Here is a 144,179-nt window from a genome sequence, read left to right on the forward strand (position 1 = left end):
ATTAATAACCAAAATAGGTGCGCCACTAACAGCCTTTTTTCTAGTAGTGATGCCCGCACCGTGTGGGCCAAGCTCAACGGACTCTTCACCGACAACAACCTTCAGCGCCGCGTTTTTCTGCAGCAGGAATTTTTTTCCTGTCATCAGGATGACCAGTCCATCGAGGACTACTGCCGCCGCCTCAAGCAGGTGTCGGATGAGCTCGGTCACATCGGCGCCAAGGTTGATGACGACCTTCTTCTCAGCACGCTCATTGCTGGTCTCAATAAGGACTTCGGCCACGCTGCCAGCAACCTCACCTTGATGTCGGACCCCTCCTTCCCTAAGTTTGTGGCATACTTGAAGTTGGAGGAGTGCTGAATGAAATAGGTGAAAAAGCACGTGCAGCACCAGGCCCTCACTGTCGGCACTTATCGTGGTGCCTCAGCACACCCGCCCCGCCCGCGCCTCGGCAACAGCAGCCGCGCAATCAGCGTCCGGGGTTCTACCCTCTCCCGCTCGCGCCTCCCGCTGCTCCCCAACAACAGTAACAGGGCGGTGGGCGACGCGACAACCGCCGCGGGAGTGGCCGCAAGTAGCAGCAGCAGCAAGAGGGCGGCCCGACGTCCGAGGGGGCTCCTCGTCAACACCAGCCCTCCTCGCCATGGACCTACGTCACCAATCCATGGACGGGCATCGTCCATGCCTACTCCATGCCCGTGCCTCGGGCCCCCGCCCCGGGCCTCCTCGGGCCTACTCCGCTGAGCCATCAGGCCTATTGTAACACCCCAAATTTTTTGCCAAGATTTCTATTTAATAAATTTGGCCTGAATATTGTTAAATTTTTATTTCTGGGTTTTCTGTTCATTTCAAAACCTCTCTTATTCTTGATTTTTGTGAATAACTCTTCTATGAGCTAAAACTTTTGAGAACCTTTGTGTGACTTGAGGATTGACGCAAATATTCCCTCCCCACTGATTATATTATCTCCCAACTCTATTATTCAAAACTGGTTTCTTATTATTTTTGGGTCCAGTTTTGAACTACAGCTATCTATTAACCTCTTCTAAAAATTTCACAACAATATTGGCAATTACCTACTATGTTTCTGGATCAACTTTATAAAATAAATTAGCCAAGTGTTATGATAGGATTAAGGAAATTAATTAATCTTACTTTCGGGTCCAATTGTAGATTTGCACTACAACCCCTTTAATTGAGTCTCCAAAAATTCTACAAAAACTTTTAGTAGCCAAGGGGTTCATACAAATGAGTTTTATGCAAAAACCTAGCTAAGTATTTTGGTAGAATATTGCTTTTTGCCATCTTTTCTGTTCTGGTCCAAATAGGTGCTTTACACTACAACCTCTTCATTAAAGTCTCTAATAATTTTGTTAATAATTGTGGAGGTCAAGAGGCTTATAGGAACAAGTTTTCTACAAAAATATATGTTGGTCTTTTGAAATATTTGAGCACCACTTCTTGTTTTGTGTTCTAGACCAGATTGGTCTTTTGAACTACAACCCCACCTTTTTCTTCCCGAGTGCTTTTGGAAATTTTTGTGCTTGTAGTTCACCCTGTTAAACCCTTAAGTCCCAAGTTTCAACTTCATTGGAATTATTTTTACCACTGTAGCACTGCTACTTTATTTCTGTCCAAAAATAGATTTTTACTAAACTTGAATTGTGCAGTTGTGGAGTTGCTAGATCAGGCCTTGCCATCTTTGAGCACATCCAGAGAGACATCTATCTGGTAATTCCCATGGCCAGAAAGTGCCCCTGGAGTCCATTGGCATTTTGTCGAACACCTATTGACCATGAATAGAATTGGCAAGCCTTTTTGTTTGTATGGTAAAGTTAGGCCCCAGCCCAAACCTACATGTCCAGCAAGCCTTTGCCATCCCCACCTTTGTATCTGGAGACTTTATTCTCCATCCCCAAGCTCTAGCCTGCCCTGGCATTCTGTCGAGCACCTGGCAGGTGTGCCATTGCATGCTCTAGAGCGTGCATATCGCACACAGAGCACCCGAGCCGCTGCGTCACGTGTTGTGCCATTTCCCTTGCTGCCCAAGGCACCCGAGCGCGTGGGCTCACTTGCATAAGTCCCTCGTGTGTTCCTGTAGCCTCTGCTGCCCTCCTGCATCCTTGCTCCACCGCAGCCGCGCCGCCCGTCGTCTCCAGCAGCCTAGTGCAGCGCCGTAGCACCGCCCAAGCAACCCCAGCACGACGCGAGCACCTTGGACCACCCCTGCGACGTACTAGAGCTCCCCTTGACCCGTTGTTGCATCACCGCCGCCCCTCGCGCCCTTGCCAGAGTCTGTTCCCGGCGTTCTTATCCTCTCCGCCGCGGAATCGACGGCCCTGGCTATTTAAGGAGCCCCTGGCAGTTGAAGCTCAATGAAAGCATCCCCTTGAAGCCTTAGCCAGCTCCCCAAGCCCCACTTTAAGCCGTAGCTCTCTTCTTCCCCAGTTCCGGTGAGCTCCATCGGCGCAGCCACCCCAGAGCGATTCGAGCGAGCCAGAGTCTCTCTGCCCCACCCGAGCCTGCCATTGATTCCCCTTGGACCTCCTGAACCTTTTCCCTAGCTCATCCCTGCCCTAGAACGCCTCCTAGCTAGTGCCCCACCGGAGCCGAAGCTTCCCTCCGCCATGGAGGAAGGGCCGCTCAACTCCGACCACCCCCGCAGCCCCAAGGCACGGGAATGGATGCGCCTCATCGACCTGAGCACGCCGGTGCCCTTGGTTTCCCCGATGGAGGTCTCCACCGCCGGCGAGCCTCGCCGGAGCCCCTCCTTCCTTCGGCCAGGGGAGGAAGAAGGAGACCGGGGCAAACCTGCCAGCGGGCCCCGCTCGTCAGCGTCCCACCCATTCGGCCTGAGCCCGCGCAAGTGTAAGAGCACTCCGCCCAGTACGTTCCCCTCCTGCGCTAGCGTCTTTTGACCGAAAACGTGTTCCTTCATTTCTGTTTTAAAAACAGATTTTGTTTTGGCCACAACTTGTTATAGGAAGCTTCAAATGAGTTGATCCTTTTCTCACCCCTTTCAAATTCTGTCTAGTTTATTTTAGTATTTATTTAAAAAAATTCTAAGAAAACTTTGTGTGCTGTTTTTTAATTGTGTGTTAATTAGCATATATTCTTAAATAGGCCTTGAAGAGAGGATTGAAACCTGCAAAAGTTTTGTGATGAACTCCACCTCTCTACACTTGGAAGGCAAGCATCCTGAATCTACTTCTAACTTGGTTATGTGTGTTGCTTGGTAAAAGTAGCATAGGGTCATGCTATAATTGTGGTGTTATTCCATGTGGCAAGTCATACATATTGTTTCCTGATTTTTGGAAGTAAAGGTTTTTATGATTGTGATGCATGGACAATAGTCACTCTTTCCTACCCTACATGTCTACCGGATGGGATTCGGTGAGAGTCGGTGTTTTGTGGAGACACGACCGTGGGATTGACACCTCGTGGACGAGAGTGGTCAATGAGGCATGGTAGGTGGTTAGTGACTCTGTTTACGCATGGTATGTACTAATCATGCAGATGATTCTTTAAACTCCTAAGTCAACCCTAGATCGAGTCTTGTCAGTATGTCTCCTTATTTGCGTGCTAATGTAGTTTCCTGGATAATGGATTCGGTATAGTGAGTTGCAGACCTATTATCTTTCACACACTAGTAGAGGGACCGGGATGAAGGTATCCACGGCCGTGGTATAATCCCAGTCATACGGTCAGGGGGCATGGGTGTTTCCGGTCTGGGATTGGAAGGGAGAGCACTCCCCGTAAGCGCGCGATATAAATATTGTTGATCCCATGCTAGTCGAGGTCAAAGCCTCCCCGTCTTATGGTTTTACCTTGGCAGTGTAGTCCGGGTGAATCTTGACTTCGTGGAGGTAAAGTGGGTGTGTGATGATTCTAAGTGTCCACTTTTAAAATGCAGTATGCGGAATTAGTCGTAGTGACTATTGAAAACCGCGGGCTATGGGTAAAGAGTACACCCTCTACAAAGTCAAAACTATTCGAGTAGCCGTGTCCACGGTCAAGGACGTTGGTTGACTAGCCAAGTGTTGGTTGATGTCAGCTATGCTAATGCACAAAAGTCCTTCCAATGGTGCCAGAAACAGGTGTGTCGACGGCACCAGGAGTCCTTCAGTTGCGGCTACGCCTTAAGGGACTTCCTAGGAAAGTATGCAAAGGATTTACCCCGTGGCCTTGGAGCCTCGCATTGGTGTTCCATTGAAGCGGAAAGGGTGATGTAGCACAGTGACGGTAAGTATTTCCCTCAGTTTGAGAACCAAGGTATCAATCCGGTGGAGGAGTATCTCAAGATCCTGCACAAACAAAAAAGCTTGCTCCCAACGCTATGAAGGGGTTGTCAATCCCTTATAGATTGTTTGCCAAGTGAGAACTGAAAGCAACAAAGTAACAAAGCAAAGTAAAAACGGAGGTGTAAACGACGGATGTGAATAGACCCGGGGGCCGTAGTGTTTACTAGTGGCTTCTCTCATGAAAGCAAGTAGACGGTGGGTGAACAAATTACTGTCGAGCAATTCATAGAACCGCGCAAAGTCGTGACGTTATCTAGGCAATGATTATATCTATAGGCATCACATCCAAAACAAGTAGACCGATACTTTCTGCATCTACTACTATTACTCCACACGTCGACCGCTATCCAGCATGCATCTAGTGTATTAAGTCCATAAGAACAGAGTAACGCCTTAAGCAAGATGACATGATGTAGAGGGATAATCTCAAACCAATGATAAAACCCCCATCTTTCTACCCTTGATGGCAACTACTTGATGTGTGCTTTGCTGCCCCTACTATCACTCGGAAAGGTCACCACATGGCAGAACCCATAACCAAGCACTTCTCCCATTGCAAGAATCATAGATCTAGTTGGCCAAACAAAACCCAAGACTCGGAGAGACTTACAAGGATATCAAATCATTCATATAAGAAATCAGCAAAGACTCAAATATATATCATAGATAATCTGATCACAAATCCACAATTCATCGGATCTCGACAAACACACCGCCAAAGAAGATTACATCGAATAGATCTCCATGAAGATCATCGAGAACTTTGTAGTGAAGATCCAAGAGAGAGAAGAAGCCATCTAGCTACTAACTACGGACCCGTAGGTGTTAAGTGAACTACTCGCGAGTCATTGGAGGGCGATGATGATGATGAAGAAGCCCTCCAACTCCAAAGTCCCCTCCGGCACGGCGCCGGGAAGGGTCTCCAGATGAGATCTCGCGGAAACGGAAGCTTGAGGCGGCGGAAAAGTATTTTTGAGGCTCCCATGATTTTTTTGCGGAATATTTGGGAATTTATAGGCCAAAGACCTAGGTCAGGGGGCGGCCAGGGAGGCCACAAGCCGGCCCCCGCCGCCTCCCCCCTGGTGGCGGAGTGGGGGCTTGTGAGCTCTCTGGAGCCCACCTGGCCTGGCCCAAAGGCCCCCTGATCTTCTTCCGTTCGGGAAAAAATCATTTCGGGGTTTTTCTTCCGTTTGGACTCCGTTCCAAAATCAGATCTGAAAAGAGTCAAAAACACAAAAAAACAGGAACTCGCACTTGGCACTGAATTAATAAGTTAGTCCCCAAAAAGATATAAAAGGTACATAAAACAACCAAAGAAGACAAGATAACATCGTGAAACCATCAAAAATTATAGATACGTTTGAGACGTATCAAGCATCCCCAAGCTTAACTCATGCTCGTCCTCGAGTAGGGAAGTGATAAAGAATGAATTTTTGATGCTTTCATGCTATCTAGCATAGGTGTTCTTTGTAATTCCTCTTATGTAATGTGAATGTTCAGATCCATTAGATTCAAAACAATAGTTTGCTATTGACGTGGAAACAATAATAATTCAAGCAAACTAGCAAGGTAATCATGAAGTTTCAAAATAACAAGGCCAAAAGAAAGTTATCCCTACAAAAGCATATAGTCTCGCTATGCTCTATCATCATTGCACAACGAATTTAAATTATGCATAACCCCGGTATTGGCCAAGTAATTGTTTCACACCTTTACTTTCTCAAACCTTTTCAACTCTCACGCAATACATGAGCGTGAGCCATGGTTATAGCACTATAGATGGTGTGGAATGTAGTGGAGGTTGCAAGACAAAAAAGGAGAAGATAGTCACATTAACTAGGCATATCAATGAGCTGTGGAGATGCTCATCAATAGATGTCAATGTGAATGAGTAGGGATTGGCATACAAATGATGCACTAGAGCTATGAGTATGTGAAAGCTCTTAAAGAAAACTAGTGGGCGTGCATCCAACTTGCTTGCTCACGAAGACCTAAGGCAATTTTGAGGAAGCCTATCATTGGAATTTACAAGCCAAGTTATATAATGAAAATTTCCCACTAGCTATATGGTGGTGACAAAACGAGAGACTCTCAATCATGAAGATCATGGTGCTTAATATGCACAAGTGTGGAAAAAGTGGTAGCATTGTCCCTTCTCTCTTTTTCTCTCATTTTTTTATTTGGTGGGCTCTTTGGCCTCTTTTTTTGGTGGGCTTCTTTGGCCTCTTTTATTTCCTCACATGGGACAATGCTCCATTAATGATGATCATCACACTTTCAACTCAAAACTTAGAGCAACTATGACTCTATATGGAATGTCTTCGGTAGTGTACCGTGGCAATGATCTAGCATGGCATAGACATCAATGGAAACATCATGCTAGCTATCTTACGATCATGCAATGGCAATATAGACGTGGTGGCACATGTCATGGTGGTAGTTGCATGGCAATATATCTCGGAATGACTTTGAAAAAGCCGTAGTAGGTAGGTATGGTGGCTGTTTTGAGGGAGGCTAATGGTGGGTTTTGTGCACCGGCGAAAGTTGCACGGCACTAAGAAGATAGTGATGGTGGAAGTTGAAAGTGCATCTAAACCATGGAATCAACATTAGTCATGAAGAACTCATATACTTGTTGCAAAAGTTTTATTAGTAATCAAAACAAAGCATTCAAGGCATACTCCTAGGGGAAGGGTTGGTAGGTATAAACCATCGCGCGATCCCGACCGCCACACAAAGGATGACAATCAATATACTGATCATGCTCAGATTTCATCACATAGCGGTTCACCATACGTGCATGCTACGGGAATCACTAACTTCAACACAAGTATTTCTAGATCCACAACACCTTACTAGCATGACTTCAATATTACCATAACCACAACTCAAAACTATTTGAGATGAATCAAACTTCTCTAACTATTCAATGCACATGAAGATGGAAGTTTTCGTATCCCTTTGGATAACTACCCCTTTTGAGACTACTTTCAAAGCAAAAAACAACTACCAAGCTACGCACTGCCGTGCTCTAAAAGATATAAGTGAAGCACATAGAGCAAAAGTATCTAGCTCAAAAGATATAAGTGAAGCACATGTGAGCTGAATTGTCTACCAAAAGATATAAGTGAAGCTCGACAAAATGACGGTGTGTGCATGTATCTCTCTGTAGGTGTGCAGCAAGGATGATTGTGACACAAAAAAAATAAAAGACTCCTACGATACAAGACGCTCCAAGCAAAAACACATAACATGTGGTGAATAAAAACATAGCCCCAAGTAACGTTACCGATGGATTGAAGACGAGAGAGGGGATGCCTTCCCGGGGCATACCCAAGCTTAGGATTTTACGGCATCCTTGAATCTCTTGGGGTGCCTTGGGCATCCCCAAGCTTGAGCTCTTGCCAATCTTTATCTCTTTGTCCATAAGAACTTCACCCAAAACTTGAAAACTTCACAACACGAAACTTAAACAGAAACTTGTGATACCATTAGTACAAGAAAGCAAACCACCACTTCCTTAGGTACGGTAGAAAACTTAAATTCTACTTGTGCTGATGTTGGGTTACTGTACTTTCAATCTTCCATGGCTAATACCCCCCGATACTATCCATAGTTTCATCAAAATAAGCAACCAACACAACAAAAACAGAATCTGTTAACATCAGACCAGTTTGTAGCAATCTGTATATTTCGTATACCTGTGGTAATTCATAAATTATGAAAAATTAGGACAGTCTGAAGAATTTGCGTAGAAATCAGCAGCAAGAAGAATCAACTCAAAAGCTCTTACAGAACAAAATGAAAATTCTTTTCATGAGCATAAAGTTTCTGTCTTTTCCAGCATGACCAAACGATCATCCCCAAGACTAATCATAACATTTTGCTTGGCACAAATGCAAAAAATAAACACAAAAACACAATCATAATAGAATTATGAAAGTGTGGAAAACACAAAATAGAAAGAAAAATGATAGATTCGTTGGGTTGCCTCCCAACAAGCGCTTTTGTTTAACGCCCTTCGCTACGCATTGAATGATGCTCTCACAAAAGACAAGAATTGAAGCACAACGAGAGCATCCTAAAGCATGTGAAAACCACATCTAAGTCTAACATACTTCCTATGCATAGGCATTTTATCGGAAAACAGATTGTCAAGACAACCAATAGTTGCCATATGCAAGGAAGAAGAAAGAGACAATAGCAATCTCCACATAACGAGAGGTAAATTGGTAACATGAAAGTTTCTACCACAATATTTCCTCTCTCATAGCAATTATATGTGGGATCATATTCGAATTCAACAATGTAACTATCACATATGATATTGTTTTCATGATCCACATGCATGCAAAGTTGACGCTCTTCAAAAATAGTGGGATTATCATCAACGAAAGTCATGACTTCTCCGAACCCACTTTCAATCTTATTGCAAACATCATATTCATCATGAGGCTTAAACAAATCTTCTAGATCATAAGAAAAATCATCGCCCCACTCATGATCATTGCAACAAGTAGAGGTCATAGCAAAACTAGCATCCCCAAGCTTAGGGTTTTGCATATTCTTAGCTTGATTGTCAATAATAGAATTTATAGTGAAACCATTGGAATCATGCTTTTCATCCAAGGAGCCCTCGTGAATCACTTCATGATTTTCTTCCTCACAATTTTTAGATTCACGCATCTTAAGCAAAACTCCATAGAAATAGTCAATTGTCCTCAACTCACTAGGAATTCGTTCAACAATAGTGGGTCTCTTAAAGAGACTAGCTAGTGGATGAGGATCCATATAAATAGATTTTCAGCAAGCGAAGATGCAAGCATATTGAGGGCACATGGAACTCGAGCAAGGGAAAGGCAAACGAAAACGGCAAAGGAGAAAGGCAAATGAAAATGGCAAATGTGAAGTGGGGGAGAGGAAAACAAGAGGCAACTGGCAACAAAAGTAAATGCAAGAGAAGAGTTTGTGAGACCTACTTGGATAGATCTTGATTTCTCCTCCCCGGCAACGGCGCCAGAAATAGGCACGTTGTCGGGAGAATATTCTTGACGATCCTCCTTCCTCGGCAACGGCGCGAGAAATGCTTCTGATGTCAGCTATGCTAATGCACAAAAGTCCTTCCAATGGCGCCAGAAACAGGTGTGTCGCAACACCATGAATCCTTCAGCTACGGCTACGCCTTGAGGGACTTCCTAGGCAAGTATGCAAAGGATTTCCCCCGTGGCCTTGGAGCCTTGCGTTGGTGTTCCCTTGAAGCGGAAAGGGTGATGTAGCACAGTGACGGTAAGTATTTCCCTCAGTTTGAGAACCAAGGTATCAATCTGGTGGAGGAGTATCTCAAGATCCTGCACAAACTCAAAAGCTTGCTCCCAACGCTATGAAGGGGTTGTCAATACCTTATAGATTGTATGCCAAGTGCGAACTGAAAGCAATAAAGTAACAAAGCAAAGTAAAAGTAGAGGTGTAAACGATGGATGTGAATAGACCCGGGGGGCGTAGTGTTTACTAGTGGCTTCTCTCATGAAAGCAAGTAGATGGTGGGTGAACAAATTATTGTCGAGCAATTGATAGAACCGCGCAAAGTCGTGACGCTATCTATGCAATGATTATATCTATAGGCATCACGTCCAAAACAAGTAGACCGATACTTTCTGCATCTACTACTATTACACCACACGTCGACCGCTATCAAGCATGCATCTAGTGTATTAAGTCCATAAGAACAGAGTAAAGCCTTAAACAAGATGACATGATGTAGAGAGATAATCTCAAACCAATGATAAAACCCCCATCTTTTTACTGTTGATGGCTACTACTTGATGTGTGCCTTGCTGCCCCTAATGTCACTAGGAAAGTTCACCACATGGCAGAACCAAAACCAAGCACTTGTCCCATTGCAACAATCATAGATCTAGTTGGCCAAACAAAACCCAAGACTCAGAGAGACTTACAAGGATATCAAATCATGCATATAAGAAATCAACAAAGACTCAAATATATATCATAGATAATATGATCACAAATCCACAATTCATCGGATCTCGACAAACACACCGCCAAAGAAGATTACATCGGATAGATCTCCATGAAGATCATGGAGAACTTTGTATTGAAGATCCAAGAGAGAGAAGAAGCCATCTAGCTACTAACTATGGACCCATAGGTCTGAAGTGAACTACTCACGAGTCATTGGAGGGGCAATGATGATGATGAAGAAGCCCTCCAACTCCAAAGTCCCCTCCGGCAGGGTGCCGGGAAGGGTCCCCAGATGAGATCTCGCGAAAACGGAAGCTTGCGGTGGCGGAAACGTATTTTCGAGGCTCCCCTGATTTTTTGCGGAATATTTGGGAATTTATAGGCCAAAGACCTAGGTCAGGGGGTGGCCAGGGAGGCCACAAGCCTTCCCACCGCCGCCTCCCCCCTGGCCTGGCCCAAAGGCCCCCTGATCTTCTTCCGTTCGGGAAAAAATCATTTTGGGGTTTTTCTTCCGTTTGGACTCTGTTTCAAAATCAGATCTGAAAAGAGTCAAAACCATGGAAAAAAGAGGAACTGGCACTTGGCACTGAATTAATAAGTTAGTCCCAAAAAAGATATAAAAGGTACATAAAACAACCAAAGAAGACAAGATAATAGCGTGAAACCATTAAAAATTATAGATACGTTTGAGACGTATCATCGGTCTTCGGAGGTGGTTAGAGGAAAGTGAGACAAATCCAGTGATATGGTTGACGATTATAATTAATATATTCTGAAGACTAACCATTATTAGTTTTTTGCCGGATATCCTTGGGACAGTTCTACCTCCTGGATATTCTTTATTATCATTTCTTATAAGCCCTTTATGTGGTGTCGCTCAGACACCCGACTGTGGCATTCTTTTATCATTTCTTATAAGCCCTTTATGTGGTGTCGCTCAAACGCCCGATTGTGGCATTGTTTTATCATTTCTTATAAGCCCTTTATGTGGTGCCGCTCATACGCCCGACTGTGGCATTGTATTATCATTTCTTATAAGCCCTTTATGTGGTGTCGCTCAGACGCCCGACTGTGGCATGCTTTATAATGCATCTGTTATTATTATCTCTTATGGTTGCCTAACAAATTCTGTATGATTATTAGTTTACTACTAATGCTAGAATAGTGTTTTGAGATGTTGTAGTATTCTGGTATTATTATGTGTGTTTGATTAACCCGTCAAGTCCTATGTTTGTTTTCTTGATGTTTGCGAGTACATTCAAAGTACTCACTGGCTTGTCCGTGGCTATTGTCTTGGCCAGGTAGCGTGCTTGGGAAGGTTGAGCATGTCGATGAACCCCGGGCATAGACATCGTAGGCAGTTTCCGTGCGAGATAGAAGTTAACCCGGTTAGTTGTTCCTGTGGGAAATGGAGTCCCACAGGAGTTGGAGATCTGTGTAGCGCTTACGCCATCAACCACTAGAAACCCTTTGATGTACTCATCAGACCACCTTAGTCTTGTATTATAATTTGTATTTTGCTTGGATATTTGTATCAAGGAAAGGTGTGCCAGCTAACAATATTCCTGGCGCTGGTATGCTTGAGGTCCATTTGAAGGGAAATGTAAATCCTTGAAAATCCGGTCCCCACACCTATCTTGCCGGGCCAGGCGCTGCACCCGCACCTCACGCCTTGCCCTACCCGTCTCTTCCTGCAACGCCAACCCCGGGTGGCTACGGCGCCACCCCCACGCCACCTTATGGCGGATTCTACCCGCCCCCGGTGCCGCCTCCGTGGGATCCCTCCCTCCTCGCCGCCTTACACTCGGCACCAACACCTGGCAACTACGGTGGCGGAGGTGACCGGTACATGGACTCAGGTGGCACTGCTCATATGACATCTCATCCCGGTAACCTCATATCTTCCACTTCTTTTTCTACCCCAACTCGTATCACCGTTGGCAACGGCTCCTCTTTACCCATTACACATGTCGGTCATACATCTTTTCCGTCTTCTTCAACTCCTATTAACATGTCTAATGTCCTTGTTTCTCCTGACTTAGTCACAAACCTTTGTTCTGTTTGTTTTCTTGCTCGTGAGAATCCTATTACTCTCGAATTTGACGTTGTTGGTTTTTTTGTGAAGGACGCCCGTGCACGGATGGTTATCCACCAATGTGATAGCCCCGAGGACCTCTACCTGGTGCATCCCTCCACCTCCACCACCGGCACCCATCCAACAGTCCTCGCCGTAAGTGTCGATCTTTGGCATGCTCGCCTACGTCATCCCAACTCCACAGTTTTACGTCAGATTCTTCAGAGTTTTTCATTCTCATGTAATAAGGTTGACAACCATACTTGTGAGGCCTGTCGTCTCGGAAAGCATGTTTGTCTTCCCTTTAGCGAGTCTACAACTATTTCCACCTTTTTGTTTCAATTATTGCATAGTGATTTTTGAACGTCCCCGGTTGCAAGCAACACGGGCTATCATTACTATTTGGTGATATTGGATGATTTTTCTCATTACATGTGGACATTTCCTCTTCGTCATAAATCCTACGACCTCGCCACATTCACCACCATTTATTCCTACGTCACCACACAGTTCGGTCGTCCTATCCTTGCATTGCAAACTGACAACGGCAAAGAGTTTGACAACGCCGCCGTTCGACACCTCCTCGCGTCTCACGACACTGTTTTTGTCTCACTTGTCCTTACACATCTCAACAAAATGGTTGTGCTGATCACGTCATTCGCACTCTTAACGACTCTGTCCGCACGTTGCTCTTCCACTCCAATGTGCCCCCTAGGTTCTGGTCGAATGCTCTCACCACCGCCAGCCTTCTCATTAACATCCTCCCGTGTCGCCCTCGCTCGAACTATGCTCCTCACCAACTCCTCTTCGGTACGGCCCCATCTTATGATGGTCTTCGTATTTTCGGGTGTCTCTGTTATCTTAGCACAGCGTCCACCGCACCTCACAAAATGTTGGAAATATGCCCTAGAGGCAATGATAAAATAGTTATTATTATATTTCCTGTTTCAAGATAATCGTTTATTATACATGCTATAATTGTATTGAATGAAAGCATAGATACACGTGTGGATATATAGACAAAACAATGCCCCTAGCAAGCCTCTAGTTGGCGAGCCAGTTGATCAAGGATGATTAAGCTTTTCTGACCATACGCAAGTGTTGTCACTTGATAACTGGGTCACATCATTAGGAGAATCATGTGATGGACTAGACCCAAACTATGAACTTAGCATGTGATCGTGTCATTTTATTGCTATTGTTTACTGCGTGTCAAGTATTCATTCCTATGACCATGAGATCACCTAACTCACTGACACCGGAGGAATACCTTGTGTGTATCAAACGTCACAACGTTACTGGGTGACTATAAAGGTGCTCTACAGGTATCACCGAAGGTGTTCGTTGAGTTAGCATGGATCAATACTGGGATTTGTCACTCCGTGTGACGGAGAGGTATCTCGGGGCCCACTCGGTAATACAATATCACACACAAGCCTTGCAAGCAATGTGACTCAAGTGTAAGTAACGGGATCTTATATTACTGAACGAGTAAAGAGACTTGCCGGTAACAAGATTGAAATAGGTATATGGATACCTAGAACAAAATTGGGGTGGGAGTCCACCTCCTCCCATCGGCCGGCACCCTTGGGGCTCCCTTGAGCCCCAAGGCTAGCCCCTCCCCTCCTCCTATATATACTGGTGGTTTTAGGGCTTTTGATACACAACTTTTGCCACGTGCAACTCAAACCTATACCACGTAGTTCTGCCTCTAGATCGGATTTCTGCGGAGCTTGGGCGGAGCCCTACAGGAGTATATCATCACCACCACCGGCGCGCCGTCACGCTGCCGGAGAACTCATCCACTTCTCCGTCTCTCTTGCTGGATCAAGAAGGCTGATATCATCATCAAGCTGTATGTGTGTTGAACGCGGAGGTGCCGTCCGTTCGGCGCTAGATCAGAATGGATCGTGGGACGACGGTGATTTGAGTCACGAAGCTGTACCACTACATCAACCGCATTTCTTAACGCTTCCCGCTTAGCGATCTACAAGGGTATGTGGATCTAATCTCCTCACGTAGATGAACATCACCATGATAGGTCTTCGTGTGCGTAAGAATTTTTTGTTTCCCATGCAACGTTTCCCAACAGTGGCATCATGAGCTAGATTCATGCGTAGATGTTATCTCGAGTAGAACACAAAAGGTTTTGTGGGCGTTGATGTTTGATTTGCTGCCCTCCTTAGTCTTTTCTTGATTCGGCGATATTGTTGGATTGAAGTGGCCCGGACAGACATTACTCGTACGCTTACAAGAGACTGGTTTCATCGACCAACATGCAACTCGTTGCATAAAGATGACTGGCGGGTGTCGGTTTCTTCAACTTTAGTTGAATTGGATTTGACCGAGGCGGTCCTTGGAGAGAGGTTAAATAGCAATTTGGACATCTCCATTGTGTTTTTTGCGGAAGTAATATGCGATCATACTAGATACCCATAGCAACCACGTAAAACATGCAACAACAAATTAGAGGACGTCTAACTTGTTTTTGCAGGTTATGCTTGTGATATGATATGGCCAAAGACATGATGTGATATATTGTATGTATGAGATGATCATGTTGTAATAGTTAATATCGACTTGCACTTCGGTGCTACGGCAACCGGCAGGAGCCATAGGGTTGTCTTTAAACTAACGTTTGTGTTTGCAGATGCGTTTACTATATCACTAGGTTGTAGCTTTAGTAGTAATAGCATAGATAGCACGGCAACCTCGATGGCGGCACGATGATGGAGATTATGGTGTGGCGCCGGTGACAAGAAGATCATGCTGGTGCTTTTGTGATGGATATCAAGAAGCACAAGATCATGGCCATATCATGTCACTTATGAATTGCATGTGATTTTAATCTTTTGATGCACCTTATTTTTCTTAGAACGACGGTAGCATTATAAGGTGATCCCTCACTAAAATTTTCCAGATGAAGTTGTGTTCTCCCCGACTGTGCACCGTTGCAATAGTTTGTTGTTTTGAGACACCACGTGATGATCGGGTGTGACAGACTCAACATTCACATACAACGGGTGCAAAACAGTTGCACACGCGGAACACTCGGGTTAAACTTGACGAGCCTAGCATGTGCAAACATGGCCTCGGCACACAAGAGACCGAAAGGTCGAGCATGAATCGTAGAGTTGATATGATTAGCATAGAGATGTTTACCACTGAAACTATACTCAACTAACGTGATGATCGGAGTTGAGTTAGTGAATTTGGATCATGCACCACTCAAATGACTAGAGGGATGTACTTTTTGAGTGGGAGTTTATTAAGGAGTTTGATTAGTTAAACTCTAATTATCTTGAACATAGTCTAAGACCACTTTGCAATATTTTGTGTTGTAGATCAATGGCTCACGCAGTAGCAACCCTGAATTTCAATATGTTCCTAGAGGAAGCTAAGTTGAAAGATGATGGAAGAAACTTTGTAGACTCGGCACATAATCTTAGGCTCATCCTACAAGCTGGGAAAAAGAATTATGTTCTTGATGCTGCGCTAGGAGATGAACCACCCACTACGTCTGACCAAGATGTTTTGAACGCTTGGCAATCACGTAAGGAGGACTACTCAGTAATTCAATGTGCAGTCTAGTATGGCTTGGAATCGGGACTTCAACGTCGCTTTGAGCATCATGGAGCATATGAGATGTTCCAGGAGTTGAAGTTTATCTTCTAGAAGAACGCCCGGATCGAGAGGTATGAGACCTACGATAAATTCTAAGCTTGCAAGATGGAGGAGAATTCGTCTGTCAGTGAACATGTGCTCAAAATGTCTCGGTACTCAAACCGTCTAGCTGAGCTGGGGATTGAAATCCCACAAGAGGCTATCACTGACAGAATTCTTCAATCACTACCACCTAGCTATAAGGGCTTTGTGTTGAACTATAACATGCAAGGGATGAACAAGTCACCCGGCGAGTTATTCGCGATGCTGAAAGTCGTAGAGTCAGAACTTCGGAAAGAGCATCAAGTGTTGATGGTCAATAAGACCACTGGTTTCATAAAACGGCAAAGGCAAGAAGGGTAACTCCAAGAAGAGCGGCAAGCTTGTTGCCAATCTGATGAAGAAACCCAAGGAAGGACCTAAGCCGGAAACAGAGTGTTATTATTGCAAGGGGATGGGTCACTGGAAGCGCAACTGCCCCAAGTATTTGGCTGATAAGAAGGCGGCCAAAGAAAAATCAGGTATATTTGATATACATGTTATTGATGCGTACTTAACCAACTCTCGTAGTAGTGCCTGGGTATTTGATACGGTTCTGTTGCTCATATTTGCAACTCGAAGCAGGAACTGCGGAATAAACGAAGGCTGACGAAGGATGAAGTGACGACGCGCGTGGGAAATGGTTCCAAGGTTGATGCAATCGCCGTCGGCATAGTCTCACTTCAGTTACTATCAGGATTAGTTATGAACTTAAATAATTATTATTTAGTGCGTGCGTTAAGCATGAACATTATATCTGGATCTTGTTTATTGCGAGACGGTTACTCGTTTAAGTCAGAGAATAATGGTTGTTCTATATCTATGAGTAATATCTTTTATGGTCATGCACCCAATGTGAGAGGATTGTTCATATTGAATCTTGATTGTGATGACACACATATACATAACATTGAGACCAAAAGATGTAGAGTTAACAATGATAGTGCCATGTTTTTGTGGCACTGCCGCTTAGGTCATATTGGTGTAAAGCGCATGAAGAAACTCCATTCCGATGGGCTTTTGGAGTCACTTGATTTTGAATCACTTGACACGTGCGAACCATGCCTCATGGGCAAGATGGCTAAGACTCCATTCTCCGGAACAATGGAGCGTGCAAGTGACTTGTTGGAGATCATACATACCGATGTGTGCGGTCCAACGAGTGTGGAGGCGCAAGGCAGATATCGTTATTTTCTCACCTTCACTCATGATTTGAGTAGGTAAGGTTATATCTACTTGATGAAGCACAAGTCTGAAACGTATGAGAAGTTCAAGAAATTTCAGAGTGAAGTTGAAAATCATTGTAACAAGACGATCAATTTCCAACGTTCTGATCGTGGGGGTAAATATCTGAGTTTCGAGGTTGGTGCTCACTTGAGACAATGTGGAATCGTTTCACAGTTAACACCGCCTGGAACACCACAACGTAATGGTGTGTTCGAACATTGCAATCATACTTTGTTAGAAATGGTGCGATCTATGATGTCTCTTACCGGTTTGCCGTTATCATTTTGGGGTCATGCATTAGAGACCGCTGCATTCACTTTAAATAGGGCACCGTCAAAATCCGTTGAGACGACACCATACGAGCTGTGGTATGGCAGGAGGCCAAAGTTGTCGTTTCTTAAAGTTTGGGGATGTGATGCTTATGTCAAAAAGCTTTAGCCTGAAAAGCTGGAACCCAAAGCGGAAAAGTGCGTCTTCATAGGTTACCAAAAGGAGATAGTTGGGTACACCTTCTATCTCAAATCCGACGGCAAAGTGTTTGTTTCTAAGAACGGAGCTTTTCTTGAGAAGGAGTTTCTCTCGAAAGAATTGAGTGGGAGGTAGATAGAACTTGATGAGGTTGTCAAACCTCTACTCCCTCTAGATGGTGGCGCTGGGCAAGGGGAAACCTCTGTCGAAGCGACGCCGATTAAGGAGGAAGCTAATGATGATGATCATGAAGCTTCAGATCAAGTTCCTATCAGACCTCGCAGGTCGACAAGATCACGTACTGCTCCTGAGTGGTACGGTAATCCTGTCTTATCAATCATGTTGTTAGACAACAATGAACCTGCGAATTATGAAGAAGCAATGGTGGGCCCAGATTCCAAAAAATGGCTGGAGGCCATGAAGTCCGAGATAGGATCTATGTATGAAAACAAAGTGTGTACTTTGGAAGTATTACCTGAAGGCCGCAAGGTTATTCAGAACAAATGGATCTTTAAGAAGAAGACGGACGCAGACGGTAATGTAACCGTTTATAAAGATCGACTTGTGGCAAAGGGTTTTTCACAAGTTCAAGGAGTTGACTAAGATGAAACGTTCTCACTGGTAGCGATGCTTAAGTCCGTGTGAATGATGTTAGCAATAGCTGCATTTTTCGATTTTGAAATCTGGCAGATGGATGTCAAAACGGCGTTGCTTAACGGTTTTCTTAAGGAAGAGTTATATATGATGCAACCCGAAGGTTTTGTCGATCCAAAGAATGCTAACAAAGTATGCAAGCTCCAGTGATCCATTTATGGACTGGTGCAAGCATCTCGTAGTTGGAATAAGCGCTTTGATGAGGTGATCAAAGCATTTGGGTTTATACAAGTTGTTCGAGAATATTGTATTTACAAGAAAGTGAGTGAGAGCTCTGTGGCATTTCTAATATTATATGTGGATGACATATTGGTGATTGGAAAAAAATGTGGAGTTTTTAGAGAGCGTAAAAGATTACTTGAACAAATGTTTTTTATGAAGGACCTAGGAGAAGCTGCTTACATTCTAGGCATTAAGATCTACATGGAAAGATCAAGACGCCTGATAGGACTTTCACAAAGCACATACCTTGATAAACTTTTAAAGAAGTTCAAAATGGAACAGTCCAAGAAGGGGTTCTTGCCAGTGTTACAAGGTATAAAGTTGAGTAAGACTCAGTGTAAAGTAACTACGGAAGATAGAGAAAAGATGAGTACCGTCCCCTATGCTTCACCATAGGGTCTATCATGTATGCAATGTTGTGCACTAGACCGGACGTCAGCCTGGCCATAAGTATGGCAAACATGTTTCAAAGTAATCCAGGAATGGATCACTGGACGACGGTCAAGAATATTCTAAAGTACCTGAAAAGGACTAAGGAAATGTTTCTCATTTATGGAGGTGATGAAGAGCTCGTCGTAAAGGGTTACGTCGACACAAGCTTTCAGACTGATCCGGATGACTCTATGTCTCAAACCGGATACATATTTATTCTTAATGGGGGTGCGGTAAGCTGGTGCAGTTCCAAGCAAAGCGTCGTAGGAGATTCTACATGTAAAGCAGAGTACATGGCTGCCTCGGAGGCAGCTAAGGAGGGTGTCTGGATGAAGCAATTCATGACGGATCTTGGAGTTGTGCCGAGCGCACTAAATGCAATAACTCTGTTCTGTGACAACAGTGGTGCCATTGCTTTAGCAAAGGAACCAAGGTTTCACAAGAAGACCAGACACATCAAACGACGCTTCAACCTCATCCGCGACTACGTCGAAGGACAGGACGTAAATATTTTCAAAGTGCACACGGATCTAAATGTAGCAGATCCACTGATTGTATAGGTGTTAGATTCATTACAATATAAATCGCATAACGATGTGAGGACTAGATTATTGACTCTAGTGCTAGTGGGAGACTCTTGGTAAAATGCCCTAGAGGCAATGATAAAAAAGTTATTATTATATTTCTTGTTTCAAGATAATCGTTTATTATCCATGCTATAATTGTATTGAATGAAATCATAGATACATGTGTGGATATATTGACAAAACAATGTCCCTAGCAAGACTCTAGTTGGCTAGCCACTTGATCAAGGATGGTTAAGGTTTTCTAACCATACGCAAGTGTTGTCACTTGATAACTGGATCACATCATTAGGAGAATCATGTGATGGATTAGACCCAAACTATGAACGTAGCATGTGGTCGTGTCATTTTACTGCTATTGTTTTTTGCGTGTCAAGTATTCATTCCTATGACCATGAGATCATGTAACTCACTGGCACCGGAGGAATACCTTGTGTGTATCAAACGTCACAATGTTACTGGGTGACTTTAAAGGTGCTCTAGAGGTATCTTCGAAGGTGTCTGTTGAGTTAGCATGGATCAAGACTGAGATTTGTCACTCCGTGTGACAGAGAGGTATCTCGGGGCCCACTCGGTAATAAAATATCACACACAAGCCTTGCAAGCAATGTGAATCAAGTGTGAGTCACAAGATCTTGTATTACGGAACGAGTAAAGAGACTTGCCGGTAACGAGATTGAAATAGGTATACGGATACCAACGATCAAATCTCGGGCAAGTAACATAAGGCAGGACAAAGGGAATGATATACGGGATTCTGTGAATCCTTGGCACAGAGGTTCAACCCATAAGATCTTCATAGAATATGTAGGATCCAATATGGACATCCAGGTCCTGCTATTGGATATTGACCGAAGAGTGTCTCGGGTCATGTCTGCATAGTTCTCAAACCCGCAGGGTCTGCACACTTAAGGTTCGATGATTTTTTAGTATAGTTGAGTTATATGTGTTGGTGACCAAAGGTTGTTCGGAGTCCCGGATGAGATGACGGACGTCACGAGGTTTTCCGGAATGGTCCGGAAACGAAGATTGATATATAGGATGGTTTCATTTGGTCACCGAAAAGTTTTCGGGCATTACCGGGAGTGACGAATGGGTTCTGGGTATTCACCGGGAGGGGCCCACCCACCCGAGAGTGAGCCCAGTAACCCTAGGATGGCACACCAACCCTTAGTGGGCTGGTGAGGCCAGTCCAAGAGGGCTATGGTACCACAAGTGGAAAAAACCAAAGGAAAAGAAAAAAAATAATGAAAGAGGGAGGTGGGAAGGAAGGAGTGGACTCCTTCCCCCAAACCGAATTGGGGTGGGAGTCCACCTCCTCCCATCGGCCGACGCCCTTGGGGATCCCTTGAGCCCCAAGGCTACCCCCTCCCCTCCTACTATATATACTGGTGGTTTTAGGGTTTTTGAGACACAACTTTTGCCACGTGCATGCAACTCAAACCTATACCACGTAGTTCTACCTCTAGATCGGATTCCTGCGGAGCTCGGGCGGAGCCGTGCAGGACTAGATCATCACCAGCACCAGCACGTCGTCAGGATGCTGGAGAAATCATGTAATTCTCCGTCTCTCTTGCTGTATCAAGAAGGCCGAGATCGTCATCAAGCTGTACGTGTGCTGAACGCGGAGGTGTCGTCCGTTCGGCGCTAGATCGGAACGGATAGTGGGACGACGGTGATTTGAATCATGAAGTTGTACCACTACATCAACCGCGTTTCTTAACGCTTGCCGCTTAGCGGTATACAAGGGTATGTGGATCTAATCTCCTCTCTTAGATGAACATCACCATGATAGGTCTTCGTGTGCGTATGCAACGTTTCCCAACACAAACTTGCTCCGCGGTCGGTTCCTTGCATCTTTCTTGGTTATCCGACCAACACAAAAGGTTGCCGGTGCTATGATCGAGTGGCCCACCGAGTCTACACATCATGGCACATTTACTTTGATGAGTTCGTGTTCCCGTTTCAGCAGGTACCGTCACCACCCGTGCTCCCTTCGGCGCCTTTCGCGGTGCGGCTCGCCCCTGCCACCCCCTCTAGAGAGCCCCCCGCTTCGCTGCCGAGCACTGCCATGGACCCGGCTGCACCTCCATCTTCTGCCGAGGCTGCCTCGGGTTCGGCTGCCCCTCCCGCGGAACTACGGGCGTGACTGTCCTCTTGGACGCCCCTAATGTCGCGGCCTCCGGCACGGTCCCTCCAGGCGCCGCCACTGCGCCCACGGAGCCCGGCTCGCCATCATCCTCGCCGGTCTCCCCTTCGGATCCACCGGTAGCGACCACACCTCTTACCGGTGTGGTCACTCGGGCTCGTACTTAGACTCTCTGTCCTAGCACGCGCTACCCCGATGCCGAGTACGCATGTGATGCGTGCACATCGACGTCTCCCTCGGCTATGTCTCCACTACCCACCTCTGTTCGCGCAGCCCTTCGGGACCCGAACTGGCTAGCTGCGATGCAGGAGGGGTTCGATGCTCTATAGCGTAATGGCACGTGGAAGCTTGTGACGCAACCTCCCCATGCTAATGTCATCACTCGAAAGTGGGTTTTTCACCACAAGACTTGCCTTGACGGTTCTATCGAGCGCTATAAGGCGCGTTGGGTGGTGTGTGGCTTCCGACAACGCGCTAGCTTGGACTTCACTCACACCTCCTGGCCAGTTCACTAGGTCGATGTGTCCAATGCTTTCTTGCATGGCCATCTCGACGAGCAGGTGTTCTGCCAGTAGCCTACTGATTTCGTCGACGACGCTTCTCCAGACCATGTGTGCCTGCTCTCCCATTGTCTTTACGGGTTGAAGCAAGCTCCTAGGGCTTGGTACCAGCAGATTGCGGCCTTACTTCACTAGCAGGGGTTCCGGTCCACATGGTCCGAAGCCTCCCTGTTTGTTTATCGCTAGGGCGCCGCAACCGCGTACCTCCTTCTGTATGTCGACGACATCATCCTAACTGCGTCCTCGCGAGCACTCCTGCAGCAGATCACGACTCGTCTTGGCATGGACCTCACCCTCAAGAACTTGGGGGCTCTCCACTTCTTCCTCGGCATCGAGGTTGTTCGCCGTGGCAGTGGCTTCTTTCTGCATCAGCAGAAGTACGCTCACGAGCTCCTGGAGCGATCACGTATACTAAATTGCAAGTCTACTTCCACACATGTCGACACGAAGGCGAAGGTGTCCGCCGTCGAGGGATCTCCGGCATCTGACGCCCCTTTCTACCGCTTCATCGTTGGTGCTCTCCAGTACCCGACGCTAACGCGGCCGGATCTTCAGTATGTTGTGCAGCAGGTGTGTCTTCACATGCACGCCCCGCGTGACACCCATTGGGCTCTGGTATGACGTATCCTGCAGTACATCCGCGGCAACACGGCTATGGGTCTCACCCTGACGGCATCCCCCGACACCAGCCTCGTCGCCTACTCCGACGCCGACTGGGCTAGGTGTCCCGACATCCGACGATCCACCTCTGGCTCTATGTATACCTCGGCCCCTCTCTGATCTCGTGGTCGCCTAAACGACATCCCATGGTCTCACGATCGAGCGCCGAGGCCGAGTACTGCGCTGTCGCTAACACCATCGCCGAGTGTTCCTGGGTCCGACAGCTGCTCCAAGAGTTGCTATGTGATGTCCCAAGGCCACGATTGTCTACTGTGACAACGTCTCCGCGGTGTACCTCGCTGCCAACCCTGTTCATCATCGTCGGACGAAGCATATTGAGCTCGACATCTTCTTAGTTTGGGAGCACGTCGCCCTTGGTCGTGTTCAAGTCTTGCATGTGCCCATCGATCAGCAGTTCGTCGATGTGATGACGAAGGGACTTTCTACCTCGACCTTCGAGAGTTTTCGGTCCAGTCTTTACGTCACTGGTAACGCTTTGATTGCGCGGGGGAGGGGGGTTGAACATGTTTGTGCATAGGTAGGTCCGGGTTTGTATGTCGTACCTGTAGTGTCTTTCTCTCTACTGTATTTACTTGTTTTTTGGAAGACAAGACACTAGTCGCACCCCTTGTATCTATATATGTGCATGTTGCACGATCAATATAACTATCGATGCACACAATCCTTTCTCTCCAAACTAACAAACATGAACTAGACCTATGCAACAAATTGAACTCTAAACTATCTCTCGGTCTCAGCATCTGAAGATGCACACAACTGATAATCAATGCATGGTTAAGAAACACATGTTCGTAGGTTGATGTGGACTCAAACTGTTTGCCGAAAAGGAACGGTGTCCACTTGGATCCACACCCGCGTGGGCTCGATGGGGACTTGGACAGTCTTTCGCTCGGCGGAGCTGGATTTATCACCTGATAGCCAAACCAAGTGCACCGACCACGTACTACGTCACAGTTCTATTATTATTGGATTTATTAAGAAAATCTACAACCACACCTCTCAAATCCGTTTCAAAAGCATGGACAGGCCGTCCGGCCATTGATCGGTCACAAAAATTCGTTCGAGACGGACCTCTCAAACCGGCATCAAACGCCCGGACTCACGAGCATCCCCCATTTCTAACTCAAATAGGGGGCAAATATCTGGAGCCCGGGCATGCCGATCACATCGGACCCGACAGCCCGCCCCTTCCTCAAATTGCACCAAATCCTCCAAACCATTCCTCCTTCTCCCGCCGCCCTCCAACATTTCCCACGTTTGACCCCTCGCCGTCTGGCACCCTTGCTCTTCATCCTCACCATGTGTTCCAATCCGCTGTCGTGATGTCTTTCAGCCGCGACTATAAAAATGTCGCCCAAATGAATGAGCATTTTTTCGGCAAGGGAGAACAAGAAACATGAGAGGTACAAGCTTATGTTGGATGCGTAAAGGGAAAGGATGGAGCGGGATCGGACGAGGGCAGAGAGGCGGCTTGAAATTGAGAGGGAAAAGATCAAGTTGAAGAAGAAAGAGGCGGCGATCAAATGGAAACTCCACAAAGCCAAGACATTTGGAGAGAGTGAGCTCGAGAAGGAGAGGTTGCAAATCTCATGCGATGCGGAGGATGCAAAAAATTATGCTCGCGGATGAGTCCATGTTGGATGAACATGTCAAAAAATGGCTTGTGGAGAAGAAGAAAGAGATCAACGACCATAGAGCGTTGGAGGCGGCGAGGACGGCTACAACTACGGCAGTGGAGCACGCGGCCAGGATGCAGGCGGAGGAGGCAGCCCGGATGCAGGCGGAGATGGATGCCCACGCGGACCAGGACGCATGAATGAACTCGTCCAGACAGTGATCCGACAATCAGCACTTGTCGGTCGGACATTGATTTCAATTAGGCGTTGAACTATGATATTATTTGTTTTTGTTTAAAATTGTTGAATTCGGAGAATTTGTATCGAATTATTGATGTGCACGGTTTTATATGAATTTAAGAGTTCAGATATAAAATATGCGGATGCACAAAATGAAATATAAGAAACCGTCCGGATGCTTTCGCGGACATGCCGAGGTGCGCCTGTTTTCTTATAGGAGGCCACATTTGGCCAGTGTAGTTGTAGATGCTCTAAATTACTAAGCCGCAGGGATGTCTCCGGCGATCCGTTGGAACTTGGAAGTAGAAACAAGTAGCTACCTGAACGCAGCAAAGACAGAACAGCGAGGCTGATCTTGCATAGATTCTAACACTAGACATTAGGGCATGTACAATGGTGCAATCTTATGAGTGTCAAGTAGAATAAATGATGAGATGAAGAAGAAAGAATTCATAAAAAAATGTTTGTCCTTTCTTATTTAAAAGAAGACAAAAGATGATCTCTTAACACAATATGTCTCACCATGTTTTTAGAAACATCTTGTTGTTAAAAATAAGACTAAGAGATGATCCATTGTAAGATTTTTTTTCATCTCTAAATTGCATGCAAGACTTAAGATAAGACTATCTTATCAACCATTGTACATGTCCTTAATAAATCCTCTATTCATAAATAGCTACAATCCGTCAGTCGTCCAACCTGACACATAAGTAAGTATGCATGTAAGACATAAATAACATATTTTCATGCATATTAGTCATAAGTAGTTTTTTGCATTAGAGTACATGCTTCATATTTTGTTAAAAAATATGTTTTAACTATAAATTTTGCTCTCTTTTTATACGCTTTGTAATTTAATTTTTCAAGCTTACTTTCGTTTTTCCTTAGTTATAGATTTTTTAACAACTATTTATTTATTCTTTAGCAATGTTTCTGCAACAACGCATGAGGCATTATTAGTTTTACAAATAATTTCCTCTTGTTAGAGGGGTTCGAAACAAACACACCCAATTTCCAATTTTCTAGTATTCCTCGGTTCTTCGAGATGCTTGCCTATGCATGTGGCACCTGCAGCTGCTTGCAGGCCTGCCCACATGTACACCCGTAGAGAAACATTTCACGAAATAACACCCATCAAGTTTAGAACAACTTTAGCAGACTTTTTATATCTCCCCATTTCATAAAATAACCATTATTTTATAATTTAGCAATAAAAATATGTTCCGAACAGATCTTGTTGACGTGGTTGATATTTAAAAAAATTTAGAGGGCAACGTAAAATTGCCCTTGTAGCATATGATTTGGGTTTGGTCACCTCATAAATGCAAACATTTTGCATGGTTGGTCACTCAAAATAGAATTTCGACAGCAGATAGACTTCAATGTAGAGGATGGCCCAATTAAAATCAATGCCTTCTTTATAGCCAAGTGAATGAATCGGCGGTCCACCTCCTGTTCAAGTGCTAGTTCTCAACTCGCGTCACGAAGAAGGTGTTTTCATGATTGGGTTTTCAGGTTGACACGACGGACTGCCATATCTTCCCCACGGTTAAAACTTGGTGAAAAAGAATTATCAGCATTGCACATTAAAAAAAGGCTCTCTCATCTCTGATCCACCATGTTGGACGGGAGATTTGGAAAGAAAGGAACACACGTGTCTTTAGAAATAAAGCGGCACCCGTGGCTGTGATTGTTAGCCTTATTAAGGATGAGGCATCGCTTTGGGTCATTACGGGTGCCAAGTATTTGAGTAATGTAATGTTGCGAGAGTAATTAGTTAGCGTTTGTGCCGCCTGAGCGGCGTGTATCTCACAAACTTTTTTCTTAATCAATAAAAATGACAAGCCTTTTGCCTTGTTTCAAAAGAAATACCCCTCTGACTCGCGAATACACAGTCCCCCACCCCTCCCCCCTCCCCCCTCCCTCCGCCCGCCCCATCGACACTCTGTATGTCGCGAAAGCGGTTGACGGGAAGGACATTTCAGCCCGCGGTTGTTCCTCTCCCCATCCCGTAGCCACCCGACACAGTCGTCGGCCACCCACCGCCTACGATTCGGCCATATCCGTCATTGGAATGACGCCACTGGACCGCTCTAGGCCCCTCTCCACCGCGCCGCCTTGCTGCCCCCAGGATTCGCCGAGCCGCGCCGCCCCCGCGTGCCCGCCGGCCCGGATTGACCGTCGAGCCGCCGTCGGCCCCCTCCGCCTTGGATTCATGAGTTTGTGTCCGCCCCTGGCCCGCCGCATGTTAGTCCTTTTGTACGCTTTTTTAGTTTGATGTAGCACTCTATTTAGCAAAGAAAATCCGTTCATGCGATCTCGGGTGTGCCATTTTTTGTAGATGGATTTGAGCCCTTACAAGGAGTTTTTGCTCAAGGATTTCTCCTCATCGGACGACTCATACATAGAGTCGCTGCTCGAGAGACATCGACAGCAAACTGTGGTGGTGGTGCTCACTGTGGAGGAGCACGAGGTTTGGAACCGGAAGAGATGGTGAGGATCGACCATCGACCGCCTATACATCCTTCGCAACCGCCATCTTGGAAACGAGATGGTCATGCAAGACTACTTAGCGGAGAATCCAAGATATCACCCGCACCTCTTCTGAAGAAGGTATCGAATGAGTCGATCCCTCTCCATAAAGTTAGTGCAAGCTTTTACCCAAGAAGGGTTTCCCCCGCTTTGTATTCCAAAGCAACCAACATCATAAACAAAGCATTGCTAGGGCGAGCAACACATCAAGCCTAAAGGAAAAATAAGAAACAAATGCCAACAAAGGCAGCTTGACAAATTAGTTCAAGCTTGAGAGGCAAATTCTCGTTTTTTTACTCAAAGAAGAAACACCACTGGCTTGAACGGTTTTAGCACATATCAAAAAAATCTCGGCAACTATGCGAGTGATTGCATATGGCGTTCGAGCTGACTATGCCGACGAATATATTCGCATTGGCGAATATACTACAATTGAGTGAGTGCATAGGTTTGCCAAAGTGATAGTCCGCGTCTTCGGCCATGTCTATCTTTGTGCACCCAACGAGGAAGATACAAAAAAGGTTGATGGCAGCAAGTGAGAGGTGAGGTTGGCCTAGTATGCTAGGAAGCGTTCATTGCATGCATTGAACTTGGAAAAATTGTTCGAAGGCATGACACGGATAGTATTATGGCAAGTCTCGTGATGCAACAATTGTGCTAGAAGCCGTAGCATCCAAGGATTTTTGGATTTGACATTACTATTTTGGTATGTCGAGTACTCTCAATGATATCAATGTGTTGCAATGGTCTCATTTGTTTGCTAGACTTGCTAGTGGTGATGCTCCTGCTTACAACTACATGCTCAATGGACATGAGTATACCAAGGGATACTATCTTGCAGATGATATTTATGCTTGTTGATCTACATTTGTCAAAAGCATAAAAAACCCAGCACTAGAAGCTTGTTGAATTTGCAAAGGCAGAAGAGTCTATCCGAAAAAATATTGAAAGAGCCTTCGGGGTTTTGCAACCAAGGTTTGCCAATGTTTGTGGTCCTGTTCGCTTTTGGGACAAAAGAACCCTTAAGATCATCATGAAATTGTGTGATTCTTCACAATATGATCCTCGAAGATGAGAGGGACATGAACTTTGAATTATTTTATGACAATGCTGATATATGTGTGAAGCCAGCTAGAGACCCTAATAGCATACAAGCATTTCTTTAGACATACTACGGATTGAGGACGCAAACACCCACTATTAGCTTCAGGAGGATCTCATTGAGCATCATTGGCAAAGACATAGGAACTAAGGAGCAACGCGAGGGGATAACCATAGCCCCCATCGCATCTCCCTCTCCCTTCCATCCCTCCCCTCGCAGCCGCCTCTCCGCGCTTGCCCGTTGGGTGCTGGCGGTGGCAGGGCCATTTCTCTCCTCGCTCATGGGAGCTTCGCACGGGCGAGCTGTAAAACCCGGACACACCCGCCGGCGGTCATTACTCTAGTCGGAATCTAGACTGGCCCCATATATTAATACTAGTCTTTTCTGCGCACTTTGTCCTCACTCATGCGCACCTGGGATCAACTTCCCGGTCGGTTACCCATCCTAGAACTACTCCAAGCCGCATGCTTAACCTGGGAATTATGTTCGAATGGGCTCCCGGAAACGAAGGAATTCCTTATTTATCACATACACCACCACTCAGAGGAACCGACATCCTCGTCGCGCCACAGGCACGATCCCTCTTGGCACAAACGTTTGTGCATCCAGTTTAGTACATGTGCCATGTCGTGTGCCATGACGGGTCACAAACGTCACGAACAACATGACCACACACCTGTCTGCAAACATCCATGTAACCGCGAGGGTCGGCTTTGATACCAACTTGTAACACCCCGAACACACCCGCGGCGGTCGTTACTCCTCACGGGATCTAGACTGGCCCCACATATCAATACTAGTCTTATCTGCGCACTTTCTCCTCACTCATGCGCACCCGGGATCAACTTCCCGGTCGGTCATCCATCCTAGAAGTACCCCAAGTCGGGCATGCTTAACCTGGGAGTTCTGTTAGAATGGGCTACCGGAAAATAAGTAATTCCTTATTGATATGAGTAGTCTATCATTCCTAATAAGCCATGCTATCACACGAGCGCTCCCTGGTGCCGTCGCGGCGCGGATCCGGGGTAGGGCATAGCTTGACTGTGCTCTGTGGCGGTGTTGCGGAGCGACAGGCCGAGCGTGGAGGGCCGGACGCGGGTGGTGCAGGGCGAATGTGTGGCCTGCGTGGCGGTGGCTGCTTTGGCTGGATCTGCCCCACGAGCGACGCGGGCTGCGACGACTCTATTCGAGGCAGGCCTCGTAGCCGATGGGAGGCTCAGGAGATGGTGCCTGGTAGCGAGGCGCCCGCGCATCACGTTGGTGGTACGAGTCAGGGCGTTGGCTCCTTCAGAGGCCCTCTTTGGCAGCGTGGTGCGGTTGATCCGGTTGTCCTCGCCGACAGACGGGTGGCTGTCCCTTCTCATGTGGGTCTGATCGGAGGCTGTGGTAGGGCGTCAGGGCGATGCAAGGGAGGCTGTTGGAGGGACGGGAAGACTGACTTCTCGTCACTGGTGCAGGGGGCGCTAGTCCGGATGAGCTCCGCTCCACCTCCCCTCTTCCATGCATGGCCTCGTGGCTGCAAATCGATGATGTGGGGTTGTAACGACTAAGATGCGGTCCTTTCCTATATAGGGGGCGATGCCCCAAAAGGGAAAGAAGCACATCTAAGCGTTTCACAAGCGAGATAAACATAGCACATACATAATTAAGATTGACAAATAGGGCATTCATTTGCCATCTCACATAGATAATATCAGAGTTACATCCACACAGTTATTCAGACAAGGTAGTTCCGCTACGGACTACATAACACAAGGAAAAGGCTATGCTATCCCGAATGCTTGCCGACGATCACGACCACGGCCTCAGTCTTCTGGATAGTTCACGTACAGGCGGTCGTTCTCCTCATCGTACTGCCACACTAGCTGCGTGCCATCTGGATCACCTGCGTCGGGCGTACCTGTACCTGTTGGGGTGTTGAAGTAATCTGTGAGCCACAGGGACTCAACAATCGATGACCTTGGTACCGAAACTAGTGAAGTTATTAGGTGAGGAAGGTTCAGTGTTTAAGTTGTAGCATCCTAAGCATTTATGGTGGCTAACTTACGAAGAACAGAGATATAGATGTGGTGGCCTACGCGAGGGGTCGAAGACTACGTGATCATAAAGTAACCCTGAACACCTACTTACGTCAAGCATAACCCCACCGTGTTCCCGATCGAAGAGAGGCCTTCGAAGGGGACAGTCACGGTTACGCACACGGTTGGCAGTTTTATTAGAGTTAGTTCAAGTTATCTATAACCGGATGTTAACAAATAATCCATGTTGCCACATAACCGCGGACATGGCTTTCCGAAAGATTAAACCCTGGAGGGGTGCTCCAACTAGTCCATCACAAACGGTCACGGGCCGCAAAGTAATCCTCTACCACGAATCTCGTGATCTCCTCGGATTCCTTAGAGGAAAACCTCAACTCTGGGGAGAACCAAAGCTTCACCGGGATTCCTATACGCAAGATATATCGCTAAGGTAATACAAGACTAGCAGGACCTCTCGTCGTGTCGATGACCCCGATAAGATCTGCGTATCTCAGTCTCAGGAAACGACGGATGAGCTACTTAACACAAGGAAAATGCTATGCTATCCCGAATGCTTGCCCATGATCACGACCACGGCCTCAGTCTTCTCGATAGTTCACGTACAGGCGGTCGTTCTCCTCATCATACTACCACGCCAGCTGCGTGCCATCTGTATCACCTGCGTTGGGCGTACCTGTACCTGTTGGGGTGTTGAAGTAATCTGTGAGCCACAGGGACTCAGCAATTGATGACCTTGGTACCGAAACTAGTCAAGTTATTAGGTGAGGAAGGTTCAGTGTTTAGGTTGCATCATCCTAAGCATTTATGGTGGCTAACTTACGAAGAACAGAGATATAGATGTGGTGGCCTACGCGAGGGGTCGAAGGCTACGTGATCACTAAGTGACCCTGAACACCTACTTAAGTCAAGCATAACCCCACCGTGTTCCCGATCTAAGAGAGGTCTTCGAAGGGGACAGTCACGGTTACACACACCGTTGGCAGTTTTATTAGAGTTAGTTCAAGTTATCTATAACCGTATGTTAACAAATAATCCATGTTGCCACATAACCGCGGGCACGGCTTTCCGAAAGATTAAACCCTGCAGGGGTGCTCCAACTAGTTCATAACAAACGGTCATGGGCCGCAAAGTAATCCTCTATCACGAATCTCATGATCTCATCGGATTCCTTAGAGGAAAAACTCAACTCTGGGGAGAACCAAAGCTTCACCGGGATTCCTATACGCAAGATATATCGCTAAGGTAAGACAAGACTAGCAGGACCTCCCGTCATATCGACGACCCCGATAAGAGCTTGGTATCTCAGTCTCAGGACACGACGGATGAGCTAGAAATCGGGATGGCTAAACCTCTGGGTGACCAGGGGGGCCCCGGACATCGCTCAGGTGGGACCAACACTCATGAGGAGCACTGGCCCGGGTTGTTGATTAAAATCCTCGGGGTAGCTATTCCCTATGCAAATTATTATTAGGTGATTAGCAAATTAAAACCAATGTCGGGTTCTGCCGGACAAGTCTTAACACTACACGATTTATCAACGGGGTCCCCATAACAACCCCGAACGTGTTAGGAGACATCAGTTATGGAATCAAACACCGGTAGCCGGAAACTAAGGCGGCAATAACGGAACAAATCACCCGACAAAAGGCTAGGCCTCCCGTCATTTACAAAGTATATAGGTGCATTAACTAAATAGCAGTTTAAAACATAATGACATCAAAATACTCATGTTATCACATGAGACAGCTGGCACCTACAACTAGCAAAGCTATCATTAGAAGCTGAGCAAGCCTACTTAGCCAAACAACATTAGCTAGGAGGGGAAGGTGTTTTGGTTTCATGGCAATATCAGGAGGCAATTGTATCAAGTGGTAGGCACCGAGCATATATCCAAGGAATCGTGATTCTAAGCATAAAAAGGCTAGATACGGTATCAAGGTCACGGTTATCTTGCGTGTGATGTCTTCAGCTTGGTACTGCTCTTGTTCGTCCTGCACTTACTCTCCAAAATCCACGTACTCGCTCTCCGATCCCGGTGACACCCAAGACAAAATAGCAACCAATGAACACCAACACAACATGATGCAACAATAACATGATGCATGAGATGAGAATGAAGCATGCATCTCTATCCTAGTCACTTGCATATGCATGAGAAGGGAAGAAAAACTTCTGGACAGAACTTCACTCTAAGCTATCTTGGCATGCATGAATATGACATGAACAGGTGAATCACGAGAAAACGATGCAAAACATATAAAGAACGTTGAGAACGGAGCTACGGATCAACCAGATACTACGAAACAAGATATGGAGTCCTACGGATCAAAACCACCACAAGCACACTCCAATGGCACACTTCTGGTATTCCCAGGTTGACACATGATCAAACAAACAAATATAGGTGGGGTGGTGCAAATAAACTCACCACCCACCAACAATGCACTCACAAGCTTCAAAACAACAAAACTACGCAATCTGTCCTAAACAGCATCATAGCAGTTTGTGAGCAACATGCAAAGAACCTACAACTACCCAAATGTGTCAAACAAGATATGTGGCAAAAGCTATTCAAAAGCTCTAAAAGCTTGAGCAAGAAGAAAGTATAAAGGAGTCACACATAGGAAGATCTACAGGTGCTAACTTGCACAAAAATAACAGATTTCAGGGACTTAGTGAAAATCTTAGATTTTCATGAGTTGCTGATGCTCTGAAGCATTTTGACAGCCCCCAAAAGGATAGCTACAGGAAGTGAAAGTGCATGAAATTTAACAGAGAGCTAGACAAACACAAAAGCTCCAACTCTCAAACTGATTGCAAGGGCTGATTCCCAACACATGAGCTTTTGCAACCACAACAACAAGGGAAGAAAATAACAGCAGTTTCTCACACTTGGTGAAAATCAGATTTTCACCAAGCTGACAATTTCAGCCACATGTCAACTTTGACAAGGCACAACTTGCACATACAAACCCCTAAGCATAAAACAAAACTACCATGTTGTAGAGAGGTTCACCCACTACTGCCACATCAAGGAATCATCCTCATAGGCTTATCACACCACATGGCACCAAGCTCTAAACATAGCATCAAGACAGAAAAATGACATTTCCAGAAAGTATCCCAAAGTGAAATATGATTCCACCAATTGATTCCTTGGAATATTCTACCCCCAAAACATATATAATACCTAGGTACTTGCATACAACATGTAGGCACAAAGTTGAAAGGAAAAACTACATGGAGTCATGTGGTCTCAAATAGTGCCATATCACATGTGGTACCACTATTCCATAACCTACACATGCACTTGCTCACACCCACAACTCCAATGGTGAACATGAGGGTTGGACCTCATGTATGTGTGCCATAGCACATCACCACACACACACATACAACCATGCCTGCACACTCTAGCACCTACACATGCTAGTTCTAATACACACACATACATACACTCACACAAGCTACCACTAACTCACACTCACAAATTCTAGGGGTTCAAAGGAACTCCCCATGCAAACTAAGGCAAAACCATGCCTTGGTCATGTGTGTGTCATACACACACATGCATACACACACACAAGCACACACCACATGTGCACCTACACTCTAGGCACACATACAAGACTTGCCTACACACCCACATGCACACAAGCAAAAATCAAGATGAAAATCTACTGGATGTGATCCTAGGCAAAGATACATTGCTGCCCAAACAATGCAACATCACACACCACTTCAAACAGCAAAAAAGGAAATAAAAATAAAAGGGGTGGCTTGGGGATCGAACCCACAACCTACTGTCCACAACACACTAGCAGTACCACTACACTACTGCCCCTGGGCTCGACAGAGAGGGGAAGGTAAACAGCGTAAGCTTCCCTTGTTACTATTGTGCCAGAAAAACAATCAACAAAAAAGGTGCGCTTTCGGGGGCTCGAACCCACGACCTGCACAAAGACAAAACCAACCTACTGCCACTCTGCTAGATGTGCGGAACTTAACAGAGTGGGGGGCCTTGCTCTTTTGAGCAACCCCCTCTAGATCTGATACAACTCGACGGTGGCCGGAACAGGGGAGGATCACCGCCGGCGCTACGTTACAAATTGAGCAGCGGCTAATAGCTGGGAGGAAGAGGGAACTCCCACGGATCCATTTCACACCTAACCTCGATGAGATGCGCACTGCAACTGCTGCTCCATGAGCACGGTGGCGCCGGCGACAAAGAGAAACTACGGCGCGAAGCTACGACCTAGGAGGGAATCTACTGACAGGGGAACGGGAAGGAGACCGGCTGCTCACCCACTTGTCGAGGAGGATGCGCTTGACGGAGAAGAAGAAGGCGTCGAAGAGGAAGAAGCCATTGCGGAAGGTGTCGTCGGAGCAGAGGAGGAAGAAGGGGTCGTCGTCGAAGTAGTGGAAGCAGAGGTGATCGTCGTCTCCTAGCTGCGGGAACGGGCTCCCCTAGTACTCCGCGTGCTCTTGTATCACTCGGATAGGAAGAAGAGGGACACCATCGACGACGACGACCTCATCAGGGATCGGCCATGGCGGAGGAGGAGCTCGGCCGCCTTCTGTCGATCTAGGGAGAGGGAGGAGGAAGAGGAAAGGAGGTGGCGGCGGCTAGGAGGAAACCTAGAGGCCCGGACGTCGAGGAAATATATAGGGGAGTCGAGGGGGTCGCCTTGACGTCCGTGAAGCCACGACATCGAGCCTCTCTCTCGGTTCTCTCTGAAATCCTCACGGAAAGCAGAGGGAGAAGGCAACGACATCTACAGGAGAGGAATGAAAGGAGCGGGCGGGCCGACTAGCGAGAGAAGGAAGGAGATGGACCAGCGAGAGGGAGGAGGCCCACTCGGTTGGCGCCAAAAGCAATCAAAGAATCCCAGGTTATTCCTATTTAAATAAAACAGAGACAAATGAATGCACATAGGCAAAACTGTTGACCCTAAAATAAAACAAAAATGCCCCTGGTCATAAGGGAATCATGACGCAATAAAATAAAATGAAAAGAGGATTTTTGGGACCACTAAAATAATTACAAATCAGATTTATTTAAATCTGGTTTTGAAGGTAAGCCACATCAAAACAAAGTTTTAAAATCCCTCTTTCACATATCCACTCCCACATTAAAATGCACTAAAAGAACAACATTTCTAAACCAGAAAAGGAGCAAGTAAAACAAGAGCTTAAGAAAAAGAAGAAGGAGAGGTTTAGTTGAAACCTAGCTTTTGTATAATAGGCAAAGTTGGAAGCCACTCTTTGCTCATCACTTCACACCACTTGCACTCATCACAAACACACATGAAGATCAACACCACAACAACAAACATGGTATGTATGCTATGGATGCATGAATGCAAAATGGGAATATAAAGCAAGATCACATGGAATAACACATGGAATATGGCTCACATAGCAATGACATCATGGACCCACACATGGCAAGGTTCCAACTATGGCAATGTTACACTTGGGGCCTTACAGGGCTGGGACGGCCACTGACGATTTTTTTTATGCTTGGGTCCTGCCGGTCGGCTCAAAGACGGTACCTATGATGGTCTCCGAAGTATCTCGAAGCTGGGCGGCGGCCCCTGGTGGTAGGAGTTGCTCGCTCGTGGGCAGAGCTCGTGACTCGGGTGCTCACATGCTCGTTGTCATGGCCGCCTGGGCGGCATGGGTATGGGCTTTCGATGATCTACGTTTGTGGGTGCGGTCGGCGATCTCCTTCCATGTTGTACCATGGGCGGAGGCGGAGGGTGTTGGCCGAGGTGAAAACCTCCTGTGGTTCGGACAAGACCGATGGCGGCGACGTCCATCTGTCGTTCCCTTCGTGAAGGCTCCATCATGGTAGCCCTGCATCCTTCACCATACTCCGGGTGAAAACGTCGATTCAGTGGATCGGGCGGCGGCGGCTCTCGGATGTCGTTTCTCTCCTCAAAGCACCGCATTGGAGTTTCTAGTGTCGTTGAGTTTTGGTGTTGTTGATTGTGAGCTCCTTGTATTTGCCTTGGCTGTGTGTGGTGTCGGGTTGTATTCTTTTTGCACGTGGATCGTTGCTTTATATATAAAGCGGGGCGAAAACCTTTTTCGATAATTTCTATCATCTTTTTATTCATTTCATTTAATTCATGTGTGTTTTGCATCATTATTGTATTCAAAACCTTTTTTGTATTGAATTATTATTTTACTTCAATGATTTGAATAATTATTCTAATTTGAATGATTGTTGTATTATGATTTGATTATTCGATCTTATGTTTAATATTTGACATATGAGTCAAATCCGGCAAATACTACGTGTTTCACGGGTTGACGCCGCGGTAGAATAGAACCTACATCACCGAACTGTGAACAGGATATATTATATTTTATTGTATAGTTTCGTGATAAGGGTTCTGCTTTCTCATGGCCCACGTCAGCCTTAGAAAATGTTTTTTATGATCCTATAAACACACGATATGAATCCTGATATGAGGGGTCTACTAGAGTTGCTCTTAAGAGAGCATGGTTAATAGTATAGCCAACTGCTGGCTATAAGGAGTCTTATAGCCCATCTTATAGCTACCTTGTACAATAGTTAGCTATAATAGAGTACTATTTTTATCATATATGGCCCATCTTTCATTCTCACAAAGCACCTAGGAACACGTGCTAGAGCTAACTCTTCACGAAGAGTCCGGTTCCCTTCTCTCTCATTTTCTCTCTCATCCAACTCAGCAAAAATATAGTATTTTAATCCTTACAGCCTACTGACTGTACCTTATTGTACTTGATCAGACCGAACCACGACAGGTAACAATACAACAGCAGAAAATAATTCAGAAAAAAGGCTTCAGTTCACATTATTTTTTGTGTTGGTGTGCTTTGGTGCGTGCATTCAGCAGGGCACCCCGTCCGATCGTTCGAAGAGGACAAGCTATAGGACGATGCGGATACAGTTGCTACGGTGGCTTTCGAGGCACGTACGACAATCTCGGAGAAAAGCGACGTGGAAATTTGTGTGGAATTTGCTCGGTCTTCGCATGAGCAAGCTAGTACTGATCAGGTCTTGTTTAATCCTGGGCTCGTCGATGCCGAAACGAGCGAAGGGAAACAAACACCGGCCCCGGTCGAGGCAGGAATAATCTCATTCGGGTTCCGAGACTGCTCTCGCATTGGCTTTGCACGGGGGCACACGGAGATGCGGTGGTACGAAGCAGCTAGCGCCTAGCGCAACATCAGAATGAGATCTATACGTGCAGAATATTTTGATGCCGCTGGTGTAGATCTTATTCTGATGCTGCCTCCGCCATGAATGGGAGCATCGTTTTCATTCCTCCTAGTACGAATATGGGTGAGCATGTACGTACGAATGAGCAATTTAAGTTTAAGCCAATGTTTGATGGTAGTGACACTTGTGGTGGACTGCATTGCACGCCCTACCGCGTATGAGGAGTAAAGTCTGGTTTAAACCCTAACTTTGTATGTGTCATCGAAAATGAACCTCAACATTTGAATCCCTGATATCAGTACCCTGTCTCCTCTAATCCCGATCATTTATATCCTTTGATGTTACATCTAAATAGGGTTTCCTTAGGAAGGCCGGGATTGTAGAGTCAGCTACTGCATGTGGAAAAAGTCTATCTACCTAGGATATCCTTTACTCTAAGTGACTAAATAGACCCATGTGTCATCTCCATCTTCTCGAACTATCTTGGTATGAAATGCGGATGGTCGCTGAACGTTCGGCGAGAGCGTCCGGTGTACGGCACTGTGAGATAATCACGTTGCCGTGTACACAAAGAATTAGGAAAGAAAGTCAAACCGAGTCCTCATAGTATTAGGATACCTAGTCCTAGTCTATTTTCATAGTCCCTTGTGGACGTATACAAAAGGCACCCTAGGGGTGTTGCTTGTAACACTAGAAAAACGAAAAGCATTACAAAGCACAGGACCAACACGGCCCTGTTTGCCATAATTCGACGTGTTCTCGTGTTAGTATTCCGGCGAGATTGAGCAAAGACATATAGCTAGCTAGACTAGTTTTACGCAAGAGAAAATCCATCAAGCAGCTTGGGTGCTTGCTTGCTATATAGCTAGCTTGCATGTACGTGTAAGGGATATTTGATCTACGGTTCAAAAGCCAACAATTGTTATTAGAGCCTCGACGATCTACGATCTACGATGGCGCATATAGCGATGCTGAGTCGGTCAAGTCCGGCAAAGGCGGTTCCAAGGCGAACAAGAACGATGACAAGGTGAAGAAGGGCGGCAAGTCAGCGATCAGTGGGAGGGGAACGGGCGGCGCCAACGTCCAGGCGCATCGCAACATCCCCATCCAGTACCCAATGCTCACCGACACCAACTATGGCGTGTGGGCGGTGAAGATGAAGATTATTCTCCAAACCCTCCAAGTGTGGCAGGCAATCACGGACGACGACGTCGATGACGAGTCTGACGAAGGTGCCATGGCCGCCATAGCCCACTCCGTGCCGGATTCCGTGCTGATGACATTGGCGGAGTTCGAGACGGCAAGATAGGCGTGGAACGCACTCAAGGAGATGAGGATCGGAGAAGATCACATCACCAAGGCTCGGGCACAAGTGCTGAAGCGCCAATTTCACAAGTTGCAGACGGAGGAAACTGAATCGGTGAACGACTATGCCATGCGTCTTACTACTTTGGTGGGAGAGATCCGCGCGCTTGGTGCAAAGCTCGATGAGACCGAGATTGTGAAGAAATTTTTGAGTTCGGTGACTGATAAATTTACGTACATCATTGGCACGCTCAAGCAGCTTTATGACATCAACGACATGACCACAACGAAGGTGATCGGACGCTTGCGGACATGGGAAGAGAATGCTCGTGGCTATCGGAAAGGCAAAGGAGGAGGTAGTGACCAACTCATGTACCCACGCGCAGATTAGGAGGCGCCAAGTAGCAAAGGAATGCGTGACAGTGGCGAAAGCTCAAGCAACACGAAGGGCGATGGACAAACCGGAAAAGGCAAACCACTAGGTCGTGGTAAGGCGGGCCAATCTAAAGAGCAGAAGCCACGAAACTTGGACTTGTCCGATGTCAAGTGCTATAACTGCAATAAGATGGGTCACTTTTTGAAGGATTGTCCGAAGCCTAACAAGCGGGAGATCAAGGCAAATTTGGCAAAGAGGAAAGGCGAAGGTCCAGGTCTTCTGATGGCCGAAGTTTGTGATCTCGCTGAAACGGTGGTTGTGAAACCAAGCCGGAAGGTGCTACTTCATGAGAAGAAAGTGACACCGGAGTTATCCGGTGATCAGAACGTGTCGTGGTATCTCGACACGGGTGCCAGTAACCACATGACGGGATGCAAGGAGAAATTCCTCGAGCTGGAATATGATGTTGAAGGCTCGGTCAAGTTTGGTGATGGTTCAAATGTGGACATTTGTGGGCAAGGATCTGTCCTCTTCGAGGGTCTCACAGGCGAACATCGCATACTCACCGGAGTGTACTACATCCCACGGCTTCACAACAACATCATCTCTATCGGGAAGCTTGACGAGAATGGATGCAAGGTGGGTATTGAGAACGGAGTGATGATGATCTTCAACAACCTCCGAAACGTGCTAGCTCGTGTTACTCGCACACGGAACAGACTCCATATCCTCAACTTTGATCAATCTCAACCGGAGTGTTGGCTCGCCAAGAGTGATGATGATTCGTGGTTATGGCATGCTAGATTTGGAATCGTTAACTTGTACGCCTTGAAGAAGATGTCAAAGATGGAGATGGTATCTAGTATGCCATTAATCGACCATGTTGATCGAGTATGTGACGGGTGCTTGGTTGGAAAGCAGCACCGCAGGCCGTTCCCTGCTCAGTCTACCTATCGTGCAAGTGATGCACTCAAGCTGCTCCATGGTGATCTATGTGGCCCTATCACCCCGACAACTCATGCAGGAAAGAAGTATTTCTTCCTTGTGGTAGACGACTACTCGAGATATATGTGGGTCGTTCTCCTACGATCTAAAGATGAGGCGTTTGAAGCATTCAAGAAGCTGAAGGCTGCAACGGAGATGGAACACAAGTTGAAGGTTCGCGCTCTACGGATTGATCGTGGCAGAGAGTTTACGTCGAATGAGTTCAACGCCTTGAAGAAGATGTCAAAGATGGAGATGGTATCTAGGATGCCATTTATCGACCATGTTGATCGAGTATGTGACGGGTGCTTGGTTGGAGAGCAGCAGCGCAGGCCGTTCCCTGCTTAGTCTACCTATCGAGCAAGTGATGCACTCGAGCTGCTCCATGGTGATCTATGTGGCCCAATCACCCCCGCAACTCATGTAGGAAAGTAGTATTTCTTCTTTGTGGTAGACGACTACTCGAGATATATGTGGGTCATACTCCTACGATCTAAAGATGAGGCGTTTGAAGTATTCAAGAAGCTGAAGGCTGCAACGGAGATAGAACACAAGTTGAATGTTCGCGCTTGCTACTTCTCAAACAAAAACGCCATAAATTGACACGTTGACGGAGACTTGCTTGCGTTGGCTTTTCCCTTGAAGAGGAAAGGGTGATGCAGCACAAGAGCAGTAAGTATTTCCCTTAGTTTGAGAACCAAGGTATCAATCCAGTAGGAGAATCTCGTCAAGTCCAGAGTACCAGCGCAAACACAAAAGAGCTTGCACCCAACGTATAAAGGGGTTGTCAATCCCTTCAAGATTGATTGCAAAATGAGATCTGAAGGCGGAAAGTGCAACGAAGTAAAAGAGTAAGGCTGAAAATATGGTGTGAAGTAGACCCGAGGGCCATACTATTCACTAGAGGCTTCTCTCAAAATAGAAAATATTACGGTGGGTGAACAAATTACTGTCGAGCAATTAATAGAACCGCGCAAAGTCATGACGATATCTAAGGCAATGATCATACATATAGGCATCACGTCCGAGACAAGTAAGACCGATACTTTCTGCATCTACTACTATTACGCCACACATCGACCGCTATCCAGCATGCATCTAGTGTATTGAGTTCATGACGAACAGAGTAACGCCTTAAGCAAGATGACATGATGTAGAAGGATAAACTCAAACCAATGATGAAAACCCCATCTTTTTACCCTTGTTGGCACCAACACGATGCGTGCCTCGCTACCCCTTCTGTCACTAGGTGAGGTCACCGCACGGTATGAACCCAAAACCAAGCACTTCTCCCATTGCAAGAATCATAGATCAAGCTGGCCAAACAAAACCCACAACTCGAAGAGAATTACAAGGATATGAAATCATGCATATAAGAGATCAGAAGAAACCCAAATAAGATTCATAGATAATCTGATCATAAATCCACAATTCATAGGATCTTGACATACACACTGCAAAAGAAGATTGCATCGGATAGATCTCCATGAAGATCATGGAGAACTTTGTATTGAAGATCCAGGAGAGAGAAGAAGCCATCTAGCTACTAGCTATGGACCCGTAGGTCTATGGTGAACTACTCACGCATCATCGGAGAGGTCAAGGTGCTCATGAAGAAGCCCTCCGTATCCGAATCCCCCCTCCGACAGGGCACCAGAACGTGCCCCGGATGGGATCTTGTGGAGATAGAAACTTGCGGCGGCGGAAAAGTACTTTCGATGATCTCCTGATTTTTTCTGGAATTTTTGGGAATATATAGGCGAAAGACCTAGGGCAGAGGAGGCCCAGGGAGCCCACAAGCCTGGGAGGCGCGGTCCCTCCTGGCCGCAGCTAGGGGGCATGTGGGGTCCCTGGTGGCCCCTTGCCTTGGTTCTTAAGTTCCCCGTCCGTCTTCTGTTTTGGAAAAAATCTTTTTGGAAGTTTCGTTCCGTTTGGACTCCGTTTAAAATCGTCCTCTGAAAAGGGTCAAAAACACGGAAAAAACGGGAACTGGCACTTGGCACTGAGTTAATAAGTTAGTCCCAAAAAGCTATAAAAGGCATACAAAACATCCAAAGTTTGATAAGATAATAACATTTAACCATCAAGAATTATAGATACGTTGGAGACGTATCAAGCATCCCCAAGCTTAACTCCTGCTCGCCCAAGAGTAGGGAAGTGATAAAGACTGAATTTTTGATGTGGAATGCTACCTAGCATAGTTGTCCTTTGTAACTTCTTTGATGTGGAATGCTACCTAGCATTTAACCATTCAAAACAATAGTCTGCTATTGACATGAAAACAATAATACTTCAAGCAAACTAGCAAGGTAATCATGAACTTTCAAAATAACAAGGCCAAGGAAAGTTATCCCAACAAAGTCATATAGTCTGGCTATGCTCCATCATCCTCACACAACTAATTTAAATCATGCAAAACCCCGATATTGGCCAAGTAATTGTTTTCGCACTCTTTCTTTCTCAAACTTTTTATAACTATCACGCAATACATGAGCGTGAGCCATGGATATATCACTATAGGTGGAATAGAGTGTGGTGATGGTTGTGAGACAAAAAAGGAGGAGATGGTCACATTGACTCGACGTATCAAAGGGCTATGGAGATGCCCATTAATAGATATCAATGTGAATGAGTAGGGATTGCCATACAAAGGATGCACTAGAGATATAAGTATGTGAAAGCTCAAAAGGAGAACTTGTGGGTGTGCATCCAACTTGCTTGCTCACGAAGACCTAGGGCAATTTGAGGAAGCCCATCATTGGAATATACAAGCCAAGTTATATAATAAAGATTCCCACTAGCATATGGTGGTGACGAAACGAGAGGCTCTCAATCATGAAGAACATGGTGCTACTATGAAGCACAAGTGCGGAAAAGATAGTAGCATTGTCCCTTCTCTCTTTTTCTCTCTTTTTTTATATATTTTTTATTTGGGCTCTTGGGCCTCTTTTTTTTTCTCTTTTTTTTATTTGGGCTCTTTGGCCTATTTTTTATTTCCTCACATGGGACAATGCTCTAATAATGATGATCACCACACTTTTATTTACTCACACCTCAAAGCTCAGAACGATGATGACTCTATAGGAAATGCCTCCGGCAGTGTACCGGGATGTGCAACGATCTAGCTTGGCGTATGACGTTGAAACATCCTGCTAGCTATCTTGTGCAATGGCAATATGAGAGTGACGGGACAAGTTATGAGACGGAACGGTGGGAGTTGCATGGCAATATATCTCAGAATGGCTATGAAAATGCCATAGTAGGTAGGTATGATGGCTGTTTTGAGGAAGGCATATGGTGGGTTTGTGTACCGATGAAAGTTGCGCGGTACTGAAGAGGCTAGCAATGGTGGAAGGTGAAAGTGCATCTATACCATGGACTCATATTATTCATGAAGAAATCACATACTTGTTGTGAAAGTTTTTATTAGGTATCGAAACAAAGTGCTAAACGCATACTCCTAGGAGAAGGGTTGGTAGGTCTTAACCATCGCGTGATCCCAACCTCAACACAAAGAATGACAATCAATAGATCATTATCCTCCGACTTCCTAACATAGTGGTTCACCATACGTGCATGCTACTCGAATCACTAACTTCAACACAAGTATTACTAGGTTCACAACACCCTACTAACATAACTCTTAATATTACCAAATCCACGTCTCAAAACTAATTGAGAGGAATCAAAACTTCTCTTTCTACTCAATGCACATGAAGATGGAGGTTTTTGTATCCTCTTTGGGTACCTATCACCTTTGCACCTACTTTCATAGCACAAGCCAACTACCAGGGCACGCACCGCCACACTTTAAAAGATCTAAGTGAAGCACATAGAGCAAAATTATCTAGCTCAAAAGATATAAGTGAAGCACGATGAGCATTCTAGCAAAATCACGATGAGTGCATGTCTCTCTCAAAAGGTGTGCAGCAAGGATGATTGTGACACAACAAAAAGAAAAGACTCCTATGATACAAGACGCTCCAAGCAAAACACATATCATGTGGTGAATAAAAATATAGCTCCAAGTAATGTTACCGATGGATTGAAGACGAAAGAGGGGATGCCTTCCCGGGGCATCCCCAAGCTTAGGCTTTTTGGTGTCCTTGAATTTGGCTTGGGATGCCTTGGGCATCCCCAAGCTTGAGCTCTTTCCACTCCTTATCTCTTTGTCCATGAGAACATCATCCAAAACTTGAAAACTTCACAACACAAAACTTAAACAAAACCTCGTGATAACATTAGCACAAGAAAACAAACTACCACCTCTTTAGGTAGTCTAGCAATCTTGATTTCTATTTATATTGGTGTTAGATTACTGTATTCTCATATTTCCATGGCTATTACCCCTTGATACTATCCATAGTGTCATCAAAACAAGCAACCAACTCAACAAAAACAGAATCTGTCAAAAACAGACCAGTCTGTAACAATATGTATACTTCGTATACTTCTGGTACCTCAAAAATTCTGAAACATACGACTGCTTGGGCAAAAGGCATATCAACCAGCAGCAAGAATAATCAAATCAAAAGCTCTTTCTGAATAAAAATGAAAAATAATCTCGTGATTGAAAAGTTTCTGTCTTTTTCCAGCAGGATAAAACAACCATCACCAAGACTAGTCATACAGGTTTTACTTGGCTCAAACACAAAAAGAAACACAAAAGACAGTATCATAACAGAATTATGATCGTGTGGATGCAACAAAACTGAAAAAAAGAAAAATTCATTGGGTTGCCTCCCAACAAGCGCTATTGTTTAACGCCCTTAGCTAGGCATAAGTTGATAGAATCACGTATCGTCGTCTTTGGTGCTCAAACCATAAGTAGCCCTCATCATGGATTCATAAGGCAATCTTATTTTCTTTCTAGGAAGATGTTCCATGCCCTTATTTAAAGGAAATTGAAATCTAATATTCCCTTCCTTCATATCGATGATAGCACTGATAGTCCTTAGGAAAGGTCTACCAAGAATAATAGGACATGTACGATTGCAATCTATGTCAAGCCCAATGAAATCCACGGGTATAGAGTTCCTATTTGCAACAATGAGAACATCATTGATCCTTCCCATGGGTTTCTTGACAGTAGAATCCACAAGATGCAAATTAAGAGAACACTCCTCAATCCCATTAAAACCCAGAACATCAGATAAAGACTTTGGAATCGCGGAAACACTAGCACCCAAATCACACAAAGCATTGCATTCATAGTTTTTGATTTTGATTTTGATAGTAGGTTCCCACTCATCATGAAGCTTTCTAGGGATAGAGACTTCCAAATCAAGTTTCTCTTCAAGAGATTTTATCATAGCTTCGACGATATGATCGGTAAAGGCTTTGTTTTGGCTATAAGCGTGTGGAGAGTTAAGCATGGATTGCATCAAGGAAACTCATTCAATCAAGGAGTAACTATCATAATTTAATTCTTGAAATTCAAAGTAGTAATTTCATTACTACTCAAAGTTTTAATATCTTCTACTCCACTTTCAATGCTTTTAGCATCAAGATAGATGGACTCAGAATCATTGGGGCGTTTTTCAATCAAAGTGGATTCATATCCAGCCCATCATCATTAGGTTTGACACAAGAAAACAAAGATTCAATGGGAGTCACACCAAGCACTTTAAGATCTTTGTGATTCTTATCACGAGAACACGCCTTTTTAAGCCATTCATGTCTAGCACGAAGTTGGGCGGTTCTTTATTTCCTCTCACTCATGGAAACACGCATAGCTTTCAAAGTTTCATCCATATTGATCTTGGGAGGAGCACATCTAACTTTCAAAGTATCAATATCACTAGACATTCTATCAACGCTCCTAGCCAAATCGTCAATTTTGAGTAGTTTTTCCTCTATGGATGCATTGAAAATCTTTTGTGAGTTGATAAACTCTTTGATATTACTCTCTAGATCAGAGGGTAATCTATTGTAATTTCCATGAGTATTGTTGTAGGGGTTTCTAAAGTTATTAAAGGAGTTACGAGGAAAAGGCCTAGGAACATAGTTTCCTCTAAAAGCATTGTGGTTGCCAAAATTATTCCTACCAACAAAATTAACGTCCAGGATAGTGTTGCTACTCTCAGTCAAGGAAGACAAGGACATACCATTAGGATCTAAAGGATCACTTCTACTAGCATCCAAATTCATTAACTCATCCATCTTAGCACTTAACGAGTTAATTTCTTCTATAGCGTGTACCTTCTTACTAGTAGGTGATCTTTCAGTGTGCCACTGAGAGTAGTTCGTCATGATATTGTCTAGGAGTTTTGTGGCTTCTCCTAACGTGATTTCCATGAACGTTCCACCTGAGGCGGAGTCCAAGATATTTCTAGAAGCGAAATTCAAGGCAGCGTAGAATATTTCTATAATCATCCAAAGACTCAAGCCATGAGCAGGACAATTTCTAATCATCAATTTCATTCTCTCCCAAGATTGTGAAACATGTTCATGATCAAGTTGCTTAAAATTCATGATATCATTACGGAGAGAGATAATCTTAGCCGGCGGAACATACTTGGATATGTAAGCATCTTTGCACTTATTCCTAGAATCAATACTATTTTTGGGCAAAGACGAAAACCAAGTTTTTGCTCGATCTCGCAACGACAAAGGAAAAAGTTTCAATTTAATCACATCATTATCCACATCTTTCTTCTTATGCATATCGCAAAGCTCAATGAAGGTATTAAGATGGGATGCGACATCTTCACTAGAAAGGCCGGAGAATTGCTCTTTCATAACAAGATTTAGCAAAGCGGCATTGATTTCGTATGACTCCGCACTAGTGGCGGGAGCAATTGGAGTACTAATAAAATCATTATTATTAGTATTCGAGAAGTCACAAAGTTTGGTGTTTTCAGTCATGGTGACTTCAGCAAGCAAGCAAGCACACAAGCGAACAAAGAGCAAGCGAGAGAAAAAGGCGAACGAAAAAGGCAAACGAAGAAAAGGGCAAATATTTTTGTAAATTTTTGTTTTTCGGAAGTGGGGGAGAGGAAAACGAGAGGCAAAAAAGAAAATGCAAGAGATGAGTTTGCGACACTTACTTGGATGAGTTCTTGACTTGATCCTCCCCGTCAACGGCGCCAGAAATCCTTCTGCTACTTCTCAAACAACAGCACCAGAAATTGACATGTTGACGGAGATTTGCTTGCGTTGGCTTTTCCCTTGAAGAGGAAAGGGTGATGCAGCACAGGAGCAGTAAGTATTTCCCTCAGTTTGAGAACCAAGGTATCAATCCAGTAGGAGAATCTCGTCAAGTCCAGAGTACCTGCGCAAACACGAAAGAGCTTGCACCCAACACTATAAAGGGGTTGTCAATCCCTTCAAGATTGATTGCAAAGTGAGATCTGAAGGCGGAAAGTGCAACGAAGTAAAAGAGTAAGGCTGAAAATATGGTGTGAAGTAGACCCGGGGCCCATAGTGTTCACTACAGGCTTCTCTCAAAATAGCAACTAATACAATGGGTGAACAAATTACCGTCGAGCAATTGATAGAACCGCGCAAAGTCATGACGATATCTAAGGCAATGATCTAGCATATAGGCATCACGTCCGAGACAAGTAGACCGATACTTTCTGCATCTACTACTATTACTCCACACATCGACCGCTATCCAGCATGCATCTAGTGTATTTAGTTCATGACGAACAGAGTAACGCCTTAAGCAAGATGACATGATGTAGAGGGATAAACTCAAACCAATGATGAAAAACTCATCTTTTTACCCTTGATGGCAACAACATGATGCGTGCCTTGCTACCCCTTCTGTCACTGGGTGAGGTCACTGCACGGTATGAACCCAAAACCAAGCACTTCTCCCATTGCAAGAATCATAGATCAAGCTGGCCAAACAAAACCCACAACTCGAAGAGAATTACAAGGATATGAAATCATGCATATAAGAGATCAGAAGAAACCCACATAAGATTCATAGATAATCTGATCATAAATCCACAATTCATCGGATCTCGATAAACACACCGCAAAAGAAGATTACATCTGATAGATCTCCCTGAAGATCATGGAGAACTTTGTATTGAAGATCCAAGAGAGAGAAGAAGCCATCTAGCTACTAGCTATGGACCCATTGGTCTATAGTGAACTACTCACGCATCATCGGAGAGGTCATGGTGTTGATGAAGAAGCCCTCCGTATCTGAATCCCCCCTCCGGCAGGGCACCAGAACGTGCCCCGTATGGGATCTTGCGGAGATAGAAGCTTGTGGCGGCGGAAAAGTACTTCCGATGATCTCCTGATTTTTTCTGGAATTTTTGGGAATATATAGGCGAAAGACCTAGGGCAGAGGAGGGCCAGGGAGCCCACAAGTGTGGGAGGCGCGGCCCCCCTGGCCGCGGCTAGGGGCCTTTTAGGGTCCCTGGTGGGCCCCTGCCTTGGTTCTCAAGTTCCCCGACCATCTTTTGTATCAGAATTTTTTTTTGGAAGTTTCGTTCCGTTTGGACTCCGTTTAAAATCTTCCTCTGAAAAGGGTCAAAAACACGGAAAAAACAGGAACTGGCACTTGGCACTAAGTTAATAAGTTAGTCCCAAAAAAGATATAAAAGGCATACAAAACATCCAAAGTTTGACAAGATAATAGCATGAAACCATCAAAAATTATAGATACATTGGAGACGTATCAGCGCTCTACGGACTGATCGCGGCAGAGAGTTTACGTCGAATGAGTTCAACGACTACTGCGAGAAGATTGGCATAAAGAGGTTCCTCACGGCACCTTACACATCGCAGCAGAACGGGTTCGTTGAAAGGCGCAATCGAACCGTCGTTGACATGGCAAGGAGTTTACTCAAGAGCAAGAACCTGCCGGGGACTTTTTGGGGAGAAGTTGTCTCGACGGCGGTCTATCTTCTCAACCGGGCTCCAACGAAGGCGGTGATTGGCAAGACTCCGTATGAAGCAATTTACGGACGTAAGCCGAATGTGTCTCATCTACGTACGTTCGGGTGCGTGGCACATGTGAAGACGGCGGAGCCGCACCTCTCAAAGCTTGCCGATCGTAGCACCAAGATGGTGTTCATCAGATACGATCCACCAAGAGGAGTTCCGGCACCAAGGCATACCGCTTCTACGATCCACAAACCAAGCATCTACGGATTTCACGCGACGTTGTGTTTGAAGAAAACAAAGCATGGAATTGGAGCGCAACAGCCAACGATGCTCCAAACGGTAACATATTCACAGTTGAATTTCCAACTGATGATGATGCGGGAGAGGACGTCCATGTGGTTGGCAAGACGCCCAACCAAGGTGACCACCATGGTAGTGATCATCATGGTTCCAACACCGATGATGACGCGCATAGGCTGCAACGAGATAGCGACAACGGCGCGCATGACATGGGTGGAGATCTCGACGACAACATCGATAACGAGGCGCATAGTGATGCCGACGATCAAGATGATGGTCACGGTCACGACGACTACGTCAATGACGCGGATGTCGATGACACGCCCGGGACTCAGCCATCTTCCTCAAGTGCATCAGCATCGACTCAATTTTTGTCACCTCCTTCGCATGCCACAACGAACTCCTCAGGGCCTCATCGCTACAGGACCCTCAAGAAAGTCTAGAAGTACACAAATCCAGTTATGCTCGAGTACTCCGGACTATGTCTGTTCAGAGTTAAGGAGCCGGTAAACTTCGTAGAGGCAAGCAAAAGTCCTAGCTAGACGCACGCCATGGATGAGGACATGAAGGCGATTGAGAGCAATGGCACGTGGGCTTTGGTAATCCGACCTCCGAACCAAAAGTCGATTGGTTTGAAGTGGGTTTACATGCTCAAGAAGGACACGGAGGGTGCCATTGTGAAGTACAAGGCAAGACTCTTTGCAAAGGGCTACGTACAACATCAAGGAGTTGACTATGATGAGGTGTTTGCACCAGTTGCTCGACTCGAGACAGTGAGAGTGCTCCTATCTTTGGCAGCACAAGAGGATTGGAAGGTTCATCATATGGATGTTAAATCCTCTTTCCTCAATGGCGATCTCACAGAAGAAGTGTACGTATAACAACCCCTCAGCTACGAGAAGGAAGACGAACAAGCGGAAGTTGACAAGCTCAAGAAGTCACTTTACGGGCTGATGCAAGCGTCATGAGCTTGGAATTCAAAGTTAGACCAAAGTATGGTCACACTCAGGTTCAAAAGATGTGCCCTCGATGATCCGAAGGACAGTCTACAAAGCACCAAAGAAGAGGTGAAGGTTGAAGACACGACCAAAAAGTAGTGTTGTCATCGAGCTACGGACGAGCCGACAATAGTAAAGACGGTCCATAAATGCTGCAAGGGACGGCAAAGGCCATGCCGATGATAACAGTTATGAGAAGCAACAACCGTGTTTGTGACCCAGGTCAAAAGTAAGTACATCGTGATTAGGGGGTGAATGTGAGATAATCATGTTGCCCTGTACACATAGGATTAGGAAAGAAAGTCAAACCGAGTCCTAGTAGTATTAGGATACCTAGTCCTAGTCTATTTCCATAGTCTCTTGTGGACGTGTATAAAAGGCATCCTAGGGATGTTGTTTATAACACCAGAAAAACAAAAAGAAATACAAAGCACAGGACCGACACGACCCTGCGAGATTGAGCAAAGACGTATAGCTAGCTAGACTAGTTTTACGCAAGAGAAAATCCATCAAGCAGCTTGGGTGTTTGCTTGCTATATAGCTAGCTTGCATGTATGTGTAAGGGATATTTGATGTATGGTTCAAAAGCCAACAGGCACTGCAGCGTGTCGCTGCTGCCGCAACAAGAGTGAGCTAAAAGTTCACGGTGGATTGGAGGAACAGTTTGTCGGCAACGGCGGCTGCAGCAAGGCGTACTTGGCGATGCTCCACAACGGCACCGTCACACCTGAGGAGCTACTTTGCAACACGGCGCCGTGGACCAAAAAAGTAGGATTTCGAGCAGCACATGTACCTCCTCGACCGTCCTCTGCCCCAATGTCATGCTCATGCCGCTCAGCGCCTACTAGTACGCCTGCGATGCTGCCGGAGAAAGCCTGTCACTTTCATTTGGCACCGGCCGCGCGGGCGAGAGAGCCAACGTTGTAAGAGTAGGATTCAAGCTGCTCCAACGAGTAGTACCCCCTGCTGCTAAGGGAGGACGTCGCCGCTGTTACCAACAAAGCCTACTTCCGAGCCCATTTTGTTAAGGGAGTACGTGTGTTAGGGTGTGTGTGAATTTGTTGTGTGCATGGTTAGCTTGGGAGCTTGAATAATTTGTTGTCGACGAGCTCGCTAGTGACCCGACATCAGCCCATGCCCACGATGCTGTCCCCACTTGTCGCTGCACTAAAGACTAGGGTCTCCAGTGCCCCGGACTAGTGCATGGACACCGGCAACCCCTCTGCAGTGGCAAGGTGCGTCGCTGGAGCTTAGGGCGGACGCAAGACTCAGAAGCCACGAAGAACAGATTGCAAGCCCCCGGCAGGCACTCGCTTGCCGGTAAGGAAGAAGAGACCCCAGCAGGAGCTCCCTGCCGGGGAGATAGACAATGCCACGGCAAGACCCTCCCGCCAAGGAAGAAAGACTTAGCCCTGACAAGCCATCCTTGGTGGGAAGATTAACAAGGCCTCGGCAGGCCATCGCCTCCCTACTGAGAGGAACAAGAAGAGCCCTGATACGTCTCCAACGTATCTATAATTTTTGATGGTTTCATGCTATTATCTTGTCAAACTTTGGATGTTTTATATGCCTTTTATTTATTTTTTGGGACTAACTTATTAATCCAGTGTCAAGTGCTAGTTCTTGTTGTTTCCATGTTTTTGACCCCTTCCAGAGGAGATTTTGAAACGGATTCCAAACGGAAGAAAATCCCCGAAAAGATTTTTCTGGAACGGAAGAAGATCGGAGAGCTTGGGGGGCCAAGCCAGAAGAGCCCCAGGGGCCCCACAAGCACCCACCCCGTGGCCAGGGGGGCGCGCCATGCAGGCTTGTGGCCCCCCTGGATGTCCCCTGACCTAGATCTTGCGCCTATAAATTCCCAAATATTCCCAAAAAAATCAGGTGAGCATCGTAATCACTTTTCCGCCGCCTCAAGCTTCTGTCTCCGCAAGATCCCATCTCGGGCACGTCCTGGTGCCCTGCCGGAGGGGGGATTCGGACACGGAAGGCTTCTCCATCAACACCATGACCTCTTCGATGATGCGTGAGTAGTTCACCATAGACCTACGGGTCCATAGGTAGTAACTAGATGGCTTCTTCTCTCTCTTGGATCTTCAATACAAAGTTCTCCATGATCTTCATGGAGATCTATCCGATGTAATCTTCTTTTGCGGTGTGTTTGTCGAGATTCGATGAATTGTGAATTTATGATCAGATTATCTATGAATCTTATTTGAGTTTCTTCTGATCTCTCTTATGCATGATTTCATATCCTTGTAATTCTCTTCGAGTTGTGGGTTTTGTTTGGCCAACTAGATCTATGATTCTTGCAATGGGAGAAATGCTTGGTTTTGGGTTCATACCGTGCGGTGACCTCACCCACTGACAGAAGGGGTTGCGAGGCACGTACCATGTTGTTGCCATCAAGGGTAAAAAGATGGGGTTTTCATTATTGGTTTGAGATTATCCCTCTACATCATGTCATCTTGCTTAAAGCGTTACTCTGTTCGTCATGAACTCAATACACTAGATGCATGCTGGATAGCGATCGATGTGTGGAGTAATAGTAGTAGATGCACAAAGTATCGGTCTACTTTTCTCGGACGTGATGCCTATATGCTAGATCATTGCCTTAGATATCGTCATGACTTTGGGCGGTTCTATCAATTGCTCGACAGTAATTTTTTCACCCACCGTATTAGTTGGTATTTTGAGAGAAGCCTCTAGTGAACACTATGACCCCCACGGTCTACTCCACACCATATTTTCAGCCTTACACTTTTTACTTCGTTGCACTTTCCGCCTTCAGATCTCACTTTGCCAACAATCTTGAAGGGATTGACAACCCCTATGAAGCGTTGGGTGCAAGCTTGTTTGTGTTTGCGCAGGTACTCTGGACTTGACGAGACCCTCCTTCTGGATCGATAGCTTGGTTCTCAAACTAAGGGAAATACTTACTGCTCCTGTGCTGCATCACCCTTTCCTCTTCAAGGAAAAACCAACGGAAGCTCAATCTCCGTCAACGTGTCAATTTCTGGTGCTGTTGTTTGAGAGGTAACAAAAGGATTTCTTGCGTCGTTGCCGGGGAGGAAGATCAAGTCAAGAAATCATCCAAGTAAGTGTCGCAAACTCATCTCTTGCATTTACTTTGTTTGCGAGTTCCCTCTCGTTTTCCTCTCCCCTTCACCAATTTGCCTTTTTCGTTCGCCTTGTCGTTCGCCCTTTTTCTCACCCGCTTTTTGTTTGCTCATGTGCTTGCTTGCTTGCTGAAGTCACCATGAATGAAAACACCAAGCTTTGTGACTTCTCGAATACTAATAATAATGATTTTATTAGTACTTCGATTGCTCCCGCCACTAGTGCAGAGTCATACGAAATCAATGCCGCTTTGCTTAATCTTGTTATGAAAGAGCAATTCTCTGGCCTTCCTAGTGAAGATGCCGCATCCCATCTAAATACCTTCATTGAGCTTTGCGATGTGCAAAAGAAAAGTGATGTGGATAATGACGTGATTAAATTGAAGTTTTTTCCTTTCTCGTTGCGAGATCGCACAAAAACTTGGTTTTCTTCTTTGCCCAAAAATAGTATCAATTCTTGGGATAAGTGCAAAGATGCTTATATATCCAAGTATTTTCCGCCGGCTAAGATCATCTCTCTCTGTAATGATATCATGAATTTCAAGCAACTTGATCATGAACATGTTGCACAAGCTTGGGAGAGAATGAAATTAATGATTAGAAATTGTCCCGCTCATGGCTTGAGTCTTTGGATGATTATTCAAATCTTTTATGCTGGCTTGAATTTCGCTTCTAGAAATATCTTGGAATCCGCCTCAGGTGGAACGTTCATGGAAATCATGTTAGGAGAAGCCACAAAGCTCTAAGACAACATCATGACGAACTACTCTCAGTGGCACACTGAAAGGTCACCTACTAGTAAGAAAGTACACGCTATAGAGGAAATTAACTCGTTGAGTGCTAAGATGGATGTGTTAATTAATTTGGTTGCTAGTAGAAGTGCTCCTTTGGATCCTAATGATTTGCCTTTGTCTTCTTTGATTCAGAGTAGCAACGCTAGCTTGGACGCTAATTTTGTTGGTAGGAATAACTTTGGCAACAACAACGCTTTTAGAGGAAACTATGTTCCTAGGCCTTTTCCTAGTAACTCCTCTAATAACTTTGGCAACTCCTACAACAATACCCATGGAAATTACAATAGATTACCCTCTCATCTAGAGAGTAATATCAAATAGTTCATCAACTCTCAATAGATTTTCAATGCGTCCATATAGGAAAAACTACTCAAAATTGACGATTTGGCTAAGAGCGTTGATAGCATTTCTTGTGATGTTGATGCTTTGAAAGTTAGATGTGCTCCTCCTAAAATCAACATGGATGAAACGTTGAAAGCTATGCGTGTTTCCTTGATTGAGAGCCAAGAAAGAACCGCCCAAATTCGTGCTAGACATGAATGGCTTAAAAAGGCATGTTCTCGTGACGAGAATCACAAAGATCTTAAAGTGCTTGGTGTGACTCCCATTGAATCTTTGTTTTCTTGTGTCAAACCTAATGATTATGGGGCTGGATATGAATCCACTTTGGTTGAAAAGTGCCCCAATGATTCGGAGTCCATCTATCTTGATGCTAAAAGCATTAAAACTGGAGTAGAAGACATTAAAACTTTGAGTAGTAATGAAGTTGCTACCGTGGATTTCAAGGAATTCAATTATGATAGTTGCTCCTTGATTGAATGCATTTCTTTGATGCAATCCATGTTAAACTCTCCACACACTTATAGCCAAAACAAAGCCTTTACCGATCATATCGTCGAAGCTATGATAAAAGCTCTTGAAGAGAAACTTGAATTGGAAGTTTCTATCCCTAGAAAGCTTCATGATGAGTGGGAACCTACCATCAAAATAAAAATCAAAAACTATGAGTGCAATGCGTTGTGTGATTTGGGTGCTAGTTTTTCTGCGATTCCAAAGTCTTTATGTAATATTCTGGGTTTTAATGAGATTGAAGAGTGTTCGCCTAATTTTCATATTGTTGATTCTACTATCAAGAAAACCATGGGAAGGATCAATGATGTTCTTATTATTGCAAATAGGAACTATGTACCTGTGGATTTCATCTTGCTTGACATTGATTGCAATCCTACATGCCCTATTATTCTTGGTAGACCTTTCCTAAGGACTATCGGTGCTATCATCGATATGAAGGAAGGGAATATTTGATTTCAATTTCCTTTAAGGAAGGGCATGGAACACTTTCCTAGAAAGAAAATAAGATTGCCTTATGAATCCATAATGAGGGCTACTTATGGTTTGAGCACCAAAGACGACGATACGTGATTCTATCGCTACTATGCCTAGCTAAGGGCGTTAAACAATAGCGCTCGTTGGGAGGCAACCCAATGAATTTATCTTGTTCTTTCTGTTTTGTTGCGTCCACACTTTCATAATTCTGTTGTGATTGTGTTTTTTGTGTTTCTTTTTGTGTTTGAGCCAATCAAAACCTTTATGATTAGTCTTGGTAATGGTTGTTTGATGTTGCTGGAAAAGACAGAAACTTTTCGCTCACGAGATGATTTTTCGTTTTTATTCAGAAAGAGATTTTGAGTTGATTCATTTTGCTGCTGATTGATATGCTTTTTCCCTAGACCGTCATAATTTTTCAGAATTTTTGAGATTCCAGAAGTATACGAAGTATACAGATTGCTACAGACTGGTCTGTTTTTGACAGATTCTGTTTTTGTTGAGTTGATTGATTGTTTTGATGAAACTATGGTTAGTATCGGGGGGTACTAGCCATGGAAAAGTGAGAATATAGTATCCCATCATCAATATAGATGGAATTCAAGTTGGCTACAGTACCAAAAAAAGTGGTAGTTTGTTTTCTTGTAGTAATGTTATCACAAGTTTCTGTTTAAGTTTTGTGTTGTGAAGTTTTCAAGTTTTGGGTGATGTTCTCATGGACAAAGAGATAAGTAGTGGAAAGAGCTCAAGCTTGGGGATGCCCAAGTCACCCCAAGCCAAATTCAAGGACACCAAAAAGCCTAAGCTTGGGGATGCCCGAGGAAGGCATCCCCTCTTTCGTCTTCAATCCATCGGTAACATTACTTGGAGCTATATTTTTATTCACCACATGATATGTGTTTTGCTTGGAGCGTCTTGTATCTTAGGAGTCTTTTCTTTTTGTTGTGTCACAATAATCCTTGCTGCACAACTTTTTGAGAGAGATAGACATGCACTCATCGTGAATTTGCTAGAATGCTCATTGTGCTTCACTTATATCTTTTGAGCTAGATGCTTTTGCTCTTGTGCTTCACTTATATCTTTTGAGCTAGATACTTTGGCTCTTGTGCTTCACTTATATCTTTTGAGCTAGATACTTTTGCTCTTTTGCTTCACTTATATCTTTAGAGCACGACGGTGCGTGATTTGGTAGTTGACTTATGCTATCAAAATAGTCCCATGTGCTAGCTACCCAAAGAGGATGCAAAAACCTCCATCTTCATGTGCATTGAGTAGAAAGATAAGTTTTGATTCCTCTCAATTAGTTTTGAGACGTGGATTCGGTAATATTAAAAGTTATGTCAGTAGGGTGTTGTGAATCTAGAAATACTTGTGTTGAAGTTAGTGATTCCCGTAGCATGCACGTATGGTGAACCGCTATGTTAGGAAGTCGGAGCATAATTGATCTATTGATTGTCATCCTTTGTGTTGAGGTCGGGATCGCGCGATGGTTTACACCTACCAACCCTTCCCCTCGGAGTATGCGTTTAGCACTTTGTTTCGATTACTAATAAAAACTTTCGCAATAAGTATGTGAGTTCTTTATGACTAATGTTGAGTCCATGGTATAGATGCACTTTCACCTTCCACCATTGCTAGCCTCTCTAGCGCCACACAACTCTCGCCGGTGCACAAACCCACCAAATTCCTTCCTCAAAACAGCCACCATACCTACCTATTATGGCATTTTCATAGCTATTCCGAGATATATTGCCATCCAACTCCCACCGTTCCGTCTCATGACTTGTGCCGTCACTCTTATATTGCCATTGCATGATCATACTAGATCGTTGCATATCCCGGTATACTGCCGGAGGCATTTCCTATGGAGTCATCATCATTGTGATCTTTGAGTTTTGTGTAACTAAAAGTGTGATGATCATAATTATTAGAGCATTGTCCCATGTGAGGAAAAAAAGAGGCCAAAGAGCCCAAAAACAAAAAAAAGAGAAAATAAAAAAGAGGCCTGAGAGCCCAAATAAAAAAAAGAAATGAGAGAAAAAGAGAGAAGGGACAATGCTACTATCTTTTTCCACACTTGTTCTTCATATTAGCACCATGTTCTTCATGATTGAGAGCTTCTTGCTTTGTCACTACCATATGCTAGTGGGAATCTTCGTTTTATAACTTGGCTTGTATATTCCAATGATGGGCTTCCTCAAAATTGCCCTAGGTCTTCGTGAGCAAGCAAGTTGGATGCACACCCACTAGTTTTCCTCTTGAGCTTTCACATACTTATAGCTCTAGTGCATCTTTTGTATGGCAATCCCTACTCATTCACATTGATATCAATTAATGGGCATCTCCATAGCCTATTGATACGCCGAGTCAATGTGACCATCTCCTCCTTTTTTGTCTCACAACCACCACCACGCTCTATTCCACCTATAGTGATATATCCATGGCTCGCGCTCATGTATTGCGTGATAGTTATAAAAAGTTTGAGAAAGTAAGAGTGCGAAAACAATTACTTGGCCAATTCCGGGGTTGTGCATGATTTACATTAGTACTGTGAGGATGATGGAGCATAGACAGACTATATGATTTTGTAGGGGTAACTTTCTTTGGCCTTGTTATTTTGAAAGTTCATGATTGCTTTGCTAGTTTGCTTGAAGTATTACTGATTTCATGTCAATAGCAAACTATTGTTTTGAATCGTACAGATCTGAACATTCATGCCACGAGAAAGAAGTTGCAAAGGACAACTATGCTAGGTAGCATTCCACATCAAAAATTCATTCTTTATCACTTCCCTACTCGAGGACGAGCAAGAGTTAAGCTTGGGGATGCTTGATACGTCTCCAACGTATCTATAATTTTTGATGGTTTCATGCTATTATCTTGTCAAACTTTGGATGTTTTGCATGCATTTTATTTATTTTTTGGGATTAGCTTATTAATCCAGTGCCAAGTGCGAGTTCCTGTTTTTTCCATGTTTTTTACCCCTTTCAGAGGAGATTTTGAAACGGAGTCCAAACGGAAGAAAATCCCCGAAAAGATTTTTTCTCGAATGGAAGAAGATCGGAGAGCTTGGGGGCCAAGTCAGAAGAGCCCCACGGGCCCCACAAGCCCCCACCCCGTGGACAGGGGGCGGGCCATGGAGGCTTGTGGGCCCCCTGGAGGTCCCCTGACCTAGATCTTGCGCCTATAAATTCCCAAATATTGCCAAAAAATAAGGTGAGCATCGTAATCACTTTTCTGCCTCCGCAAGCTTCTGTCTCCGCAAGATCCCATCTGGGGCATGTCTTGGTGCCCTGCCAAAGGCGGGATTCGGACACGGAAGGCTTCTCCATCAACACCATGACCTCTCCGATGATGCATGAGTAGTTCACCGGGAAGGAAGAGAAGGCCCGAGGAGAAGCGCGGGCCCAGGGCACCCTCGCGACCTGTGAACGCCTCCATTGACGAACACGCCACTGCCGATGCATGGACCACGCGTCCGCCGGCATGCCAGGGCAACACCCCGATGTTGCCACGTGTGGGTACGTGTCCAACCCCCCTTGACAAGGTCAGGGAAGTCTGTCGAAGCATGTAATGCACCGCAGTAACACTGTAAATGTTGGTCGGCGCTGTTCCACTCGTGAACCCACCGTTCACCCACTGTGCCACTATGGTGACCCCTTCGCTTATAAAAGGAGGCCCGAGGCTCAGTAGTAAGGACTTTTGGCTTTTTGACCAATCGAAAGGCTGTAAAGAGGGACAAATCTACAGTAACCCAAAGCGAATAACTAAACGCATGCAGGAGTAGGGTTTTACGCACCACGCGGCCCGAACCTGGGTAAAAAGATCTTGCCGGGCCCTGACCGTTGGTTCTGCTCTTGCCGCGACTCCTCTCCCCGCCAAACCAGCAAAAGGGGACCGATGAGGCCCTCATAAGTGTCGATCTTTTCACCGACACCACCTACAGTGCCCCTTCTTTCTCAGTACACCATCGCACAACTGCAGTGACCATGGTTCACGTCGGGAATCCCTGTTTAAAAATGAGCCGAGGTGAGTAATGACCGGGAATTAAAAGTTCACGGTATGCATTTGAGGGATTGAGATGTTGACGTTAGATTTTGACTACCTATACAAATTTAGGGTTTAAAATAGACTTTACTCGCGTATGAGAGATGACGTCTGTTGGATTATAGATAGACTTAGGCCTATATAAAACAATAATCCCAGGTTAATCTCTATGATCCATGTGAGCATACGGTAAGTGGTGGGAAGTTTAGTATCCTACTGCAGTATTAAGAGCGAGACCCCGTTAAAGGTTGCTCTATCACATGTCATTGAGAGCTTCACAAGAGGAGTTGTACATGCGCTCCTCCTCCTCCATCGCCCGCCTCGCCTCGTCACCACGCGCGCGCGCCGTGGTTTGCCGGAATGAGCCGAGCCAAGCCTTATTTGAAGTGTAACCTAATCCATTCGCTCTCTTCCTCTCTGTGCAATCCTAGCCGTCATCTACTGTTCCTATTAGTGTGCTGCTTCCGACAATCCCATTCCGATGACCGCTTGCATGATTGGTCGGGAGAGCAGGTGCCTCCGAAATCCCGGCGTTCCAGATCTTGCCCGGGAGAACGACAATAAGGTTGTGGGAGAGTGTCTCGACGCAACTACTCTCGATCTGTCCCCATCTCCGTCCTCCATTGGTTCGAGTACTTACCTTGTATCCACACCATGGTTGACGATGCCGCCATCGCCACTGCCGCCAAGAAGAAGCCCACGGACAATGCTGAGGCTACTGCTGCCGTCGCCGCGTTGGCTTGGCCAGCCGGAGGGTGTGATTTGTTCATCCCTCATTTACTCATTCTCGTGCTAGCCGTATATGTCATGTTCATAGATATTTCAGTTCTATGTACTGTACGTGCTAGTATGTTTAGGTATCAGTATGAAGTGCATACAGTATTTGCCATGCTTGCTGTGTACTCATGGATTAGCCTAATTAGGAATCCAAAAACCTTATTTTAGGCACTTTTCGATTCATGGCTTCACCGCTATACTAAAATCGGAAAAGTTTACTAGAACACGAGGACCATCTTGCGGCTCGCAGCTATGAACATGTTCTGGGTCGGTGTCCGTGGGAACGATTGCTCCTGAAAAGGACAAGGATTTCAGGGAGGCCACTACCGCCTTTGTGGGAGCTGTTCTTATTGTGATTGGAGACAAGTTGGTCGACGCATATCTCCATATGTGTGTTGCCAAAAACTTGTGGGATGCGCTCGAAGCTAAGTTCGGTGCAACCGATGTTGGAAGCGAATTGTATACTATGGAGCAGCTCCATGATTACAGGATGATTGATAACCGTTGTGTTCTGGACTAGGCTTATGAGATACAAGGCCTCACTAAGGAGCTAGAGCTCCTGAAGTGTAAGTTACCGGACAAGTTTGTCGCGGGTTGCATTGTTGCAAAACTTCCTCATGGATGGAGGAACTTTGCTACTTCTCTCAAGCACTTGAGACGTGAATTATCTATTGCGGATGTCATCGGTCATCTAAGTGTTGAGCAGAACCTGAGAGCAAAGGACTCACACGTGAAAGTGGCAGAGGGTTTTTCTAGTGCTAGTGTGGTGCACAAAAATTTCCACAAGTTCAAGGGAAACAACTCTGTCTAGCAAAATACTACCTTCGGGAAGAAGGGTAAGAAGAATGACAAAAAGCGAGATGGTTGCTTTACTTGTGGTTCAGAGAAACATTGGGCAAACAAGTGCCCAAACAAGTACAAGAAGCTAGGACAGTGTTGTGGTAACGATTCTGACAATAGAAAGGGGGTAGGATAAGGAGCATGATCTATACAAATGCTAATGAGTGACACGGTGATTTTAGCGAGTTCGGGCCTCTCACAATGGAGATAACAGCCCTACGTATCGTGCTCCGAAGAGGCTTTCCTTTAGCTATCATGGACATGAGTTACATGGTATAGAGAGAGAGCCAGTGCTCTAGGCAAAGAATGAGCCCGCATGGGGAGAAGAAGTTAGTCCCTAGATATGTGGAGGGGGTGGCTTATATAGAGTGCGCCACCCCCTCACTTCTTATGTTACAAGATGGGGCATTGATGACATAATGTCAGCCCACTACAGATGTCTTGTCAACTGTTGGTATTTGCATGCCCGAGTGAGTCATACGGCCGAGTGGTTGACTGTCATCTGAGTGGATGGAATGTGTACTTGTTTGAGTGGATTCGTACCGAGTGGATTAGATGTTGCCACCATCCAACCAGAATTTCCCTTGTAGACCTAATAATGAGGTGCCCTTGGATAGGACATATAGATTATGCGTATGACCCTACCCTAGGGATGTATCCCCGTCATTAGCCCCCGAATGGATCAGGGTTCGAGTGGTGAAGGTGTCGATGTAAATCTTGTAGCAGCAGACCGAACTTAAACGTGCTTCAGGGCCTTACAGAATTGTGCGTGATTGAAGTCTCCATCATTGCCCTCATCGATTCCGCTGAGTAGTACGTCCGAGTGAACTTCAGAACTGAAGTAGATCCTTACAGAATTGTGCGTCGATTGAAGTTTCCATCATTCGCCTTGATCGATTCCGCTGAGTAGTACGTCTAGTTGAGTGACAGCATGCAGAGCGACCGAGTGACGAAGGAGCGCCCAGTTGAGTGACAACGTGCGGAACAATCGAGTGACGAAGGAGCGTCCAGTTAAGTGACGACGCGCGGAGCGACCGAGTGACGAAGGAGCAACCAGCTGAGTGACGGTGCGCGGAGGACCGAGTGATGCAGGTCTGTCTCACCGAGTGGCGACGCGCGGGGCGGCCAGGTGATGAAGAGGTGCCGCACGGAGTGGCGACGGACCGGGCGGTCAAGTAACGGGGCGTGGTGCAGGCGAGTCGGGAATGTTGTCGAGAATAGCGCACAGAGGCGTCCAGGTAACCTATGTATGAAAAATAACACAAGCTAACATAAAAATTTCTCGAAGTAATTTAATGTTTGTTGGAATGATTCATGTAAATTACACCCATAGACACCCGCTAGGTGTGCCAGGTGCTTGCTGGTCCAAAACCAGCAAGAGTCTAAAGGGTGAAGGATTCGACTGAACTTGTAAAAGTGAAGGATCCGACATGAAGATAAATAACCGAGTGCAGAGGGACAATCGGTGGCGTGGCCACAGAGTGAACGTCATATGCGACTTACTTGACACTCGGTAATGCATAAATAATTATTTAATTGAATGCAGTGTGTGAAGAATGTCTTAGATGTCTGACAACGCGCGGGCCAGTCCAGTGAAGTAGACGTGCCACGCTGAGTGGCGACGCGCGAAGCGTCCAAATGATGTAGGCGTATCTCGTGTAGTAGCAATGTGTGGGGCGGCTGAGTGATGAAGGAGTGTCTTGCGTGGGGTGGCCGAGTGATGACGACGCGTCCGACTGGCGGCGGCACGCAAGACGGCCGAGTGATGATGACCCATTCGACTGAGCGACGGCGCGCGAGGCGGCCGAGTGCTGACGACACGTCCAACAGAGTTACGGTGCGCGGGGCGACCGAGTGACAAAAGCATGTCTCGCCGAGTGGCAATGCACGGAGCTATCGAGTGATGATGACGTGTCCAGTAGAGTGTCTCGTCGGGTGGCGATGCACGGAGCTGCGAGTGATGCAACGCACTTGGTGGCCATGTGATGTAGGCACGTCTAGCAGAGTGACGAGGCACGGGACGACCATGCGATCAAGACATGCTCGGCGGAGTGGCGGCGCGCAAGACGGCCGTGTGATCTTGGTGTGTCGGACCAAACGACGACGCGCGGATCGGCCGAATGATGAAGGTGTGTCTGACCAAGCAGCGACACACATAGAGGCCGAATGATCCTGCATGTTGGTTGTTGTATGCAAATTTCATTTGTGTGTCATCGTATGAGTAATATGAACGGAATGTCTCTCCAAGTAAACTGTTGTTCGGACGATCACACACGAGTGACCTGCAAGTTAGTAACAAGCATAGCTACGAATATTCTGAATGGTTAAGTGTCATGTTTGTAAGGAATAAAGATCACAGATAGTTACACATGCATGCATGCAAGATTAACTCGTGCGGGAAACACTCACCTGATGAGGTGTTTAACAAGGCAATTACCTCAGCCAAAATGGTTAGCCCACGTTTACTGCATGGAGTTGATCCTCCACCCAATTAACCCGGCGTTGAAGGCCACCACGTCCTTCCGTTTTTGTTTTTCCTCCGGCATTGAACGATCGGCTAGTTACTCTCAACGTGACGTTTTGTCCAGCATGCATGACATGAGCTAATGTTATTTAGTCCATGCATGTGAAACTGAAGATATTTACTCCATGCATGACTGAGGTACATGCGAAACTGATAACGTTTAATCCATGCATGCGAACTTGATCGCATTCAGTCCATGCATGAAGTCTGGCATAGATAATTATAGTATGCATACAAGGCATAAAATATTGTGTCGAATGCATGGACCTGATCACTGAGATGCCGCTCCATGGGTTGCAGGCAGAGCCGATGCCACAAAACGGGGCTGCCATGTGTGGAAGCTCGACGGTGGTGTCGTAGAGGCCGAAAACAACGGGATGGATCGCGTTGTGGCCGTTTGCAGGGGCTCGACAATGATGTCGCAAATGAGTATGATGCATCGACGCGTCGGTGGCCGTTTGCGTAGCAACGATGTAGCATCCGGTGCTGGAGGCCGCGTGTGGCGATGATGAAGCAGGCGACGCTGTAGGCTGCGAGTGGCGACGATGAAGCGGGAGGCGCCGGAGCCGTGTGTGGCAACAATGAAGCGGGTGGCGTCGGAGGCCGCGCGTGGCGACGACGAAGCGGGGAGCACCAGAGGCCGCGCGTGGGGACGACGAAGCGGGCGGCACCGTAGCCGTGTGTGGCGATGATGAAGCGGCCGGCCTCGGAGGATCAGCACACACCTATGGAAGGTCAACCAACCTAAAGGTTGATAATTTTCCTTGTATGTGATCGGATGGATGTGTGCTTACTTTTTGTTTGAGACTCTTTGTTTGTGGTGAGATGAACAGTATGAAAATTTGTGGAAGTGTGAAGATCTAATCGAATAGAGGGCACTAGCGGATATCGATCTGCCGCTGGTGGTTGAACAAATAACCATATGCATCATGGCTCAATAGACGCTATGCCCCAAGGTGGGCGAAAACTGTCGTGGTAATGATTCCGACAATATAAAGGGAGTAGGATAAGGAGCATGATCTATCGAGATGCTAATGGGTGACACGGTGATTTTAGCGATTCTGGGCCTCTCACGGTGGAGATAACAACCCTACGTCTCGTGCTCCGGAGAGGCTTTGTTTTATCTGTCATGGACATGAGTTACATGGCATAGAGAGAGAGCGAGAGCTCTAGGGAAAGAATGAGCCCGCATGGGGAGAAGAAGTTAGTCCCTAGATATGTGGAGGGGGGTGGATTATATAGAGTGCGCCACCGTCTCACCTCTTATGTTACAAGATGGGGCATTGATGCCATAATGTCAGCCCAACAGATGTCTTGCCGACTGTTGGTATTTGCATGCCCGAGTGAGTCATACGGCCGAGTGGTTGTTTGTCATCTGAGTGGATGGAATGTGTACTTGTTCGAGTGGATCCGTAGGGAGTGGATTAGATGTTGTCGCGATCCAGCCAGAATTTCCCTTGTAGACCTAATAATGAGGTGCCCTTGGGTAGGACATATAGGTCAGACCTATGACCCTACCCTAGGGTTGTATCCCCATCAGACATGACTCCAAGTCTATCAATGTGACTATGAGCAACAGTGATGGGGTAACTGGGTATGGTAATTTATTTATTGCATTTTTAGTTTGTCAGTCTACCGATTGGTGGGTTGAAACGGGGCCAATATTCACGTGTGTGCTGATGTGTCATTGTTCTCTTCTTATGAGGTCGCATGAGATTGCTCCGTCCTGATGGGGAATGGCTCGCATGCTTCTGTTCATGGTGTTGGCACAGTAGATCTGAAGTTTACTTCAGGAAAGATCGTGCAACTGAAGAACGTGCAGCATGTCCCCGCTATTAAGAAGAATCTTGTTAGTGGCTCCCTTCTATGTAAAGATGGGTTTAAGTTAATATCTTAATATGGATTGTTTGTTGGAAAAGGATATGACTGCGAAGGTTTGTTCTGCCTTTTCCTAGCGTATTTCTGTAATAACGTTGTGAACCAAATCCATTCTAATGTGAATGAATATGAGGTTTGGCATTCACGTCTTTGTCACATTAATTTTTGTTGTATGTCGTGGCTTTCTAAGATAGATTTAATCCTGAGTTTCACTTTAGCCAAAGGAGAGAATCTTGACACCGCTAGAGCTCATACATTCAAATCTTCGTGAAATGAATGGTGTGTTGACTAAAGGTGAAAAGAAATATTTTATGAAGTTGTTTGATGATTCCACTAGATTCTGCTATGTGTATTTGTTAAATACTAAGGATGAGGCTCTACACTACTTTAAAATCTATAAGGCAGAAGTTGAGAACCAACTTGAAAACAAAATAAAATGAGTTCGATCCGATCATGGTGGAGAGTACTTTTCTAATGAGTTTGATTTATTCTCAGCGGATCATGGTATTATTCATGAGAGGACACCTCTCTACTCACCCCAGTCAAACGGTGTTGCCTAACAAAAAAATGTACTCTAACAGATTTGGTTAACGCGATGTTAGATACATTAGTTTTATCCAAGGCATGGTGGGGGGTTGTATTGATATCATGTCATGTCTTGAATAAAGTTCCCACGAAGGATAATGAGACTACTCCATTTGAGCAATAGGAAAAGAAAAGGATTACACTCTCTTACTTGCGTACTTGGGGCTTTTTAGTGAAATTCAACATGGTGATAACCAAAAAGCTTAAGTTGGGACCGAAGACAATGGACTGCGTTTTTCTGGGCTATGTGAAGCAAGCGTTGGCTATAGATTTCTAGTGGTGAAATCTGATGTACACGACGTGAAGGTCGGTACGATCATGGAGTCTAAAGATGCAACATTCTTTGAGGATATTTTTCCCATGAGAGATATGGAAATCACTTCTGGAATGGAATCTAGGGAGGGTCCTGAACCTGCCATTCTGATGGAATATTATGAACAAAAAAGTGATGAAAGTTCCATAGAGGATGACGAGGAAGCTCAGGTTAGGAGCAAGAGACAAAGGACTGCAAAGTCTTTTGGTGATGATTTATTTGTCTACCCCGTGGATGATGACACTCCCGGTTCCATTTCAGAAGCTTACACATCACCGTATAGTGACTACTGGAAGGATCTATTCGTAGCGAGATGGATTCCATCTTGGCTAACGGGCATAGTTTAAAAAACCACATCGGACCGGAAAAAACCAGAACCGACACCCTTTTTGGTTGTCTAAGCTAAAAAGACCAATCGACAATAGGACCCAAAAAAACCATGTCAACTGGCCTGTTTTTGCATGAACCATAGGTATAAAACTGGTGGTTTAACCACTGCCACGCACAAAAATAGAAAAATGACCTTCGTCATAGGGAATTGAAACCCAGGATACTAGATATAGGTGTATAAGTTGCACCCTTGGCCGAATAATCATCTTGGCTAGCCAAGTTTTTTGTCAAATTTGCGTAAACGATTGTATTTTACAACTATTTAGTATGACACTATTACACAAAATGTAGTACTTATGGTATAAAAATTAGACATTGAACCAGTGAACCGGCAGTTTGACCTGTAAAAACCTGAACCAACAACTATCGGGGGACATCACATGAGAAACAAAATAATTCCTACGCTCACCGAGATCAATCTATGGAGATCAACATCTATGAGAGGGGGAGTATATCTACATACCCTTGTAGATCACTAAGAGGAAGCGTATATAACGCAGTTGATATAGTCGTACTCTTCACGATCCAATCGCGATCCAATCCAATCTAGCACCGAAGGACGGCACCTCCGCGTTCAGCACACGTGCTCGATGACGTCTTCTCCTTCTTGATCCAACAAGAGAGTAAGGAGAACTAGATGGGATCTCAACAAACACGACAATGTGGTGGAGATGGTGTTGTCGCAGTGTTGGCACGGCTTCGCCAAGCGCCTCCGGCACGACGTACAAGGAAGAAACGAGAGAGAGGGAGGAGTCCCGTGGCCGTGGGTGAGTCTGTCCTGCCCACTTGCACCTCCCCACATTTATATAGGCGTGGTAGGGGCTGGTGGCTTACCCTCCAAGCCCCAAGGGTCGTTGGTCAACGGGGGAGGAAGGAAATCTCTCCTTTCATTCCACGCCGATCACTATCCCCCCTTTTAGGGATCTCGATCTTATCCTTTAGGGATATGATCCTATTCCTTTTAAGAGGGATATTGATGCGCCTAGACCAGGGGTGTGAGGACTTTCCCCACTAACCACGTCCATGTGGGACTCCATGCAAGTGGGCCCCACTCCAGAACCTTCTAGAACCTTCCCGGTACAATACCAAAAAATCCTGAACATTTTCGGGAACCCTGAATATGACTTCCCATATATAAATATTTACCTCCGGACCATTTTGTAGCTCCTCGTGATGTCCGGTATCTCATACGGGCCTCCGAACAACATTCTGTCACCAATGTACATATCCTAGTACTACTCTAGCGTCATCTAACGTTAAGCGTGTGAACCCTACATGTTCGATAATCATGTAGACATGACCGAGACACCTCTACGGTCAATAATCAATTGCTAAACCTGGATGTGCACATTGCTTCCTACATATTCCATGAAGATCTTTATCAGTGGAACCATGATGTCAAGGATTCAGTCAATCCTGTATGCAGTTCCCTTCGTCCATCGGTATGTTACTTGCCCGATATTCGATCATCAGTATCACCATACCCTAGTTCAATCTTATTACCGGCAAGTCTATTTGCTCGTTCCTTAATACAAGATCCCGTGACTACCTACAGATACCTCTCTGTCATATAGAGTGACAAATCCCAGTCTTGATCCATGCCAACCCAATAGATACCCTCGGAGATACCTGTAGAGCACCTTTATAGTCACCCAATTACATTGTGACATTTGATATACACAAGGAATTCCTCCGGTGTCAGGGAGTTGCATGATCTCATGGTCATAGGAATAGATACATTGACATGGATAAAGTAGTAGCAATAAACTAATACAATCAGATGTTATGCTTACGGTTGTGCATTGTACATCACATAATTCTCCTAACAATGTGACCCCGTGATCAAATGACAAGTCATGTCTCTGGCTAGGGAACCTTAACAATCTTTGATCAACGAGCTAGTCTAGTAGAGGCTCACTAGGGACACTGTGTTGTCTATGTATCCACACATGTATTTGAGTTTCCAATCAATAGAATTATAGCATGGATAATAAACAATTATAAGGAACATGGAAATATGATAATAACTAATTTATTATTACCTCTAGGGCATATTTCCAATAGTCTCCCATTTTCACTAGAGTCAATAATCTAGTTCACGTCACCATGTGATTAACACCCAATAAGTTCCGGGGTCTGATCAAGTTTTTCTTGTGAGAAAGTTTTTAGTCAACGGGTCTTCAACATTCATATCCGTTTGTACTTTACAAATATCTATGTCATACTGTAAATGGTGCTACCATGCTCCACTTAGAAATATTCCAAATGTCTGCTCCAATATACGAATCCGGTTTGCGACTCAGAGTCATCTGGATTGGTGTCAAAGCTTGCATTCACATAACCCTTTATGATGAACTCTTTTAGCACCTCCATAATCGAGAAACATTTCCCTAGTCCTCTAGTTACTAAGGATAACTTTGATCGTTGTCAAGTGATCCACTCCTGGATCACTCTTGTACCCCTTGAGAGACTCATACCAAAGCACACACCAGGTGCGGTACACAACATTGCATACTATAGAGCATACAGCTAAGGCATAGGAGACGACCTTCATCCTCTCTCTTTCTTCTACCATGGCCGGACTTTGAGTCCTACTCAAACTCACACCTTACAATATAGTCAAGGACTCCTTCTTTGACTAATCCATCTTGAACTACTTCAAAATCTTTTCAAGTTATGTCTTTATTGAAAGTTTTATCATGCGTCCTGATCTATCTCTCTAGATCTTGATGGCCAATATTTTAAGTAGCTTTATCCAGTTTTTACTTAAGGTGTGTGGTCTACAAATCTCTTTGTCATATTGTATGTCGGGGAAATCGACACCTATGGGAAGCTCGAAGAGTCCCTGGATGATTTGGCGGGGGGAGAGAGGTGGCATCCCGACGGCGGAGCTAACGTTCAACACCGGCAAGGTCGTTTACCCAGGTTCGGGCCGCTTGGCGCGTAAAACCCTACTGCTTCTTAGTTTGTATTGGGGGATTACTGTAGAGTGATCTGCTACAGTAACTTAGCTGGTGATTAGGGAGTCTCAAATCCCAAAAAGTCTCACCTATAGATAATGAGCCTTGGGCCTCCTTTTATAGGCAAAGGGGTCACCAATAGTGTGCTCACGGGTCGCATAGTGAACAGGATTCACCGCTCTTCTTCTACGGTGGTGTCAGGGGCAGTAAATGCCTTGTCTGACCCCTGACCTGCAACGAGGTGGTCGTGACACGTACCTAGGTGGGTCGACACCTGGGTATTGTGGTGGCACATGAAGGATGCGCTAGAGCGGTTGGATTGTGGTAGAAACAGGGGAGGACACGTGGCGAGCGAAAGGAGCTTGCTGGCCTGGCGTCCTTGTCGGATGACTTGATTATCTTCCCGGCAAGGAGGGATTTCCGGGCACTTGAACACCTTCCCGGCAAGGACGCTTTGCCGGGGCCTCGCCAGGCTTTGCGAGTCTTCCCGGCAAGGAGGGCTTGTCGGGGTCTTGCGAGTCTTCGAGAGTCTTCCCCGCAAGGAGGGCTTGCCGGGGCCTTGCGAATCTTCCCGGCAAGGAGGTCTTGCCGAGGCGTTGTATCTGGAGGTCTTGTAATCTACGCTCTCGGAGAGGGGGGGGGCGTGGCCTCAGTGGGTCTTGGTTTGTCTTCCTGCCAGTCTTCCTCGTGCTCTCCTGCCAGGGGCGTTGCTGGTGTCCGTGCATAAGTCTCGGGCACAAGGGACCCATGTCTCTAGTGCACCGACAGGAGCCCCCGTTCCTGGGCCACGCACGCGCGTGGGGCTTTGCTGGGCCAGGCCTAAAGTGGTGCACGGGCTTCCATGGCAGGGTACTTTGTAGCTTTCGAGCCGTTGCGAGCGGCACTTTCCCACGTCATGCATCGAGCGCGTGAGGTGGAGAAGTGTGCGCACAATGGCCTCCCCACCTCCCGAAGCATTACTGCGACGCGTGAGGCATGCACAATAACGGTCAGGCAAGTGGCCTTCATGGCCTTAAAGGCTGCAGTCGTGGCAGGGCCCGCCCCCGCTGGCATTGGTGCAGAAGGGAGGTTCCGTGTTTGCTCGTGATCATGGGTGATTGGGCGAGAGGGGCGGCGATTTCTGAAGTGAGGAGAGCTAACCACCACGCCTTGCCCTATAAATTAGGAAGTTTGCAATGGGGTTTTGCTCATCCATCCAACTATCAAAACATACAGCACCCCCGGCTTGCATCTGTGGGGTCTCCTCTAGTTCCAGGTGAAGCTCGCCCCTAACCATGGCTAGGGGACGAGGGCGGCCACCATCGGCTGCCAGGGCGGCAAGGGGATCCCATTCAGATCATGCCATAGCATAAGGGGGCGTAGCTGCGGAGGGCGGCACGAGCGCCCGAGGTGGCGGAGGGGAGAACCGTGGCCGGGGAAGGCGGAGTGCTACTCCAGCACCTCCGTCTTTTCGCCCACCGCCTGCTTCTCCTCTATGGGGCGGGCACTCGAACGGGACGACACTGGAGTTCGTCGTGGAACTGCACAACGTCCCTTGGGGTCATCTGCGCCTCCCTCGCCCTTTTGCTAGGGCGATGAAGGCCGCCAAGCCTCCGGTCTTGTGGTTGCGGGCGTACGGTTGCTCCCACGGCGCTATGCATGTGCACGTGGATTACCTGAAACATCTCTCCATGTTGCTCGGGCGGGGCTTGAAAGCCTTCGCCCGCTCCCACAGCCTCGAGGATGGGCATGCCCTCTGCTTCGAGCGGCGCCGAATGTCCCTCCTCGAGGGATAGCGATGAGGAGGACAACGGTGGCACTGGAGCTCTTGGGAGGTTAGGATCTCGGGGGGGGGGGGGGGGTCAATTCGGACTACGACACCCCAAGTTCTGACTGACCGCCGACCATGCCGCCGAGACCCAGTCACGCCTCTCCCCCTCCCGGTGGGGTTACCTTGCTGGAGCCGGCATCGACGCCTCGTCTTTGAGGCGGGGTGATTGCGGGCCCCAGCTTCTTCATCCCTTGCGGTCGCCCTGTCCTGCGCCCCCGTTCTCCTCTGCGCACTGCTGGTCCAGGAGAAACCAGCCTGGGTTGCACCGGGGCCCGTCCCGCTTTTTGTCTTCTTGAACTTCTGTCCGGCAAGCATGTCCCTCGCCAAAAGACAGTATCATAGGTTAGAGTACTAAAAATCATCTGTGTAATATGTGTGATTTTGTTTCAAACAAATGAATGAAATGTTGTTTCCTTTGCGCCTGATCCTTCCCTTTGCATGATTCACCCTTTCCATTTTCCGGAAGCTTGCCGGCATGACTGGTCCTGCCGCTAGTGCTTTGAGAAATGGATCGTTAGCAGTTCGCTCGAGGGGTCGCTACTGGTAAGGATCCTTATCGCACTTAGTGCAACCGTTAGATCGTCGAGCACGATTCGAGGCAAAATAAGGCGATGTGTAGCCGCTTGGTCTGTTGAACAGGTTCGAAATAGTGTGAAGGCGCTCTATGGCCATTCAGGTCATTGAACTAGTTCGAAACAGAACCAAGGTGCACTGATCCTGACAAGGTTCCATCTACGCGCAAGTTTCTCAAACAAAGTTTGGGATGTCCATAAAGGAAACAACCTATCTACTCTGAAATTTCATCTGGAATATCTATCACTTATCTATCGTGTTGCGGCACTTCTCCCCGCGGTGTTTGGGTCCTTTACCGAGGCCTCAGATCCCCGACAAGCAGGAGGTTACACTCTCCCAGGTGGCAACTTCCCCTCCGGCAAGGTTCTTGCCGATAGTCCTTGACTATCGTATAGAAGGGGGTTGCCGGAGTATAACTCGTTTTCCTGTTTTGCCAGGCCGTGTTGGCGGAGCCCCCGAGCACATCTTTGGCAGTGACGCGATGCTTCGAGGGGAGAAAGTGTTTTTGTTGGAGTCCGTGCCTGGGCTTCGCGTCCCGTTGGCGCATCCTCGATGGCTATGCATCACTCCACGGAGATGCGTCGGCTGGAGTATGCACCGGAGGCCTCGCCAAAGCCCCGAGGCACACCCTCGACAGCACCGCACTGTCTTGGAGCGGCGCGTCAAACTGATGCCTTCAAGCTCGGGGTCTCCGCCTCCCTGGCCGCGCTTGCGTAGGAGTTAGGAGGCCATGGCGAAGTAGAGCGACCACCGCTGCGGCCCGCTTCAGGAGACCACAGTGGTGCGCTCAACTTCCCAAGATCTGGTGCGGAACTTGCTCGAATACGAGAAAAAGCTCTTAACCACCTCCTCGCCCCCTACCTGGCGCGCCGGAGATGTCTGGGAAACCGGCGCGCCTATGGGAGGCTCGAGGGGTCCCTAGATGGTTCGGCGGGGGGAGAGAGGTGTCGTCCCGACGACGGAGCTGGTGTTTGCTACTTCCCAAACAACAGCGCCAGAAATTGGCACGTTGACGGAGACTAGGCTTGCGTTGGTTTTTTCCCCTGAAGAGGAAAGGGTGATGCAACACATGAGCAGTAAGTATTTCCCTCAGTTTGAGAACCAAGGTATCAATCCAGTAGGAGAATCTCGTCAAGTCTAGAGTACCTGCGCAAACACAAAAGAGCTTGCACCCAAATCTAAAAAGGGGTTGTCAATGCCTTCAAGATTGATTGCAAAGTGAGATCTGAAGGTGGAAAGTGCAACGAAGTAAAAGTGTAAGGCTGAAAATATGGTGTCAAGTAGACCCGGGGGCCATAGTGCTCACTAGAGGCTTTTCTCAAAATAGCAAATATTACGGTGGGTGAACAAATTACTACCGAGCAATTGATAGAACCACGCAAAGTCATGACGATATCTAAGGCAATGATCATACATATAGGCATCACGTCCAAGACAAGTAGACCGATACTTTCTGCATCTACTACTATTACTCCACACATCGACCGCTATCCAGCATGCATCTAGTGTATTGAGTTCATGATGAACAGAATAACACCTTAAACAAGATGACATGATGTAGAGGGATAAACTCAAACCAATGATGAAAACGCCATCTTTTTACCCTTGATGGCAACAACATGATAAGTGCCTCGCTACCCCTTCTGTCACTAGGTGAGGTCATCGGACGGTATGAACCCAAAACCAAGCATTTCTCCCATTGCAAGAATCATAGATCAAGTTGGCCAAACAAAACCCACAACTCGAAGAGAATTACAAGGATATGAAATCATGCATAAGAGAGATCAGTAGAAACTCAAATAAGATTCATAGATAATCTGATGATGAATCCACAATTCATCGGATCTCGAGAAACACACCGCAAAGAAGATTAAATCTGATAGATCTCCATGATGATCATAGAGAACTTTGTATTTAAGATCCAAGAGAGAGAAGAAGCCATCTAGCTACTAGCTATGGACCCGTAGGTCTATGGTGAACTACTCACGCATCATCGGAGAGGTCATGGTGTTGATGAAGAAGCCCTCCGTATCCGAATCTCCCCTCCAGCAGGGCACCAGAACGTGCCCCAGATGGGATCTTGCTGAGACGGAAGCTTGCGGCGGCGGAAAAGTGTTCTCGTTGATCTCCTGATTTTTTTCGGGATTCTAGGGAATATATAGGCAAAATACCTAGGGCAGAGGAGGCCCAGGGAGCCCACAAGCCTGGGAGGTGCGCCCCCCTATCCGTGGCTAGGGGGCTTGTGGGGTCCCTGGTGACCCCGTGCCTTGGTTCTCAAGTCTACCGATCGTCTTATTCCTGTTTCAGAAAAACTCTTTTCGGAAGTTTTATTCCGTTTGGACTCCGTTTAAAATCCTCCTTTGAAAAGGCTCAAAAACACGGAAAAAACAGGAACTGGCAGTTGGCACCGAGTTAATATGTTAGTCCCAAAAAAGATATAATAGGCATACAAAACATCCAAAGTTTGACAAGATAATAGCATGGAACTATCAAAACTTATAGATACGTTGGAGACGTATGAGTTTTCAACACCGGCAAGGTTGTTTACCCAGGTTCGGGCTGATTGGCGCGTAAACCCTACTCCTGCTTAGTTTGTATTGGGGGGCTTACTGTAGAGTGATCTGCTACAGTAACTTAGCTGGTGATTAGGGCGTCTTAAATCCCAAAAAGTCTCACCTCTAGAGAATGAGCCTTAGGCCTCCTTTTATAGGCAAAGTGGTCACCAAGAGTGTGCTCACGGGTCGCATAGTGAACAGGGTTCACCGGTCTTCTTCTTTGGTGGTGCCAGTGGCAGTAAGTGCCTTGTCTATCCCGTGACCTATAGCGAGGTGGTTGCGACACGTACCCAGGTGGATTGACACCTGGGTCTTGCGCTGGCGCATGAAGGATGCGCTGGAGCGGTTGGATTGTGCTAGAAACAGGGGAGGACACCTGGCGAGCGAAAGGAGCTTGCTGGCCTGGCGTCCCTGGTGGATGGCTTGAACACCTTCGTGGCAAGGAGGGCTTGCTGGGGCCTCGCCAGTCTTTTCGAGTCTTCCCGGCAAGGAGGGCTTTCCGGGGTCTTGCGAGTCTTCGGGAGTCTTCCCTGCAAGGAGGGCTTGCCGGCGTCTTGCGAGTCTTCGGGAGTCTTCCCTGCAAGGAGGGCTTGCCCGGGCCTTCTGAATCTTCCCCGCAAGGACGGCTTGCGAGGGCCTTGTATCTGGAGCTCTTTTACTCTATGCCCTCGGAGAGGGGGGGCGTGGCCTCGGTGGGTCTTGGTTTGTCTTCCTGTCAGTCTGCCTCGTGCGTTGCTGCCAGGGGCGTTGCTGGTGTCCGTGCACAAGTATGGGGCACAAGGGACCCCAGTCTCTAGTGCACCGACACTGTATATGCTGCTACCACGCTCCATTTGGAAATATTCTAAAGGACTCCTCCATTATACGAATCTAGTGTGCTACTTAGAGTCATCCGGATTGGTGTCAAAGCTTGCATCGACGTAACCCTTTACGACAAACTCTTTTATCATCTCCATAATCAACAAACATTTCCTTAGTCCTCAAGTTACTAAGGATAATTTTGATTGATGTCGAGTGATCCATTCATGGATCACTCTTGTACCCCTTGACAGACTCATGGCAACGCACACATCAGGTGCGATACACAACATGGAAAACTATAGAGCCTACGCCTAAGTCATAGGGGACGACCTTCCTCCTTTCTCTTTATTCTGTGTGGTCGAGCTTTGAGTCCTACTCAAATTCACACCTTACAACACAGTCAAGAACTCTTTCCTTGACTGATCTATTTTGAACACCTTCAAAATCTTGTCAAGGTATGCATTCATTGAAAGTTTTATCAAGCGTCTTGGTCTATCTCTATAGATCTTAATGCTTAGTGTTCAAGTAGCTTAATCCATGTTTTCCTTTGAAAAACTCCTTTCAAACAATCCTATATGCTTCTGAGAAATCCTACATCATTTTCAACCAACAATATATCTATGACATATACTTATGAGAAATACTATAGAGCTCCCACTCACTTTCTTGGAAATACAAGTTTCTCATAAACTTTGTATAAACCCAAAAGCTTTGATCAAAGCGTATATTCCAACTCCAAGATGCTTGCTCCAGTGCATAGAAGGATTGTTGGAGCTTGCATACTTGTTAGCATCCTTAGGAATGACAAAACCTTTTGGTTGTATCACATACAACCTTTCCTGAAGGAAACCGTCAAGGAAATAATGTTTTGACATCCATCTGCCAGATTTGGTAGTCGAAAAATGCAGCAGCTTCTAAAATAATTCCAACATACTTTAGCATCGCTACGAGTGAGGAAGTCTCATTGTAGTCAACTCCTTGAACTTGTTGGGAACCTCTTTGCGAAAAGTCAAGCTTTCTAAACGGTGACGTTTACCATAATTGTATGTCTTCCTTTTAAAGATCCATTTTTATTTAATGGCCTTACGACCATTAAGTAATTCTTCCAAAGTCCATGCTTTTGTTTTCATACATGGATCCTATCTCTTCATGGCCTCGAGCCATTTGTCGAAATCCGGGCCCACCATCGCTTATCCATAGCTCGTAGGTTCATTGTTGTCCAACAACATGACCTCCAAGACAGGATTACCATTCCACTCTAGAGCAGTACGTGTCCTTGTCAACCTACGAGGTTCGGTAGTAACTTGATCTGAAGCTTCATGATCATCATCATTGGCTTCCTCTTCAATTTGTGTATCTACCACATGAACATATTTGTGTTCCCTACTATACTCTGTTTGACGTGACGGTTCAAAAACCTCATCAAGTTCCACCATCCTCCCACGCAATTATTTCGAGACAAACTCTTTCTCAAGAAAGGACCCGTTGTGAGCAACAAATGATTTGCTTTCGGATCTCAGATAGGAGGTATACCCAACTATTTTGGGTATAGTATGAAAATGCTTTTGTCTGCTTTGGGTTCGAGCTCATCAGGCTCAAGCCTTTTGTATTGGGGAACGTAGCATGGGAAACAAAAAAATTCCTAAGAACACGAAGACCTATCATGCTGATGATCATCCACGAGAGGGGAGATGGGATCCACATACCCTTGTAGATCGGTAAGCGGGAAGCGTTAAGAAACACGGTTGACGTAGTCGAAAGTCTTCGCGATCCGATCACGATCCGTCCCACGAACTCCGTCCCGATCTAGTACCGAACAGACGACACCTCTGCGTTTAGCACACGTACAGCTTGATGATGATCTCTGCCTTCTTGATCCAGCAAGAGAGACGAAGAGGTAGCTGAATTCTCCGGCAGCACAACGACATGACGGTGATGGTGGTGGAATTTACTCCGGCAGGGCTTCACTGTGCCGGACGTATCTAGCTATGGGGCGTCGAAGTTGTGGAGGGGAGGAGGGCTGCACTTTTTCAGCATTCTAGGAATGGGGGTATCCAGACTCGCCCGCCTACGGCCCAGGGTTGGCCCACTTCATCTACCAAAAATCAATAGGCCCGGCATCACTCAAGGCAAATCCCTCGCGAGGGACCAAGCCTCACGAGGAGGAACAGTATCAAGACCCACAGGGGGCCTTCTCAGGACCCCCCCGGAGCGGCGGATATTCTCAGGCGAGACCCAGTCTCAGGAGAAGGGTGACGTGGGGGAAGGACACACGAGCAACAAACAGTAGGACGGTGCAGTTTCCCCGTTAGTGCAAAGGGGGCAAGGACGCACGCAGGTCTCGAAGGCATCTCCCAAAGGTTTCCATTCTGGTGCAACAAGGCCACCACGCCCCGGCGGTAGGACGGACGTCATCCCTGGACCCGTCCCCGCTGCGCAGGCAGCCACTTTGTAGGCGAAGACCACCTTTGGGCAGGAGAGCATGTTCCCCTGTGCCCCTTCAAAATTGGCCATTCCGGGATCCCTTCCCGCCGAAACGATAAGGGAAGAGGACCGGGGCCGCCACTATATATAGAGGATAGGTTACTTCGTAGAGGAGGATCCGGTTCATTCATTCATCCACCAACACCACACAAAGGCCACCCAGCCTCCGGAGGCCCTCGAACACTGTACTAGTTCATCCACTAACCTCCACAAGAGGCAATCCACCAAAGCGGGAGTAGGGTATTATGCTTCCCAACGGCCCGAACCTGGGTAAACTGCCGTGTTCTGTGTCTTCTAAGCATCGAGTGAGTTCTCTGCCATGCCCGTCGAGTAGCAAGTTAGGTGAGGTGAGCCCGCGAGAGATATTCGTACACGCGCCTGGGTTCGAATATTTAGGGTTTTGTGGATCCCGAAATCTGATATTTGGCGCGCCAGGTAGATGGCGTGTCAAGGTCTTCTTTGGGCATCATCTTCCCTAAGCCCCGCTGCTCCGATGGCTCGCGCCCAACAAGCTTCCTCGAGCCTCGTCCAGCTGTATTCTCACCGTCATACCACTACGGTTGGAAGCTCGTGTACCGGCATTATGGTACTAGGTGGCTCGTACCAGATCGTCAACATCGGCTCCACCGCCGCAACCACCAGCTCCGCCCAGGCGCACGGTGGCTGGGTGGTGCCCCCTATATCCACGATGCGCCACATCAACTTGGGGGGCCTCAGCGTGCACGACGCGCTGCACATGGCGAGCGAGATGCTCCACCAGCAACCGGCGCAAGGGGGCTTCGATGCCTGGGCGGACAACATCATGGAGCTGATCGCCATCGCCCAGAAGGCCATCCGACCTCACTCTTCTTCATGGCCACATGCGCCAGGCACCGGGGGCTCACACTCCCTGCCGGCCCTTAGGCCTGCAAGCGGCGTGGCCCCTCCGGTGGTGGACGAGGCTGAGAGTGTCACATGCTGCCCTCCTCCTCCTCCAGATTCCGGTGGCCGCCTCGAGGCGCAGCATGCCGGGAACCACCAGGGGCGCGATGAGAACGGCAGGACGTTCGATGCACACACCAGCGCGCATCACCAAGACCAAGTCGGCCCCCGACAACCTGGGGCGGCCTGGCAGGAGGACTCCCTTAGGCGTGCAGCGGGAGGGCAGAGGAGGCACCGTCGTGGCCGAACCATGGCAATGGAGACACGTCAGGGTACCAAGGGAGGAGTCTCCACTGAGCAATGCCAGGACCACCCAACGGCAGTGATACGTCTCCAACATATCTATAATTTTTGATGGTTCCATGCTATTATCTTGTCAACTTTGGATGTTTTGTATGCATGAATATGCTATTTTATATATTTTTTGGGACTAACTTATTAACTCAGTGCCAAGTGCCAGTTTCTGTTTTTTTCGTGTTTTTGACCTTTTTTAGACAAGAATATTAAACGGAGTCCAAACAGAATAAAACCTGGGGGATGCTTCTTTACATAACACAAGATACGCATGGGACTTGAGAACCAAGGCAAAGGTCCTCGGGGGAGGTCACAAGCCCCCTAGCCGTGGCCTGGGGGCGCGCCTAGCAGGCTTGTGGGCCCCTCTTGGCTCCTTTGCCCTACTTCTTCCGCCTATAAATTCTCTAAAAATCCAAAACCACCAGAGAGAGCCACGAAAATACTTTTCCGCCGCCACAAGCTTCTGTCTCTGCAAGATCCCATCTGGGGACCGTTTGGTGCCCTGCCGGAGGGGGATTCGTACACGGAGGGCTTCTTCATCAACACCATTGCCTCTCCGATGATGCGTGAGTAGTTCACCACAGACCCTCGGGTCCATAGCTAGTAGCTAGATGGCTTCTTCTCTCTCTTGGATCTTCAATACAAAGTTCTCCATGATCTTCATGGAGATCTATCCGATGGAACCTTCTTTTGCGGTGTGTTTGTCGAGATCCGATGAATTGTGGATTTATGATCAGATTATCTATGTATATTATTTGAGTTTCCTCTGATCTCTTATATGCATGATTTCGTATCCTTGTAATTCTCTTCGAGTTGTGGGTTTTGTTTGGCCAACTTGATCTATAATTCTTGCAATGGGAGAAGTGCTTGGTTTTGGGTTCATACCGTGCGGTGTCCTCACCTAGTGACAGAAGGGGTAGCGAGGCATGCATCGTGTTGTTGCCATCAAGGGTAAAAAGATGGGGTTTATATCATATTGCATGAATCTATCCCTCTACATCATGTCATTTTGCTTAAGGCGTTACTCTGTTTGTTATCAACTCAATACACTAGATGCATGCTAGATAACGGTCGATGTGTGGAGTAATAGTAGTAGATGCAGAAAGTATCGGTCTACTTGTCTCGTACGTGATGCCTATATGTATGATCATTGCCTTAGATATCATCATGACTTTGTGCAATTCTATCAATTGCTCGACAGTAATTCATTCACCCACCGTAATACTTGCTATCATGAGAGAAGCCTCTAGTGAACACTATGGCCCCCGGGTCTACTTCACATCATATTTTCAGATCTATAGAATTACTTTGTTGCACGTTTCACCTTCAGATCTCACCTTGAAAATAATCGTGAAGGTATTGACAACCCCTTTATTGCGTTGGATGCAAGTTTGTTTGTTTTTGCGCAGGTACATTGGTGCCTCATCTTGATACTCCTGCTGGATTGATACCTTGGTTCTCAAACTGAGGGAAATACTTATCGCTACTGTGCTGCATCACCCTTTCATCTTCAAGGGAAAAACCAACGCAAGCTCAAGAGGTAGGAAGAAGAATTTCTGGCGCCGTTGCCGGGAAGGATCAAGTCAAGAATAGTCTCCCGTCAACGTGCCAATTTCTGGCGCCGTTCCCGGGGAGTATTCAAAGTGAAGCTTATCCAAGTAACTATCGCAAACTCAGCTCTTGCATTTTCATTATTTGCCTTTTGGCTCTCGTTTTCTTCTCCCCCACTTCTAAAAAAAATTACAAAAATATTTTCCTTTTCCGTTTGCCTTTCCTTTGCTTGTGTGCTATGTGCCTTCAATATAGTTGCATCTTCGCTTGCTGAAAATCTATTGATATGGATCCTCATCCACTTGCTAATCTCTTTAAGAGATCCAATTATGTTGAACCAATTGCTAATGAGTTTTGTGCACTAGATTATCTTTATGGAGTTTTGCTTGAGATGCGTGAATCTAAAAATTGTGATGAAGAAATTTGTGAAGTGATTCATGAGGGCTCCTTGAATGAAAAGCATGATTGCAATGATTTCACTATAAATCCTATTAATGTCAATCATGCTAAAAATATGCAAAACCCTAAGCTTGGGGATGCTAGTTTTGCTATGTCCACTACTTATTGCAATGATCATGATTGGGGTGATGATTTTTCTTACGGTCTTGAAAATTTGTTTAAGCCTCATGATGAATATGATATTGATAATAATGTTTGCAATAATATTGAAAGTGGGTTTGGAGAAGTCATGACTTTAGTTAATGATAATCCCACTATTTTTGAAGAGCGCCAGCTTTGCATGCATATGTATCATGAAAAGAATATCGTATATGATAGTTATATTGTTGAATTTGAATATTATCCCACATGTAATTATTACGAGAGAGGAAAATATGGTTGTAGAAATTTTCATATCACTAAATCACCTCTCGTTATGTTGAGATTGCTATTGTCTCTTTCTTCTTCCTTGCATATGGTAGCTATTGGTTGTCTTGGTAATTTGTTTTTTTGTAAAATGCCTATGCATAGGAAGTATGTTAGACTTAGATATGTTTGTCACATGTTTCATTATGCTCTCTTCGTGTTCGATTACTATCTTTTATGTGAGCATCATTGAATTATCAATGCCTAGCTAAAAGGCTTTAAAGAAAAGCGCTTGTTGGGAGGCAACCCAATGAATAAATTTATTTTTGCTTTTCACTTTCCGTTTTGTTGTGTACACACCATAATAATTCTTTTTATGATTGTGTTTTTATGTTTCTTTTTGTGTTTGTGCCAAGTAGAACCTTTATGATTAGTTTTGGTGATGATTGTTTGATCATGCTGAAAAAGACAGAAACTTTGCACTCACGAAATTATTTTTAATTCCCATCCATAAAGAGATTTTGAGTTGATTCTTTTTTTTGCTGGTTAATATGAAAATTTCACTAATTGTCATAAGTTTTCAGAATTTTTTATATACTAGAGGTATACGAAGTATACAGATTTCTACAGACTGGGCTCTTCTTGACAGATTCTGTTTTTGTTGTGTTGATTGCTTATTTTGATGAAACTATGGATAGTATCGGGGGTACTAGCCATGGAAAATTGAGAATACAGTAATCTAACATAAATATAAATATAAATCAAGTTTACTACAGTACCTAAGAGTGGGTGGTTTGCTTTCTTATGCTAATGATATCACGAGTTTTTGTTTAAGTTTTGTGTTGTGAAGTTTTCAAGTTTTGGGTGATATTCTCATGGACAATGGAAAAAAAAGTGGAAAGAGCTTAAGCTTGGGGATTCCCAAGGCATCCCAACCAAATTCAAGGACATCAAAAAGCCTAAGCTTGGGGATGCCCCGGGAAGGCATCCCCTGTTTCGTCTTCAATCCATCGGTAACGTTACTTGGATCTATATTTTTATTCACCACATGATATGTGTTTTTCTTGGAGCGTCGTGTATTATAGGAGTATTTTCTTTTTGGTTTGTCACAATCATCCTTGCTGCACACCTTTTTTAGAGGGACATGCACTCATCCTGAATTTGCTAGAATACTCATTGAGCATATATCTTTTGAGTTAGGCAATTTAGCACGCATGTGATTCACTTATATCTTTTGAGCTAGATAACTTTGCTCTAGTGCTTCACTTAGATCTTTTTAGAGCATGGCGGTGTCATATTTTGAAGAAATAAAAACTCATGATCTGCACTTATATCTTTTTGAGAGTGCTCTCTCTAAGTAACTTGGTAATTGGCGTGTGCTATGAAAGTAGTCCTAAAGATGATAGGCATCCAAATAGGATATAATAAAAACTTCCATATTCAAGTGCATCGAATAGTAAGAGAAGTTTGATTCCTCACAATTAGTTTCGAGATATATATATGGTAATATTAGAGTTATGTTAGTAGGGTGTTGTGAATCTAGAAATACTTGTGTTTAAGTTAGTGATTCCCGTAGCATGCACGTATGGTGAAGCGCTATGTTAGCAAGTCGTAGCATAATGGATTTATTGATTGTCATACTTTATGTGGCGGTCGGGATCGCACAATTCCTTTCGATTACTAATAAAACTTTCGCAATAAGTATATGAGTTCTTCATGACTAATGTGAGTCCATGGTATAGATGCACTTTCAACTTCCACCATTGCTAGCCTCTCTAGTGCCGTGCAACTTTCGCCGGTGCACAAACCCACCATATACCTTCCTCAAAACAGCCACCATACCTACCTATTATGGCATTTTCATAGCCATTCCGAGATATATTGCCATGCAACTCCCACCGTTCCGTCTGATGACTTGTGCCGTCACTTTCATATTACCATTGCATGATCGTAAGATAGCTAGCGAGATGTTTCAACGTCATACGCTAAGCTAAATCGTTGCACATCCCGGTATACTGCCGGATGCATTTCCCATAGAGTCATCATTGTTCTAAGTATTGAGTTGTGAGTAAATAAAAGTGTGATGATCATCATTATTAGAGCATTGTCCCATGTGAGAAAATAAAAAAAAGAGGCCAAAGATGCCCACCAAAAAATGAGAAAAAAAGAGGCCAAAGAGCCCAAACAAAAAAATGAGAGAAAAAGAGAGAAGGGACAATGCTACTATATTTTTCCACACTTGTGCTTCAAAATAGCACAATGTTCTGCACGATAGAGAGTCTCTCGTTTCGTGACTTTCATATACTAGTGGGAATTTTTATTTTATAACTTGGCTTGTATATTCCAATGATGGGCGTCCTCAAAATTGACCTAGGTCTTCGTGAGCAAGCAAGTTGGGTGCACACCCACTAGTTTTCCTTTTGAGCTTTCACACACTTATAGCTCTAGTGCATCCATTGCATGGTAATCCCTACTCATTCACATTGATATCTATTGATGGGCATCTCCATAGCCCGTTGATACACCGAGTTGATGTGACCATCTCCTCCTTTTTGCCTCACAACCTCCACAACACTCTATTCCACCTATAGTGCTATATCCATGGCTGACGCTCATGTATTGCGTGAGAGTTGAAAAGGTTTGAGAAAGTAAGAGTGTGAAAACAATTACTTGGCCAATACCGGGGTTGTGCATGATTTAAATTCGTTGTGTGGGGATGATGGAGCATAGCCAGACTATATGATTTTGTAGGGATAACTTTCTTTGGCCTTGTTATTTCAAAAGCTCATGATCACTTTGCTAGTATGCTTGAAGTATTATTATTTTCATGTAATAGTAAACTATTGTTTTGAATCTTACGGATCTGAACATTCATGCCACAAGAAAGAAGTTACAAAGGACAAATATGTCAGGTAGAATTCGACATAAAAAATTCAGTCTTTATCACTTCCCTACTCGAGGACGAGCAGGAGTTAAGCTTGGGGATGCTTGATACGTCTCCAATGTATCTATAATTTTTGATGGTTCCATGCTATTATCTTGTCAATTTTGGATGTTTTGTATGCATGAATATGATATTTTATATCTTTTTTGGGACTAACCTATTAACTTAGTGCCAAAGTGCCAGTTTCTGTTATTTTCGTGTTTTTGACCTTTTTCAGAGAAGAATATTAAATGGAGTCCAAACGGAATAAAACCTGTGGGATGATTTTTTCCATAACAGAAGATACGCAGGGCACTTCAGAACCAAGGCAAAAGGACCTCGGGGGAGGTCACAAGCCCCCTAGCCGTGGCCTGGGGGCGCCTAGCAGGCTTGTGGACCCCCCATGGCTCCTTTGCCCTACCTCTTCCGCCTGTAAATTCTCTAAAAATCGAAAACCACCAGAGAGAGCCACGAAAATACTTTTCCGCCACCGCAAGCTTCTATCTCCGCAAGATCCCATCTGGGGACCGTTCTGGTGCCTTGCCGGAGGGGGATTCGAACACGGAGGGCTTCTTCATCAACAACATTGCCTCTCCGATGATGCGTGGGTAGTTCACCACAGACCTTTGGGTCCATAGCTAGTAGCTAGATGGCTTCTTCTCTCTCTTGGATCTTCAATACAAAGTTCTCCATGATCTTCATGGAGATCTATCCGATGTAACCTTCTTTTGTGGTGTGTTTGTCGAGATCCGATGAATTGTGGATTTATGATCAGATTATCTATGAATATTATTTGAGTCTCTTGTGATCTCTTATATGCATGATTTCGTATCCTTGTAATTCTTTTCGAGTTGTGGGTTTCGTTTGGCCAACTTGATCTATAATTCTTGCAATGGGAGAAGTGCTTGATTTTGGGTGCATACCGTGCGTTGTCCTCACCTAGTGACAGAAGGGGTAGCGAGGCAGGCATCATGTTGTTGCCATCAAGGGTAAAAAGATGGGGTTTATATCATATTGCATGAATCTATCCCTCTACATCATGTCATTTTGCTTAAGGCGTTACTCTGTTTGTTATGAACTCAATACACTAGATGCATGCTGGATAGCGGTCGATGTGTGGAGTAATAGTAGTAGATGTAGAAAGTATCGGTCTACTTGTCTCGGACATGATGCCTATATGTATGATCATTCCCTTATATATAATCATGACTTTGCGCGATTCTATCAATTGCTCGACAGTAATTCGTTCACCCACTGTAATAGTTGCTATCATGAGAGAAGCCTCTAGTGAACACTATGGCCCCCGGGTCTACTTCGCATGATATTTTCAGATCTACACAATTACTTTGTTGCACTTTTCACCTTCAGATCTCACCTTGCAAATAATCGTCAAGGTATTGACAACCCCTTTATAGCGTTGGTTGTAAGTTTGTTTGTTTTTGCGCAGGTACATTGGTGCCTTAACTTGATACTCCTACTAGATTCATACCTTGGTTCCCAAACTGAGGGAAATACTTATCGCTACTGTGCTGCATCACCCTTTCCTCTTCAAGGGAAAAACCAACGCAAGCTCAAGAGGTAGCAGGCAGCAACAGGAACAAGCGGCTTCGTGGAGAGGCCCATCGCAAGAAGAAGTCCAAGCGACGCGACCGGGGGGACCTCCCCCCGCCGCCTAGAGGGACCGCCACTGTCGCGCTGCTGAATGGATTTGGAGCTCGACCGAATGCCAACATGGAGCCTTATGTACCGTGTTAGGTAACACCACCTGACCCCGCCGACTAGGAAGAGCCTCACGCATCTACCCCAGGGGCCAACCCCTCTCAGGAGTAAGGAATGCTCAAGGGGTCTCCTTTGAGCCGCGCCCTAGAGCTCTGATACGTCCATTTTGCATCATGTTTTCATGTTGTCATTTATCGCTTCTTTGGTTGTTATTTCACTTCACTGTACTATTCTTTTGCCTTTTCTCTCTTATTTTGCAAGGTTTACATGTAGAGGGAGAATGCCTGCAACTAGAATTCTGGCCTGAAAGTGGAGCAAAGTTGAGATACCTATTCTGCGCAGTCCAACCGCCGTGAAAATCAACGAGAATTGTTTTCCGAATTTATCAAAAATAATAGGCCGAAGAAGTGCCACAGGGGCGCCAGGGGTTGGCCACAAGCCTACACGGCGCGACCACCCCCAGGCCGCGCCATGAGGGCTTGTGGGCAACCTGCTGGCCCACTTGCCCCCCTCTTCTGCTATATGAAGGGTTTCGTCCAGGAAAAAATCACGGAGGAGCTTTTTCATGGATTCGCTGCCGCCACGAGGCGGAACTTGAGCAGAACCAATCTAGAGCTCCGGCAGGACGATCCTGCCGGGGAAACTTCCCTCCCGGAGGGGGAAATCCTCGCCATCATCATCACCAACACTCCTCTCATCGGAGGGGACTCGTCACCATCAACATCTTCATCAGCACCATCTCATCTCCAAACCCTAGTTCATCACTTGTAACCAATCTCCGTCTCGCGACTCCGATTGGTACTTGTAAGGTTGCTAGTAGTGTTGATTACTCTTTGTAGTTGATGCTAGTTGGATTATTTGGTGGAAGAGTTTATGTTCAGATCCTTGATGCTACTCATTACCTCTCTGGTCATGAATATGATTATGCTTTGTGAGTAGTTACTTTTGTTCCTAAGGACATGGGATAAGCCATGCTAATAGTTGTCATGTGAATTTGGTATTCGTTCGGTAATTTGATATGTTGTATGTTGTTTTTCCTCTAGTGGTGTTATGTGAACGTCGACTACATAACACTTCACCATTATTTGGGTCTAGAGGAAGGCATTGGTAAGTAGTAAGTAGATGATGGGTTGCTAGAGTGACAGAAGCTTAAACCCTAGTTTATGCGTTGCTTCGTAAGGGGCTGATTTGGATCCACTAGTTTAATGCTATGGTTAGACTTTGTCTTAATTCTTCTTTCGTAGTTGCGGATTCTTGTGAGAGGGGTTAATCATAAGTGGTATGCTTGTCCAAGTAAGGGCAGTACCCAAGCGCCGGTCCACCCACATATCAAACTATCAAAGTAACGAACGCGAAACTAGCATGACAGAAATTCCCGTGTGTCCTCGGGAGCGTTTTTCCTCCTATAAGACTTTGTCCAGGCTTATCCCTTGCTACAAAAGGGATTGTGCCACTTTGCTGCACCATTGCTCCTTTTGTTACTTGTTGCTTGCTACGAATCATCTCACCACACAATCACTTGTTACCGACAAATTTCAGTGCCTGCAGATTTTACCTTGCTGAAAACCAGTTGTCAGATCCTTCTGCTCCTCGTTGGGTTTGACACTCTTACTTATCGAAAGGACTATGATTGATCTCCTATACTTGTGGATCATCAAGACTCTTTTCTGGCGCCGTTGCCGGGGAGTGAAGCGCCTTTCGTAAGTGGAACTTGGTAAGGAAACATTCATATAGTGTGCTGAAATTTATTGTCACTTGTCACTATGGATACTAATCCTTTGAGGGGATTGTTCGGGGTATCTTCACCTAGAACAGAAGCACAAAAAGTTGCTCCTCAACCTGCTACATCTACTGAAAATATTTGCTTTGAATTTCCTTCGGGTATGCTTGAGAAACTGCTGGCTAATCCTTTTACAGGCGATGGAACATGACATCCAGACTTGCATCTCATCTATGTAGATGAAGTTTGTGGTTTATTTAAGCTTGCAGGTGTGCCCGAGGATGAGGTCAATAAGAAGTTCTTCCCTTTATCTTTGAAGGATAAGGCGTTGACATGGTATAGGCTATGTGATGATACTGGATCGTGGGACTACAATCGGTTGAAATTGGAATTTCATCAAAAGTTTTATCCTATGCATTTAGTACATCGTGATCGGAATTATATATATAATTTTTGGCCTCGTGACATAGAAAGCATCGCTCAAGCTTGGGGGAGTCTTAAATCAATGCTATATTCATGCCCCAATCATGAGCTCTCGAGAGAAATTATCATTCTATGCTCGGCTTCCTCATGATGATCGCACCATGCTTGACACTTCTTGTACCGGTTCTTTTATGAAGAGAGATATTGACTTCAAATGGAATTTATTGGAGATAATTAAGCGCAACTCTGAAGATTGGGATTGAAGAAGGTAAGGAGTCAGGTATGAATTTCACGTTTGATTGCGTTAAATCCTTTGTTGAGACAAATACCTTTAGTGATTTTAGCGCTAAGTATGGACTTGACTCTGAGATAGTAGCTTCATTGTGTGAATCCTTTGTTGCTCATATTGATCTCCCCAAAGAGAAGTGGTTTAAATATCATCCTCCTTTAGAAGTCAATGTAGTTAAACCCATTCCACTTGAAGAGAAAGTCATTTCCTATAATGATCCTGTTGTTCCCAGTGCTTACATTGAGAAACCACCTTTCCCTGTTAGGATAAAGGATCATTCTAAAGCTTCAACTGTGATACGTAGAGGCTATATTAGAACACCTACACCCCCTGAGCAAATTAGAGTTGAACCTAGCATTTCTATTATCAAAGATCTTCTCTCCGACGATGCTGAGGGACATAATATTCACTTATGTGAAGATGCTGCTAGAATTGCTAAACCTCACGCTAGAGACAAACATAGCCATGTTGTTGGCGTGCCTTTGGTTTCTGTTAAGATAGGAGATCATTTTTATCATGGTTTATGTAACGTGGGTGCTAGTGTTAGTGCAATACCTCAATCCTTATACGATGAAATCAAAGATGAGATTGCACCTGTTGAGATAGAGCATATTGATGTCACTATTCAGCTTGCCAATAGAGATACTATCTACCCCGTGTGAATTATTAGGGATGTTGAAGTCTTGTGTGGTAAAACGAAGTATCCTGCTGATTTCCTCGTTCTTGCTACCGCACAAGATAGCTTTTGTCCCATCATATTTTGCAGATCTTTTCTCAATACTGTCAATGCTCATATTGATTGTGAGAAGCAAACTATCACTGTTGGCTTTGAAGGTGTGTCACATAAGTTCAATTTCTCTAAGTTTGGTAGACAACCTCACGAAAAGGAGTTGCCTAGTAGGGATGAAACTATTGCCTTAGCTTCTATTGCCGTGCCCCCTACTGATCCCTTAGGGCAATACTTGCTTGAGCATGAAAATGATATGCATATGGATGAAAGGGATGAAATAGATAGAGTTGTCTTAGAACAATATCCTATCCTTAAGAATAATATGCGTGTTAAACTGCTTGGGGATCCACCTCCACCAAAGGGTGATCCTGTGTTCGAGCTTAAACAGTTGCCTGATACTCTTAAGTATGCCTATCTTGATGAAAAAGAGATATATCATGTTATTATTAGTGCTAGCCTCTCAGAGCAAGATGAAAAGAAGTTGCTAAAAACTCTGAGGAAGCACCGTGCTGCTATTGGATATACTCTTGATGATCTTAAGGGTATTAGTCCCACTCTATGCCAGCACAAGATTAAAACCGATCCTGATTTCAAACCAATTGCTGTCATCAAAGGAGATTAAATCCTAAGATGAAAGAAGTAGTAAGAAAAGAAATACTCAAGCTCCTGGAAGCGGGTCTTATCTATCATGTTGCTCACAGTGATTGGGTGAGTCCAGTGCATTGCGTCCCTAAGAAGGGAGGCATTACCGTTGTCCCTAATGATAAGGATGAATTGATCACACACAGGATTATCACTGACTATGGGATGGTGATCGATTTTAGGAAATTGAATAAGGCCACTAGGAAAGATCATTACCCTTTGCCTTTTATCGACCAAATGCTAGAAAGGCTATCCAAACACACACACACTATAGCTTTCTAGACGGTTATTCTGGTTTCTCCCAAATACCAGTTGCACAATCTCATCAGGAGAAAACAACTTTCACCTCCCGTTTCGGTACCTTTGTTTATAGATGTATGCCTTTTGGCTTATGTAATGCACCTGCCACCTTTCAAAGATGTATGATGGCTATATTCTCTGACTTTTGTGAAAAGATTGTAGAGGTTTTCATGGATGACTTTTCCGTTTACGGGTCTTCTTTTGATGATTACCTCAGCAACCTTGATCGAGTCTTATAGAGATAAACACACCAATCTTGTCTTCAATTGGGAGAAGTGCCACTTTATGGTTAATGAAGGCATCGTCTTAGGACATAAAATTTTCGAAAGAGGTATTGAAGTCGATAAGTCTAAGGTTGATTCGATCGAGAAAATGCCAAGCCCTACAGATATCAAAGGTATAAGAAGTTTCCTTGGTCATGCTGGTTTCTATAGAAGGTTCATTAAGGACTTTTCTAAGATTTCTAGGCCTCTTACCAATCTCTTACAAAAGGATATTCATTTTGTTTTTGAAGATGATTGTGAGGAAGCCTTCGAAATACTTAAGAGGGCTTTGATGACTGCACCTATTGTTCAACCACCTGATTGGAACTTACCTTTTGAGATCATGTGTGATGCTAGTGATTATGCTATTGGTGTTGTTCTAGGGAAAAGAGTTGATAAGAAGTTGAATGTTATTCACTATGCTAGTAAAACTTTAGACAGTGCCTAGAGAAACTATGCTACTACGGAGAAGGAATTTTTAGCAGTCGTGTTTGCATGTGAAAAGTTCAGGTCTTACGTAGTTGATTCCAAAGTCACTATTCACACTGATCATGCTGCTATTAAGTACCTTATGGAGAAGAAGGATGCTAAACCTAGACTTATCAGATGGGTTCTCTTGCTACAAGAATTTGATTTGCAAGTTGTCAACAGAAAGGTTGCTGATAACCCCGTAGCAGATAACTTGTCTAGGTTGGAGAACGTTCTTGATGACCCACAACCTATTGATGATAGCTTTCCCGATGAGCAACTGAATGTTATCAATGCCTCACGTAGTGCACCGTGGTATGTTGATTATGCGAACTATATTGTTGCCAAATATATACCACCTAGTTTCACGTACCAGCAAGAGAAGAAAATTTTCTTTGACTTGAGACATTACTTTTGGGATGATCCTCACCTTTATAAGAAGGAGTAGATGGTGTTATTAGACGTTGTGTACCTGAACATGAACAGGGACAGATCCTACAGAAGTGTCACTCCGAGGCCTACGGAGGACACCATGCGGGAGATAGAACTGCACACAGGGTATTGCAATCAGGTTTCTATTGGCCCACTCTCTTCAAGGATGCTCGTAAGTTTGTCTTGTCTTGTCACGAATGTCAAAGAATAGGTAATATTAGCAAACGTCAGGAAATGCCTATGAACTATTCACTTGTCATTGAACCATTTGATGTCAGGGGCTTTGATTATATGGGACCTTTTGCAAAATCCAATGGGTATACTCATATCTTAGTTGCTGTTGATTACGTCACTAAGTGGGTAGAAGCTATCCCCACTAGTAGTGGTGATCACAATACCTCTATCATGATGCTGAAAGAAGTTATCTTCCCTAGATTTGGAGTCCCTAGATATCTAATGACCGACGGTGGTTCACACTTCATTCATGGTGCTTTCCGTAAAGCGCTTGCTAAGTATGATGTCAACCATAGAATTGCGTCTCCCTATCACCCTCAGTTCAGTGATCAAGTAGAGCTAAGTAATAGAGAGATTAAACTGATTCTGCAAAAGACTGTCAACAGGTCGAGAAAGAATTAGTCTAAGAAGCTCGATGATGCACTGTGGTCTTATAGAACTGCCTATAAGAATCCCATGGGCATGTCTCCGTACAAAATGGTCTACGGTAAAGCATGTCCTTCACCTCTTGAGCTAGAGCACAAAGCTTATTGGGCAATCAAAGAGCTCAACTTTGATTTCAAACTTGCCGGTGAGAAGAGGTTATTCGATATTAGCTTGCTTGATGAGTGGAGAACTCGGGCATATGAGAATGCCAAGCTGTTCAAAGAGAAGGTGAAGAGGTGGCATGATAAGAGGATACAAAAGCGTGAGTTCAATGTAGGTGATTATGTCTTGCTATATAACTCTCGTTTAAGATTCTCTGCGGGCAAGCTTCTCTCTAAATGGGAAGGTCCCTATGTTGTTGAGGAAGTATATCGTTCTGGTGCTGTCAAGATCAACAACACGGATTCTAATTGTTCGAGAGTTGTAAATGGGCAGAGAATCAAGCATTATTTCTCAGGTACTCCCATAAATGTTGAAAGCAATATTATCAATACCATAACTCTGGAAGAATACCTAAGGGATATTTATCACCCTGTTTCAGACTCCGAAAACGAAGAGGTATGAGATTCGTAAGAAAACAGAGTCCAAAACTTTTCCAGTAGGAATTTTTCTCCGTTTTGGAATATTTGAAAAAATACAAAAAATGGAAGTAGTCCGAAAAGTGCGCGAGGAGGCGACAAGCCTGCACGGCGCGGGCCCACCCCTGGTCGCGCCGTGAGGGCTTGTGGCCACCTCGTGCGCCTCCCGGACTCCGTTTTCTTGTAGGGTACTCCTTCTGGTCTGAAAAAATCATTATATACACTCCCGTTTGGTCTGACCCCTGCATCACGCAAATTTCCTTTGTTTTTCGTTTCGAGCATGTTTTTGTTGCAGATCTAGATCGCTATGACTTCCCCAAAAGCTTCGAAGGACAAGATCTTCGAGAAGGTCATCAATCCCTACCTCACGGGAGTGCTGCAACACCCTCAATCTATCGAGATGCATGGGGGATGTTGCACATCCGTGATGTTGAGGGGCCTAAGAAGACCGGAAGCATGGAGACGAGGCTCGAAGCAATGGAGCAACAAGTCTTCAAGTGCCATGGGATGGTGGAGCGTGGACTCAACGCCAACCACATGATGATCACGGAGTTCACCAACAAGCATAGGATTGATGCCAATGACATTGGGAAGCACCTCTCCAGGCTCTATGACAGGATTGATCAACTCCAGGCTCAGATCTATGACATGCAGAACCAAAACTGTGAGTATGAGTATAGATTTAAATCAATACGGTTGGATGCAGATTTGAGGATTCCGGAGACTCGTTCATCTTTCCATGATGGAGCACCTATGCCTTGGAAGACGGAGGATCAAGCCCATGTTGCAACAACTCCACCACCATCACCTCCAAAGAAAGACAACTAAACATGGGTATGGGCAATCCCCTTGGCTTGTGCCAATCTTGGGGGAGTTGCCCCAATTTCGTATCACAAGCACATATTTTGCCTTTACCTTTGTTTTAGTTTGTTCCTTTTCAGTTTTCTATTTCTCTAGTAGATTTAAAAGTCTTAGTGTTTTAGTCTTGAGTTTTGCTTTGTGTCACCCCCGATGTATTCGAGCTCGTGAGCCATATAATAAAGAGTGTCTTAGTTGAAGGGCTTTGCCTCTTGCCATGATCAAAAGAGTGAGAATAGAACAAAAGCATGAAAGATCATGTAATGATCTTATGGGAATTGATGGCTTCACATATAAAAAGAATAAGGATTGAAACTTGTTGAGGGTAGACAAACGTAGACCTTGGTCATGGTTGCAATAAATAGGAAGTGATAAAGAAGGAGAGGTTCACATATAAATATATCATCTCTGACACCATCTATGATTGTGAACACTCACTAAACTATTGCATGCCTAGAAGTAGATGTTGGCCAAGGAAGGCAACATAATGAATTGTGTTTGCTTGGCTCCGAACAATGTTATATGATTAGAGATCCCTTAGCATGTGACGATTGCTTCCACCTCATATTAGCCAAAACTCCTGCACCAACTAGAGATACTACTTGTGCATCCATAAACCTTCAACCCAATTTTGCCATGTGAGTCCACCATACCTACCTATGGATTGAATAAGACCCCTCAAGTAAGTTGTCATCGGTGCAAGTAATAAAAATTTCTCTCTAATATGTATGATCTATTAGTGTGTGGAAAATAAGCTTTGTACGAACCTGTGATGAGGAAGACATAAAAGCGACAGACTGCATAACAAAGTTCTTTATCACAGGAGGCAATATAAAGTGACCTTCCTCCGCACTAAGAGGACACGCATCCAAACCTCAAAAGTGCATGACAACCTATGCTTCCCTCTGCGAAGGGCCTATCTTGTACCTTTACTTTTTGCCCTTGAAAGAGTCATGGTGATCTTCACCAATTCCTTATCTCGCCTTTATCTTGGCTAATGTCATATGCTTGGGAAAGATCTATATTCATATGTCAACTTGGAGGTAAGTATTCATGAATTATTATTGTTGACATTACCTTGAGGTAAGCAGTTGGGAGGCAAAACTGTAAGCCCCTATCTTTCTCTGTGTCCAGCTGAAACTTTGATCTCATGAGTACCACGTGAGTTGTAGCAATTGTAGAGAACGAAAGAATGATTGAGTATGTGGATTTTCTTTACAATCTCTTATTTGAATCTTTCTGATGTTGTGATAAATTGCAATTGCTTAAATGACTAAAGGCTATCAGTTGTTACTTCTCGGTAAGGTTCTTGATCCATGCTTTACTTTGTGAAGAAATTATCACTTTAGCATGAGAGATTATATGTTGGTATTGCTGTTCTCATCATGATCATGATGCATGCATGTTCGTATCTTGTTTTGTCAACACATCTCTCCCTAAACATGTGGACACATTTATTGAGCTAGGCTTTCGCTTGAGGACAAGCGAGGTATAAGCTTGAGGGAGTTGATACATCCATTTTGCATCCTGTTTTCATGTTGTTATTTATCGCTTCTTTGGCTGTTATTTCACTTCACAGTACTATTATTTTTCCTTTTCTCTCTTATTTTGCAAGGTTTACATTAAGAGGGAGAATGCCGACAACTGGAATTCTGGCCTGAAAGTGGAGCAAAGTTGAGATACCTATTCTGCGCAACTCCAAACGCTGTGAAAATCAACGAGGATTTTTTTCCGAGTTTATCAAAAATACTGGGCCAAAGAAGTGCCTGAGGGGCGCCAGGGGTTGGCCACAAGCCTGCACGGCGTGGCCACCCCCCAGGCCGCGCCATGAGGGCTTGTGGGCAACCTGTTGGCCCACTTGCCCCCCTCTTCTGCTATATGAACGGTTTCGTCCAGGAAAAATTCAGGGAGGAGCTTTTTTGTGGATTCGCCGCAGCCACGAGGCGGAACTTGAGCAGAACCAATCTAGAGCTCCGGCAGGACGATCCTGCCAGGGAAACTTCCCTCCCGGAGGGGGAAATCCTCGCCATCGTCATCACCAACACTCCTCTCATTGGAGGGGACTCATCACCATGAACATCTTCATCAACACCATCTCATATCCAAACCCTAGTTCATCACTTGTAACCAATCTCCGTCTCGCGACTCCGATTGGTACTTGTAAGGTTGCTAGTAGTGTCGATTACTCTTTGTAGTTGATGCTTGTTGGATAATTTGGTGGAAGAGTTTATGTTCAGATCCTTGATGCTACTCATTACCTCTCTGGTCATGAATATGATTATGCTTTGTGAGTAGTTACTTTTGTTCCTGAGGACATGGGATAAGTCATGCTAATAGTAGTCATGTGATTTTGGTATTCGTTCAGTAATTTGATATGTTGTATGTTGTTTTTCCTCTAGTGGTGTTATGTGAATGTCGACTACATAACACTTCACCATTATTTGGGACTAGAGGAAGGCATTGGGAAGGAGTAAGTAGATGATGGGTTGATAGAGTGACAGAAGCTTAAACCCAAGTTTATGCGTTGCTTCGTAACGGGCTGATTTGGATCCACTAGTTTAATGTTATGGTTAGACTTTGTCTTAATTCTTCTTTCGTAGTTGCGGACGCTTGCTCAAGTAAGGGCAGTACCCAAGCTCCGGTCCACCCACATATCAAACTATCTAAGTAACGAACGCGAATCATATGAACATGATGAAACTAGCATGACAGAAATTCCTGTGTGTCCTCGGGAGCATTTTTCCTCCTATAAGACTTTGTCCAGGCTCGTCCCTTTCTACAAAAGGGATTGGGCCACTTTGCTGCACCGTTGCTACTTTTGTTACTTGTTGCTTGCTACGAATCATATCACCACACAATCACTTGTTACCGACAAATTTCAGTGCCTGCAGATTTTACCTTGCTGAAAACCACTTGTGAGATCCTTCTGCTCCTCGTTGGGTTCGACAATCTTACTTATCGAAAGGACTACGATTGATCCCCTATACGTGTGGGTCATCAAGCTCTCAATGGGAGAGCACTGGGCCCAAGAGGCGCGGGCAAGAAGGCGCCCCCAAGCTGCATGCCCCTGCGGAGGAACTGCGAAGAACCAGGTCCCCGGCCTTAGGAGGATGTGTCAGATGAAGCAGCGAGACACAAGTGGTGTGAATCACCCGTGGCAACTACCGTGCTGGTGTGGATATAGAGGTTTGGGCCTCACGAGGCACCCTTCGGGCGCGAAGAAGCTATGCGAGGTAATTTTTTGGTTCACTACTCTATGGGGCATCCACTGGTTGTTGGGGAACGTCGCATGGGAAACAAAAAATTTCCAACGTGCACGAAGACCTATCATGGTGATGTCCATCTACGAGAGGGGATTTCCGATCTACGTACCCTTGTAGATCGCACAGCAGAAGCGTTAAGAAACGCGGTTGATGTAGTGGAACGTCCTCACATCCCTCGATCCACCCCGCGAACCGTCCCACGAACCGTCCCGTGATCCGTACCACGATCCGTCCCGCAATCCGTCCCACGAACTATCTCGCGATCGGTTGCACGAACCGTCTTGCGATCCATCTCATGATCCGTTCCGATCTAGTGCCGAACAGACGGCACCTCCGCGTTCAGCACACGTACAGCTCGACGATGATCTCGGCCTTCTTGATCCAGCAAGAGAGACGGAGAGGTAGATGAGTTCTCCGGCAGCGTGACGGTGCTCCGGAGGTTGGTGGTGATCTAATCTCAGCAGGGCTCCGCCCGAGCTCCGCAGAAACGCGATCTAGAGGTAAAACCGTGGAGGTATGTGGTCGGGCTGCCTTGAAAAAGTTATCTCAAATCAGCCCTAAAACCCCACTATATATAGGAGGGAGGGAGGGGAGGAGGCAGCCTCAAAACCTAAAGGTTTGGCCGAAATTGGAGGTGGAAGTGTCCTACTCCAATCCTACTTGGAGTAGGATTCCACCTTCCCACTTGGAAACTCTTTCCACCTTGTGTTTTTTTCCTTCTCAAACCTTATGGGCCTTAGTGGGAACTTATTACAGCCCACTAGGGGCTGGTTTATCTCTTCCCATAGCCCATGAGACACCTTGGGGTGTGATACCCCTCCTGATGGTCCCCGGCACCCCTCCCGGCACTCCCAGTACACTACCGATGAGCCCGAAACTTTTCCGGTAATGCACGAAAACCTTCGGGTAACCAAATGAGGTCATCCTATATATCAATCTTCGTTTCCGGACCATTCCAGAAACCCTCGTGACGTCCGTGATCTCATCCAGGACTCCGAACAACATTCGGTAACCAACCATATAACTCAAATACGCATAAAAGAACGTCGAACCTTAAGTGTGCAGACCCTGCGGGTTCGAGAACTATGTAGACATGACCCGAGAGACTCCTTGGTCAATATCCAATAGCGGGACCTGGATGCCCATATTGGATCCTACATATTCTACCAAGATCTTATCGTTTGAACCTCAGTGCCAAGGATTCATATAATCTCGTATGTCATTCCCTTTGACCTTCGGTATGTCACTTGCCTGAGATTCGATCGTCAGTATCCGCATACCTATTTCAATCTCGTTTACCGGCAAGTCTCTTTACTCGTTACGTAATACAAGATACCACAACTTACACTAAGTCACATTGCTTGCAAGGCTTGTGTGTGATGTTGTATTACCGAGTGGGCCCCGAGATACCTCTCCGTCATACAGAGTGAGAAAATCCCAGTCTTGATCCATACTAACTCAACGAACACCTTCATAGATACCTGTAGAGCATCTTTATAGTCACCCAGTTACGTTGCGACATTTGATACACACAAAGAATTCCTCCGGTGTCAGTTAGTTATATGATCTCATGGTCATAGGAACAAATACTTGACACGGAGAAAATAATAGCAACAAAATGACACGATCAACATGCTGCGTCTATTAGTTTGGGTCTAGTCCATCACATGATTCTCCTAATGATGTGATCCTGTTATCAAGTAACAACACTTGCCTATGGCCAGGAAACCTTGACCATCTTTGATCAACGAGCTAGTCAACTAGAGGCTTACTAGGGACATTGTTTTGTCTATGTATCCACACAAGTATTGTGTTTCCAATCAATACAATTATATCATGGATAATAAACGATTATCATGAACAAAGAAATATAATAATAACTACTTATTATTGCCTCTAGGGCATATTTCCAACACTGGCCGCATGAACTTCAAGTGTTCAGGGCACACCTCTGCCCATCGAATCATTTATGCATGCTCCCGTAACTTCTGCTGCATCCATTCGGCGATGTGACATCTTGCCTTGCTTGCATCTTTGGGCGATCTAACACCCCCCCGCTCGGGGGATTCGGCCGGTGGGCATCGCCTCCTCGCGGGCTTCCTAAGGCCACTATCATCGGGATGAAATGGGGTCTGCTTGAGCGTCAAAAGGGGGCTCCTGAGCATCGCGCCTCAGGAGTGTTACCAATCACAAGGCCACTTGCCACCCTTGATGTAGTCCACGAATATTCGGTCGTTATCACGGGTGGTAGGGCTTGATGCCATAGTTGCGTTCGCTCGTTCGACCGCAAGCAACGACGGTTGGGAAATGTGCGGGACCGGGTCTTGGTGACGCAGAGCCGCTCGAACGTCAAAGGGGGATCCTGAGCATCGCGCCTCAGGATCCTTACCGGTCACAAAGCCACTTGGAAACCCTGGTGCCGTCTAGGCACATTCGGTCGTTATCAGGGGAGCCAGGGCCTTGCCCCATGAGGCGCCTCATGGCGGTAGGGAAATGTGCGGGACTGGGACCTGCCGACATAGAGCAGTAGAAATGCGCTCAACCATTCTCAAGAGGAGGAGGAAACATCATGGAACCGGAGCGCCCTCGCATTCGCCCTATAATCCTCGCGGGACCTGCATCAACTCGCGGCACCTCTGCATCGTCATTCAATCCTTCCGGAACCTACTTCATCCCGTGACACTCTCACGTAATAACAAGCCGAGGTTGTATACGCCCAGGGGCCCCCGAGGATGCGGAAGGGGCCCATTCCATGCCGTGTGGATGACTTATGCTCCGCGGTGTTTAAAGACAAAGGCAATCAACATAGTCCACCAATGACTTCCGGAATCAGGTGCCTATGCCTCGGGGGTAGGGACACTCGCGAGGCCAAAGCGTCCTCGCGACCTCCCAGATACACCCCCACCGTGACACTCTCACGTAATAATGAGCCGATGCTGTATACGCCCAGGACCCCCTGAGGACGAGGAAGAGGTCCATCCCATGCCTAGTGGCAGCCCTACACTCCGCGCTAGGGAGAATACGGAGCCAATCCACTTAGACCACCAATGACTATGCCCACAGTTGGCAAGGAAATCAACACAGTCCACCAATGACTATGCCAGCCTAGGTGCACTAGTAGAAAATGGGTTTTGTTCCACTTGATGAAATCACGTTAGTCTTTCACGAACTGGGCCCCATGTGGGCATAGGTCCCGGTTCGTGAGGCCAGGGCGCCGTCCGGGCCTCGTGGGCCATTTGTCCTGGTTCATTTGACACCTTCGGTCCTGGTTCGAGACATGAACCAGGACCAATGTGCCTTGCTCTTGGCCCACAACTAGTAGTCCCAGTTTATGGCTGGAACCGAGACCTCAGGTTGTCTTTTAGTCTCGGTCCGAGCCACAAACCGGGACCAATGGTTGGCCTATATATACCCCCAGCACACGAGCAGAGTAGTGCACTGCTCTATTTTTTCGGCCGACCGTGGGAGAGCTTCGTGGTGCTCTCGCTCACCTCCTATGCACATGAGGTGTTCGATGAAATGCCCGAGCCACACTTAAGCTTTCTCCTCTTGAAGCTCCTTGTCCAAGCTCCATTTTCCTCAAGATTTGTGTAGCTTTGGCGGTCCGTCTCCTCTCCCGTCTTGTCCCTCACCGTCATCGATCTCGGCGCCGACACCACCGTGGTTAGTCTGTTTTCTTATCTTCTTTCTAAAAGAAAAAAGTTCTTACTTGTATGATTTATATAGATACATATGTAATTTTCTTACTTTTAGTATTGTTTGTTATTATATAGTGCGATGGTTTTGGTATCCGCCATCGTCGGCCCTCGTCCTTTCTATGATTCAGATGTTCTATATATTACCTTTTATATCTATTTTTTTATTTAGTGTTTATGACAATTATGCCAACCAACGTGACATAGATTTTTTAATCTAGGAGGTATGTGAACCAGAATTTCGAACCGACATACAAATTCTTGCCGAGAAGTTAAATTTGGTTGAAAAAGAAAACAATTACTTGAAAGAAAAATTACAAAGAGTTGAAGAGGAGAAGATAATATTGGAGTTGGATGTTGCCGATATCGTCGACGGTCACAAGATCAAGATGGATGCAATGCGCTTGAAGATTAGAAATATTAGAAAATATGCCGTTCATACTGAGGCTTGGTATCATTATGCCGTTGGATCAATTGGTACCTTAGTTGCGATTATGATCGCATTTATTCTTGAATTTAAATTTTATAGTTTCAATGTATGTTCTAATAAGATGCTCTACAGAGATATATGTTGTTCAATAATGAGAACTCTGTATGAACATTATGTATTTATTTTGGTCACTATTGTACTTTGGCTTTAATGTGATGATGAATTTCTATTAATTTGGTCACTTCTCTATTCATGATATGTTGTAATGGTTTTTAATATTCTTTATTATATAACGCATGTAGATGAATCTGCAATGGATGTACGGTGACGACGCACCTCCGAGTATATTAAGGGCTGCATAATTTTCTCAAAGCGTCTGAGGCAAACAAGCAGAATGGTTTTATGCATTGTCCATGTACTGTCTGTGGGAATACGAAGGAATTCTCCAACTATAAAACCCTTCACTTCCGCCTGCTTAAGAAGGGTTTTATGCCATGCTATAATGTTTGGACCAAGCACAGAGAAAGATGGGCTATGATGGAAGACAACGTAGAAGAAGACGATGATGACAACTACCCGCCCCCTAAATACGGTGATGCTACAATGGGGGAATCTAAAGATCAAGAGGAACGAGACGATGTGCCCGATGATGATCTTCGTTGGGTCATTTTTGATGCACATAGAGAATGCGAAAGTGAAAGGGAGAAGGTTAAGTTCGATCGCATGTTAGAGGATCACAAAAAAGGGTTGTACCCAAATTGCAAAGATGGCAACACAAAGCTCGGTACCACACTGGAATTGCTGCAACAGAAGACATGCAATGGTGTATCTGACAAGGGATATAGTTCGCTACTGAAATTAATGAAGAAGAAGCTTCTAAAGGATAACAAATGGCCAGGCAGTACATACGAAGCAAAGAACATTATATGCCCTCTAGGATTGGAGGTGCAGAAGATACATGCATGCCCTAATGACTCCATCTTCTACCGCGGTTCGTACGAGGATTTGAATGCATGCCCGGTATGCGGCACATTGCGGTATAAGATCAGAAGAGATGACTCTGGTGATGTTGAGGGCCAGCGCACCGGGAAGATAGTTCCTGGCAAGGTGATGTAGTATGCTCCTATAATACCACGGTTGAAACGTCTGTTCAGAAACACAAAGCATGCCAAGTTGATGCAATGGCACGTAAAAGAACGTAAGAAAGACGGGAAGTTGAGAGCACCCGCTGATGGGTCGCAGTGGAGAAAGATCGAGAGAAAGTGGAGTGACTTTACACGTGACCCAAGGAACATTTGGTTTGGTTTAAGTGCAGATGGTGCTAATCTTGTTGGTGAGCGTTGCAGCAAGCATAGCATATGGCCTGTGACTCTATGTATATATAACCTTCCTCCTTCGTTGTGCATGAAGCGGAAGTTCATTATGTTGCCATTGCTCATCCAAAGCCCTAGGAAACCTGACAATGACATTGATGTGTACCTAAGTCCATTAGTTCATCAACTTTTACAGCTAAGGAATGGAAATGGTGTACGTGTGTGGGATGAGAATGAACAGGAGGAATTTGACCTACATGCCTTGCTATTTCTAACCATCAATGATTGGCCTACTCTCAGTAACCTTTCAGGATAGACAAACAAGGGATACAATGCATGCACACACTGTTTAGATGACACCGACATTATATATTTGGAAAAATGCAGGAAGAATGTGTACCTGGGGAATCGTCGATTTCTTCCGACCAACCATCAATTTCGAAAGGAAGGAAAGCATTTCGAAGGTGAGGCAGATCACCGGAAGAAGCCCGCCCTCCGTACTCGTGATCACATACTTGATATGGTCAATGATTTAGATGTAATCTTTGGAAAGGGTCCTGGCGGACTATCTGTTCCGAATGACGATGAGGGACACACACCCATGTTGAAAAAGAAATCTATATTTTGGGACCTACCCTATTGGAAAGACCTAGAGCTCCGCTCTGCAATTGACGTGATGCACGTGACGAAGAATCTTTGTGTGAACCTGCTAGGCTTCTTGGGAGTGTATGGGAAGACAAAAGATACACCGGAGGCACGGGAGGAACATCAACGTGTGCATGAAAAAGACGACATGCATCCAAAGGAGTATGAACGTCCTGCTAGCTACGCTCTTAACAAAGAAGAGAAGGAAATCTTCTTTGAATGCCTGCTCAGTATGAAGGTCCCATTTGGCTTCTCATCAAATATAAAGAGAATAATAAATATGGCAGAGAAAAAGTTCCAGAACCTAAAGTCTCATGACTGCCACGTGATTATGACGCAACTGCTTCCGGTTGCATTGAGGGGGCTTCTACCAAAAAATGTTAGATTAGCCATTTATAAGATATGCGCATTCCTCAATGCAGTCTCTCAGAAGGTGATCGATCCTGTAATCCTGCCAAGGTTAAGGAGTGATTTGGTACAATGTCTTGTTAGTTTCGAGCTGGTGTTCCCACCATTCTTCTTCAATATCATGACGCACGTCCTAGTTCATCTAGTCAACGAGATTGTCATTCTTGGCCCTGTATTTCTACAAATATGTTCCCCTTTGAGAGTATCATGGGAGTCTTAAAGAAATATGTTCGTAACAGTCCTAGGCCAGAAGGAAGCATCTCCATGGGCCATCAAACAGTGGATATCATTGGGTTTTGTGTTGACTTCATTCCTGACCTTAAGAAGATTGGTCTCCCCCAATCGCGATAGGTGGGGAGACTGACTGGAAAAGGCATACTAGGAGCGGACTCAATAATATGTAGGGACGGGCATTCTTGGTCTCAAGCACACTACACAGTTCTACAGAATTCTACCTTGGTGACCCCTTATGTCGATGAACACAAGAATATTCTGAGCTCCAAACACCCGGAGCAGTGTGACGACTCGATTACATATGAACACATCAGGACTTTCGACAGTTGGTTGCAAAAAGTCTCATGTGTTACAACACTGTTTCTGATGAGCTGTACTCGTTGGACAGGGGACCATCTTCGACTGTATTGACTTAAGAAGGGTACAAGATAAAAAGGAATACATTTTACACGATCACCCAAGATCAAAAGAGCACCAACCAAAACAGCGGTGTCCGCTTTGATGCAGCAACCAAGAGGGGAAAGGACACATATTATGGTTACATAGTGGACATATGGGAACTTGACTATGGACATGATTTCAAGGTCCCTTTGTTTCAGTGCAAATGGGTAAATCTGTCAGGAGGCGGGGTACAGGTAGACCCACAATACGGAATGGCAACAGTGGATCTGAACAATCTTGGGCACATAGAGGAACCATTCGTCCTAGCCAATGATGTGGCACCGGTTTTCTATATGAAGGACATGTCTACCAAACCGATAAAAAGAAAATATAAGGAAGCGAATACATCATACGATGAGCCAAAGCGCCACATAGTTCTTTCAGGAAAAAGAGACATCATGGGATTGGAGGGCAAGACAGACATGTCTGAAGATTATGAAAAGTTTCATCAAATTCCTCCCTTCAAAGTCAAGGCACACCCAAGCACCCTGTTAAACGATGAAGATTATCCATGGTTACGGCGCAATAAGCAAAGAACACAAGCGATGAAAAATTGAAGAAATTAAATGCCCTTTGTAACAGATGAGTTTTCGTAGTGCTTTTATATTTAATGTTCATTTACCTAAAAAAATCAGTAAATGCATGAAAAATACCAAATGAAGTCAGAAATAGTTGAAAATTGATGATGTGGCTTTGAATGGTGTATTTTGAACACACAAAAAGTCTGGAGTTCAAATAAGTTCAAAAAAATGAAATCTCTTTGTAACAGATGAGTTTTCGTATGAAACCCTAATACTTCGAAATAGATTGTCCATATTGTACACGAAGTGCATCCAGTTTTTGCCGCAACCCTCTCAAATTTTTAGCACATGCTATGTGAGTGAAATGAAGATACCATGCCAACTTTGAACATTTTCAGAGTTCATTTGTATTGCTTTTCAATTTAAGGGTCATTTAGCTAAAAACAAATCAGTAAATGCATGAAAAATACCAAATGAAGTTAGAAATAGTAGAAAATTTATGATGTGGCTTTGAATGGTGCATCTTGAAAATTTTTGTGACCTAAAAGCAAAAAGAATGACTGAAAAAAGTAAGAAGGAACAAAATAAAATAAATAAAGGAAAAACACAAAAAATAGATTTTTTTAAATGCCACCTACTGGGCCACCACGGCCTGAATTCGACTAGAAACCCAACCAACCTATTGGGCCAGGATTCAGGCCCGTAGTAGGCGCAATAGGCCCACAGGCAGTGACGGATTAGGCCCGGAAGCGTGCAATTAAGAGGAGCTTGAGAGGTTGTGCGTAGCGGCGCTTATAAACCACTCACTACCTCTCTCGGCTAGCGAAGTGGGACTAAACTTTTGGCCCCGGGTAGTACCACACTTTGGTCCCCGTTGGTGGCTCCAATCGGGACCAATACAGACCTTTGGTCCAGGTTGGTGCCACCAACCGAAACCAAAAGTTTTTGTATATATTGCGGAAGTTGTCGAAATTGATCTTTAGTCCCGGTTGGTGTACAAACCGGGATTAAGTGTTGCTTTGGTCCCGGTTTGAGCCGCCAATCGGAAACAAAGGTATTCGTATATGGCGGGAGTTGTCGAAATTTCCACCAACTTCCATCCCCCCGTTCTCTCTTCGTCGCCGTGGCCCGCGCCTCCTCTAGGAGCCCGTCGTCGCCCCGAGCCCATCGCCGTCGCCGTTACTCCCGAGCCCGTCGTCGCCCCGAGCCCATCGCCGTCGCCGTTACTCCCGAGCCCGTCGTCGCCCCGAGCCCATCGTGCGCCGTCGTCCCCGATCCCGTTGTCGCCCCGAGCCCATCGCGCGCCGTCGTCCCCAAGCCCATCGTCATCGCCGTTGCCGTCGTCGCCCGTCGCCGCCCGTCGTCTCCGTCGCAGGCGTCGTCGCCGTCATCGCCGTAGCCCCCGATCCCATCACCGTCGTCATTGTCGCCCGTCACCCGTTGTTGTTCCGAAGCCCGTCGTCATCGCCTGTCGACGCACTGGTAGCACGTCCATCTCCATCTCCCTATTTGCGAATCCATGTGTGAGGAGACGTAATTGAATTGTGAATCCATGTGTGTGTATTTCAGTCTTATTAGAATATGTTGGGTACATTTTTGAACTCACCAATGTGACACAAGTTATAAAAATTATAAAAATATTTAAATTAGATTAAGTTACAATAATAAATAAAGTTATAAAAAAAATATTTAGATTAGATTAAGTTACAAATTAAGTTTTTACGTTAATATTTGGGATTATGTATAAAAGTTAGTTTTTACCTTATTTTTATTTTAGTTTTAGTAAAATTTATTTTACCGAAAAAGGGCTTCCCCCACTTTGTAATATTTGCACAAAAAATGGATAATCCAAGAGACATGGACCAAGAACAAATTTTTGGGGATATAATCCCTGGCGACGGTAATGTTGATTTTTTTCTCACCGACATCGATGGTCTAGAAGGAGAGGATTACGGCTCCGGTGATCGAACAATGGACGAGGAAGGACATTATCATGATGGCTTCGGTGACTACCGAATCCCGTAGGAAGGAGACCATGATGACGGCTGCGATGACTGAACGGAGGAGGGAGCTATTGAAAAGTCCGGATCGAGCCAAACTTCGGAACGAGACGAGGGCCAAAGAGAAGGTTGGGCAAGGATCAAAAGTTCACGATCACAGCACTCGCGGACGATGGCCTACCGATTGAACCCAAGCGGACGAAGCACACATTTTCTACTAAGTGCACATCAATTGTGAGGTACAACATCTTGATCAGCATGAAGCAATGGAATAAGCCTAAGGGCGACGACGTCCTTGAAGGTGATTATGTCACCAATAGGCAGAAAGATGATCTTTGGACCGTGCTGAAGGAATATTTCACCCTACCGGCAGAGGAGGATCCAAATAAGCCAGCTATAGAGCCACTCGTCAAGGCGTGTGCTCTTAAGAAGATGGTAGATCTATTCAGGAGGTGGAATAAAGAGTTGAAATCAAAGTTTGTCGACAAAGGGAAGACTCCAGAATTCGTCGGCCGATTTGAGAAGATGAGAGTTCACCGGCCCACATTTGTGGCCTACAAGACATCGGACAAGAGTAAGAAAATGTCAGAGACAAACAAGAACAATTCTACAAAGAAGCAGTATCACCATCACAAGGGGTCAGGTGGCTACCTCAAAGGCCGTCCATTATGGGACAAAGCTGAGAATGACCTGAGTGTTAAAGGGGTCCAACAACACACATGGAACTGGCCCCGCTGTTCAAGGAATTGATTCTTCGAGGTTGGGGGAACTTTGGGCGTTGAAACAGGGAAGTGTCGTAGCACGGACGAGCAACTTTCAACACCCATCAACAAGCTTTAGAAGTGTATCACCGCAGCGCGGGAAGGGGCGTTCTTTCCCGATAGAGAGAAGGACGAGCTGACTGACGCCCTAGGGAATGTTGAGCACCCTGGACGAACACGAGGCACACCAGGCTCTGTTCCATGGAAGGTGGGTTTATCGACGCAGCCAGTTACAGAAGCCGAGAGAGAAAGAGGAAAGCTGAGCTGAGCGACATGCATAAGATCAATGCAATACTACAAATTCTAGAGGAACTTGAGAGCCAGCGAGCTGCCAACCAACCATCTCAGCGGCATGAAACTAACCCAGAAGTTACCCTGCCATCTCAGCGGAGAAGCAGTGTGGCTTCTACGGAGTTCATTCAGCCTGACTTCACGGCTCCTAGCTACCCCGTGGATACTATCACGAAGTCTCAACCTTGCGATCTTTTGACGAAATATCGGAACCTCACTTTCAAGGCTGCTATCGGCATTGTTGCACCTCCTCAACCCAACGAAACATTTCACTGCCTTCCGATTCCACGTGGCTTTGCTGTTGTGATGGTGGATGAAGTAAAGGAGGGATGTGAGAAGCTCGAGCTTGACCACCCTACAGGTGATGGGGAGAATAAGCTGGTTCATGCTGTGAGGAGTACATGTGTATGGCCGAAGGAGTACATCAAGCTTCCAAACTGGACGCCTCCTCCTCCTCCTCCTCCGGCGAGTGATCAGGGCACTCCTCATCCTCCTCTGGCGAGTGATCAGGGCACTGTGGCTCCTCAGACGCGTCAGGGCACTCCACCTCCTTCTTCTGCTCCTCCTCCGGCGCATGAGGGCACTCTGCCTCCTTCTTCGACTCCTCCTCCGGCGCGTCGGAGCAGTCCGCCTCCTTCTTCGGCTCCTTCTTCGGCGCATCGCAGCACTCCGCCTCCTTCTTCGGCTCCTCCTCCTGCGCGTCGGAGTAGTCCTCTTCCTTCGGATCCTCCTCAGGCGTGTCATAGCAGTCCTCCTCCTTCGGCTCCTCCTCAGGCGCTTCGGAGAAGACCTCCTACTTTGGCTCCTCCTCAGGCGCATCAGAGCAGTCCACCTCCTCCGCAACGGCGGAAGACAGACGTCGTCGCGGCTCCACCGAAAATTACACAAGTAAGAAAGATGTCGCCTCCTCCTCCTTCTCTCAAGCGGAAGACAGGCTCCGCCGCCGCTCTAGCGGCTAGCAGTGATGCAAGGTTAGCGAAACGAAGAAGTGGGAAAACAATTCCCTAGCTCGGCCAACAGAAGAAGCAATCGTTCCCCCCGCTTACGGTGTCTAGCGATATCGTCGTCGCTAATGATCCGGTACCAATCCTCGTGATTACATGAAGGATTCAATATTTTTATATATAGCTGAGGTAAAAAATAAAGAAAAATCTGAATACATGCACGGGAAGCCTGTCATCAAACCTGGTCATCCTCCTCTAACACCAAGGATCCACGAATTTCATGAGTGGTACATGAACATCTGCAGGGAGTCTGGGAAAGATGCTATCTATATGGTAGTGAAAAAAGATCACGATTTCATTGGAACTCCAGTGATGCTTGTTCAATTTGAGAAGTTATTTCAGTTATACAATCAACTGGCCCTCGAGAAACAACTCCCGACTTCCTACTATTTGTAAGTATTACTTCTATAGTTAAGTCTCTAGCTCAGCTCGTTCATTGCATGTATATATAATTATCCTCACTATATATATTATGCAGATTGATGATCGTTGAATTAAAAAAAGCAGGAATCTTCGATGTTGGGTTCATTAGCCCAGAAGTCGTAAATGTATTGTCGGTACGAAATGAAACCAAAGAGACCGAGGTTAGCTTGCTAAACTCGTTGCTTGAAAATCAAAACAAAAGGGAAATACTCTTTCCTTACAACTTCAAGTGAGTGTTGCTGTCTTCTCTGTATACTCGGTTTCGCTTACTCGAGGTTAAGTAAATGTAATTGATGAGTTTTATATGCGTGCACAGTTACCACTTTATTCTGCTATCCATTAAGCTTGACGGGGCCAAAGTAACTGTCTTTGACTCAAGACGTAAAGATCCCGAGGATTATGCGGACATGACTGCAATGCTCAAGAAGTAAGTTTAGTCAATACCGGGACCATACGGGCATGCAACTTTCGTTAATTTCCAGATATCAAGTAATCATTTTCTTTGCCTGGCAGGGTTTGGAAGAAGTTCACCTCAAAGTCTCCCGGTCTAAACAAAGAGTCGCACCCCCAATAAGTAGTACAAGCTAGTTCCGCGCATCTCTTATTGATTCAAATTTTCATCAATATATCATTACGATGCTTGCTTATCAGTTTGATTGAACTATATTTTCGTAAAGTGCTTGTACCAGATAGCTCGGACTGAAAAATGTGCATACTACGTATGCGAGTTCATTTTCCTCTTGACCTGTGGGGGGCATCTCTGACAGACAATTTGAAGCACGTAAATAATATTCATAATTTTATTTTATATATTACCATCAATTGTGTTTAGTTTTATTCATATATATGCATGTATTGACCCCTTCTTTAAATTAGATATGGGAGAAGTGGGATGAGCCCCTATCAGATGATGGCATACGAGCAATTCAAGAGGAATTGGCGGGATTCTTTCTTGACCACGTCATACCTAAAGACAGAGAATACCATGTGAGTTACTTGTAATTGGATCTTAGGTAGATGATGTTAGGCATTGTAAAAGATGTTATATTGTAAAAGATGTTAGAGATTGTAAATGGTTTCCTTCATTTTCTTATTAGCTAGCATCATGTTCTCTCTATATGTATAGTAGCTAGCGTCGACCAAGCATGGAGAAAGAGAGGACACATATCTCTATTAGCTAGGTAACACAATATGAAACCACTAAATTAACCCTCCAACCCCCTCCCCCCCCCCAAATGCCCCCATTAAAAAAACAAAAACCCTAGCTCCGTCTAGATGCTCACACGTGGATGCCATGTAGTACCATTTGATATGACCAACCGGGACTAAAGACCCTCCTGCCCGGGCTCCCCGCAGCGGCCACGTGGAGACCCTTCGTTCCCGGTTGGTAAGCGAACCGGGACTAAAGGTTTTGGGCTTTAGTCCCGACCCTTTAGTCCTGGTTCCAGAACGGAGGCTAATGAGCCTCTGGAACCGGGACAAATGGGCCTTTTTCTACTAGTGGTGCCGGACGCGGCGTTTGCTTGCTTCTTCCTGGAATTTGAACTATCTTCTGCCGGACTTAAATCTATCAATTTTAAAACTTGATGCTTGAAAAACAAAAAAGGGGGGGACTTTCTCTTGCGTTTTCTCGTTTCGCCGGTTTTGAAGCCTCTTTTTATGGATGACATTTTCTGAGGAGTTGAACGCTCCACACCGCGCCTAGGGGCCAAGGAGCGTGAAAGCAAGGGCTTGTCGTCGCAGGGACAAACATGTTTGGCGATCAACCCCCGCTCGGGGGTCTGGATCGAGGCACGATATCACTACAAAGAGTCTCAGGAGGCCTCGGGGCATCCTGGAGCTATGACCAAAGGAACGGGAAGAGGAATCCCTCGAGCGCCAAAGTGGGCTCGTGAGCATCGAGCCTCAGGAGCCTCACCGGTCATAAGGTGCGGGACCAGGGTCCATAGACATAAAGTGCCGAAAGGATCTTCACCTCGTCCCACCTACAAAGCAGGAGCTATTCGGGAGGAGCTACGGAAGGGACCGGTGCAAACCCACGCGGTAAGTACCCCGCATGCCTTTACGGGGGCCATATGGTTTCGTGTCAATATAACAATGAACTAAAAAGACGCGTACTAACGAAAGGATGCACGGCCTATGGACTAAGCTGCGGCAAGGAGCGAGGCCATCGACCAAGCGCGCAGTGGCACAAACGATTTCTCGGGAGGATGGGACCTCCTGAGGGCCCTGACCGCTATTGCACCCGAGCAACAGCTGGACCATCGACGGACCCTATGCAAGGAAACCAAGCCGCAACCACTACCAGCGAGCAAGCCGTCGATTCAAGAGTGGAAGGAAAGAGGGAGAACGAAGAAGGTAACATGCAAAAGTTTAACGCCCGACAGGGCAGAATTCATGGTTCACTGTTACACGAACGGGTAAACAGAATATAGGGGACGTCTAGGGGGAGAGGTCACCGACACCGCCCTTGGCGCCAGCAGGCTCAGTGTCGGAGCCCTCCTCCTCGTTGGAGACAGGCACCCAGACAAACCGCTCTACCAGGGAGTCCACGCGCGGGCGGACTTCGTCCCGGAGAAGACGTCGGGACTCAGCAGGCACCAGCTCGACGACGCGCTAGAGATCAAGCTCTGGGACGAGGTGGCGCATGTTGGAGAAGACGGGCGTCAAGGCAAGGCCCAGAATCTCGCACGCGTCGGACGCGTTGTTCTCCTCCACACGAGAGACGCCGGCCTCCAGCGTCTCCACCACCTTCTGGAAGAAGGCGAGGTATCCCCCGTCGCTCCTCACACTTGGCAGCGCTGGGCATCCCCCACAAATCGACGCGTCGCACGCACCGCCTATCCGGCAATGCCCGCGAACTGCTTGACTCGCTGCGACACCAACATCCGGGCGTACGACGCCTCGTCCTGGGTGGCCTTAACAGCATCGGCCGCCTCCTGGACCTGCCTCTGCAGCGATGCCAGCTTCGCCTTGGCCTCCACTTCGCCCTGGCGAGCGGCCTGGAGGGCGACCTCGGCGCTCTCGATCTGAGATCATAGCCCGTCCACCTCCTCCTGAAGATCGCCGAGCTTGAGCTTCTTGGTTGAGGGCGCTGTGGAGAAAAGGGAAGATCAACCACCAAGCAGCAGACGGGATAACAAGGAAAGGGAGTGCAAGTGAGGAACTGACTCGTCGGCCAGAGTCCAACAGCGGCGGACGCACGGCGACCTTTAGGTTCCTCTGCCACTGCTCCCAGGGGCTGACGAGGGTGCGGGCAGAGCCACGTGTTTCCCCTGACCGGAATCGCCTCCTAGAGATGCCATGAAAGACAAAGAAATTAAGGGGATAAGAGGTTTTTCTTGATGGAGAAAGGGAGGCAAAGAGGAAGCTCAATATAGCGGTACCTCCCCCTTGCGAGGTGCGGGGCGGATTTATAGGCGAACCAAGGCCACCAACCGTCATGGGAGCGCGAGGGTCGCACACTGTCACACTCTGTTTTCACCTCACTTCCATTGTAGTTTCAAAATCTGAGTTTATTAAAAAAATGAAAAACCAATGATGTGAGTGCCATAGTTGTCATTGTATGCTTGTATGCTTGATTAAGTATTATCAAAACCATTATTTTTCATAACGTGAATATTCCAAAAAATTATTTTTCTTATTTTGACAATTTTAAAACCCTGCTTTGGGTTGCACTACAAGTCCTTGATAACAAGGCAGTGCTCTTACCCAAAGATGGTGATCTTGTTATAAAACTATTTTAACTCTTCAAAACCATAAAATAAATGTTTTATAAATTGTTTTCCTATTTTATATACATGTCAAATTTTGAGGCAAGAAATGATAATCCTATATGAAAAATTACCTTTCTGCCTTAGAAAAATCTGAGAAAACTTGGAGATACTCAGAGGACATATATTTCCATACATAAGATTTTAAACCCCTATTTATATTCAAAATATTTGAGTAAAACCTTGAAAACCTATTCTGTCTGTGTTGATCTTTTGGAATATTTCCAATAAAATCCTAGAAAATTCCAGCAACCTTCCCAAGCTATATTTGGTGGCCACAACAAGTTTCACCTCATTCCAAGGTGATTTGGTTCACTAAATAATTCTAAAACCTCTTTGCCCAGAACCAAGTTGAATCATCTGTACATTGGAAAGTTTATCCAAATGGGTTGAAACTTTGCAGGAGTGTTCAACACCCCAAATGGGGAGTCTCTGCCAAAAATGGGATTTGTAGGAGGTAATCTACCCACATTCCCTATGGAAGGGACATATCTGCCCATTTGGGGGTGATTTCAAGTTTGTATTGCCAAACTTGTCCAATGGAGCTCAAATTTGGTGAAGTATCTTATTTTTGCATCTAAGTTAATCCTGTTAACTCTCATCACAAGTGGTGAGGTGTTGCTATCCCAAACACCTGTCGAACACCTTCTGCCATATTAGTAAATCATCTCCTACCCTACTCCACACCTAAGCTCTTCCCTCCAAACTCTTTGACCAAGAAGCCAGCACCACTCCCCAACTGCAGGAGAGTGGCCCTCTTTGAATCCAAGAAGAAGACCCCCAAAACCACAGTCTAACTTCTGGTTCAAAGCTGGTATCTCTTCTCTTCTCTCATCCCATGGCCAAAAGTGAGTCCCTCGGCTCCCAAACAGTTAAGCATCTTTAGTCCAAGCCCCAGGATACCCCCAGACACAGCCAAAGCGCCCCAGAGCGCGCTAGCATGGCGTGGCATGCCAAAATTGCGGTCTGGGCGCACCCGAAGCTAGGTGGCCAGACCCGGCCGGTTCAAGCCTCCCCCTGATGCCCTTTAGAGACCCCGAGGTGAAAGACGACTCCGACAGGTGGGGGTCACCTGTCGGTGGCTCTTCTCTCTCCCCCTCTCTCCTCTGTGCCGATGACCGCAGGGGCCCGCACGTCAGGTTTAAACCTGGCCGTGCGCGCGCCTGTGCTGGCTCGCTGGCTAGCTGGGCCAGCCCAAGCCCGGGCCAGGACAGGCGTGAGCCCCAGCCTCTTTTTCTTTTTCTGTTAAATCTAGTTTTAAAGGGATTTTCATAAAATTTGTTATCCAATATATTTTGATTATTTTTCCACCATAATTCTTCTAAAAATGAGTAGTATTTAGGAGAGCCTTTGTACAAATTATGAAACAACATTTTTGTTTTATAATAATTAAAAAAGCTATTTGGAATAGTTTTGCTTCTGTTAAAGTGATTTTAAAAATAATCCTTTCACTAAAACCAGAGACAAACATTTTTAAACTAACAATATGGATTTATCAGAATTAAGCAACATTTTTAAAGTGACTTTGTGATGTGTTTTTGAGTGAGCTACTTATTACTTCTTTATTATTACGACGATAGAAATCACGTTTGACGAAGGAGTTGGACATGAAGACCCCAAAGACCCCGGATACTTAGCTGATCAAGGCAAGCAGCCCTTTGACCATGTCTGAGCAAATATTATATTCCACATCAAAAATTAAGTCTTGATCTCTTCCCTACTCGAGGATGAGCAGGAGTTAAGATTGGGGATGCTTGATACGTCTCCAACGTATCTATAATTTTTGATGGTTCCATGATATTATCTTGTCAAACTTTGGATGTTTTGTATACCTTTTATATCTTTTTTGGGATTAAATTATTAACTCAGTGCCAAGTGCCAGTTCCTGTTTCTTCCTTGTTTTTGACCCTTTTCAGAGGAGGATTTTAAATGGTGTCCAAACGGAATAAAACTTCCGAAAAGATTTTTTTTGGAACACAAGATACGCACGACACTTGAGAACCTAGGCAGGGGCCCCCCAGGGGACCCCACAAGCCCCCTAGGCGCGACCAGGGGGCGCGTGCCTAGAAGGCTTGTGGGCCCCCTGTGGCTCGTCTGCCTTACCTCTTTCACCTATAAATTCAGAAAAATTCCAAAACTGCGAGAGAGATCCACGAAAATACTTTTCCGCCGCCGCAAGCTTCTGTCTTCGCAAGATCGCATCTGGGGCACGTTCTGATGCCCTGCCGGAGGGGGGATTCAGACACGGATGGCTTCTTCATCAATGCCATGACCTCTCCGATGATGCGTGAGTGCTTCACCATAGACCTTCGGGTCCATAGCTAGTAGCTAGATGGCTTCTTGTCTCTCTTGGATCTTCAATACAAAGTTCTCCATGATCTTCATGGAGATCTATCCGATGTAATCTTCTTTGCGGTGTGTTTGTCGAGATCCGATGAATTATGGATTTATGATCAGATTATCTATGAATCTTGTTTGAGTTTCTTCTGATCTCTTATATGCATGATTTCATATCCTTGTAATTCTCTTCGAGTTGTGGGTTTTGTTTGGCCAACTTGATCTATGATTCCTGCAATGGGAGAAGTGCTTGGTTTTGGGTTCATACCGTGCGGTGACCTCTCTCAGTGATAGAAGGGGCAGCGAGGCACACATCGTGTTGTTTCCATCAAGGGTAAAAAGATGGGGTTTTCATCATTGGTTTGAGTTTATCCCTCTACATCATCTCATCTTGCTTAAGGCGTTACTCTGTTCGTCATGAAATCAATACACTAGGTGCATGCTGGATAGCGGTCGATGTGTCAAGTAATAGTAGTAGATGCAGAAAGTATAGGTCTACTTGTCTCGGACGTGATGCCTATATGTATGACCATTGACTTAGATATCGTCATGACTTTGCGCGATTCTATCAATTGCTCGACAGTAATTTGTTCACCCACCGTATTATTTGCTATTTTTAGAAAAGCCTCTAGTGAACACTGTGACCCTCGGGTCTACTTCACACCATATTTTCAGCCTTACACTTTTACTTCGTTGCACTTTCCGCCTTTAGATCTCACTTTGTAATCAATCTTGAAGGGATTGACAACCCCTTTATAGCGTTGAGTGCAAGCTCTTTTGTGTTTGCGCAGGTACCCTGGACTTGGCGCGATTCTCCTACTAGATTGATACCTTGGTTCTCAAACTGAGGGAAATACTTACTGCTCATGTGTTGCATCACCCTTTCCTCTTCAAGTGAAAAACCAACGCAAGCTCAAGAGGTAGCAGAAAGATTTCTGGCGCCCTTGCGTGGGATTTCTGTCGCCGTAGCACGTATCCGGGTTCGTCTCAATTTGCAGATGAACTTTCATGTTCAAAATATTTTCATCTGACTTATGCTTTATTTTATATTAATTTTTAGTAATTAACAGATTTAATTATCACTAGTGGGGACAGGGCCTATAGCCCCGCCCCGTAAGGGGCTTTAGTCCCGGTTCACCAACCGGGACTAAAGGGGTGGGACTAAAGGCCTAACCTTTTCGTCCCGGCCCTCTTACACGCCGGGACTAAAGGTGCTTCATGTGGGCGCCTCGTAGCGCCCCAGGGGCAGGCCCTTTAGTCCCGGCTCGTTACACGGACCGGGACTCAAGATTTTCAGATTTTGCTGGTTTTTGGCTTTTTTTTGAATGAAATTATTTTTGGGTTTTAGGGTTTTAGGGTTTAGGTGTTCGGGAGATTAACGTGATGCCTCGTTTGGTGACCGGGAATTAGTTTCAATATAATTTAAAATAGAAATAATTATGCATATATATATATATATATATATATATATATATATATATAACTTATCTTACAAGCGAGCATATATATACAATTATATGGAGATCTGAATTATCGGGACTAGAGCCCATCTATTCGATTACATGGACGGACATCAGTAATGGCCCCTAGCTACACTAAATCGTCCTTTGTCATCTATAGCTTCCGTCCTCAGAAAGGTCGCAAGCTCCTCTGCAACAGCAATCGCACGTTGCTCTGGTAGTACCTTCGTCGTCATGGCCGTGTGCTATATAAGAAGAGGAGATGAATATGAATATCAATCATGATAACAAAGAATGACGGGTAAAGATAGAGGTGTGAATGTTCATTGCTTACGTCGAATCTGTGATCCTTGTGCTCAGAGGTAAACGTGCGAATGGTCTCGCAAACATAGTATCCGCATAGATGCGCTCCCCGTGGCTGCTGGTCGCACTTTACGAGAATAGAATATATATAATCAAAATAATAATCTAGAATCATGAATGTATTGAAAATTAATAGAAGTATATCATACTACTACTTACCTGAGCCGCTTTAAAGGTCAGCTTCTCATGAAAGTTACCGGGAGTCACGCACTTGAACCGCTTCCAAACCCTGCCCGACAAGGATAATGATTTGCTCAGTTTTTCATTAATTGATATATCAGAAAATCATCGAAAGAGACCGATAGAGCGCAAGAATGATTAAAATTACCCTTGGAGCATGTCCTGCAGGCTTTGGAACTGTTTCAAGGGTCTCGATAATGGGTCGAAGGCATCAACTCTTCCCTTATCAATTTGAATGTCCAACAGAATCCAATGGAAGTTGCACATGTATATATATATAAGTGTCAGTAATTTATCAATTACACTTACAAGTGAATGGACACAACAGAGTAAAGACCCTCACCTGAAGTTGTATGGAAACAGTATGTGGTCACAGAAATTTTGATCTATTAGAAACCTTAGAAGGTTTTCCTCCGTCTCCTTGGGATAATTAGTTAGCGTCGCTATATGTATTTTATCTGGGTCAATAAACCCAATATTTAGGATGCACTTACTTTTACAATACAGAATCTTCATTCTGCATAATAGAGTACAAGTTATATATAGACAATGAATTGGAATAACTAAACAAGTTATATATATGTAGACAACGAATTGAAAAACTTACAGAGAATAGCAACTCATAAGCGATTTGTCGAGGGCGTCGCCATTGTACATCTAGAAGAGTTCATCAAAGTCGATATGGATTTGTTCAGGGCGGCCGTAGTACTCCTTGGGGACACTCAGCACGATCATCGTTCTCCCATTCTTTGATTCACTTAAGTACCATTGATGCAAGTAACACATATTTGTTGGGAGATCATCTTTGCTGACCAAAGGCTCACCCAAGACAAACTGTGGCTTAGGGGCTACCACAGCCTTGGGTATCTTGTCTTCTTGGGAAGACAACAATTGTTCAACCGAGACACCACATGCAGCCGCCAACTTCTTTGCACTTTCTAAAGCTAGACCCTGCATCAAAGGGGGAACATTCTCGGTTAACACCTTGAGGGGTGGGATCGACTGTTTGGCCTGTTGTCCAAGCTAAGGAACGTCTGATTTTTTCTTGCTTGTAGTTGAACTTGATTTGCTCCCACTTGCACTTGCACGTGATCTGCTCTTTTTCACTTCCTTCTGCAATGTGCGTGTATAGTCATCAGGCTTATGGTGTAAGTCATAAGGTTTGATAGGAAGATTAGCATGACATACCTTTGGGAGGGGCGACAGTTTGCGCTTTGGGGTGCTTTGTGGCTTAGGAATCTTCGGCGGAGCATTCTTGGTGGCACGCTCCCGCTTAGTATCCGGAGCGGGCGGCGGCAGAGATGGGCGACCCAAGTCCGGCGGCGTTGATCGACATGGACTCGTGTTGTGCTGGCAATGTGCGTGTATAGTCATCAGGCTTATGGTGTAAGTCATACTGTGATGGAAGGGGGTACGATCATAAGGTCCGATGGGAATATTAGCATGACGTACCTTTGGGAGGGGCGACTGTTTGCGCTTTGGGGTGCTCTGTGGCTTAGGAATCGTCGGCGGAGCGTTCTTGGTAGCACACTCCCGCTTTGCATCCGTGGCAGGCTCAGGCTTTGTATCCGGAGCGGGCGGCTGCGGAGCGTTCTTGGTGGCACGCTCCCGCTTTGTATCCGTGGCAGGCTCAGGCTTCGTATCCGGAGCGGGCGGCGGCGGAGCGTTCTTGGTGGCACGGTCCCGCTTTGTATCCGTGGCAGGCTCAGGCTTTGTATCCGGAGCGGGCGGCGGCGGAGCGTTCTTGGTGGCATGCTCCCGCTTTGTATCCATGGCAGGCTCAGGCTGCGTATCCGAAGCGGGCGGCGGGGAAGCGTTCTTGGTGGCACGCTCCCGCTTTGTATCCGTGGCAGGCTCAGGCTTTGTATCCGGAGCGGGCGGCGGCGGAGCGTTCTTGGTGGCACGCTCCCGCTTTGTATCCGTGGCAGGCTCAGGCTTTGTATCCGGAGCGGGCGGCGGCGAAGCGTTCTTGGTGGCACGCTTCCGCTTTGTATCCGTGGCAGGTTCAGGCTTTGTATCCGGAGCGGGCGGCGGCGGAGATAGAGATGGACTCGTGTTGTGCTGGCCGACGTCATGTGGAGGGCTTGGAGGTAATGGAGGTGTAGGTGCCCTGCGACGACTCGGAGGCGGTGTTGTCCTTGGGGCCGAGCCTGGATGCTTGATGTAGTTCTTGTCCCATAGGATTACTCCACCCAGTACTTCTTCGAGTGTACTCTCATCTTCGGTTCCAGCTATGTCGAGCTCCATATCACTAAACCCCGTCATGATTTCATCCACCCCGACTTTAGCAAAGCCAGCTGGAATCTCACGGCCATGCCAGCGTGCATCAGGGCCAGAAGGTAAAGCTTGTCCAACAGCCACCTTCATGGATATGTTCTTGAATTTCTGATGGAGTTCACATGATGTTGACTCCTTGATTCCATCCACGGGGTAGCCGGGACCGCCCTGTATTATTCTTCGTTCATCGTCGGGCGGGGCCTCAGATTCGGCCACGCTGCTTTTCCGCTTAGATGGGGCGCCGGTAATATCAAGTGCAGGATCTTCCTGGCGCGGTACTCCTCTAAGCTCATCAATCTGCTTCTGTTTCTCGTTAATCCTGGCAAGCAACTGGTTGAACTTGTCATTCTCCTCATCCTGCTTCCGCTTCTTTGCTCTCTCTCGGCTTCTGTAAGTGTCTTGGTCTCTGGCAAACCCAAGCCACCACGGGTAAGATGGACCGAAGCCTCGTGTTCGTCCTCCATGTTCGTCATTCTCGAGGACCAGTGTGAGCAAATCTTTATCTCTATCTGCAGTGAACTTTATTTGTCCCTCCTTAATTTCTTTCACTATCCTTATCCAATTCTCCCTGGGTATCCTAATATTGTCAGGGCAGATGAGGTCCCCTGTTTTTTCGTCGTACGACCCATCATGCGCAAGGAACCAATTTCTTGCTCTCACTTCCCACTCATCACGGAGTGGTTCAGGTACGATGCCTTTATCTATCAGATCTTGCTCTTTCTTTTCCCACTTTGGGATGGCAGTCTCATAGCCACCTGGCCCCAGCTTGTGGTGATATTTCTTCTTGTCGGAATTTATCTTGTTCTTTTCTGATAATGCCTGGGCATCTTCTGACTCCTTGTACTCTTGAAATTCTTTCAAGTGATTCGCCTGCTTGGCTAGATACCCCTCGAATACTGACACTTTCTTGGTCTCCAGATAGTTTTTCCATAGCTTCTTCTTCCAGCTTCGGAACAGTTCGGCCATCTTCTTTAGAGTCCACTGCTTGACTTTGGCCCTCAGTTTGTCTGTGGCGTCTTCATTCTCACATTTTGGCAGGTTGAAATGTGACATGAGATCATTCCAAAGATTATCTTTGAACCTTTCGGCGACATAGTCACTATCGGCTGCCCCTTTGCGCTTGTTCCACTCCCGAACGCTGATCGGGACGTGATCCCTAAAGAGAACTCCGCATTGCTTCTTGAATGTGTCAGCAGCATTCTTAGGAAGCTTGGGTTCGCCCGTAAGCATTATCACCTCAAAGGTGTAATGCATCCGTGCATCCAACTTTCTAGTCGGGCCTCGTTTCGTAGATTTGCTCGATGTGGAGGCCTAAGAGGGAGAAACATTCATCAAATGAATGTATATGTATACAATATAGAGCTATCTCCAATATTTTTCACATATTACAAGTGATTGTCGAACTTCATATGTATACCTCGCCGGACTTTATTATTTCTGCACCGGCTTCTCCATCAGTGGAGCTATCATCACCTTCTCCGTCATTGGACCTATCTCTTGCCCCATCGGCTTCATCTTCGTGTCGCTCGACCTCCATTCCATATCCGGAGTCGTTTAGATATGACGTCCGATATTTGGCTGGTTCAACGTCGGGGCCGTCTTTGATTATATCTTCGAGAAGTTCTTCCTCTTTGAGGTTCCTGATATGTGGATCCATAGTTCTGCAAAAAACGGACATTTGATTAACTAATAAACTAGCAAACTACATAAGAGGGGTTGGAAACTTCGAAGGCTCGTCTTATATAGGAGGACCTTTAGTCCCGGGTCTTGGCTAGAACCTAAACTCTAAAATACTAGCCTGGCGGAGCCCAGTCTCGGACACTTAAGCATATACAATAGAAAAATTAAACTAGTTCTATTAATTTTCTTGCTAAAAATAAACTATTAACACTTAAGCATATACAATAGAAAAATTAAACTATTAACACTTAAGCATATACAATAGCAAAATTATATTTCTACTTCTACTTCTCCTATTCTTCTACTTCTACTTCTACTTCTCCTATTCTTCTACTACTTCGTCTCCTCTCCTCTTCTTCTATTTTTCCTCTTCTTCTCCTCTCCCGATCCTCTTCTTATTCTCCTTTTTCTTCTTTTCTTCTCCTCCTTTTCTTATTCTCCTTTTTCTTCCTTTCTTCTCCTTTTTCTTTCTTTCTTCCCTTTTTCTTCCTTTCTTCTCCTTTTTCTTCCTTTCTTCTCCTTTTTCTTCATGTCTTTTCCTTTTTCTTCCTTTCTTCTCCTTTTTCTTCCTTTCTTCTCTTTTTTCTTCCTTTCTTCTCCTTTTTCTTCCTTTCTTCTCCTTTTTCTTCTTTTCTTCTCCTTCTTCTTCCTTTCTTCTCCTTTTTTAGATTTTGCTTGTGCTGGCCGGAGTGTTGGGGAGGAGGGGGCGTGGGGCTTACCGGCCGGGGGTGTTGACAGCGGCGGCGAGGAGGACGGCGGCGCACGGCAAGAAAGACGGCGACGCGCGGCGAGGAGGGCGGCGCGCGGCGAGGAGGACGGCGGCCGCGAGCAGGACGAAGGCGGCCGCGAGCAGGACGACGGTGACGGCGAGGAGGACGGCAGGCGGCGGCGAGTAGGACGGCGGGCAGCCTGACGGCGTCGTCGAGTTCGTCGCTTGCCGCGCCGGGCAGGAGAACGAGAGTATGAAGAAGAGAAAATGGACGATTTGGGTTCGAAATTTTCTAACTCCCGCTTATACAGGTGGATCTTTAGTCGTGGCTCGGGGCTCGATCCGGGACTAAAGACCCCTTTAGTCCCGGGTGGCGCCACGACCCAGGACTAAAGGCCCTTTTTCGGGCAGAACAGAGGGCGGGAAGCAGGGGCCTTTAGTCCCGGAGCGTGGCTACAACCGGGACTAAAGGGGGTCTTTAGTCCCGGGTGGAGCCACGACCCGGGACTAAAGGCCCTTTTTCGGCGGACAAGAAGGCGGGAAGCAGGGGCCTTTAGTCCCGGTGCGTGGCAGGAACCGGGACTAAAGTTTTGCCTATATAAACCCTCGCCCCTGCCCGCCATATCCCCTGTTTTTTGGTTGTTGAAGTGTGACCATGCCATGCTCTTGCCACTCTAGTTCATGCACATGAAATGTTCGATGAAATGCCCGAGCCACTCTACTTAAGCTTTCTCCTCTCCAAACTCGACCTCCAAGCTTCATTTTCCTTAATATTTGACTAGGTTTGGCCGTGCACACCATCCTTCACATTTGATCACTACTGTTCTTTGGCTTTAATGTGATGATGAACTTGTATTAATTTGGTCATATGTTGTGCAATGATTTTTTGAACTTATTTGAACTCCATACTTTTTGTGTGTTCAAAATGCACCATTCAAAGGCACACCACAAAATTTCAACAATTTCTGACTTCATTTGGTATATTTCGTGCATTTACTTTTTTTTTTTGAGCTAGTTGACCCTGAAATTGAAAAGCACTACAAATGAACTCTTAAAATGTTGAAAGTTGGCATGCTATCATCATTTCACCCACATAGCATGTGTTAAAAAGTTGAGAGGGCTACGACAAAAACTGCATGCACTTCGTGTACAAAACGGACAATCTCTCTCGAAGTATCAGGGTTTCGAACGAGAACTCATCTCTTACATGGATACTATGAAAATGAAAAGTGTTTGAAATTTAGTACATTCCATACATGCATTACATAAAAGGTTTAATACATTATTACATTATTGCACCAATATTCCTATCTATTATTTATGTTTTCTTCTGGGTCGTAGCCATGGAGAATCTTCATCATTCAGTAGGATGCTTGGGTCAGTTTTCACTTTGAAGGGCGGAATTTCATGAAACTTATTATAATCTTCTGACATGTCTGTCTTGTCATCTACTCCCACGATGTTTGTTTTCCCTGAAAGAACTATGTGGCGTTTTGGCTCATCGGACAATATCTTCTTTTGCTGATTCCTTTTTCTCGTTAATGTAGACATGTCCTTCACATAGAAAACCTGAGCGACATCATTGGCTAGGACAAATGGTTCGTCCATGTACGCAAGATTGTTGAGATCCACTGTTGTCATGCCGTACTTTTGGTCTACAACTACCCCGCCTCCTGTCAGCTTCACCCATTTGCACCGAAATAAAGGGATCTTAAAGGTAGGTCCATAGTCAAGTTCCCATATCTCCTCTATGTACCCGTAATATGTTTCCAAACAGTGCCCATTCTCGTCTGTTGCATCAAAGCGGACACCACTATTTTGGTTGGTGCTCTTTTTATCTTGGGCAACCGTGTAAAATGTATTCCCATTTATCTCATACCCTTGGAAAGTACATATAGTCGAAGATGGTGGCCTGGCCAAACAATACAGCTCATCTTCAACGGTGTCGTCATTCATGAGATGTGTCTGCAACCAACTGCCGAAAGTCTTCTCGTGTTCCCCTTTAATCCAAGAGTCAGCCTTCCCCGGGTTTTCGGAGCGTAGAATATTCTTGTGTCTCACGATATACGGAGCCACCGCGGTGGAATTGTGAAGAACTGTGTAGTGTGCTTGCGAGAAAGAATGCCCGTCCATACATACTTTTGCTTTCCTTCCTAGTGTGCCTTTTCCTGTCAGCCTACCCTCATACCGAGATTCAGGAACACCAATCGGCTTAAGGTCAGGAAGAAAGTCCACACAAAACTCAATGACCTCCTCTGTTCCATAGCCCTTGGAGATGCTTCCTTCTGGCCTAGCACGGTTACGGACATATTTCTTTAAGACTCTCATGAACCTCTCGAAGGGGAACATATTGTGTAGAAACACAGGACCGAGAATTCTAATCTCTTCGACTAGGTGAACTAGGAGGTGTGTCATTATATTGAAGAAGGATGGCGGGAACAACAGCTCAAAGCTGACCAGACATTGGACCACATCAATCTGTAACCCTGATAGACTTTCTCGATCGATTACCTTCTGAGAAATTGCATTGAGGAATGCACATACCTTCACAATTGTCAGGCGAACATTTTCCGGTAGAATTCCCCGCAATGCAACCGGAAGCAATTACGTCATAAGCACGTGGCAGTCATGAGACTTTAGGTTTTCGAATTTTTTGTCTTTCATATTTACGATTCCCTTTATATTCGACGAGAAGCCAGTCGGGACCTTGATACTGAACAGGACTTCAAAGAAGATTTCCTTCTCTTCCTTAGTAAGAGCGTAGCTGGCACGCCCTTGAAACTGCCCTGGATGCATGCCATCTCTTCCTTTATGACGTTCCTGGTCCTCCCGTGCTTCCGGTGTATCTTTTGACTTCCCATACAAGCCCAGGAAGCCTAGAATATTCACGCAGAGATTCTTCGTCAGGTGCATCACGTCGATTGCCGAGCGGACCTCATGGACTTCCCAGTAGGGTAGCTCCCAAAATATAGATTTTTCTTCCACATGGGTACGCGCTTATCAGGGCCATTAGGAACAGGTTGGCTGCCAGGACCCTTTCCAAAGATGACTTTTAAATCTTTGACCATATCAAATACTTCAACACCAGTACGGATGAGAGGCTTCCCCCGGGATTCTGCCTTGCCATTGAAATGCTTGCCTTTTTTCTTTAAGGGATGCTTGGGCGGAAGAAAACGACGATTGTACGGATACACATTCTTCCTACAGTTGTCGAGATATATACTTTCTGTCTGATCCAAACAGTGCGTGCATGCATTGTATCCCTTGTTTGACTGTCGTGAAATGTTACTAAGAGTAGGCCAATCATTGATGGTTACGAAAAGCAACGCTCGAAGGTCAAATTCCTCTTGTTTGTGGTCGTCCCACACACGTACACCTGGATCGGCCCACAGATGTAAAAGTTCATCAACTAATAGCCTTAGGTACACATCAATATCGTTGCCGGGTTGCTTTGGACCTTGTATAAGCACTGGCATCATAATGAACTTCTGCTTCATGCACAACCAAGGAGGAAGGTTGTAGATACATAGAGTAACGGGCCAGGTGCTGTGACTGCAACTCTGCTCCCCAAAAGGATTCATGCCATATGTACTCAGACCTAACCATAAGTTCCTTTCGTCAGCTGCAAATCTCGGGAACTCTCTCTCGATTTTTCTCGACTGCCGACCATCAGCGGTGTGCCTTAACTTATCGTCTTTCATACTATCTTCCATGTGCCATCGCAACAACTTCGCATGATCTTTATTTCTGAATAGACGTTTCAACCGTGGTATTATAGGAGCATACCACATCACCTTGGCAGGAACCCTCTTCCTGGGTGGCTCGCCCTCAATATCACCAGGGTCATCTTTTCTGATCTTATACCGCAATGCAGTGCATACTGGGCATTTATCCATATTCTCGTACTTCTCACCGCGGTAGAGGATGCAGTCATTAGGGCATGCATGTATCTTCTGCACGTCTAATCCTAGAGGGCAGACAAGCTTCTTTGCTTCGTACGTGCTGGCAGGCAATTCGTTCTTTCTTGGAAGCATCTTCTTCATCAGTACCAGCAACTTTTCGAATGAGGAGTCAGTCACACCGGTCTCTGCCTTCCACTTCAGCAATTCCAGTGTGCTACCCAGCTTCTTCTGGCCATCTTCACAAGTTGGGTACAACAATTTGTTGTGGTCCTGTAACATTTGCTCGAACTGCAACCTCGCCGTGCATCAGAAATGACCCGGCCAAGATCATCAGCGGGCTCATCTGGTTCCCGTTCTTCACCCTGATCTTCTTCTTCATTGTCTTCCATTGCGGTATCAGCATACTCAGGGAACATAGATCAGTAGTTGTCATCATCATTCTCTTCTTCTTCATCGTCGTCTTCCATCATAACCCCTCTTTCTCCGTGCTTGGTCCAAACATTATAGCCTGACATAAAACCGGACCGAAGCAGGTGGCTCTGAATGACTCTTGAGGAAGTGTAATCCTTCTCATTCTGACATTCAACACATGGACAAAACATATAGCCACCACCATGCTTGTTCGCATCGGCTGCATCTCGAAAAGAATGCACGCCTTCTCTGTAAGCGGTTGTGCGTCGATCACCGTACATCCATGGATGGCTCATCTGCGTTATCCGACAGTATATCAAATACAATCACGATCCTAAAAATTAGTACCGCACGATCTAAACGAGGAAATATAGTTGCTAACCTTTTAGAATAAGTAGAAATAAAGAGGAAGAGGTTTAAGCGTGGCTCGGGCATCTCATATTGTAGTTGTGTTCGGTGAACTGAAGCGGCATCGCACTAACACACATTTCAACAAACACCTCTAGTGCATCAAAAAAAGTGGAGAGCAAGCACCCACCCACAATCCTCCATCCAAGAAAAATGCAACGAAGAGGGGAGAGGGGGGCTGTGCTATATATAGGCAGAGGACTTTAGTCCTGGTTTGAGCACAAACCGGGACTAAAGGTGGCGCACATGCGGGCTGCCCACCGCGTAGCCCTTTAGTCCCGGCTTGGGACACGAACCGGGACTAAAGGCTCCTTACGGGCCGGGACTAAAGCCTCGAGGGAGGATATGAGAATTGGGGCGACGTGGCCGGGCCTTTAGTCCCGGCCCAGAGGCAGGCTGGGCCCAGAGGCAGGCCGGGACTAAATGGTCCCGGCCAAAGGCCCGTTTTCTACTAGTGTATATTAGATAATTAAATATGACATCGTGGTGATGTCAGCATGACATCAACAGTCAACCGGGTTTGACTAGTCAGATATGACGAGTGGGTCCCCCTTGTCATGGGCACATTTTAAATTTTATATTAACTAACAATTAATTAGTTTAATTAGTGGGAGGGACCCACGTGTCATACTATCTAAAACAAATAATTAAACAGATTAATTAACAATTTCATTAATTAACCTATTAACCTTAATCGTCATATTAACTAATTCATTCATTCATTAATTCAGTCATTATTTATTTATTTAATTAATTAAACTATTTATTAATTATTACTTTTATAAATTTCTATTTCAACACGGGGGTGTGGGTCCTCCCTCTCAGTGGCAGTGGGGGTTTGGCCCCACATGGCAGTGGCCCATCGGCCATACACACACACAAAACACACACACACACACACATATTGTGTACACCATTTTTATACATACACATACATTCACATATACATACACACATATATATCTCTACATACATACATACGTTTCTACATAGATTTGCTTTTTCCTTTTTTTATTCCTTTTCTTTTCTTTTCTCTAAACACGCACACATGGGGGGTTATCCCCCCGTTTACCAGGGAAGGACCGGAGTGCACGCGAGCATGAAGCCGATGGCTCGTCGGAGTAGGGAGAGGAAGGATGCGGTGGGGTAGCTCACTGAGCCCTATAGTTGTGCAACGTGGGATCGAGGGGGGCTCGTTGGAGTGAAACAACGACGACGAATGGCGGTGCATCGGTGCAGGAAGAACCAACGAGGTAGGCGGCGTTGGAGGAGGCCGGTGGAGTGGTGGTGGTGGTGGCCAGAGCGGAGGTGGTGGTCGCGGCTGCCGGAGGCCGGAGGTGGGGTGTCGAGGTGAGGCGGAGGAGGCTGGTGGAGGGCCGGCCGGATCCGGCCGGAGGAGGAGGGGTTCGGCCTACGAAGGGGAACCGGCGGTGCGGTGGAGTTAGAAGAGGCCGGCGGCATGTGGTCTCGGCCTTGGTCGGAGGTGGGGCAAGGTCTGCCGGGGAGGGCTAGCTAGAGGTGGCCGGTGGGGGGCTCGGCCGGTGGGGTCTCGGCCCGAGAGGGAGAGTGAGGGGAGGAATGAGGAGAGGTGAGGTGGGGGCGCTGGGTGTCCGATGAGGAGTGGGAGGCACTGGGGCTCGAGTGAGGGAACGAGGGGGTTCGGTCGAGGGAGAGTGGGGGTGTGGGGGAACTGAGGAGGGGCTCATGGGGTTCGCTCGAGGGTTGGGATGGAGCGAGGGGAGGCGCTCGGTGGGGTGGGTTCGGTGTCGACGCAGGTGGGAGGAGTGGAGGGAGCTGCGGTGTGGGCTTGGGTTTCCAAGGGGTTTTATACCCCCTCGTGGAGGTGGGCTGGTTTGGGTAGATTAGGTGGGCCGGTTGGCCCAATTGGGGTGGAGGATGTTTTTTTTCCTTTTTGTATTTTGTATTTTTTTTATTTTCTCTTTTCTCTTTTTATTTTATTAACAGTTTTAGTTCTAATTTTAACCCTTTTGTTTATTTTTTATTTTACTGTTTACTGCCTTTTAGTTTTAGAAAATATTAATAATTATTTATTTGCTACAACTTGACATTTTAGTTTTGATAATTGGGAACTTTTATTGCTTTACTTTATTTTAAAATTTGAATTTGAACGGCTTTGAACTAACACAAGATTAACAATAGAAATCACGGCGATGTGGCAGCATTAGCATAGGGTTAGTCTAGCTTACTTAAAGAGATTACTATAGCAAAAGCTCAAGATGACACATTGGAGAAGCCACGTGGGAACCACAAGCCATCAGAGCGCGGCCTAGGGTGTGCCTTGTTGGCTTGTGCCCACGTGCCATGCCTCCTCCGGTAGGTCTTTGCTCCAAAATTCCTTATAAATCCTAGAAATAATTCACAAAAAGTGTTGTCTGATTCCGAGAACTATTAGTTGTGCACAAAATAACACCAAGGTAGTTCTCCTCAATACAGCATCAGTCTGGGTTAATTTCATTCAAACCATATAAATTAGAGGTCAAAACTAGAGCAAAAGTGTTTGGAAAAAAAGATACGTTGGAGACGTATCAACTCCCCTAGAGTTAACTCATTCCTTGTCCTCAACCAATTTAGTTGGTAAACATAAAGTAATAAAGAAAACTTTTACAAACTCTTTTGTTCTTGTCGCTATACATATGATAAGCTATTTTTCAAGTTTTCAACATAAATCATAAGTAACCAAATCCATGATAACAATTAAGCATAAATTGTTCCATGCAATTCTCCATTGCTAGACTTGGAATGCAACCTTCACGCAACAATTGCACCAAGGTTATAGCCTTGTTCACTAGTCACAATAGTGTGAATAAGGCTCAAATAGGATCACATAATGCATTGCAATCTTGTTTCCCTTCTACGCATTTCCCATTGAATAGTGCAAAGTAACGAATAGAGGGAAATTGAATACTTCTAATTCTATCCAACGTTAGTGCTCAGTTTTCTCGAAAATAGAGGCTCCCAAGGAACAAATTATAATCATTTTTTCATGGTTTCTGAAGTGAACCCCAAAGTAGGAGCTTGCATGCGACAGAAAATTCTTCTAGGCTCATGCTAAAGGCTTTGTCATAGAGATTAAATAAAACTCTAGAAATAATAGAGAGATAATAGAATCCATGAGTGAATGTGCGAGTGAGGTTACAATGTTGAACACACTTATTTGCATGGAAGTTGGTAAGGTTTGTGTTGTGAATGTAATTATCAAATTCCTCATTCATACTGAGAACCCTCAAGTATATGGGATCGCAATAGTTTTCGAGGATAGAGTATTCAACGCAAATTTATAGAATCGACACAAGGGGAGCCAAACAATATTTGAAGGTATTAGCAGCTGAGTTGTCAATTCAACCACACTTGGAGATTTAGTATATACACCACACTGATGAGTAGCACAATAATGTGATAGTTTTGTTAGCAGAGATAATAGTAAGCATAGTAACGGTAACAGCGAAAGTAGTTGTAACAACAGTAGCAACAGTAGTAACTTAGCAAGAACAATATGTGGAAAACTCATAGGGACTGGATCGGAGATATTGCCGTATAACATAGAGCGATACAAAACTAGCTCATGTTCATCCATATCATGTAGGCATGTATAAATATTCATACATTCTTATGGAAAAGAAATTGCATGTTATCTTTTGTCCTACCCTCCCGTCGTAGCGGGGTTCATAAGGAAATTAAGGGATATTAAGGCCTCCTTTTAATATAGAGCTAGAACCAAGCATTAACACATAGTGAATACATGAACTCCTCATACTATGGTAATCACCAGAAAAGATCCCAATTATTGTCACTTTGGGGCATGCGGATCCTAACACGTAGTAGGTGCATATAACTTGCAAGGTCGGATCAAGAACATACATATAATGGTGAAAACATAAACGGTTCATATGTGAAATCATGGCACTCCGGCCCTAGTGGCAAGCATTAAGCATGGGAAAGTCATAGCAACATCAGTCTCCAAACATAGAGGATACTAGGGATCAAGCCCTAACAAAACTAACTTGATTACATGATGAATCTCATCCAGCTCTTCACTGACCAGCAAGCCTAAGAAGGGATTAATCACTCCCGGTGGAGAGCATCATGGAATTGGCGATGAAGGAGGGTTGGTGATGACGAAGACCGAAGATTCCCCTCTCCGGAGCCCCAAACGGACTCCAGATTTGGCCTCCCAATGAAGAACGAGAGGTGGTGACGGCTCCATATCGTGAAATGCGATGCAAACTTCTTTCAGTTTTTTCTCTGAAGATGTGGTTTTATAGGATTGGAATTAGGGTCGGAGAAGCCATGTGGGCTCCACAAGCCATCAGGGCGTGGCCTCGGGGCGCGCGCTTTGTTGGCTTGTGCCCACTTGGCACACCTCCTTCGGTAGGTCTTTGCTCCATAACTCCTTATAAATCCCAGAAATAATTCACACATTGTTTCATCTGATTCTGAGAACTTATATTTCAGCACAAAAATAACACCAAGGTAGTTACCGTGAAAACAACATCAGTCCGGGTTTGTTTCATTCAAATCATGCAAATTACAGGTCAAAACCAGAGCAAAAGTGTTTGGAAAAGTAGTTACGTTGGATACGTATCAACTCCCCCAAGCTTAACTCATTTCTTGTGCTCAAGCAATTCAGTTCATAAAACTGAAAGTGATAAAGAAAACTTTTACAAACTCTTTTGTTCTTGTCGTTATACATATGCTTAGCTAGTGTTCAAGTTTTCATCATAAATCATAAGTAACCACATCCGTGATAACAATTAAGCATCATATTCAAACATGGCAATACATAACCAACTAGCAAGCAATAATAAGATATCTCACAAGCCAACAATTTGTCAAATCAATCACGATATAATATGATGACATGGTATCTCGCTAGCCCTTAGTGAGATTGCAAAACATAAATGAAGTGATCCTCTGAGATTCGAGTAGTGACTAAATATTTTAATTCAGAATAGAGAAGATCCTAGTCATACTCGTATCCAACATTGACTAGACTCAATGCATAAAGATGACAATAGTGCTCTCAAGTTTGGTGTTGTAAGTAAGAGGGTGATGATTCAACATAAAAGTAAATAGACAAGTACTTCATAGAGGGAAGCATTGATTTGCAGAGGTGCCAGAGCTCCAATTTTTAAAGCATGATTGAAAATATAATTTTGAGTGGTGTTCTTTACTATCAATGGTACGACAAATGTTTTCAATATCTTACATGCTAAACTCATTATTGGTGGTTTCCAAATAGAATAGTGAAGTTTTACTCCTGTCCACCATTCATACACAACCATGGCTAGCCGAATTCACGGGTGCCCTCCAACATATCAACTTTTCCAAGGAGTTTTGTTTCAATTTAATTTTTATTAAGATGGACTGGGCATCCTTGTTGCCAACCTCTCTCATGCAATAACGGCGAATAAACGCCCGTCGTGACAGTAAATTACTTATCATGGAAGATATTGATTGCCCCGTCACTCCATGAGTGGTACGAGTGCACAAGAAAGATGTTTGTTTGAATATTTAGAGGTGGCACATGGAAATTTACTTGGAATGGTAGGGTAATACCGCATATAGGTAGGTATGGTGGACTCATGTAGAATAACTTGGTTTTATGGATAGTGGATGCTAGCAGAAGATTGGGAAGCGACCAACTAGAGAGCAACAACTGTCATGAACATGCATTGAAAATAATCAACTTTGGACAAAGCATCACTAGGATGTAAACACTCTGAATTTAACTATCATGAAGGTTGCATTGGTTTTGAATCAACTACATGTTTGCACATGGGCGAAGTCAAACCACTCAAATTACTTAGAGGAAAATACCATACTACCGCATCATATCATAACCATTTTAATGCATGTTGACACACAAGGTAAATCATTATCTACCCCTAGCTATTTAAGCATGGCATGAAAATCTATGACCTCTAATTTTCATCACAAACATGTTCGCTCATGATATACTGAATCATGATCGAACAAGCCAACATATTTACAAAAAATAAAAACAAGAAGAGTTCATACCCATTTCCTTTGACACGTTCACTTCATGAAATATCATCATTATCGTCTTTCAGTTGGATGACCAAATGATGTGATAATAATAGAAGTGCAAGGGTGCCGTGGACTAAGCTGGAATCCGTAGGGCGGTTTTAAACAAAGGAGAAGACATGGCAATATTGGCTCTTCGTTGGATCAACAACAAAGCATATGAGAGCTTCTCATCATTTTCTTCGTGGTCTTCCCTTTCCACGACACAACAAAAAGGAAAAGAAATTGAGAGAAACATACTGAAATATTTTTGGAGTTTTTTGGTTTTTCTTAAGCAAGCAAAATAAACTAAGGGAAAACAAGAACATGAAAAACTATTTACACGGGAAAGCAACCGACGAGAAAGAGGAAATCTTTTTGGGTTTTCTTTTAATACTACAACTAATTAATTGGGAAAAACGAAAAAGAAGAGAGAAATACTTTTGGATTTTCTAGTTTTTCAAACACACAAGAAGAAAGTAGAAAAATAAAGCTAACATGGATATACAATAAAAGGGGATGAAGACCGACAATTTATATGAAGTGTGAATATGAATGTAATGTCGGTGAGGAATACGTACTCCCCCAAGCTTAGGCTTTGGCCTAGCTTGGTAATCACCACTTGTAGTCTGGGAAGTAGTTGAGATGGTAGCTTGTTGGGGCATTCCTGGTTGCTTCTTCTGCCAAGCGAGCAGCCTCTACTACAACATTGTACAACCGCACTTTGTTCTCAAGAACGTAGTATCTTTGGCGAGCCTGAAATCTGAAGAGGGAAGGCACGGGCAAAGTAACACGCATAGGTGTATATTTCTGAAATATTAGGTTATACTCATATCCTCTAGAACAATTTATAATAAACCCATTAGAACGCATAGCTTCATAATCTAAATATCTACCGAGCAAAAGAGGACCATTACGTTCAGGCGACACTCCCAATTATGCAGCTATGGAGGAGGCATAAATTCTTCCATGCAATTCTCCGTTGCTAGAGTTGGAATGCAACCTTCGTGCAACAATTGCACTAAGGTTATAGCGTTGTTCACCAGTCACAGAAGTGTGAATAAGGCTCAAATCTGGAGCACATAATGTTGGCGTTCTGGGAACGGGGGTACCCAGACTCGCCTGTCTGTGGCCCAGGGCTGGCCCACACCATCGGCCAAGCATCGACAGGATCGACAAGACCCTCGTGAGGGGTCAGGCATGAGGAGGAACGTCATCAAGACCTGCAGGAGGTCTCCTCAGGAACCCTCTGGAGCGGCAGACATTCCGAGGCAAGGCCCAGCCTCGGGAGTCAAAGGTGACGCCAGGAAAGGACAGGCGAGCAGCAGATAGCAGAGCAGGGCAGTTCCCCCTTTTGGTGCAAAGAGGGCAGGAGCATACAGGGGGGCCAAAGGCATCTTCCAAAGGTTTCCCTTCCGGTGCAACGAAGCCGCCGTCGCCCGTTAGTAGGGAAAATGTCACCACGGGCCCATCTCTGCAGCGCGGATAGTTACTTTGCAGGCGAAGACCACCTTTGGGCAGGGGAGCATCTTCCCGTGTTCCCCTTCAAAATTGGCCGCTGTGGGATCCCCTCCAGCCGAAGCTATGAGGGAAGAGGACCCGGTCCTCCTCTATAAATAGAGAGGGTAGGATACTTGAAAGGGGAGTTTCATTCGGATAGTAGAACAAGACACCCAGCCACTTAGCCTTCGGAGGCTCAAGAGGACTGTACTAATTCCACCACCTCCGAGAGATGCAATCCAGCAAAAGCAGGAGTAGGGTTTTACGCTTCGCAGTGGCCCAAACTTGGGTAAGCTACCGTGTTTCTGATCTCTCTCACCATCGCGTGAGTTCTTAGTCTTGCCCATCAAGCGGCAAGCCTAGAAGATCGTATATGTTGAGTGGCCTCCGCGCGTGCCCTTGAGTTCGAATCCTTAGGGTTTTGCGGAGCCCAAAATCCGACATTTGGCACGCCATTTAGGGGCGCGTGTCGGAGCCTCCACACCAACAACATGAACCAGATCTAGACTCGGCAGCACCATGGCAAGCGCAACCATCGACGAGCGCTGGCCCGTGGTGGTGGACGGCGTCCAAGCAACCAGGGCCACCCTCGCGGTCGCGTGCATTCTCGGGGGATCGCACGCGCCACCCTCCAGCCGCCACGTCAAGCGTTTCTTGCAGCGTAGGGGGACGGATTGCCTAAGGCCCGAGCCCCGTGAATGCTGTGTGTGGCTAGAGGTCGACATCACCTTCGCCCTCGACGACCACCCTAAAGCCACGACCGCTGCCGGGGCACTTCCCATGTTGTGCACGCCAACCATCTTCGGCGTGGCTGTCTCCAAGACCCTCATCGATAGAGGCGCGGGCCTCAATGTCATCTCAGCACAGGCCTGTGAGGCGCTGCGGTTACCCGGAGAGTATCTCGCGCCCTCGAAGCCCTTTTCTGGGGTTGTCACGGGGTCCGTCGTTCCCGTCGGACAGATCCGTCTCCCTGTCATGTTCGGCACCCGCTCCAAGTTCTGCACCGAGCAGATCGACTTCGAAGTCGCTCACATCCACCTTCCGTACAATGCTATACTAGGCTACCCCGCGCTCGCGCAGTTCGTGGCGGCGACAAACTCGGTCTACAACATAGTCGAGATGCTAGGGAGCGGCGGCGTGCTTACCATCATGGGAGACATCAAGGATGCCTCTCGGGTGCTCGGGCTATCTCATAAGGTCGAGGCCTCAACGTGTTACGACTCCACGGACGAGGCGCACGCCGAGGAGGACCCAGGAAACGTCCACGACATCGTGCCCGTGAGGAAAAAGTAGTTGTTTTCCCAGGACCGGGTGGAGACGAAGCAAGTGCCGCTGGACGAAGGTCCCGAGGGACGTCATCGAGCACCACCTCATGGTGTTCCCAAGCGCGCGTCCGGTGAAGCAGAAGGCAAGGAGGCAGGCCTCGGAGAAGCAGGCCTTCATCACTCAGGAGGTGTGTAAGCTGAAGGAAGCAAGGGTCATAAGGGAGGTGCGCTACCCGGAGTGGGTGGCCAACCCGGTGGTTGTCCCTAAGAAGTGTGGGAAGGAGCGCATGTGCGTCGACTTCCCGGACCTCAACAAGGCCTGCCCTCTGGACCCGTTCCTGCTACCGCTCATCGACCAGATCATGGATGCCACCGCAGAGTGCGACCTTCTGTGTTTGTTGGATGCCTTCTCGGGCTACCACTAGATCAAGATGGCGGTGGGGGACGTCGATAAGATAACCTTCCTCTCTCCATGCGGGGTATACTGCTACGAGTGTATGCCCTTTGGGCTGCGGAACGCCGGTGCGACCTTCCAGTGGTTGATGCACGTTACCATGGGGCCGTAGCTCGGGAGGAATGTGGAGGCCTACATCGAGGACATCGTGGTCATGTCAAGGCAAGCCAAAACCCTGGTGGAGGACCTCGAGGAGACCTTCACCAGCCTGCGGGAGGTGAACCTGAAGCTCAACCCCGAGAAGTGCGTCTTCGGGGTCCCGTCAGGAAAGCTGCTCGGTTTCCTGGTGTCGCACCGGTGGATCGAGGCTAACCAAGCAAAGGTAAATGCCATAAACAAGATGAGTGCTCCTACAACCCTCAAGGAAATGCAGAAGCGGGCGGGGTGTGTCACCTCCCTGGGTCTCTTCATCTCCAAGCTGGGAGAGCGGGCCCTGCCCTTCTTCAAAATCATGAAGAGGAAGGGGCCCTTCGAGTGGACCCCGGAGGCCGACACTGCCTTCGACAAGCTTAAGCGTTACCTCACGATCCGCCAATCATGGTGGTGCCTCGCCCTCGAGAGCCACTGCTACTGTACCTCGCTGCCACCCCGCACTCCACTAGCTCGTCATTGGTGGTAGTGAGGGAGGAGCAAACCTGCGAGGGCAATACTTTGGGAAGCCCCAGCGGACCCTCGCACAATGCGCCTGAGGGCTCGCACGACTCACAAACTCCGACTCACCTGCGGGTGGAGGGACCTGAGGCCCAGACCAGCGAATCATGTCATGGGGAGCCTTTTCCTCCCAAGGCCTAGGCTTCTCCTCCAGACGATGAAACACCCCGACTCCATCAAGCCCCCAACGAGCATGACACCCCGGGCGGGCGCGCCCTTGTCGAGCACCCAGTGTAATTCGTCAGTACGGTACTGCGGGACGCGCGCTCGCGCTACCCCAAGTAGCAGAAACTCTTTCTGGCACTCCTCGTCGCCTCGCACAAGCTGCACCACTACTTCAAAGGACACCTGGTCAGGGTCGTCTCCTTCTACCCTTTGGATAAGATCCTGCACAGCCCAAACACGGTAGGAAGGGTTGCCGAGTGGAACATCGAGCTTCAGTCCTTCAACATCGAGTTCAGCACGACCATGATCATCAAGGGAGCAGCCATGGCCGACTTTGTGGCAGAATGGACGGACGCACCAGCCCGGGGGCTGGAAGGGAGCCAATCCCTTGCCCCCGGAGTTGAGGCGCCCGAGGGATGGACGATGCACTTTGACGGAGCCTTCGCACGGATGGGAGAGGGAGCCGGTGTCCTGCTCACTTCCCCGATGTGGGACAGGCTTCGCTACACCGTGCTGCTCTGCTTCCAACAAGGGGAGAAGGCCTCCAACAACATAGCGGAGTACGAGGGCCTTATCGCCGACCTCGAGGCAGCGGCGGCCTTGGGGATCCGGCGCCTCACCATGATGGGTGACTCTGAGCTCCTCGTCAACTTCTCCAACAACGAGTACACACCCAAGGACGAACATACGGAGGCATATCTGCAGGAGGTACGTAAGATTGAGAAACGTTTTCAGGGCCTGGAGCTGCAGCACGTCCCGCGAGGCGAAAACAAGGAAGCTGACGACATCGTCAAAAGGGCATTGCGTCGCGAGGCTCAGGAGCCAGGCGTTTTTGAATAGCGGCTGTTCAGTCCTTCTGCAACACCGTCACCTGAGGACCCGACACCGCGTGGAGAGGAGCTCCCCCCTAGCACCACCCTCAGGGGCTCCGGACTGCGGCCAGGCCTCGGGGGCTCGACTGTTCCTCGCCCTGGATGCTCAAGACGATGACTGGATGCAGGAACTCGGGGCATATCTGCTCCACGGCATGTTGCCACAGAAGGTAGAGGATGCAGAGCGTGTCGTACGACAAGCCTCATCTTACTGCGTGCGAGACGGCGCCTTGTACCGCAGGCGCCCGAACGACATCGCGCTGCGGTGCATTTCCAGGGAGCAGGGGCACGAGATGCTGGCCGACATCAACGGAGGGGACTACGGACATCACTCTTCCGCGCGCACGCTCACAGGTAAGGCGTCCTCGTGAGGTTTTTACTGGCCTACAACTCTCGACGACGCCACCGAGCTGGTCAGGTCTTGCGAGGCTTGCCAGTTCCATGCCAAGAAGATCTATCAGCCTGCGCAGGGCCTCCTGTCCATCCCGCCCTCCTGGCCTTTCATGGTCTAGGGGCTGGACATATTGGGATCCTTCCCGCGGGCCACCGGGGGTTTCCGCTACCTCTACGTCGCCATCGACAAATTCACCAAGTGGGCGGAGGTGGAGCTCGTACGCAACATCCCGGTCGGGTCTGTCGTCAAGTTCATCAAGGGCCTCTTGAGCCGTTTCAGCTTCCCAACCGCATCATCACTGATAATAGTTTGAAGCTCACCAGTCATCTCTTCAAGATTTATTGTGCTAACCTCGGTACGTAGATATGCTACGCATCGGTGGCCCACCCGCGGAGCAACGGCCAGACAGAGCGCGCCAACGCAGAGGTCCTGCGGGGTCTGAAAGTGAGGAGCTTCAATAAGAAGCTTGAAGCTTGCGGCCGAGGTTGGGTCGATGAGCTCCCGTCGATGATGTGGTCCATCCGCACCATTGCGACCAAACCCACCAGCGATACCCCGTTCTTCCTCTTCTATGGAGCGGAGGCGGTTCTTCCCCACGAAATCAAGCACCGCTCCCCGCGGGTCCTGCCGTTTAATGAGGAGCGTCAGGAGGCTGCGCGGGGACGGACCATGCACTAGGAGAGGAGGAGTGCCGCCGAGCCTCCCTCCAAGCCGCGAGGTACCAGTAGGCCTTAAGCGCTACCACTGTCGCAACATCCACTCGAGGACCCTTTAAGTCGGCGATCTCGTCCTGAGGCAGGTCCAATCCAAGGAAGGCTTGCATAAGCTTTCGCCCATGTGGGAAGGCCCATTCAAGGTCGTCCATGTCTCTAGGCCTGGCTCCGTGCGTCTAGAGACTCAAGATGGAGTCCCCATCCAGAATGCCTGGAACATCCAGCACCTCCGCAAGTTCTACCCATGATGACTCTGCACCGCCCCTGCACTGCCTCCGCGCCGCCTCTGTATCAACCCTGCTCGTCCTTCCATTCTTCCGGAACCTACTTCATCCCGTGACACTCTCACGTAATAACGAGCCGAGATTGTATACACACAGGGCCCCCCAAGGACGCGGAATGGGTCCATCCCACGCCTAGTGGGGAAGACGAAGGAAATCAACACAGTCCACTAATGACTTCCGGAATCAGGTGCCTAATGCCTCGGGGGTAGGGACACTCATCAGGCCAAAGCGTCCTCGCGACCTCCCATATACACCCCCACTGTGAAACTCTCACCTAATAACGAGCCGAGGTTGTATACGCCCAGGGCCCCCCGACGACACGGAAGGGGTCCACCCCACGCCTAGTGGAAGCCCTATGCTCAGCGTTGGGGGGGCAACGGAGGCGGAGAATAGATTAGGTGTCGGACGCGGCTTGCATTTTCTTTTTCTGGCTTGGATTTACTAGTATTTATGAAATCAAACTCGGGGACTTTCCAAATGAAGCTTTCCGCAAAAACTTATTTTCCCTGCAACTCTTTGCAGCATGCTCTTTTCCTCTGAGTCGAGCATCCGTCTGCCCTCACCTGCTCGTACCCCGCAAGCAGGGGCTGGGGGCACGGTGTCGGCACCTCGCAAAGGCCTTGGCGCCCGAATACATGTGTGGTACTCACTGACGAGTTGGCAGATTCATGCCAACTAGCACTCGCTCAAGAGGTCTATTCGCGGCTCGGCGCACCGTCCTCGAGAGGGAACAACATTTGGTTTTTCCTCACACCAAATGTTTATCTTGGGAAAATTTGAGCGCCTAAGGGGGCTCCTGAACATAACGCCTCAGAAGACTTATCGGCCACAAAGCCACCTGGCACCCCGGGGCTGGGGTGTGGCCCCTTGAGGAACCACCTTGGTAACGGGTTGCACCTAACGATAACGGGGAAATGTGCATGACTAGGACCTGTGACGCAGAGCTTCCTGAATGCAGATTAAGGACCCCCAAAAACGGAACTCGCGAGGGCCTCTTGAACGTCCAATGGGGCTCCTGAGCATCGTGCCTCAGGAACCTTAACGGTTGCAAAGCCACCTGGTACCCGGGTGCCAGGGCCTTGTTCCACGAGGGGCGACCTTGACAAGTCGCGCCTCGCGGCAGGAAAATGTGTGGGACTAGGACCTATCGATGTAGAGCCACTTGAATGTCTAAGGGGACTCCTGAGCACAGCACCTCATGAGCCTTACCGGTCACAAAGCCACCTCGCACCCCGGGTGCCAGGGCTTTGCCTCGTGAGGAACGACCTTGGTAACGGGTCGCACTCCACGGCGGCAGGGAGATGTGTGGGACCGGGACCACCTGACATAGAGAATCGACCCACTTCACCCGCAACAAGGAAAAGACCACCCAACCAACAAGGCCCCTCCCAAGCACCATAGTCATGGATCACAACAAAGGAGTTCCCCACAAACATACCAAGCTAAGTATCTAAACCAGCAGAGAAACAAGATCACTAACAAAAGGGGGCGGCCACCCAAATACATTACATGTCCGTAGGGCCTATCCCTGTTGCTGACGATACAAGGTCAAAAGCAAGGAGAAGACAGCTAGCGAAGGATATCCTGGAGGAGGGTTGCCGCCGCCGACGCCCGGCACCCACACGCCGACACTCAGTCCGTATCCTCCTCCTCCTTCACAGGCACCGCAGGAGCAAACGGGAGGTGCAGCGCCTGGGGGCTCTTCCCCGAGGCTCGGACACGGCGGCGAGGTGGCTCGTCGTAGCTGTTGTCGCTGCTGTCGCTCGGGCTCCTTCCGGAAGAAGTGTGACCGCCGCTGGGGGATCGATGCCCGCCATCGAAGCCGGGCTCGCCTACCGGGCCGCCTTGGCCGGTGTCCACCGGGAAGCAACCCAAGCGATCGCCCTCGACCCCGAAGATCTTGACGAAGAGTGTCGCCTCCCTGTCGTACTTGAAGATGAGGTAGCGCCTCCCCTTCAGGCCACGGCATGGGCGAAGGTCTGCCACCCGCGGTTCAGATACACGTAACCGTCAGGGGTGACCTCAACCTCCACCCAGGATGCCCCACCGCAGCAGTCGTCGGCCTGCAACCAGAGGCCCCGAGGCCCGCCGGCCGGCAGTACCTGCGCGAAGAAGTTCGAAAGCTGAAGCCAAACAATTTCTGACCTCTCCACCCATGTCATGAACTCCATCGCCGTATCGGCCGAGTGGAGCCGCGGGCGAGGCGGCGGTTGGACATCGCCGACCTCCCACTCCGGCCGCTACGGGCACCCGCTCCAGCCGATGCCCCGCCATTACCACTCGTGGAGACCCCCGGGCCGGCGGAACCACGACCACACCCGCCGGAGGCCGCTGCCAGCCCCACCGCGTACTTCCGAGGGTGAACCTGCCAACTCTTGGCAGGAGGGGAAGCAAAACCTTCGCCAGGGGCCTTCCCCTTCCGAGGGAGTGAAGGGCTCAAGGTGGGAGACAAAGAAGATAGGGCGGCGCAAGCCAAATCACCCACGCCGGGTTAAATAGGCATCCCACAGCAGGTTGGCGTCCCCTCACATCCCTGGGCCCGCGCAATTCGCGAGGGGACGCGCCCGCGTGGGGGTGTACAGGCGTCGCCCCAAAGGAACAATGATGGTCTGTGCAGCACCTAGGCATCACATCAGTTTGACCAGGCGCGCCTCTGGGTGCCTCAGGAACTAGAGTGTTGTCACCAGGCTGCGTGGCGCGTTTGAAGCCTGACCTGCAAACATTTAGGGCCCGTGACGCTTCGGGCTACCTCCAAGTCTACGCCAGGAAGCCAGCCTGGGCGCGCCTTGGGCCCAGGGGCTACCATCGGTGGTCTAGGAACGGGGGTACCCAGACTCGCTTGTCTGCGGCCTAGGGCTGGCCCACCCCATTGGCCAAGCATCGGCTGGCTCGACAAGGACCTCGTGAGGGGCCACGCTTCACGAGGAGCAACGGCATCAAGACCCACAGGAGGTCTCCTCAGGACCCCTCCGGAGTGGTGGACATTCCGAGGCAAGGCCCAACCTCGAGAGTCAAAGGTGACACCAGGAAAGGACAGGTGAGCAGCAGATGGCAAAGCGGGGTAGTTCCCCCTTTTTGTGCAAAGAGGGCAGGAGCATATAGGGTGCCCAAAGGCATCTTCCAAATGTTTCCCTTCTGGTGCAACAAAGCTGCCGCCGCCCGTGAGTAGGGAAAACGTCACCACGGGCCCATCTCTGCAGCACGGAGAGTTACTTTGGAGGCACAGACCAGCTTTGGGCAGGGGAGCATGTTCCCGTGTTCCCCTATGAAATTGGCCACTATGGGATCCCTTCCCGCCGCCGCTATAAATAGAGGGTAGGATACTTGAGAGAGGGAGATTCATTCGGACAGTAGAACAAGACACCCAGCCACTTAGCCTCCGAAGGCTCAAGAGCACTATACTAATTCCACCACCTCCGAGAGAGGCAATCCAACAAAAGCAGGAGTAGGGTTTTACACTTCGCAGTGGCCCGAACCTAGGTAAACTACCATATTTTTGATCTCTCTCACCACCCCGTGAGTTCTCAGTCTTTCCCATTGAGCGAGAAGCCTAGAAGATCCTATCTGTTGAGTGGCCTCCGCGCGCGCCCTTGAGTTTGAATCCTTAGGGTTTTGCGGAGCCCGAAATCCGACACATAATGCACTGCAATCTTGTTTCCCTACTGCGCATTTCACATAGAATAGTGCAAAGTAATGAATAGAGGCGAAATGAATGCTTTTAATTCTAGCATGTGTCACTCCACTATTTTCTCGAACACAAAGGCTCCCGGGGAACAAATTATAATCAGTTTTAGATGGTTTCTCAAGTGAACCCGAAAGTGGGAGCTTGCATGTGACAAAAAATTCTTCTAGGCTCATGCTAAAGGCTTTGCCATAGAGATTAAATAAAACTCTAGAAGTACTAGAGAGATAACAGAATCCATGAGTGAATGTGTGATTAAGGTTATAATGTTGAACACACTTATCTTCAAGGAAGTTGGTAAGGCTAGTGATCTGAATGTAATTAATAATTATTCCTCATAGATACTAATAACCCATAATTATATGGGATTGCAATAGTTTTTGAGGGTAGAGTATTCGACCCAAATTTATAGATTCGACACAAGGGGAGCTAAATGATATTTGAAGGTATTAGCAGCTGAGTTGTCAATTCAACCACACTTGGAGATTTAGTATCTGCAACACAGTGATGAGTAGCACAATAATATGATAGTTTTGATAGAAGTGGTAACACTAGCAATAGTAACGTAACAAACATAGCAGTTTTGTAGAAGTTGTAACAACATTAGCAACAATAGTAATTTAGCAAGAACAATATGTGGAAAACTCGTAGGCAGTGGATCGGAGATATTGCTGGATAATATTCATCATGTATCAGTCATAACATAGGGCGGCACAGAAATAGCTCCCGTTTATCGATATAATATAGGTTATGTATTTTGTAAATAGTCATACGTGCTTATGGAGAAGAACTTGCATGACATATTTGGTCCTACCCTCCCATGGTAGTGGGGTTCATAAGGAAACTAAGGGATATTAAGGCCACTTTTAACAGAGAACTCGAAAAAAGCATTAACACGTAGTGAATATATGAACTCCTCATACTATGGTAATCACCGGAAAGAATCACAATTATTGTCGCTTTGGGGTATGGAGTCACGGAAAGAATCACTATTATTGTCGCTTTGGGGTATGCAAATCCTAACACGCAGTAGCTGCATATAACTTGCAAGTTCGGATCAAGACTTAGATATAATGGTGAAAACATAAAATGTTCAGATCTGAAATCGTGGCACTCGGGCCCTAGTGGCAAGCACTAAGCATGCCAAAGTCATAGCAATATAAATCTCCGAACATAGTGGATACTAGGGATCAAGACTTAACAAAACTAACTCAATTACATGATGAATCTCATCCAGCTCTTCACCGACCAACAAGCCTATGAAGGGATTACTCACTCCAAGTTGA

This window comes from Hordeum vulgare, chromosome 1H (assembly GCF_904849725.1).
Source record: "Hordeum vulgare subsp. vulgare chromosome 1H, MorexV3_pseudomolecules_assembly, whole genome shotgun sequence".
Taxonomy (NCBI): Eukaryota; Viridiplantae; Streptophyta; class Magnoliopsida; order Poales; family Poaceae; genus Hordeum; species Hordeum vulgare.